The sequence below is a fragment of the Scardinius erythrophthalmus genome (assembly GCF_964197995.2).
Source record: "Scardinius erythrophthalmus genome assembly, chromosome: 14".
In the NCBI taxonomy this organism is placed as follows: Eukaryota; Metazoa; Chordata; class Actinopteri; order Cypriniformes; family Leuciscidae; genus Scardinius; species Scardinius erythrophthalmus.
This window is the reverse complement of record NC_138234.1, coordinates 9854604-9967704: the sequence shown is the minus strand read 5'-3', so window position 1 is coordinate 9967704 and position 113101 is coordinate 9854604. Positions and strand designations below refer to the sequence as shown.

The following is a 113101-nucleotide window of genomic DNA, read 5'->3' as shown; positions in this document are numbered from 1 at the left end:
CTGGTAAATTACAGTATAATTGCCAGAATGACTTTACCGGTACATACACAAATATAATGTTCACACAAGCAATGGCATTACGGTTTACCAGCCCGGTCTCACCCCAAAACGTCATGTACTGACGGGTCTTGACCATACGGCAACATACGACGAAAAGGGTACCCCTAAAACGTCCATATGAGACGAAGACATAAGCGCACCAGCAGCGCCTCCTAGCGGTACCCTAACGCATACCTAAACCTACCCAAAACCCGAATCGTCACATATGGACGTTTTAGGGGTACCCTTTTCGTCGTATGTTGCCGTATGGTCAAGACCCGTCAGTATGTGACGTTTTGGGGTGAGACTGTGTTAGGTTTACCGGTAAGAGACCGTTCACACATCAGATTCCAAAATACTGTTAATTTTGTGATGTCAGTCATCGGAAATCCTGTTAGCTAGATTGTTGTAATGCTCTACTGGGTGGTTGCCCTGCACGCTTAATAAACAAACTACAGCTAGTTCAAAACGCAGCAGCTCGAGTTCTTACCAGAACCAGGAAGTATGACCATATTAGCCCGGTTCTGTCAACACTGAACTGGCTGCCTATTAAACATCGTAAATGAAAAAATATTGCTGATTACTTACAAAGCACTAAATGGTTTAGCTCCACAGTACTTGAGCGACCTCTTAACGCTTTATAGTCCTTCACGTCTATTGCGATCTCAAAATTCCGGCCAGTTACTAATACCTAGAATATCAAAATCGACTGCTGGCGGTAGATCCTTTTCCTATTTAGCACCAAAACTCTGGAACAGTCTTCCTACCATTGTCCGGGAAGCAGACACACTCTGTCAGTTCAAAGCTAGACTAAAGACACATCTCTTTGACCTAGCATTCACATAATACATTATAAACTTCTATAATTCAATGTTAGGCTGCATACATTAGATCAGCCGGAACTGGGAACACTTCCCATAAATCCTGATGTACTTGTTAAATCATAAGAAGGATGGCGTCTATGCTAATATTGGTCTCTCTGTTTATCCCGAGGTTTACCGCAGAATAAATTTTCTCCTTAAAACTGCAGTGAACCAAAGGCAGTCTCAAAAACACGGTTTAAAACAAACTACCTTGTAACCAATCAGATCAACGTGTGATCGTCAACGAATGGATCTCTGAGCTGCTGTGAGTGAGTGGAAGTGGGGCTAATTTGCATATTCATATAACTGTGTAAATGAGGCAAGGGTATAGAGTTACGTTCAAGTTATTTTGGGCATGAAAAAAATTCGACAAAACGTTTAAATATGTAATTTTGGTGATCAAAGATGGGTTTTGAAGGATAAAATTGTTGACAACAGAGGGCCTTTAAATAGAAAAAGTATTAAAAAACCTTAAAGCTCAAGTATACTTTGCGAGACATGTCCGGATGCAGAAATTGAAGTAGGCTATCCCCGGGCCACGTCATCTCCATAAGACCTTTATGACTGACCCAAAGCAGACTTCTTAAGTCTGGGCATTCTGACCTCGTACATGATAATACAGGCAATCTTCATTTTTCGCTCACACAGAGAACATTACAGGTAATTTACTGGTAATGTTACAACTTACCTTACTGGTAAATTGCCAGAACCAATTAACCGGTATTTTTTAAAATGTCCTATTCACACATGATCTCTTACGTTAATTTACCAGTAAAGACTGAATGTGTGAAATGGGCTATTGTCAGTCTCATTGAGGTGTGACACTTGACACTTGACACATCGGAGTCAAACTGAAACCTGCAGCGGTCGGTTTTACTAAAAACAAAATAGCAAGTGGTTTCCCATCGTGCTTTGTTCAGCAGAGTCGGTGGAGAGAATTTTTTCCCGGCTGCAGAATCCAACACATCCGCCTCACTGTCGCAAGAGTTTTTTTGACACACGTCATTATGACATCAGAGCAAGGCACACCCACTTGGACACATTTCTAAACAGCATATATCTTGCAGTGATCACCATAGATATCATATAAAGGCTAGATGTCTTAAGGCGGAGTCACTTCCGGCATCACCGGCGGCCATCTTACTACAGGGCTCTGTGAATTAAGGTGAGTGATCAGCATGCACACAAATCCTCTTATCTCGCTGAAATCTTGACGGATTTACAAACGGTTTGGTTTCTTACAAACGTCATTACCGTGGCTATAATTCTTTCATATGGAAGTCCAGACCATTTGTATAATTTTTCATATGTATCCAGTTTCATAGCTACATCTGACGTTTATAACAAACCAAACCGTTTGAAAATCGGTAGAAAATTGAGCAAGTTATGGTTATTTAAAAGTACATGCACCATGTTACGAGTGAGCGAGCACCCTGTGGTAAGATGGCCGCCGTGTGCGGACGTCGACCTCCATTGGCCAGCAGCGTGGACGAGACATCTAGCCTTTATATGATAACTATGGTGATCACCGGTGATTGGTTCTGCGCAGATTTTGCTCATCTCAAACTAGCCAGTGACTGAACCCCTGTTGTTTAATTTTGCATTAGAATCACCGTAGGTGCGTTCACCAGCACACCAGTTTAATGTAGTAAACGCTACAAAGAATGTCAAGCATAATCTAAGCCACTAAAAAGACTGATAAAAAGAGGGCGAAACATCATCCTGCAACCTTTTTAAACTACTCAAATATTTATATTTCGACTGGTAGATATAGTTTCTAAATGTGTAGATTGCTATATTTTCATAAGAAATGCTATAAATAAATGGTAATGAGGTGCCATCTTACCTGTAATTATATCCTTATTGTAACAAATGTCATATTAAACAACTACAAGAACATCAGGTGCTAGATATAAATAGAGGCTGTAATATGTTGCACATTTGAATGCTCCTGTTACGAACCTGCAGTGGAGGAGGTTGTGACAATAATAAAACCATTTCAGGTTGAAAGAACAAAGGAGACCGATTTATCAGCAAGTATGGCATTTATTTACAATATTAATTATCCAAAAGGTACAACAGATACAAAAAGGTAAGTCTCAAAAAAACAAAAACAACTACAACACAACTATAAAAGGGAAACAAACACATTAGTATTTACCACCCTCTCTCCACCGAGAGGGTAAACCCCCAGCACAAGGGTCAGACTTGATACACGCCACTGCAGTATCACCCAGCTCTGGTAAGCTGTATGTATATAGACGTCTGCTCTCCACACACCTCAACATCAGTCTTCTTCTTCTTCTTCTTCTTCTTCTTTAGGGTTTTATGGCGGTTGGCAACCAACTTAATAGGAGCATTACCGCCACCAACTGGGCTGGAGTGTGGAACAGGTAGATCAGATCAAATGAACTAAACAATAAAAAAAAAAAAAAAACCAATAATTAAATCCTCTTGGCTAGTCCAGTCTCTTTGAGAAACCTAAGAACAAAGTGATATATGTGACTAGATGCCTTACCCAAGATGCCAGATAGACTAAAACTGTTGTGTTTTACTGTGCTTAATGACTGACAAAGGTTTCTTCTTTCTTCCTCATACTGTTTGCTCAACATCAGTCTGCCTGTTCTCTTCCTTTTTTACCTGCTCCCGCTCTCCTGCTGATTGCCAACTGGAGACAGGTGTGCACACAGGACCTGCAGATGGACAGACAAGCAGCAGCAGTACACCTGGCAAAAACACACACGGCCTAACGGCCATAACAGCCCCTCTTCCTCGCATCTTCCTGGACAACATGGTTTAATGAATACAAGGTCAAAATCAAGTTCTCAACTAGGCCTACACAGTAAATGTTATAGCAAATATATAACTTTGACAGTCAAAATTACTAACTAATGGAGTTTTACCGTGGTCCTTACTCGTTTGTGTCTGTGAAAGCTAGAGCTTAATGTTGAAATTCTTCCAGATCATTAGGTTAATGTCCATAACCAAAATAATGAATCATCTTTTTAATGTACAAATTATAGTAGGCTACATTTTAAAAATTTAAACTACAACATTCAGATTTTTAGACAAACAAAACCACACCGCAAGTCAAAGTGATTAATATAGCCTACTAAGAATATAAAATACAATTTTACAGCGCTGCACAAACGGAATTAGGCCAGAAGTACTTTATCTTTGGTGTCGATCAGAGGGACATACTGCATCTCAATTCGCTACTACGCCCTAAATGTATGTACTCTTTTTGTGAAGAAAAAGTAGATAGGCTACTTTACAGTGTGTAGCAGAAGAGTAGACAAGCTTTGGGACATAGCCTATTATCACGTCTTACAATCTTAACATCTTTAACGGTTGCTCTCTGTCGCATCCTGTCACAGTAAACACAAATCTTGTCAAAGATAAAATCTTCCACATTTCATTTCCTATCATATCAGACAGAAATGCAGAAGCACGTTGATCTGCAGTCGAGGGTCTTTCATGCGGAGACTCTCCTCATATGAATGCATAATGGCAGCCTATTTAAATGTAATGGCCAAACGGATGTTTTCTAAAAGTCCGCATTGTTATTGCAGATGAAATATAACAAGGATAACATTAAAGAAACATTCTATCGGCTTAAACTTTGATTAGTCACTCAAACCTTTATCTAAACCTCTCACCGTCGGTTGCTAATATATTGTAGTTCTGAACTGGATCCTCCTCCAAAGCGCAGTGGGTTGTGGGCAATATTAGCCTTTAGTGAGCACAGATCCACACTTCAAAAATCTAGTTTAGGTTGGGTAGCAAATAAGGAGGATCAGGGAACGGGTATAACTGAGAGAGAAGTAGATCCTTCGGTTATAATTCCATCTATACCCCCATGGTTATACCCAATGCCATAAATAGACCTATTCATACATAAAGAGATACACAAGAATGAAACAAATTTGCTATTAAAAGTAATTGTTCAAATATACTTTAATCAAGCATACAACAACACGACTTAAATATTCACAGATGGATCAAAAGTTCCAAAATCAGGCGGAGCAGCTGCAGCAGTGTATATTCCTCAGTACAATATTAAAACATCAAAAAGAGCAACAGATCATATATACGTTTTTACAACAGAATTGATAGCTATAGCATAACCTTACATTGGATAGAAGAAAATCAGCCTGAATGTTGTGCGATATGTACAGACTTACAATCAGCTCTGCAAAGTTTAGAAAGTGGAACATCCTTAGCAAGACAAGATATTTTAAATGAAACATTACATAAGTTATATAGTATAAAGCACTTAGGAGTAAGGGTGAGTTTTTTTGTGGGTTCCGAACTTCCAGTCCATGTCAGAGTAAAGGGGAATGAGGAGGCTGATAACCTGACAAAGGAGTCGTTAAAGAATCCTGAGATCAACATCAGAGTACAGATGAGTAAAGTGGAAATGAAGGGGTTGATGGGAACTGAAGTGAAAAAGAGGAGGCAGATGATATGGGACAATGAAATAAGAGGAAGACATGTATACAAAGAAATGTGAAGGTGGAAAAAAACAACTGTTAATAATAGGAAAAAGGATGTGATAACGACAAGATTACGTATTGGGCATACAAAACTAAATCAAAATTGATATAAAATAGGGAACATGAAGTTGGAAATAAATGTGGATACCCATAAACAGTAAATCATCTAACTAGAAGGTACAGGATATACAAAGATTTGAATTAGTTTAGTCACTAAAGGATAGAGGTGTGAGCAGTTATTTACTTAAGGAAATATTAGATGAAACAAAATATAGAATTCATGAGGAATTATTCCTATTTTTTAATGATACAGGACTAGTAAAAATATTTATTTATTTTTTCAACAAAGTGTATTCAACCAGGTAGTGTTCCATACTTCAATCCAGTAGGTGGCGGCAACCAGAGCCCGTCTACGGAGAGCCATGGCACTTCCTATTCCACTGGAGTTTTTTTTATTTTTTATTATTATTATTAATTAATTAATGCCAAGGTACCAAATATACAAATACAGATAATATCAACATCACGTACAAAGAGGTGACATTACATGCAAAGCACCATTTAAAGACATATGCAACAGTAAATAAAAATACAAAACAAAAGCTTTAACAAAATAAATAAAAAATATTAAATAAATTATTTTACAAGCTTTGAGATTCTTGGAAGATGAAATAGTTTGTACATACTGTTGAACCTCTTTTTCAAAAACAATATATACAGGATTTTGACGAATGAATTTACTGCGGTGAATATGAAATTTTGCAAGAAGTAATAATAGGTTAATAAAATATTCATTAAAATCTTTTGGTATATTAAAGAAGCCAGATTAGAGAAATCAATCCAGAATATCTGTGTGTGAGGACAATCCCAAAAGATATGCATATCAGTTTCGTTAGGGTCACCACAAAAAGAACAGCTTGTATCTATGTCTGATTTAAATTTTTTCAAAAACACTTCAGTTGGGTAAAATCTGTGTAATAATTTGAATGAGATTTCTTTAACCTTGTTTGTTATTATGTATTTCGACAATCAATATGATCAACCACATTCCTCCAGAGAACACATATGGAGTTGTTACAAGCTCCTTTTGAAAAAGAGATCTAATCTTATAGTTACGTGATGAAGGAGGTGACAAAAAGCACAGTTTTCCTACTGGAATTTCCAATGGGTCTAAAGAAATAGATAAAGTGCTGGATGATCTAACAGAGTCCCTTAAAAGCATAACAGTTCCTTTAGGTATAACATCCATGACAATGGAGAATTCTTTGGGAGTGACTGGAAAATTTAATTTACATAAAAATTCTTCGTAACTTAAAAGAAGACCTTCTGAGTTAAATAACTGGGAAACAATCAGAATGTTTTTCTCAAACCAATTACTAAAAAACAAAGATTTTCTCTTATATACAATGTCTTGATTGTTCCAAATGAAGTACCGGTGAGGGGAGAAATGTCACAGTGTCAGGTTTGTGTTCCCTGAGTAAACACTAGAGGTCCCCTTCCCTCACGGTGTCACTCACTCATGAACTGCAATTGCCACAATCCTGTCTGTACTCTTCACTGTTCATTGCACCCAGCTGTTCCCCATTATCAGTGTTAGTTTCTGTGTGTATAAAAACCCTGTCTGTGTTAGTGTTTGTTATGGAGTCCTTGTTTAGTTCACACCACTTCCTGAGGTCAGTCTTTTGCGTTCCTGTTTGTTTCTTGTTTTTGGTTTACTTATATGGATATTGACCATTGCCTGGACTGGATGGACGAATACAGATTACCCTTAAATAAAAGCTGCATTATTGGATCTACTTTTGTCTTCGTGTGTGCGATCGTGACAAGAAATTGTTCTTAAAAATTAATGACGATGCAAGTAATGCCTGTTTGTGAAATTTAGATGAATTGTAAGGGATTCTAGCAATATTATAATTACAGATCAGTAAGAAAGGGAGACCACCTAATTTGGAGAAATTATAATTTGGATAAAATTCCAGATTGAGTTTGGATTACACAAAAACTGTCTAATCCAATTAATTTTGAAAGTGATGTTCAAAGATGAAAAATCAAGGAAATTCAACCCACCATTCTCATACGTGTTCATTAATACAGACTTCTTAACATAATGGATTTTGTTTTTCCAAACAACATTAAACAAGATTTTATCAACTGATTTATAAATTTTGTTGTCCACATATAGAGAGAGTGCAGAGTATGTAGATGCCCTCCGCCTTAGCAAGCAGTATTCTGCCTCTCAAGCTCAAGTCTCTTTGCAACCATGCATTGAATCATCTTTGGGCTTTTATTATAACCGGGTTAGTTATAATGCCTAAATATGTAATCTCGGATTTAACTGGAATATTATAAATAGTGAGTGCGCTACAATCTTTAATAGACATTAATTCACATTTACTTATGTTTAGATTAAGACCCGAAGCCTTAGAGAACAATTTTATATAATTAATTGCTATAGGGATTTGGGAAGCATCTCTCAAAAATAAGGTGGTGTCATCTGCTAATTGACTTCTGCTAAATATTTCTCGATCTGCTACACGGATACCCTGAGTACCACTTTCACATACAAAAGTTGACAGTAGCTGCACACAAAGAAGAAATAAATAGGGAGAAAGGGGACAACCTTGTTCAATTGTTCAACCTCACTCAATTCAAACCTTGGTGAAGTGCCATTTTTTAATTTAATCGAAGCACTTCCATTATTGTAAATGGTTTTAATTACTCTGCAAAACATGTCCCCAAAACCAAATTTATCTAATGAATTAATAATAAACTGGTGCTCTAAAGAATCGAAAGCCTTATAGAAATCTAAGAGAAGAATGAAGCTGTCCTCCTGAATCAAGTCTGAATAATCTAATAAATCAAGAATTAGCCTTATATGGTTAACAATGTGTCTTTTGTTCAAAAAAACAGATTGTGTCGTCTCTATAACAGAACCCAATACAGATTTGTCTTTTATCAAACATAATAGCTAAAATTTTATAATCACTGTTAAGCAGATAAATGGGACGCCAATTGTCAATTAAAAGTAAATCTTTTTTAGGCTTCAGAATTAAAGTAATTAAGCCTTGAGTGAGAGTCAGGGGGAGAGTCTCATTCTGTATGCTTTCTTCAAAAACCTTAAGTAAAAAAGGAGACAATTCTTAGAGAACTGTTTATAAAACTCCGCGGTAAGCCCATCCGTTCCGGAAGATTTATTGTTTTTAAGTTCTAGAATTGAGTTACTAACTTCAGATAAAGTAATTTCATTATCACAGAGATTTCTGTCATCGCTTGAGATAGACTTACAATCTTTAACAGACTCCATAAAAGTATGGCCTGCCTCTTCTGAAAATGTTTTTTTTTTTTATACAGATTACTGTAAAATTTAGCACAGAAATGTACAATGAATTGCCTGAGGATTATTAGTGACCGTCACCTCAATATTGAGAGTTTCAATTAGTGAAGTACTTAAGCAATTATTTTCTAATCTGAAAAAATATGCTGTGTTACATTCTCCCTCCCCCAGCCATTTTTGTCTAGATCTAGTATGAGCACCCTGTGCCCTATAAGTGTACATCTCATCTAATTTAGACTGCAGGTCAACATACTCAAGCTTATCAGATTCAGAAAACAACTCAGGGGGTTTAGTGTGCAAAGTGTTGCAATTTTAGACACCACCTTATTTTCTTCTGCTCTTTTAAGTTTAGCTAAATTACTACCGAATTTTCTAAAGTATTTACTAATTTCAAACTTTAACAGCTCCCACTGGCAACAGTATGAATCCAACACTAAAGCTCTTCTCCAGTACTGCTCAATCAATACTGTAATATTCTTCTTAACATCTTCAAAATGGAGAAGAGAATTGTTCAATTTCCAATAAGAAGGAGATGAGCTGAAATCAAGGGATGCAGAAAGACAAAGCCTAAGAGAGACTGCACTATGATCTGTAAGAGGTGTAGCATGAATGCTGACTGATTTACAACTATTTGTTAGGCTTTGAGAAATGAGCCAATAATCTATTCGGGACTGCTTAGAACGGTCCTTGCTGCTCCACGTATAGAGTCTCTGCTGTGGATACATTTCTCTCCATTGGGAAAGCACTAATAAGTGAAAATGACCCTTTGGATCACTGTCAACGTGAAGAATCTAACCAGCAAACGTATTTTTTTTAAATGGTGACACCTGCTGATCGCTCTGTGCCGTGCGACATCCATATATCACTGCCCCACTGGGACCTCCAAAATTTAACATCGTCCTGTGTGGAATGGGTTTCTTGAAAAAAGCAAAAGTCTGATCCATGGTATTTAACAAACATAAAAGAGGGCTTTGGGCTTCACATTGTTTCTTAGACCTGGCATTAAGAGAAATGAAAGGGTACATAACATGCACAGTTTCACCTAATCTCATGTTAATCTTGAGTACCTATAGAGTAGTAGTGCATCTTTAATATCTCCAAAAAGTGTTTAGTTTTATTATATTTATTAAAGAAAAATACAGCTTTCAGATTCTCTCCGGAAAAAGCCGAGGTCCTGGAGGCGGAGCTAGAATCAAGCGGTAGTGCTTGATTTCCAGCAAAAGACAGAAATCTGATCCAATTGTACTTACATGAATTGGGTCTTTTATCACTGGGACCACTCCACGTTTTAATAGCAAACGATTTGGAAATCCAGCGTCGACCTGGGCCTTGTTAATAAAACATTTGTCACTGAAATGACCAGAACACACAACCGCACTTCCTACACTCCGTTGCTGCCCCGGAAAAACAAACTGCATCCACTGTTCCTGTAACACTGGGTTCTTTGGAAAGCTGAACACAGTAAGCTTTCCCTCACATCCAAAAACACACTTTTTTGGAGACATTCTTGAACAAATCCTATGCAGCGCTGGCTGCCGATGATTTCCTATTGAAGCGCGTTGATGTGCGCGGTCTCGCTCTCCTCTTGTCGACGTGTGCGCGGGCGCGCTTTTCCGGGAGAAATGCTCATATAAGGAGTTCTACTCTCATCTACGTCATTAGATCCACGATCGAAAAAAAAACAGCCGAAACTTGTACCAACCCGGAAGTAAGATTTTCGGCACAGAAATTCTCCGTTATTCGTCCAAAATATATTTTTTAAACTTTGCCCATGTTTAGCATGAGAATCCATCTCTTTAACACTGTAAACAACTCTGAATACATGAAACACCATTGTACCCCCCCTTTAACGATATTGACATTGAAAAAACGAACAGCAATGAACAGCTGTTAACACGATTCAAAACAAAGGCAAAAAGTCAAAACTGACTGATAGATGAGAAAAAAGCTGAGATAACCAGAGCTTAACTGACCAATTTAAAGGTCCAGCTGTACTACGACGATAAATCAAACGTTTTTACAGTTGACAGTTAACAGTCATCATCTTACAAAAGAGTACACGATCCTCATGATGGAACTCACAAAGTAATCTCCACACCTTCAAAACGCATGTGCTCCGATGTAATACGCCATTTTTCCAGCAGCCCTCGCCTCTCTCACTCTCGGCCACAAGCTCTTCCGTCTCTCCCGGTCCAGCGAAGTCAGATCCTCTGCGAAGCGCAGGTTGTTGTCTTTGAGAAACTGGGAATTCTTGGCAGCTTTCCATAAAGCATCTCGGATAACCCGTGAGGAGAACTGCATGATAACGGCGCGAGGTTTTGTGTTGTCACCTCTCCTCCCTAACCGATGCACAGTGTCAACAACATCATGGTACTTGCTCTTGGCCTCGGGATAAGTCTCACTGCAGATTCGAATGACCTCGGATCTGATATCTTCTTTGAATGTCTCAGGCACTCCAAACAATCTCAAATTCCACCTGCGAGAGTATCTCTCCAGATCAGAAATGCGTGGTTCCCAGGTGCTCGTGAGATGTTCTTGATCTTTAATCCTGGAATCTACATCTTTCACATTAGTTTTTAGATCTTGTACTTCGGCACACACAAAGTCTACCGTTTTCTTCAGCTCTTCTATCTTTAGAGCATTGGCGCTAATCATTCCTTCGAGTGCGTCAAACCGAGTATTGATCAACGAGGAGAGTGTAGAAATGATGGCAGAGTCGGCCTGCTCGTTTGGACTTGAAAATTTACCTCTTTTATGAGCAGGCGGCTTGCTAGGAGTGACAGGGAGTGAAGTTGCGCAGAGATCTAGTAGCTCGTTTACAGCAGGAGAAGCATAATCGTGGACATCCATGACGTCGGTAGTTTCTGATCGCTCTTTGCGTTTGTCAAATGGCATATTTATGCTCTCAATTGAATGTACTAAAAAATGATCCAGCAAATGTAACGAAAAAGATAAGTTAATACATCTATACTTTCTTAATGTGTAAAGTTTGGTCAGGAGCTCTGAAAACTTCGATTTAACAAGGCGCCATCTTGGACCTCCCCCCATTCCACTGGAGGTGATCGCATAGACAGTGTAACGACAATGAGAAGAAACCAACCACAGACTAATTTTCTTCCAGAAAATGAATTCAAACTCTCTACTTCCTGCCGAACAAAAGAGAAGATTTGTTCAGAACGTCTAATGACCCTCATCACCCTGGCTATTTAAAAGAGCCTCCCCCCAACACTAACGAAATAACTGGTCAATGCTACCTTTGTATCCTGGTTAATGCTAGCTTTGAATACTGACTGGTTAAGAGAAAGACAGAGACCAAGGTCCCACACAGAGTCCTCACATTCCAGGGTCAAATCACCAATCCAGGGCCATAAAATCAGGCTCCAGCTAGTCTACGCTAACCAACGAAAACCCCCAACTAAGAACTTTTATGAGCCCAGCTAAAGGAAGAACTTTTCAATGTGAGATAGCTTGGAAAAGAATGATTGGTTCAGAGTGACACAACTCGAGCCCACAACATTCCAGACCCCCTCCTCCTTAAGGACCTCTGAACGAACAAACCAATTATCTTCTTTTCAAACCAGAGAACTGAGATTTTACCTAACTATACATAAAATCATTCAAGAACAATTTTCAAAGGACTTATAAATCAAACATCATGCAACTACAATGATTCGATTTTGTGTCTAAAATAAATGTGTCTAATATGCTTAGATCCCATATAATTCATGTAATTGTTATAACTGTTAGATGTTTGAATGAAAGTGTTGTGTTTCATATCAATATGATCGTATGCTCATGATTCAAAAGATGGCTTGATTGAAATCTGTGTAAAATGTTTGTATTCTTATAATAGTAATAATGTCTAAACTGTGGCCTCTGTACTCTCTGCTAGAGCGTGGAGAGTAAGGAGATCCCAGATAATGCATGATTTACGACAAGACAAAGAAAGCCAGTATCTAATTTGTCCGATCTCTTCAGGAGGTGGGACAAACTTTTGAGTTTAAAATCTTGAGACCCGAAACAGTGCGCTCTGCTCTCGCTCTCTCAGACTAGGAACCATGTAAACGCGCAGACGAAATAACCCAAATCAAGATCTGAAGAACATGGGTTAAACAGCTTCATTCAAGCCATCATCTACTCCTCTCAATTTCCTTTCTTTTCTTAGTTTCCTTTCTTTTCCGTTGTGAGTCTCGGTTCTAAGTTAAGTTTTGAGACAAGATTCCGAGCCACGTTTCTTCTGCAAAGCCAGCTTCAAACAAGACTTTCATTCAGGCACGAGGAGACCAGCCAGCACGAACTCGGGAAACCCCCTTTTACGCAACGAAGGGAATTCCCAAAGACAAGCAAATACCTCCAGACTAAAAGCTGCACTGGTGTATTGATATAAATTTAATAACCTGTCTAAGAAACGATAGAAGGGTTAAATTAATGATTGATGGTTCGCTCCAGGTCATGTCTTATAAGTGCATTATAGAAACTTGGGATTACATCATCTCACTCTCAAACTCACTCTAATCTTTCCTTACTCTCTATCTTTCTGCAACGTGTATGAATGTGTGTGTGTGTGTGTCTGTGTTAGATATTAGTTGTATGTGTTAGAATAATCAATAAAGTCTAGTTTGTATTTTAAAGAGAAATATTACTTGTGTTATGTGCTTACAAAATTTAATGTCTTAAACTTCTGATCTAATTACCTTGCTAACTATAATGTTTCACTATAGTTCGGATATTATATCCGTTAAAGAGTTGATAGTTACAGACAGTTCAAATGAACTGCAAACGAGTCATTTGCTCGGTTGTAATAAGTGACTCTTTCGAATTCCCTATAAATTAATTAATAATTCCTTTGAGCTAAATCGACGAATCACTACAAATTACAAATATCTTACAACAGTATATAAACTGGACACAGCGACCCCATTGGATTCAACGGAGACAAGTGAAGTCAATTAGAAGCTTTCACTTCCTGGGGGTCGAGCGCAGACTCAAACTGAGCTTGACGACGTAGATGTGACGTGAGCAACCCGTCTGTCTTCTAGTAGCTGTGCCAAGAGAAATCTGAATCATTACCTTCCGAAACTTGCAGAGACGGAGAGTGTGAGTAGGAGGTGTCCATGAGCGATGAGCAGGAGCAACTTTTGCTAAGTATTCTGATTAATTATTTTGTCATTTTGCCTCCACGTCCCCCCGATTGCCCGCAAGCTTCTCCTCCTGTCCATACGGTAATCTCTCTACTGTGCGACAGAGAGTCGCGTGGTTATGACACAATCGTTAGCCTATTTTTACAAAAACTGCTTCTACGGGGCCATAACATAAGCTACAAGGTAATGGAGCACTTTATACATTATCGTGTTTCTTTAGAAATAAATAATGGACAAATGGAGTCTTTAAACGCCTCAGATGTAAAGTAATTCGCTGTCAAAGTGACGCCAAAATGAATGGGAGTCAATGGGATGCTAACAGCAGGTGGGGGTACGCTATAGCCAATGGCGGCGCCCGGGGAAGCTTCAAAATGATATGAAACGCTGCCCCCCTGGGTGATCGCCCATGAGTGCAGACTGAATGGGAGTCTATGGGGTTAAGCCTGGTTTATACTCGACGCGTCCGCATGAGCGCGAAGGTGCGCGCGGCAAAAATGACGTCATCGCGGTGTGGGCGGTCGCGCGCGTTGGGTGCGCAAGGGCCCATTTCGCCTGGCGGTGTGCACGGCAGATTTTGTAACAACGCGCGCAGCGCCACATCCGAAGATGAACGACTTCGAGCCGAATCTGGCCTAGCTCGAACTTCTCACCACACCGGCACCCAGTTTGCACGTCTAAATTAGTTTCTTACATTTAAAAAATGAGCGTTCAATAGCATAAAAAGTATTTTTAATGAACACAATGGTCCATGTTTAATAAAAATGTTCATGAAACTTAATGAAATGTTTAGTGAAATTAGAAGATATGTAAGAGATTATTAGTTTAGTTATATTGTGCACATTCTCATATCCATATATTTTGTTTTATTTTCACGAGTAATAATCTCAGGGTTTACTGACACGATTCTTTTTGTAGTGTGGTATTGGTGGTGGTGTACTAAAATAAACATTGTCACGTGTGTAGCTTTCTTCTTCTCACCTCTGATTCCTATGGAAGCTTGTTTCCGCCACAAAATAAAAATAAATAAAAGATAATTGCGACTTTTTATCTCACAATTGTGAGTTTACATCTATAAAGTCAGAATTGAGTGAAATAAAGTCGCAATTGCGTGTTTTAAAGTCAGAATTGCTAGATATAAAGTCACAATTGCGTGTTATAAAGTCAGAATTCTGACTTTTTTCCTCGCAATTGCGACTTTATATCACGAAATTCTGACTTTATATCTCAGAATTCTGACTTTATATCACGCAATTGGGAGATATAAAGTCAGAATTGCATGCTATAAAGTCGCAATTGCGTGTTATAAAGTCAGAATTGTAAGATATAAACTATTCTAAGGTAAAAAAAAAAGTCCGTCTTTTTTTTCCCCTTAGAATTGGACTTTATATCTCACAATTCTGAGAAAAGATGTCAGAATTGCGAGATATAAACTCGCAATTATGTGTTATAAAGTGACTTTAAAAAATCTAACACCCCACAATGTGTAATTTCTTTGCATCTCCTTTCAAATACAACATTCAAATTACTAGACAAAAAATTATATCCTGAGAAAAGTGGATTTTGATGTGTATAGCGCCATATACCTCCATTCTGCACCCATCAGAAGTGTACTGAGAGTGAAACTTCTCGCCTTATTATTAGACATTCTCTGATGAAACCCTGCCCCCCTGGGGACTTCTGAGGACTTCCGGGAAATGCAATGCGCCAAAAAGAAACGAAAGTAGAAGCAGAAGGACTTCCGTCTTCTGGCATACTCTTCAACAAACCATGCTTTGAGACACACTTATTTTAATCTCACATGTATTTAGGATGGATAGCATGGACATTGGGATGCAGGGAAACTTAATGTTTAAGGAAACGTGGCGAAGATGAAGCTTCTCTTTAGTTGGCTCTTATTGCTCTGGTGTTTACTCGAACATGGTAAGACTTTTAGGCTATTTATTTCTTCCGGCCGACGGTAAAAACAAAAGTGAAATTATGTTTTGTATCTCATTGTTATAAATTCCACAGAAATGTATTTGAATTTTGCGATGTGTGTTAACATACGGAGCCCCTAAAGGGACATGGTGGTGGAAAAAAAAAAGGGGGAGGGGAGGGGGAGGGGGAGAGGAGGCAGCAGCAGCGAGACACATTGCGGCCAGGAGGAGCGACTGTAGTAAGGCGTTTCTGCAAAACTGAACAGAACAGAAGTGCGGGTGTTGAACCCTCTCACCAGTGTGTGTGAAAACACCCACATCCCCCATGGGTGCGACGCCCTCAATTAGACGTCTCGGTGATGTACATGTGCTATCAGGGACTGGTCATACTACAACATTAGTTTTATAAAATGTACTTTGCACATTTCATATAATAAAAAAATATTCAATAACTTCACTGTCAAGTCACCTTCATTTATGTAGCACTTTTAACAATATTGTTTCAAAGCAGCTTTACAGTGATAGTAGGAAATTAAAGTAACAGAGATAGTTTTGGCTTTACAACAGCTAGAGGATAAAGTTATTGTCCAGCTAAAGTTAGTTTTGATTGATTCATTCACTGCCATTGCAAAGATCATTACTTATTAACTTCTGCTAACTGCTGGGCTGCTAACATGACACCATTCTAACAGAAAACCCTCAACGCGTTCCGACCCGCTCATCCGCACAAAACAGTGCCTGGTGGCTCAAGAACGCAAACCCTGAAATAGGTTCAAGGTGCAAGCTTGAAAATAAAATAAAAAATTAAAAAAGGTTATCTGCGCAAACCTCAAAAACACAAACCCGCAAAAATGCCGATGGCATGCACATGCACATCACGTGTTTAGTGTAGTCCTTCTTTACAAACCAAGCCTCAACAAACTACTTGTCTGGCCTTAAAAAATTATAATACAGAATTATTTATCACGTCCGCGTAGCCACGTGAACTGGAATTATCCCGACCATGTTTTATCTGTCTTATCATTTTAACGTTTTATCTGTACAGAGGTAAAGGGAAGGAGGCCTTCACAGGGGAGGGACTGGTTGACACTTCAGGACTGCGTTGTCGTCATGTCCAGGCGCAGGTCCTTCATCGGATCTGGATACGGCCTGGATCCGGCGGTAAACCTCGTAATAAACAGAGAGACTAATATTAGCATAGATGATAGGGCTGCACAATATATCCAAAAAGTATCGCTATCGTGATAATAGTATGCAATATCCGTATCGCAGAGAGGTGCGATAAATTGCATTTATTTTATGTGCCAAACATTTGTATGATGCGTTGTTTAATTCAACCAATCAAATGGGTCCTTACTATCTTTATACCTGCCTTCCCAGTAGGTGCTATTATGCTATTGGCTAGATTGGGCCCAAAGGGAAACCTAATGGATCAGAGCAGAGAGTAAAAAATAATGGTGGGAGTAGAGATAAGCGAGGAAAATGACAACAGCGAATAACCTGTGCCTAAAAAAAACTGTACATCTGAAATATGGCAATATTTTGGCTTCAATTAAGATGTCAAAAATGTAGGTACTGTGTAAGAGGCCGTTCACATATCGCGTCTAAAAACGCATGGAAAGTGCGGCCGCTATCTCCTTTCCACAAGCGCTTACGTCTGTTGTTGCTATGCAACCATGATCTGCTTGAGCTTGCGGAATTCTGAAAAGTTGAGATGTTCTCATCTTGTTGCGGCATATGCAGGCCTGGAAAAATGTGCTTCCATTTTGAAATAACGAATTTGCACGCGCAAAAAACGCGATATGTGAACATAAATGACGGTGTCACTTAAGCCGAGTTCAGACTGCACGATTTTCAAAGTAGTCGGGTCACTGTTCTTTTCACACTGCGTGACTATCTGGGGTAACATTCAGTTGCTGGTGTGTTCACACTGCACGATGCATCGACGACAGGAGGTTTCACACTGCATGACTTTCAGGAGGAAGAATCGCCGACAACTTCTGTCTGGTCCACAAACTACATTTCGCAACCAAACACACGAGAAGTGATAAGGAAATAGCGCAAAATCCCGCGTGCGTAAGACCGCAGTTCTCGCGCGAGACTGAAATTGTTATTAAAGGCGCTCTAAGTGATGTTGGGTGACGTCACTTCTTGTTGACGTTTAAAGTATTGTCAAACAAAACAAGACCCTCCCTCCTCCTCATCTGCGCACTAACCCCTTAAACCCCACCCCAAATCCTTCTTGTCGGTGATTGGCTGGAACAGTTTGTTATGTGTAGTGGTGCGGGTGAGCCCAGTTTGTTTTTGTTGCCGTTTGTGGAGCCTGTGGTGTCTAAAGAGACAGCGTTTTTTTTACAGTGTGTTCAGGGGACAGGCAGCTAGCCGATAGTGAGGAGATGTTTGCTGTATGTGACAAAAAATGTTTGGGCCTAAAAAACGCGTGACATCACTTAGAGCACCTTTAAAGCTACACTGTGTGATAATTTCCCCCATCTAGTGGTGAAATTGTATATGACTACCCAGTGAATATTAGTTTCTGTTCCTCTCAATTCCGAGGGCGTTTTAACTCCTACGGTGGCCGTATTATTCCAAGATTAACATGGCTTCCAGTTCGACTTCGTCCAATTGCGCCTTTAAAACTATTCATCATCTGTGATCCGTCGCAGCACAGATTTATTTTACAAGGTAAACAATACTTTTTCACCATTGATGTGAGGAAAAGTAACGCAAGTTATACTAGAGGTCGTTCTGGTGTTATGCACAACCCTGCTATGGTTAGACAAGCAACTAAAAAACTTCGAATTTACACTGTTAGATTTTGGTGTATTTGGCTGAGCAGTCGTTTGGGTGGCTCGCCAATGTATTAGATTTCTCCAATACATAAAATAAGTAAGCTTGACCGCAGAGTTCTTGTGGGGAGAAGAATTTATTGAAGGTTTGTAGTGTAGCAGTCCTTCAGCAGCGATGTTAGCATGTCGCCCTTCAACAATCTAACCCAATGTTCTGTCTGTGTGACTGACCTTGAAGACAAAAAGGCTACAAACACAGGGAAACTGTTAGGACCTCCCACAGGAGATCGATCTATACTGACACTGTTTTCAGTTGATTAAATCAAAGTCACAAGGTAGATGAATCTGATGACAATGTTTTCAGCTGATTAAATCTAAGTCACAATGTAGATAAATCTGATGACTGAAAATACAAAATCTTTCAACACAAATAGGCTGAATTACCTGGCTGTCGAGAAGAAAGCAGGCAACTTCAGCGTCCATTTTAAAATCTTTGCTCCTCATTAGCTCTTTCCATCTGGGAAAAGTTACTCCAATATTGACTTTGGTCTTGTTGATTTGCATGTCGCGTTGATGCTTTAACTCTCTCTTTCGCTTCGTTGGCGACTCTGCTACATGTCCTCGCAAATAGGCGTGATCCTCCATCAGCAATCTTTCAAATCTGCCGGCAGACGTGAGTAATCTCCCCCTTGCATTCGTCTCTGTGTCACTGAGTGTAAAGCGCGAAAGGCAAAAACTTGAATTTACAGGTATGTCCCTCTTTGGCTAATGTAGTTTCAAGATGGAGGGGCAACATGGCGACCGGCATTCGAACCCCTCACCCGTATGTACTTTCAATGGCAGATTATAAAATTACGAGAATACTTTATTACTTGAAAGAAGTAAATATACATTAATGAGTACATATATTTTTGAAAGAACTAAGTGTTTTTTGCTAAGAATCAAAAAAAAAAATTACAAAGTGTAGCTTTAAAAATGATAGCCTGCAAGAAGCTTGCGATCCAAATTGTCTGTGCACGGATTTGCAGCGAAAAGGAGAAAAAGAAAAACATATTATGCATGAGGAAAGGGCTGGATGTGAAAATGGATGTCAAGCAAATGTTTGTGCTTTGTTTCTGTTTGTTATAATTGTAAATATATATATATATTAAAATACTGATATTGTGACCTATAACTCCTCCCCGAACTCCCCGCTGCTCTGTATCTTGCTCTCTCATTGGCTGTCGGTCATCGCAGATGTAGTTTTCTGTCAACACTTTCACACAACAGGATTTTGAATCGCCGACAGGTCCAGATAGTTAGCATGCCAAATATCTCACGGGCGTCGGCGACTAGTCGGCGATTCTCTCAGTCGTGTCTTTGCTCTTTCACACTGTGTGATTGTCACTCGCGTGAACGAGCACTGATTTGCCTGTGATTTCTGGCATTTGTCGGCGATATCTCAAAACCTGTCGGCGAGCCAAAATCGGAGCTCAAATCATGAACTCGGCATAAGTCGTGCCGAAAAAGTTTGGCCACGTCGAGAGGAAACTAATCGCCACAGTCATCTGGAACGCAACCTCAGGGAGCTATATGAAGACTTCAAAAAGTATAAGCCCAAATCTACCAAATTTTCCAGAATCGTGCAGCCCTAGTAGACGCCATCCTTCTTATGATGTAACGAGTACATCAGGATTTATGGGAGGTGTTCCTGGTTCCGGCTGACCTTAATCTATGCAGCCTAACATTGAATTATAGAAGTCTATAATGTGTTATGTGAATGCTAGGTCAAAGAGAAGTGTTTTTAGTCTAGATTTGAACTGACGGAGTGTGTCTGCACTGTAACACACATCACTGCTTTCCTGCTGGTTTACAACAAATCTTTTGACAAATAATAGCACATAATTTTTTTTTTTTTTTTTTTAAGTAGGCCTATTCTTTACACAAATGATGTTGGTACGCTTTCATGATAATTGCTTACTGAATTTGATGACATTTCACTGTATAACAGTGTGAGTTATTGAATTTTTTTTATTTAATAATTAAGTTATTGATTTTGTTTCATAATAAATAAGAATATTATGTGTTGTAGTTTAACCAGCAGTAAGAGCAGTGATGTGTGAACTAAATTTTGTACAGAGTAGCATTGAAAATTTTTCATAATATAAAATATGCAAAAGGGTTTTCATGGGTTTTGCAGACAGTCCCTTATTCGGAAACTAAGTCGCCTGCTTAGAGACCAATTATAAAGCTCTTTTTGAGGAAAATTGGGTTGTAGCTCGTTGTCAAAGTTACCATGATTGTAAATAGGTGTCATTAGTGTTTTAACCACATGGCATCATAGCATGAGTTATTGTTGCATACTGATCAAATGTACCTTGAATACAAGCAAAGTGAGTGGCTTTTGGATAAATGCTGCTGGCAAATACATAGAAAATGTAAATTAAAACATTTTTGGTAGAAAAACAATTTCAATGTAGAAATATTTTATGGGTAATGTTAATCTATTTTTACATTTTTTCATTTAACAAACGTTTTTTTTTAGCCAGGAGAACACAATAGAAGCAGTTCAACCAACAAAATAGCAGTAGTGTTGCTCTTTTGTTGGTTTTACTGCTTCTATTGTTCTCCTTATACACTTATGTAACATACGTGATGTGAGCAGTGAAGTAAGTCCCTGTTAGTCCAGCAGGAAACCCCCTTAAATAGCTTAAGATTATGCTGTTGTTTATTGTACTTAATATGCTTTTGTTTTCTTTATACACATGAACCAGCATGGTACACACACTGAGGACAACTGAGAGACTCAAACTATTAAAAAAGGTGAAAAAATTCAGTGATGCTCATGCTCAAGAAGGAAACACAATGCGTTAAAAGCTGGGGGTGTAAACTTTTGAACATTTAACTTTTAACTTCCGTCCATATTAATTTGACTTTTGGTTCGATTTTTTTGACCGTTTTCAGTGGTTGTGAGGAGCAATATGAGAGAGAACAAAAAAACATTATAATATTCATTTTATTTTATTTTCCGTGTTCGCATTTATGAGGGAAAAAACAACGTGTCAGTTCTCGGTTACGGACGTGAGCGCTCTGAAAGCGGCACTAAAAGACTGCTTTAAAACTTTCACAGAGACCTCAAACAGAACAGCTTTAAAGTGAATTTCGTTTTGTATTAATTATATCTTAATTTTAATCAATGTTTCATGAACCAATTGCCTGGATTTAATCACGAATTAATCATGTGAACTGTGAACAAATCAGTGAACTGGAGTTCGTCTCATAAATGAACCGAAACTTAACCTGTTAAGCTGCAACCCCACTTTTGAAAAATCCCCAGAAATGACATACCCAAACTGAAACAGATACAGTTCATGAACCCTTTGTACTAAAAGCACAAGTATGATCTCATTTGAAAGCTGACACCTGTCAGTTTATTGTAAATGTAGAATTAATTATTGTCATGATGAAAAAAAATAGTTATAAATAGCTTCAAAGTTTTGTAAAGTTATTAGACATTTATTTTTATGAAACATCTTCATGAAAATAAAATTGAAGTTGGCACTGCAGCAATCTAGAAATGCACTACAGCTAAAGCCACATGTCTGACCATATTATATTTAAAATATGAAGATGATAAGTCTAAAACTCTGTATTTAGTTAAATGTTTTTCAAGATAGAAGTTTTAAATGTTAAATGTTTTACAAACCATGTTTGTGCTCCAAACGTACTTTATAACGCAAATAAAATGTTTTAAATAATCTTCTGTGATCTAATTTGGCATCAGATAAAAAAATCAGACAGAAAATATACTATTTGATAGTATTCTGCACAATGATTAGTCTATATAGATTAGCATTACATTATAAATATAATCTATTATTATGGAAATACCTGGCATGGCTTGAAAAACACAGGTAAATCAAATATCATTGCAAACATGTTTATTGTCTTCAAAACGTCTGTATCTGCATGTTACAGCGATATCTTGTTAGCTTTGTGTGTATCTGAGGCCCTGTCCCAAATGGCACACTCCGGACTTGTGGACTTCCTCAGAGTCCACACTTTGGTGACGTCATGTAGTGCAGACCTATAGGGCCCTTGGCGCGAGTCCACGAGGGCGCATTGAGAGGTATGTTTGGGACAGACTCGATCGTCACGCCCGGAAATAACGGTCTGGTTGTTGTTGGACAGGAGAAATCACGTTTTTGCGCTCCGACGTCTTATCTCCATGTCAACTACACAGCCTAATTTTACAGTTCTATATTTTTATATTGTGCATGCCACCTGGGCATTAGACAATAGATACATCATGCTTATTTAAAAGATGTATACAGTTGTAGCTCGCTGCATAATAATACATAATGTTCCATTTGAACTAAGATTATAATTTTAACACATAATGAAAATGTGCATGAGTTTCAGATGAATTTACAGGTTTCAATATTCATACTATGTTTACATATGACTCCGTAAAGCCCCGACATTCGGTTCTATTTATTTAATGAATTATAATGTGATCGTATTATTCAACACACTATTATTATGTTTGAGACATCAACCACTGCTCGATGACCATAATGTTTGTATAAACTGTAGGTAACAACTATAGTAAAATATACATCTAGGTATTAAAAACCGTAATATTTTCTTCTCAGCCATGTCAACAATTATCCCTGAGCGAAATCTCCTCCCTCTGATTGGCCTTTCGCAAGGATTCCAGGGTAGTTAAAGTGCGTGGAGCCTGCATCTATGCGGGCTTCGCGGAAGACCGCTTCAAGGGTACAAAGGGGGCGCTGCTGAGCACACTTCAGAGCGTTAAAATGCTGAATGGGACGGCCTACGGACTCGTGGACTCGGCGAGCACGCGCAATTCAAGTCCACGAGACCGAAAGTCCACATGAAGTGCGCGATTTGGGACAGGGCCATAGACGTCCTGGAATGTCACATGATTATGGCTCTTCTTCATGTTCCATATATGGACTATTATTGTGCATAATAGCGCCCTCAGGCTATTGGTATGAATTGAAAACACAGTATATAGTTCAAAGCGCTCATAAGGATTACATCGACACATTTAGATATAAATTCAATAAATATTATTCCTGTCAATAGAATCTGATGTAAACCTATGAGAATCTATCAATATTTCTCCAAATATGCACATTTTTGAGCTAAAAGCCCTGAGGGACGTTGTTTTGTGAATCGCTGTCATGACGACAGCACAGGAGTTTTTTATGAATGTAACCGGCTGACGCGCATAATTCATATTAAAGGTACCGACTCATTTTTTCATTTCATAACTCCTGACACAAATTAAGAAATAACTGTCACTATAAGTTTCTCAGAATACATTGGTGGTCGAATACTGAAACTTGAGTCTTATATCTTATTAATGATGTAGGGTATAGTTTGTCAAGGTATAACATTAAATCTGATAGTAACTTTGAACTAAATAAAAAAAAACGCTTCAGTGCACCCGCGCACTGGCAACGGTTAACAGGTTCACAATCACATTCAAAGGTGCACATTCACATTCACAGCGTATTTATTTAGACACATTTAGACGCATTCATAATCATTACTTTTACAGGTTCTTGGTGGAAAGCTTTATGTGGGCGGTCGTGCGCTTGAGTGTGGCTATATTACATAAGCTCATTATCCTGTAGGCTATAGGCCTATAGCCTAAAGGCCTCATTATACTTCTGCGTCGGACCTACGCCGGAGCCTATACGCCGTAGGCAACGTGTTGGTTTTAATTTATACTTCTGTGTCGTTGTCCGCGTTGACGCGCACCTAGGGAGCATGTGAAACCCCGAGGGAGGGGTTCTGGCAGACCAATCACCGCGCTTGTGTCCGCGTAGAATTGACGCGTTGTTACATTTTTGGAGAGGTGCATGTCAGGGTACGCCGTAGGGTACGCGCGCTACACAAAGCCTACGACGTAGCTACGGCGGCAGTTCGACGCAGAAGTATAAAACAGGCTTAAGTAACTAAATTAATATAAAGGAGCGATTTGTCCACGAATGACTTAAATTAAAAACTAGCCTACTAGTCGACTAGGAAAAAAACTTTTAGTCGGAAGCAGCCCTTATTGCACATATTTTCGAACCAGGCAACAGGACATCTGGGTTGAGCGAGCGACCCTGCGGAATGAACGAGCGGAGCGGAATATTCAGAAATGCATTCTCCACTCACGAGCTCTGATAGGAACAAACCCGCAAACCTGGACTTGCGCAGAAACATCACAATATAACCAGCTTTTTAAAATGGTATTTAAACCAAAATCATAATATAGTATGGTGTTTTTTTTTGTTGTTGTTTTTTTACAAAATTATAATATAAAGTTTTTTTGTTTGTTTTTTTTTTATTTACAAAATTATAATATAAATTTTTTTTTTTTTTTACAAAATTATAATATAGCAAAAAAAATAATATATTTTTTTTAAGTTTTAGGTGGGCCAGTTGAAAAATGGGGCCGTGCCTGAGCTACAGGACATCTCTTTCAAAACATAACCTGCGCGAAAGAGAGAAAAAAATGAATGCGTCATTCATTGTACCAGCACTACTGAAAATGCACTTCCGAATGCGTCTCTGTACCCAGCACATTTCAAACCAAAGTGACGCCCATATGGGCTCTTAATACATTTGTTCTTTCTTGAGCATCAATGAATATTTCTAGTTTTTGTAATGGTTGCATACGAGTCCTTTAGTCGTCCTCAGTGTGAAAATCTGGATCTCAAAATTATACAGTCACTGCTGGAAAGGTTTTAAATATGCAAGAGATGCTGGAAAATTAATGATTAATGAGTCACCTCAGACTCGGATTTATGTGTTTCTATGTTAACACAATCAACGACAAAATTCTGGAGCTAGAGCTCTGTAGTTTGTTTACATTTATTATTGTTGTAATGTTATTGTGCATGAGGTAATTTAATGCCGTCTCTCATGACGCTCTGCTCTGGCTGTGTGTGTTCATGTGTTTTGAAGGAGGCGTGGCTTTAGAAACGCTCTGAAAGGAGGATGGGTTCTTGTAATTAATTTGTAGCTTTTAAAGCTACAAATTATTTAAAGAGCATCAAGTTATCAATTTTAACATTGAGCTCATTTTTTTGTACATTTGGAGTGCTGTCAATACAGAGAACAACAACAAAAATCGGTGTTGCCTACACCGAGTTATTCTATTTTTAAAATTTGCACCCTGTTGACTTCAATGGGACAAGTACTAAACCTGCTTTTAGGCTCTTAACATCCTTGATGTGTCATTACAAGTGCACAGAAAATGTGAGTGATTCCTTCAGAGTGAACACGAGTGAATCTGACAGCAGTAGATGTGAAAGATATGTATAAAAATGATGTTATTTAAGCCAGTGCAAATACCTGTGTTTACATCCTGTTTTCGGTTGAAGCCCAAAGTAGTCGATTGCCGAGTTCACACGCATAGGTTTAGTTACCTATGATCACGCGCGTGAACTTGGCAATCTTTCACATCTACTGCATTTAGATTCACTCGTGTTCACTCTGAAGGAATCACTCACATTTTCTGTGCACTTGTAATGACACATCAAGGATGTTAAGAGGCTAAAAGCAGGTTTAATACTTGCCCCATTGAAGTCAACAGGGTGCAAATTTTAAAAATAGAATAACTCGGTATAGGCAACACCGATTTTTGCCGTTGTTCTCTGTATTGACAGCACTCCAAATGTACAAAAAAATGAGCTCAATGTTAATTGACCGGAGTTCTCCTTTAAAATCACATCATTGTTTTACTGATGTTTTTCCAGTGATTTCAGATGTGTATTTTTTCTTTACCTCTAAAAAATATAAACAATAAATGTAGAAAAATATGTCATTGTATATTAATGTGTTAGAGAATAACAACTTTTTAATAAAGTACAAAGTAAAAACATTTCATGGATACAATTCATATATTACATATTCATAGGGTAATATTTATTATGAATTTCAGTATGAAAGTACTTTGATGATGTTCAATGATGTTCATCAAGTTGCATAAGTTCATCAATAAGACTCATGTATGTTTGTCTGATGAGTGAATGTGTGAATCAATGATGTTCTTCTGCTGTTCCAGACATATTTCTCTACCCACAAACACATTTTCACAGCACTTTTTTGTGTTTTTGTTTTTATGCTTGTAATGAACTGTTGATTTCTTCTTCAGGTGCGTCTGGTGTTGCTACAGCAGTGTCAGTGATGGAGGGAGATTCAGTAACTCTACACACTGGTGTTCAAACAAACCAACAAGACAGAATTAGATGGTATTATAATGACACTCGCATCGCTCAAATCAATAGAGATCAGAGTAAAATCTGTACAGATGTTCAGTGTAATGAAGATACTGAGAGATTCAGAGACAGACTGAAGCTGGATCATCAGACTGGATCTCTGACCATCACAAACACCAGAAACACAGACTCTGGAGTTTATCAACTACAGATCAGCAGTGGCAGCAGCGACAATGAAAAGACATTCAATGTTATTTTATATGGTAAGTCATTACGTTTAAATGCAAATCTTGTACATTTAAATTGTTAATCTGTTATTTTAAAAAGGTATTGCTTACACCATCTGTTATGTGTGGACATAATCAGAAGAAATCCCTATTGTCAGACATGCTTCAGTGACTTCAGATCTAATTCAGAACAAGCAAGATGATGATGAAGTAAATACATTAGTCAACATTTGAAGTGGATCAAAACGTTAAAGGTGCATTAAGCAACTTTTCATGTTAAAAATACCCGTATTCTAACCCATACATGCTTAAACAATTGCCTGATGGGCTGAATGAGCCCTTCTATGATCTCTGCGATTGCCTCTATAATCCTGTACAGTAAAATAAATAAGAGGGATTCGGGACGGAATTTGAGACTGGGCGTGACGTCATGCGCGTTCACGCTCACCTGGCTATGTCTGGCAGGTTTGTGTATTCGCCGCCATTATCCGCATCAGCAAAGCCAACTCAAGCGACTTTGGAAAAAGTAGAAGATGATTTCAAAGAGACCGGCTTCTAGTTCATCCCAAACCCCAAAGCAAACTCCACGTAAACGCGTGCTTACAACTCTGGTTGCAGTTTGGCGTGTCGCCAGAAGGGGGCATAGTTCTGCAAAAACTCAGAGACTTGCTTAATGCACCTTTAATCAAAGTTGTCCTAAGACAAGAATGGGTATTGTTCAAAATTCATGTATAACTTTGATGAAAGGGTTTGATCCACTTCAAATGTTGACTACTGTAGTATCTTGCTACTTGTAGTCTTTTCATTGGATACTTTTTTTTTATTATTCTTAATCAAGTATTATTAACATTATTAATTGTACTTGAGTACAGATTGTGGCACAAAATGTGGAAAAATGTTGCTTATCATACTGAAAGTCAAGAGAAAATGTTTTAGCACTTTCATATCCACAGTTCTCAGGGAAAAGAAAACAGTTCTGTTGTGTGTCTTTTCCCACCAAAAAGATCCTCCAATCATCTGTTCGTTTTTTTTTTTTTTAGGTGTTTCTGCTTCTGGACGATATGAAATTAGGAGAAAGTCAGTGAAGGAAGGAGAATCAGTCACTTTATACACTGGTGTACTAAGAAAACTGAATGATTCAATAACATGGAATATTAATGAGATTCTCATCGCTGAAATATGTGATGAACCCAGAAAAACATGTACAGATGTTCAGTGTAATGAAGGTACTGAGAGATTCAGAGACAGACTGAAGCTGGATCATCAGACTGGATCTCTGACCATCACAAACACCAGAAACACAGACTCTGGAGAATATAAGCTACAGATCAGCAACAGCAGATTCAGCATCATTAGGAGATTCAGTGTTTCTGTCACGGGTGAGTTTCGTTCAATCATTCAGACTGAATTTTTTTCTCATCAAAACCGATTATGTTTTTCAGTGGTTGTATATCAGGCAGAGACACTTTTTTGTGCTTTTTGTTTTGCTAATTTCACCGGAACGAATAGAGAGTCTCTCCACAACTAATTGAAGCGAGCCTCCGAGTGAAGGCTGTGCGCGAGCCACAAACAAACAAACATATCCGTGCCATAATCGCAGCGGCAACGAGCACTTTGATCAGTTGATTTAAAAAACAACACATTTCAGCGCTAGATCGCCTCTTATTTAAAAAACGAACGAAATGAATGCTCTGCTAGTTAACTGGAGATGTTTTGTTTATTTGTATTGGTAGGGGAGAGCGGGGCACAAAGTAACGCTTTTTGACTTTCTCAGTTTGTGTAAATCTATGGTTCAGAGTATTTATTTTTTCCCACATTAATTTCCCACATGTCTACTACAATTATGTGTTTTTGTTTTATTAATACAGTATACTCTTTTTCTTGATATACCCCGAAAGAATGGAAGTGAAATGTGACAACATGCCCCATAGGTGGGGTACATTGTAACATGTGTGGGGCACATTGTAACATAACATATGACAGCTTAAAATGTTATCTGATCTAATAAAAAAAATATACAAAACAAACTAAAATATTTTCTAAATAAAATAAAATTAAAAAACGTTTTCATATAAAATAATGGCAATTTTTAATAATTAAATATAAACTCATTTTTGAGTTTTGACTACGAACACAGGAAAACACAGCTATACAACATAGTTCAAAACAAATAAATAATTAGTAATTTCTGAACATTGACTCTCAGTATTTATTCACCTTTTTCTCACATTTTCTCAATAAAATTAATAAAAGTATAGAATATAATAGCATATTTCTAATAGGGGCACATTGTAATGCAGTTACAACATGCCCCGCCTGCACAACCTGGATTTAAACCCTGCTAGTGTCTTCTGCTAGTTAGCGAAGCATTAAAGAACTATCTCAACTGTTAAATAACATCTTGGAGATTAAAATAATATCAGATTTGTCTTATTTTAAATAAACACAAAGAATAGAGATGAAAAATTAACTTAAAGAGCAACTTGCAGGTAAAAAAAAATCTAAATGAATATATAACCGTGTATGAAAATACCATATGAAAAGATAATGCAGGATTTAAAATGTTTTAAAACGACATAATGACACCAATTTAGTAGATAAAGTGAGCGTTTCTTTGACTGCTCGTACAAGCCGCTTTTTTTTCAACATCGCGTCATTTTACGTCACACGAGGGAGATGTGTGCTGTGCTCTGCCGCAGCTCAGTGCAGAGTAGGTTGGTATTCAGTAAGAGCGGTCGTGAGACAGTGTGTTTTCAGTAGTTTTTGTATTTCAATTTATCATCGTCATGGTAAATGTATGTGTTTGTGGAGCTTGCAAAAACTCCAGCCTGTCAGGACATCGAGTCCACCGGTTTCCTAACAGGAAAAAGGACGGTGCTATCTTTCGTGCCTGGGTGCGGGTTGTGCAGGTGAAGAGACGGGATTTCTCTTCCGCGTCGGCTTCGGAAAACGCGGTCGTGTGTAGCGTTCACTTCAGATCGGATGATTATCGTCCCGGCGATATGAAGGAGTTCAACATGGGATACCGAAGTAAGAACCGGGTGAGACTCAGAGCTAGTGCGGTTCCTTCAGTGCACGCATCTTCGGGTTCTCCCGCTGGATGTAGGCGCGAGCACAACATCAACTGGCAAACGCAATGTAAGCGGAACGAAACTGAGCTAACAGTTACTCGTTATTGTGTTTGTGTGGACCGTTTATCAGTTTGGACCAGTGCAGCGCGAGCCTGATCAAGCAACACTGTAGCCTAACTGCGAGATCCAGTAAATAAAGAGTTCGCCACTGAAGTAATAACATCGCTGCGAGATCTAGTGAGACATATTCACATTTCTCCGTTATTAACGAATCAAACAGCGCTGACGTGAAAACCAGGAATAAACATTGTGCAATGAATGAACGAACTATCCAGTGTCCATAGATCAGCAACATTCACCATGGCTTTACTGTAGTAACACTAACTGCAACCATGGAAGTTTGGCATTTTCCACTAAGGCCCAGTATGCATCCACCTCCCTGCAACACTGACTTTCCTCAGCTGTAATCATTGCCTCGCATTTCCCACACAAGCACCTATGGAACAAAAAATGTATCATGAATAAATATCTCTCTGTCTCTCCATGAGAAACTGCTAAGTTATATCACGTAACGATAGTCTGGGCGGATATTAATGAGCATGACAAACGCCTGATCAAAGCTTAGTTTCTGTTATTGTAAGTTCCAATATGTTCTGTCTAACATTAATCCTGGCCTGTCCCTGCTCTCTTGGCAGCCTAGCAGGCTCATAATTGTATGGCTGTGGTCCGTAAACAATTTCCTCAGCGTCCGAAATGTCATTGCAATCCATATTTCCCTGTTGTGTGAATCGACCGCTCTCCCTCGTGCTACGTCACGACTCTCGCCCGTCACGCCCATTTTCAGATGCGGAAGTAAAATTTTCTCACAAAAACGACTCCAGAAGCCACTGTAGCATATTTATAATTTTTTTTTAAAGAAAATCTAGTTCCTACATTATTTTTCTATACATTGACTTGTTGGGTATTCTAACCTGCAAGTTGCTCTTTAAGTAAGAAATTTACTTTTGCTATGGTTTAATAAATGTCTATGGATATCTTCCAAAAAAATAATAATTTTGGCGGAATTTTTTTTATATATATATTGTTGATATGGCAACTAGTAAATAAAGTTTCGTCATCCAAGCATGTGCGGAAGTATTTAAAACAAGCGTGTTACAACTAACCCTGCGTTAGGTTGTGCCCCGCGCTCCCCTACATTCGTGCCGCGAGATGTTTGAAAAGTGGATTATGCCCCTTTTCACAAGATGTAAAATAAGTCTCTGATGTCCCCAAAGTGTGTATGTGAAGTTTCAGCTCAAAATTCCCAACAGATAATTTTTTGCAGCATGTTTAAATTGTAATTTTTTGGGGCTCAGAAAAACGCGCTGTTTTAGTGTGTGCCCTTTAAATGCAAATAAGCTTCTGCTGCACGACACAGGGGGCGGAGCTTCAAGAGCTCGCGCTCAGTCTGTCAGCTAAACAACAATAATTTTAGCGGTGCTCAATTCGTGTCACTGTACAGCCTCCCCCTACTGGACGCATCAGGAACAGCAGGGGCATACAACTTCCTGGGGCGTAAAACTGCCTGGGGCGTAGATCTACTGGCTCCAGGTCTGCAGCCTCCCCCTACTCATCTGTCAGGACAATTTCATCTCACGGAATGATGATAATATCAGAAACTCTCAGTAATGGTGTTAATTTCGAGTCGGACAATAATACCTACAGAGTCAGAGTGCTGTATAGAGATGAAACAGGTATAGTTTAGTAGTTTAATTACGGTTATTATAACGTATTTGTCATCTGCTTGTATGTATCCATTATGTATTAATAGCCCACAAGTCTGCTGTCTGAATGATGATCAAACATATACTGATGAGTTTAATAAAGTTTATTGTACATCACACAAAAGATGAAGCGTCAGTTTTACTTCAGAAAATCACTGTAAGAGCTGAGTAAACACAGTAAGTTATAAGAAGTGCGCAAGTACATAAACGAATTTCGGTAGAGTTGAGGGAGCATTCCTGTGGGCGGAGGTTAGTCAAAAAACTGTTCTACTGATGTCATTAAAGGAGGAAGTAGAGGGATGTTGTCCAAACGGGCCGTTCGCTGTAGGCGACTTCTGTTAAATAAAATATCTCGCTTGGCATTGAACTTTGAGCTTTATAATTTTACAGATATTATTTATACTCTAACAACAACATTACACACTAACTAAAGTTTGAAACATGGGATCACGAAGAAAGGGTCATTTCATCCATTTGAACATTGTTTTTTATTTAAAGTGGGTCATATATGTAGTCGAAATGTAAAATAATTTTTGAATTTGGTGCCTTCGTGACCGAGAAAAGACAAAAAATAACTTCAGGACGCATTTGTATGAAAGACAACAACTCCCACAATGCACCACATTGCACAGCTCCGCAAGCCACTCCCACTAATCCAGAAAGCACATATTATCTGCCTATAAGAGAAATCACTCTTCCGTCTACAAGGCTAGCTTCCACCAGAGCTTGAAATTCATTTCACATTCACACAAAATGTCTAGTTAGTTGGCGAACTCATTAGTGCATTACTCCTCGTTTGTATTTCTTTCGAAAAGGTGAATTATTGCATGGTACCTGGATGTTCAGTCAGAACATATGCGGTGCGAAACTAGGATAGTTCTCAACACAAACGTCCGTGTCCTCGTCTGATTCAGAGATTTCGTCCAGGAGAAATTGTCATTGTTGAAATTCTTTGCCGCAGACGGACTCTATCTCTGTGTTTGTAGCGGTTCGTAGTTGCATAGTGAGATCACCGGCGCCACCAGTCCGCCCTAACTCGAGCCAGTCCGAGCTCCTCGTCCGCGGCAGGCAGGTCTTCTGCCTCGGCTGCTCTTCGCTATAATGCGGCTTGTAAAGGTAGCCACAAACACCTGATTCAAGCATCAGACTTCCGAAATCCTCTTCCTCTATATCATATTGAGCACTCTCCTCCGCTATTGTCATAACTGTACATCTGTCTCCACAGCGCCTGTTAGCTTAGCTTCAAACAAGATGGAGGATATTGCTTTCAGTTTCAGAGAGTAAAGTCCCACCCACTGATCTGTAATAGGTCTGTAGCGTGAGCGCGCCCCACCCTGGGAAAGATGAGAAACTAGTGTCTGTAGTCTTTAACAGAAATCCCCCCCTCTTACACTTCCTCCTACAATGACGCAAAATGACGATTTTTGCGTCATTGTAGGAGGAAGTGTAAGAGGTAAATAACGGATTTCTCCCGTCTCAGGGGAAAATGAGAGAGTGTTGCACGACCATTCAATAGTATGACTGGGTTTCTAACAATGCAAAGCTTAATGCAAATGGGTGAAGTGTCCCTTTAAATTGAAACAGTAAATGTTTTCATTGTGGCCTGTTAAAAAAATGAGTTTGGACTCCATATGTACTGGTGTAAATGTCAGTCAAAAAAATCCACCTTGTTTTTCAGGAAAGAACGAGCGCCGCCATTTGTAATTTTAGTGTGTCTGGCTTCCGGTGTCATTCGCTTCCAGTTATTTTTAGCTGTATGAAACTGCTCATTATGCTGCTTGATGTTTCAACCTGTGTTTCTTACCATATAATTTAATTGTACTGTCTTAATTAGAAACACGCTGATTTGTAGCGCAAACAGTTTTATAGTTTACTGCACTTTGATATTTTCTTCTCTTTATTTCCTTATAGCGGGTAATAAATCAGAAGTCTTACACATTCACAGAAAACACCTTACTTCTGCGTTGAAAAATAAGGTGAATTGGTAGAGTTGATTATCAGTTGATCTCTATTCTCTAGTAATGTAATAATGTGTGTCTCTCTTCAGCTGTTCCAGATGCAGGTTTGTCTTCAGCTGCTGTAGAAGTAATATGTGCTGCTGGTGGAGCTGCTGTTCTGTTTGTGGCTGTTGCTGCTGTGATTTACTATCTCTACAGATCAAAACAAAAAGGCAAGTATTACATACAGCTTATCTTCCAAAATATAAGATTTATTGTGCATAAAGAAATGTGTAAAAGTACGTATTTTAATTTTAATTGACCAAAGTAAGAGTTTGTTGTTGTTTAAACAGGAAGCTGGACACTGCCCCATGATTGTGGTCAGGTGAGATACTGTGAGCTCTGAATCTTTCTGCAAAAACTGCATTTATAACAGATAGAGATCTGTAAGTGGTGTGTGTGTTTCAAGTTTTCTGTCTGAAAGCATGTGTGGTCTCATTCAGAAATTATTACATAGAAACACCAATAATGATTGATTTATTCACTGCTGGAGAAATGGGCTTTTCAGTAAAACCTTCCTGTCTATACAGTAGAAAGGACCTATAATGCACTGGGCAAGTTACCGTTCAAGGCCACTCCTATCAGTCTGTTATGAATACGCTTACCGGAGTCAAATACTGCCTAGCTTTAGGAGGAAAAACTTCTTAGCAAACTTATAGTCATAATAGTGTCGACTTGAAGATTGAGTAAACTTTGTTTATTTACATATACTAGCTTCATTATAACAATACAAAACAGGTTGAAAATTGGAGAAGTTTATCTTTAAAGGGTAACTAAAGCCCTGGTCAGAGCCTGACTCCACACTCTGCCAATATTTGAAAAATGCTAGAAAAGTGGGCAGACCCCAGCAGAGATAGAGGGGACGAACTGTGAGCGGGGGGGGGGGGGGGGGGGGCGTGCACCTGAGACCTGCTGTCAGACTCTCTAAAATGGAGAGCGACTCACAGGGTCGCAAGACGACATAAAGTACATGCATCTGATGAGTTTTATCAAGTTGATGTCAATAGCGCTCGCTCTCTATAGGCATATTCATATTTTGCCGCTATGTGAAAAAATCCAGCAAAATGTGCCAGCGCGTTTGTCGGCCCCAGAGGATTAACTTTAGCCTAACCATAAATTGTGATTAAAATATATATGATCACTCACATCAAGACGCTTCTCAGCGCGAGCTGTGTGGAGAAGCCCATTTCCACCTCTATTGCGTTGGAAAAGCAATCCCGCGTAAAATGCAGGTTTCACACTCATGGTCTTCCAGGCCAAGTGCATGCAACCACTGGCGCCTAATTTCCAAGTCTGCTGGAAAGCTATGCAGTCCAGTAGTGACCTACACCTACGTACCCTCCTGCCTGCCCACTGTACTAAATACAAATAAATCTACGCTAGCTCATCATACCAAGGGCGTGGTGAGCTCGTACCAGGCGCGTGGTGAGCTGGAACCTGCTTACGTCACCTGCCATCATTTACGTCACCTGCCACCGCAAACATCCAATAGGAAAATTCAACTGCAGTAGCCACCATTCAACCTGAAGAGGGCAGCACTAAGACGTTTTTACACCATATAATGTAAAAATTAAAACACTTTATACCCAAATGTCAAATAAGTTACTTGAATCAATGAACAGCACTAATAAAGCCCTATTCTTACAGATCATTAACTAAAAAAAGTTGGTTTAGTTACCCTTTAAGAGAGCGCTGAGCTTGTGCTGTTTTACTTCAGAATGAAGAACAGGGTCTTTACATTCAACAAACATCACAGAGAAAATCACTGTTGTGTTTATGCAACTGAATCATCAATCCTGAACATCTGTTTCACCTTCTGTGAATCTGTTTCTGTCTTTCAGGAGGATGATGTCAGAGTGTCCCTTCAACCGATTGACATTCTACAGGAGGGTGCTGCTAATAGGACGTCCACTGGTCAGACTGATGGGCCACTGATTGCAGCTGATAATGAGATTCCACAGTAATTTAATTGTGTTAAGAACAAAACTTTTACATGTGCATTCAGAACAGGAGAAAGTCGCCATAACAATCACCGAAGCTACCTCAGGTATAATTGACATGTTTGCCTTGATAACAAACCTAAAAAAGAAATGTACTAAATACTGAGTTTTATCCATAGACTGTTAAAAGAGGGATGACACCCCTTCACTCTCTCCCATTGGTGAAAAGTGAAGCCGCCACAGTCTTAATATGGCGCTGACATCTTTCTCTGATTTGGGACCTGATGAATCTTTCTAAAGTTACATAAGTAATTTAGTCGATAGCAGTGAGGGATCTTTTGTATTTTGATTAAAAGTAAAAAAAAAAAAAAAAAGCAGCTATACTGAACAAATGTTTTGTTTATGTTTATTAAGATATAACCCACTGTGTTTACCAGGATACTCACCAAGACGGACGTTTTACATTATTTGATGTGAATTTGTCCGTTCAAGGATAAATTTAATTCAGTATTTACGTGCTGTCTGAGATGTGGGTTTTCGGGGAGCGTGTGCTTCAGATATTTGCGTTCGTGAAACTTCTTGACCTGATAACGCCCTGTAATAATGTAGGGGACCACTCCTTATACATAAATCATTCACACGGATCTGTGAAAACGACTAAAACGCTGTATTCTGCTGCCAGGCCATTAGATGGTGATGCAAGACTGTAGCTGATTATGTAAAACGTGTGTGCAGGACGTCATCCTTCTCACTGATTTGCGTTTTTGTTGTTTACACGGAGACCAGTTTCAAAAACGTGCACTTTGAAACCCGTTTTCAAAAGATTGCGTTTCCAGGCACCCAAAATGCCGGTCTCGTGTAAATAAACTGCCAAAATGCATAATAAGTTTTACGTTTTTAGTTGAAAAAGGGTGTGGTGTAAACAGCACCTTATTTTTATTTACGATTTATTTTTATTTATGATTTATTTCTCTGTCTCTCTCTCTATTTACATATCCGATGAACTACAAACTTTCCACTAATGTCTGTGAAAAATCTACTGCACATTTATATACTATATTTTGTTTAATATTTCACCAATTATATTCATTTGCGTCATAGACAACCTTCTTTGTTATCCCCATTATATTCTCTGTCATTGTTTCCTTGTCTGGAAACAAAAATTGTACACATGCTGCCTGGAATTAGTTGTTGATATCTGAGCATTTTTATAAGTATGGTGCATCCCTACTCTTGACATATCATCTGTTTTGTTTATATTAATTTATAACTGGTTAGGAAAATGAATACGTTTTCAAGACTGGCATTTTGGCCTAAAATGTCATATTGCAAGATGTGAGTGCTCTTCACAGACTATATGTAAATGCACATTTTAAGGCAATTCAGTCTGTACTTTTGACGCTGTTGAATGCCTGATTATAAGGGGTGTAACGATTCATTTTAACAACGATTCGATTCGATTCGCGATTCGTGGTTGTCGATACGATTCAAGAACGATATTGGTTCATTTAGAACAATACGATCCGAAACGATTCAGTGACTTGAAATCGATTCAATGACTTTTTAGCCAAAAATTCTTGTAAGGGAATCAGGTATCAATTAATTAAGGATATAAACAAACAAGTAAACAACAATTAGTGTCAAATGCATTCACATTTTATTTTAATAAGTAGGACTGAACGATTATGACAAAAATGATAATTGTCGATTATTCCATTGAAATTGTAATTGTGATTATTAATTACGATTATCACAACATTGAATGATGTTTTGAATAGTTTGGCCATGGGACCCACATTTCCCCATGGTCATCAAGCCACGACCCACCTTTTTAGGAAATATATAGGCCTATTATAATACATTTGTTTACACAAAAATTGTTGACACACATTTTTGTCCCCCTTTACTTAACATACAAAAAAAAAAATTGTAAGAATATGACAAATACTGATAAACAGTAGGCACTGCGAGGTTAAGCTATTAAATAGCAGTCCCAAAATATTTTTGTTAACACAATCTTGCTATGAGCCACCACAGTCATATAAAAATATACAAAATAACCAGTAAGTGCATTTTGTTATGGAAACAACAACAACAATTAGGCTACCATGGTGATACACAATACTTAGAACTGGTAAAGAAACATGGAAACTGCTCCTGATAAATAGCAACACACATGACAATAACGTAATTTATTGGTATTTTACTTTTATTTCGTAACTTACTAATTTACGACGTTGCATTCTCGTATGTCTTTTGCACTTTAGTGAAGTGATACAGCGCGCCGGCGCATTTGCGCGTGCAATTGAAGAGTGCGTGCTACCAGAGGTGCTACTCGTACAGCAAAGTCCGTTTTTCTGTGGTGAGAGACTTTGCGCTGCATGTTGTCTTTGCGCTGCTGCTGGCGCGTCACGCATGGCGACGACGTCACGTCACAGATAAAAAACATCCATATAAAGTCTAACGTGCTTAAATCCAATGCGCTATTTCCTAGTATCGATACAATCGATTCATTACCTTTTAGATCGATATATGTCGTCCGGAATGCCAACTTGCCGAACACAGGTCGATGCAGTTGGATCGTAGGAATATTAATCGATACATCGATGTAGTTGATGAATCGTTACACTTACACCCCTACTGATTGTTACAATTTTTTTTATTTTTTTTTAACAATGGCATCTTCGCTAGCCTACACTAGGGGCTTTCGCACTGGGTAGTTCTAGGAGCTAGCCCACCAAAGTGATTCCCCGAGAACTAATGTTTCCCTTATTATGGTGTGTGTCCACTCGCATTCTCTGTTTTTAGTTTACAATCTGTCTGATATGTTATTATATAGAACTGTTATAAATAGAAAGTAGACAGTAATGAAACGTTATTAGCATGTGCCATGTGGTTGATGTCCAGTGTCGCTAGCTGAGCAGAAATACATAATCATGTTTGTCTTGTTCCCTTCAAAGTCGCGTTAGATTTTTTCCTCAGCGTAAAGGTTGAGCGGTTCATCTATCACTGTTTTCCATGATCATAGAGTTAGTTTCTGGAGTAAATACTGCATAGGCTATAATCTGTGAGTTAACACAGGTTTTTTTTTTTTTTTTTTTTTTTTAATGGCGGGTGCTGGTGTTTCGCTTGCATTCGACCAATCAGCATATTAACTTCACTGGTAGTTAGACGGATTTCTTTGCATCGTCATCACAGAGATGTGCGTGCAACTAGGGGGCAGAAAGCAGCTCTTTACGGCATATCTAGCAGAAACAGAGATGACACAGAGCTTTTATACATATAATATTTTTTTATCTTCTATATACCTTATATTAGATCATATTAGAATATCTATCATATTTTATAGACTATTTTCTGTCATATTAATAATCTATTATATTATCTTATAATATATAATATTAGTAATCAAATAAATCCTTTTCTTTTTTTAGAATGTCAATAATTTAATGTAGCAGTAAAATATTATATTGAATGTATATTAATATTGATAATTAAAAGAAATTGAAATTAAAATTATAAAAATAAAAACATTAATATTAATAATTCAAATGCATAATTAAAATAAATATGAATATAAAACTCATTCCATATAATATGGACCTTTTATTCTATCATATTAATAATCAAATACAATGTCAAACATACATATCATTTCTATTTTAGTATGTATAAAATATTATATTTAATATATTCATTTAATCTACATTGATGTTAATAATTAAAACATTTAAAATAAAAATAGAAAATAAAATTTCAATAACTTGAATACACTATCAACGTAATATTTATTCATTATAATATAAACCTTTTATGCTGTATTTTTCATATCCACTTGGACATGTGATCCATTCGTGGTCTGAAATAGTGTAGGGATCTGGTAATGTCTCACCGTTACTGAGAGTTAATGTCTTAATATAATCGCCAGAGTCTGTGCTACCAAGGCTTCCAAAGTAATTGATGCTAGCTATTTTCTCACCTAGCTAGCTGTCACATGTCTCATGTCTTGTACAGTATGTTTACAGTATCAAGTAAACAGTACAGCCTTGTCGTAAACATTTAAGATAGAAAGGCTCAACAACCAACAAAACCAGGTAATTTCGTAAATTCATAGGGTATGTCATGTTTTTATGATTAGCAAACTTAGTTCATCCAGAGACCTGATGACTAACATTATAACTTAGCATACTAGTCAACTGTTGTTAACTAACGTTTTGCATAATGTTATATTAATATGCAAATAAAACAACCTAAAATTGCAGTTTATAATTGAGTCAACAGGAATTCACAAACAATGCGACATCTTCGTTAATTACAATGGTTGATTAACGTTACAATCTTCTACAGGTGTTAAGCCGAGTTCTAACGTTACATGACAATAATTGCATGAACCTCCAAGTACTGTTTAAAAACGATATAATATTCTTTGTGGGCAGAACAGATGTTGTAGGCTTCCTTCAGAGATTTGCATCCAGCTCTTTTCTCAGCATAAATGAGTGTTACCTCACGTGAGGTGTGTGCAGAACTCGGCATAACACCTGTTAGCGGTTTTGCCCCCTGAATGCGCGCGCATCCAGTATTGTTTGTATACAAGAAACACATCTACAGTACTGGTTTAGACCCTACTCTGAAGTAGGAGATAAATTAGTTCCTCCAGAAGGAGTTCCTAAAATCGTTCCTAGTTCCTGTGGTGCGAACACGTCAAAATCCGGGAACTTCCGCCAATAGTTCTATAGGAACTATGAAAAGGTTCCTCCGGTGCGAAAGCCCCTAATATCAGGGAACGTTAATCTCAGAACTCAGCTAATGTTCTGGAAAGGTTCTCTGAGGGTTATTCCAGTTACAGTAATGGAATGATTGTTTTCCAAATGTTTGCACAAAAACTTTATTTATACAGCGTTCATGGAACTTTTTTCCTGAAAAGATTTAGTTGGATGTTTGTCTAACATTTTTTTTGTTAAATGTTGCTACTTTTTAAGAGTTGCTACTGTTGTGGCCGATTTAAAATATCTGGTTCAGTTCTCAGAAGAATTAACTTTATTGAACAACTCAACAAAGTGAGATGTCAGCTGTTCACCTGACTTACAATGCATGGTAAGCATTCAGGTCTTATAACCTTTTTCTTATCGCTTATTTTTCTTTTCTTTTCTTATACCCAATGAGCATCCGTACAGTTATATTTTTCTTTTTGCTTCTCCTCGAGATATCGCCACCATTAGAAACATCTTCCCTGAGGCCTTCTTTCTATTGGAGAATCTCTGAGCATACGCCTTTTTTAAAAAACATCTCATATTACATATACTTTTTTGAAAACTTCTCATATTACATGTTTTTCAGGACCTTCTTGTGCCTTTCAACATGTCCACCTTCCCGTAAGATATATTGTACAGAGCTTTTGGGTACTTTTCCATCCTTGCAAACCCCGTGACCTAGTTTTCTTCTTGACATTACAACACATAGACTTTTGCACAGTATGTTGAGTTTTGATGCTGAACAGCTCATTTAACCAACAAACCTTCCTTGTTCTGTTCAACCATCTTTGTTAACTCTAAACTGGTGTTTTTACGGGGAAAAAATTATACATTTCACACTCCATGCTGATTGTCTTCACCCTTGAATGGTCTGGTTAACAAAGTTTTGTGGTTAAAAAAGGCAGTTCAAATCCAGCAAGAGTTGATCTGTGAAATATCACCATTGTGTCCTTGACTCTGAATCTCAGGAAGTGAACCTGTAAAAACTGCACTGAAAGACATTGTGTATTGTGTATTGAAGCAGCTACGGAAATGGCTAACGTCATTGTATTGTATTGTATTGTATTATTGTATTATATTCCACAACTGTTACTGCTGCACAATCCTCCTGAATAGTGTTCATGGTAAAACAATTTTTATTTTATTTTTATTATAGATTTCATACATGTTGAAATGTGTAAAAGTGAGTTTTTCTTTGTTACAAAAAATTGTAAATTGCATCATTTTGCCTTTTGAAAGTATTGCTGATTAGTTTTTGTACAGTGACATTCTTGTATTTGATGTGAGGATGATGGAGACCTGTGGGATGTTCAAGGTAAAGAATATTGCAACATTATCCCTCTATTTACCTCCATTTAGTCTGTTTCAGTTCTTTACTTTTTTTCAGTGTGATTTTAATGCATCATGTTTGTTTGTCATAATTTTAGGGCTTGTCATCAAAAGTAACTGAGCTAAACTAAAATATTCTAGAGTGAGCATTTTGTACATTTAACACAGTCTCAGGAAGGGCCGCGAAAGGCCCGAAACGTCACACATTAATAAATTGTCTAAATGGGAGCTCTCCGGTGTGCGGCTCTTTATTTTGTTACGTACATTTAACACTCACAATCTTTAACCTTAAAGAGAGAGAGCGAGACATATAGATGAGTAATTTGCAGCTATGTTTTGCACTAGAAATATTCATATAATTGATAAAACTGTAACAAAGCAACTTTTGAAGTTTTTCAGGGACAATTTCATCAGTCCATCTCTGAATATCACAAGTGAACGTTCCCATAATGATTCTGCTGTATGTCCACTGGGATGTTTTGATCATTAAACTATAACATTGAAACTTATAACAGGAATTTGAGCTGCTGGTCTGGTTTACTATCATGACGGAATAGCTAGCATTACATGTTAAGAGCTGATATAATAAAATGTAAAATGACATTTTTATGTAATCTATGATTAATAGAGTTTGTTATTGTTCAAACAGGGCAACAGGGGCAGCACAAAATATCCAGCATGTACGCAGAGATGGGCATAAATACATGGAAATGTATTTAAAATATAAATACAAAATACTGTGTGAAAAAAATGTATTTAAATACAAATACTGTATTTTAAAAATACACAAAATGTGAAATTGGCCATCCAGCTTTCTTTCTTTCTTTCTTTCTTTCTTTCTTTCTTTCTTTCTTTCTTTCTTTCTTTCTTTCTTTCTTTCTTTCTTTCTTTCTTTCTTTCTTTCTTTCTTGCAATTACAAATAAACATGCAAAATAGCAGCCATTTATATACTCATTTCTGGTTACAATGTAGTCTATTACTTGTGGTGAACACTATTCAAAAAAATTCATACTGTATGTAAAACTGTGGGAACCTTTGCTGCCATCTAGCAAAGAATATGGATGGGCGATATTTTGTAAGGCCTGATTTTGTCCAACATCAGTTTCCGATAAACTGGTGAAGGTTTCTCCGCATTACTGTCTTTTCAGCGTGGCAAAGTAATTTAATTACCTCTTTGTTTCATCTGACCCCAAAAATGAAAAAGGTTTAATTGATGTTTGTTAATCATAAATTTAGGTGAATGTTTGATTATTCTATTTAACTCTTTATTGAAATTGCATTCGTTCATCTGGATTCCTAAAACGTTTTGAGTCTTGCACCGGCCGGGTATACGATCTCTTAAACATAAGCTCATCAGTCTTGGTCATTAGACAGAGGCAATTGACTAATATTCTAGACGGCCGTACTCCACTTTGCTCATTCTAGATTATATTATTTAGTCCCCATATATCTGAAGACACTTAATTAAGGTTAAATTATATCTAACCAAAGGTCAAGACAACAAACAAGCTGACCAACTTAACTACTTCTATGGTAACTTTGTATAATCATGCCGTGGTTTCCCATGTTCACTTAGTTAGAATAATATTACAGTAATCAGAGGCTGAGGCTCACCTTATTGAGATTGGTCTAACATCACACTGTTGCTCTAAACAGAAACCCCATTATTAGCCTCTTCAGTCTAAGTATACATTGATAAATGGCAATGTGTTAGGCGGAGCTCTAAAACTTCAGTTTGTGTGCCCCAATGCTCCACAAAACTTAGCGTTAGTCTGTTATTAACATGAGCGTACTTATGGTGTTATGGACTTAACGTAATCTACTAGAATCATTAATTTGAGAGCAAGTCAGAATAAATCCAAATGTAACAGTTTATTATTAACCAGATAAATGTATCATGCCAATTACATAATTAATTCAAAGATAATCAATACAACAACATCAAATGCTCAGGGATAAAGAGTAAAAGATGTATAGGCTACAGTGTGTCTGGAGGCTATCACGGGCTCTTCTCATTACAAATCACCCCGAGCCTCTGGAGACATTTCTTTTAATACTCAAGACAACACATCCCCCAATGTAGGGAATGAACTTATAATAAGAATTTGCAATGATTAGAGTTATAGACATGGCGGGTTCACACCTCGAGGAACAGGAGGTAGCTTGGATGAAGAACCCATGGGAAAAGTGTATACCCAGTAAGCAAAGTATCTCTAAACCCTTATTACCATTTGGTTTACTTGGAGATTAGATCATTGTACCAGTCGCACTGAGACATTTCAAATGATTCCCAACATGACTGTTAATTGACTTGTATTGACATAGAACATTATAATTTAATATATAATATTTCTAAGTGAAGAGAATTATGTGTAAAAGGAAGGAAGTGGGGGATAAGGAACAAATGATAAGGAAGGACATAAGGGAAAGAAGCTTCACTCTATGGGGTGCGGAGTCAAACGGCAGTGTGTGTTTGTGGTGTCCATATCTCAGGAGATCAGAGTCTCTGAGCTTCTGTTAGTCTTACAATTTACAAAACAAACGTGTGGGAGGGTCAATGTTTAATAATGAACGTAAGGTAAATTTCCATGGTAAGATAAAAACAGAACATTTTCTGGATGCTATTAGAGCACCACTATATTAAATTAATACCGAGCAACAACATTTTAAACAATACAACAACAAGCCATGTGCATATTATGTGTATTTGATCATCGTTTTTTGGGAATATTTTCATACACAGCATCCGTCTTTGATTTCTGCAAGGGAAAATATACTCAATCAGGAACATTGCTGATACAATAGAAATTTAATAAAGACTAACTGAGGTTTCACTGTGCAAAGCTTAGTGTTTTTTTTGTTTTGAAAAACTACTGTACAGAACAGATGCAAACATGAAGCAGCAAGAGGAAATGACATCAATCATGACTTTTCAAACCGTTAAATCATCAAACAGAGTTTAAGTTCTGCAGGATTGTCATGACAGCCTGTGCTGAGAATGACTGTCTTTCACACAACAGCACTGAACGTCTACAAAGAAACCAATGTCTGCTAAAGCTGCATTTAACCTCAGATAATGATGAACCGCAGAGACGCTGCAGATCGAGGACAGTTAATAACTCTGTGTCCTACTTTCTGTCCAAAGACAATCTAATGGTATAAAAGCTGCTTTTGTATGGGTTAGGCTATTTAAAAATTGCAAACCACATTAGCTATGATTTTAAGCAAAAGATCATTTAGGCCACAGATCACATAATGAGCAAAAATATAAATATAAATTGTTTTCAATTTTTTTTTTTGAAAAAAACAAATGATTTTTTTTTAAGGTAATGAGTTAAACCACAAACGTCTGTTCACTGACCGTCTGATGCTGCAAACTTCAAACTTCAATCCCACTAACTGACTGCAACTACTTCCTGCAGCTTCTTACCTTTTGTCGTGTTGTTGGTTTACTTGATGCTGAATCAGTTCTGTCTTCCTCCTGGGTCTCAACTGCATCAACAACAACCACAGATATGTTAAAACGATAGTTACAATATTATATTGAAATTTCTGTCTTAAAAAGATAGATATTTATACAGATAATGACTTGCTCTTCTGACCTGTTTTTCTACCTTTCTTGCAGATGCAGAAGATCACGACTATAACAACAATCATCAGAGATCCAGCAGCAGCAGCAGAAGAGATCAACACTATGTACAATAAAGGTAGGCCTTGATCTGTAATGGACCAAATGAGCCATTAGTGTGAGTGAATATGTCCGTCTGACCTACAGCTAACACTCTGAAACATCAGTACTATATAACTGAGAGTAAATCAATATTATATCATCATACCTGCACATGTGTGACAGAGTGTGTTGATGTCCAGATGTGTGGTCTGGTTGCTGATGGGATTGTTCAGCACACAGCTGTAGGTGTTTTTATCCTGATATTCCACCTCCAGAGGTAGAGAGAGACTGATGCTGAGATCACACACACTGATGCTGGACAATACACTGATTCCTGCGTACCAGGAGAGAGTCACATCACTCACATTCAACACTGATGAACACACCAATGAACAATTTGATGATGATGATGAAGAACATTGTGAAGAGTTACTGATGATGACAGGAACAGGCAGACGAGCTGAGAAAGATGACAGAATAAATCAGAATAAATCATACAGAATAAATCATACTTTTTCACAGTGTTTTAATGTGCTGATAGAGAGAGTCTGTGATCTCATTCATAAACAATAGACTGCTCAAAATGAAAGTATTCAATAGGCTGAAAAGGAAAGTCAAAAATAAGTGTGTAAAAATGATTTGGCTCACCATAGACTGAGAGACTAAAACTCTTGATCACACTGCTCATCTCTAGTTTATAACCTCCAGCATGTTCAGTTCTGGTGTTTGTGATGATCAGAGATCCAGTTTGATTGTCCAGCTTCAGTCTGTCTCTGAATCTCCCATCAAGAACATCATCATATACAGTCATGCTGTCGGCTGGTACATTGATTTCAGCTATTAAAGTGTTTTCAGTTTCAAACCTCCACAGAATCAGATCATCATCCATTATTTCAGTAAGATCAGAGTTTAGAGTGACAGAGTCTCCCTCCATCACTGACACTGACTGTATTTCATTTGTTTCAGCAGCAAACACACCTGGAGAACATGAACAGGATCAGATTAAGGCTTCTTCTGATGGTTTACAGACCAGAGGTCGGTTGCACCAGCTGGGCGTACACTGAGTTGTAAGACTACTGGATGTAAAATACACCTAAAGTCCTGTATGGAATTAAAGCCTGTTGCACCATCTAAGAGTATCGCACATCTGAGACTAAATCTTACAGTCAAAGGTGTAAAGTTAAAAGTCATGACTTGTTCAGACAAGATTACTTTCATGTCAGTAAATTAATTGTTACTGCAGACGTCAACTGTAATGTTTAAGGTTAATTTGCGCAGGATAAGTGAGATGTGTGTGCCGAATACACACTGCCGACTGACCTAACGACATTTATAATACAGAAACCATTATAATGTAGTGTAATGTTTGTATGTAATGTAATGTAATGTAATGTTTAATAATGTAGGAAATATTAAATATTAATTTTTCTGGGATTATTAGCAGAAACTGTATCATGCATCATCTAGCTCGGATGGACAGTTTGATTGGAAATAATTTTTCACGTCTTTAAGTCCATTCACAGCAAACGATATTTAGCCTGTGAATAATTTAAAATAACTGTAAAAAAAAGCAACATTATCAATAAAGCAACATTATCTGACACATAATTACATAATCCTTAGGCTTCAAAGTGAATTAAGCTGTATGTGCATATACCTTTGAGAAAGAGCACTTTGACATTTCCAGAAGGCTTATATGTAGCTCTTTTACTTTTAATAAACAGCAAACAATTCCCAAATTGAAATAAACAACCATTTACATTCTTTGGACGTTTGCGTTGTAAGAAAAGAGTTCAGAAATAAAAACCTCGTTCTGTAATGTTTATTGAAATCAGATGGTGCAGTGGCTTCACTTGATATGATGACATGAACAATGAAGTTCTTTATTAATAGCAAAGTTTTTAACCATTGTGAATCATCTGTGCTGGCTGTAGTTACACATGGTCATAGTTTTATTTGGTGCAACAGGGATCCATTTTTATTGAAAGGCTGGGCGAAGCTGAGCCGGCGTAGATCTTACACACAGTCATTTTACTGTATGTCCAAACTGGTGACACGGCTCCTGATGTTTGAAAGGATTAATTTAACTGCTTTTTGACCAATAGGCCTAATATATTTTACTTCTGTTGTTGTTCATTATTACTACTACTAAAGTTTTATATATTTCTTATAGAGATGGCTATATGTTCAGGAACAATCTTTGAAAACCACAAAAAAGCCCTGAGTTTTGAAAAAGTGCTTTCTGAGCCTGAGTTTTATTCAGAATAGAAATGTCCATTATTTACCCTGACTTTTAACAGTTTAATAGACTTTTAAGGCCTGTAAATCACAATTTTAAAATTCTCTGGCAAACAAAGACAACGGCGAATGTACGGTATACACTGTTCTGAAAAATTAAGTTTAAAAGCCTGAAATGCTTTTATAACTTACCAGTCAGACGGCACCAGCACAAAAAGTACAAAACAAACATGTGGTACATTTTCTTCACCCGTTCAGTGTCTGATCTAATAAAACTTTCAGATGAAAACACTAATCTGTGTGAATCCTCCCACAACGAGTCTGACCCTCCTAATTAAAAAAAAAAACAAAACCTGAACGCATGTTTTACAACCTCTAGTTACATTAAGAAAGTTTTTTCCAAGCTCTAATTATGGTTTTAAAATCTGGTTTCACAGACAAGGCTTAAGTCTAGTCCCAGACTAAAATACATGTTTGAGCCGTTTTAACTGAAAGCAACTTGCACTGGCATATCTTAAACTATTGTTTTGTCTCAAGACGCACACTCATTTTTTTATAAGGCACGTTTATAAAAGCTAAATGTCTTAATTGAACTAATGGCTAATCGTGGCTTATCTAAACCCTGTCTGTGAAACCAGGCCAAACTGTTTTAACAGTGGAAAAATGTCTTTTTTCTCATTTAACATTGATAATGTAGTTGAATATTTTAAAGAGACTGCATAAAAGGAGAACGTTGTGTGAATCTCCTTGGATTAAGAACTTCAAATGTTTTTATAGTTCAATTGAATAATCGATTATCGTGTATATGAAAGAAAAAAAAAACAGTTATAACCATGTGACCATCTCTCATTGCCAGTCTCATTGAGGTTGACTCTTGCAGCTCATCTATTGAGTCAAACTGAAACTGCTGCGGTCGGTTTTCTTCAGAAACATGGTTTGATCTGTTAGATGGGCAAAAAGCTTTTGCACGACAGAGGCCATTTGTTTCATCTATGTTCAGTTTGTAAGAGCTTGTTCCTGTCCTGCTGAACCTCACAGTCTGACTTCCTCTTGATAAACCTGCTTCAGAGTAATAAAGTACTGAATCAATGCATCAAAACTAAAAGCAGGGAAAGAAGAGAAACAGTTCGGCATTCTTCATCTGGCAAATTTTATTATTAATAATTTGAATTCATTTCATTATGTTCATCCTCTTAAATATGTAAGATGTGACTACAGGAATCGTTTGCGTTGGCATAACAGGACAGTGCAGTATCAAGCAAAGCTTGCTGAACTAGATTCATTGGGAGAGTAAATGTTAAAACTAGTTGTTATTTTACGCACTTTTCAGTAAAGTTAAAGACTTTTTAATGTTTAGTATTATGTTGGCGATTTAGAAGAGTTTCTGTGATGTTTTTGTGCTTGGGTTTAGCTGTCGATAACTAGTGTATACCAGACACTAAACCTTTTCCTGGCTTGTATATGACTGGGACTGGTATTGCATGTAAGTTTTGTTTTGAAAGTATGTTTTGTTTTTTTACACAAAAATGCAAATATTTTCACCCCAGAATAATATTTCTAAAGCCCCGATTTCAATGATAAAAGATTGCTGAGAGCATGTAGTTACAACATCTACCAGCAGGTGCTAGCAGGATAAAGATTAAAGAGACTGTTGCACTTTGAGATGCTCCTCTTTCTCGCTTCTTCCTGGACTACATGGTTTAATGAATTACACATGTTATGGTGATTGGTGAATATCTAACTTTGACTGTCAACATTACTAACTAATGGAGTTATGCAGTGATCTTATACTCGTTTGTGTCTGTGACAGCTTTCATCCAGATGTCCATAACCAAAGTAATAAAATGCTAAGTTATACTCTACATTTAGATTAAAAGTAAACTACAACATTTAACTGTTTTACGAACCACACTGCAAGTTAAAGTGATATGAAATAACATTTCACAGCACTGCACAAACGGACAACCTGTCATTTTAAAATAGATTAAAAAAATAATTATATTAATTAAAATCCCAGGTTAATAGGAAACAGTGGTGGCGGTCTTCTTAGATTTTAATAAGACATATGAGATGATGTGGAGAGAAGGGTTGTTAATTAAACTAGATCTTTTAGGAGTAGGAGGTATAGGGTTTTCCTATATGGGCGCTCTATGGGTGAGAATTGGGGAAGAAATATCTGGTAGCTATTTTGTAGAAAATGGCACCCCTCAGGGTAGTGTTATTAGTCCTTTGCTCTTCACCGTCATGATAAATTATGTATTTTCAGATGTAGAGCTTTTATATATATATTTTTCTAATCTTTAGACTTTCTAGACTTTCAAAGAGACACTGTCAAAGCTGTACACCAACTCTATGTGCAGCCGTCTACAATGCAGCCAGCTTTACAAAGACTGTGGGTCTGGCTACCAGGGAAATGGACAACGGGGAGTGCGTGTGGGGTTTTACTCCTCAGATGACAACCCTGGCTACTGTAGCTGGGATTGCTTTTTGGATGATGGAGGTCTTGAAGAGTGAAGTGTGTGCGCGCAATGCGTCTTTGATGTAACAATTTTGGTCACTTTTTTGTAGTTCAAGTGTGTTGTCAATATATATTTTTTCTTTTTCTTTTAAAAAAACAATTAAATTAACTGGAAATTATTCTTCATTATTGTATAGTGCATGTGGTTGATTTGTACGTTATTTTGCTTTAAATACAAAATTCTGATTAATTATTTTCATATTTTAATATAAAATATTTTTTTACAGTATGGTCCCTTGCAGTTATTGTGTGTTGTCAAAATAATTTAAGATGTTTTTTTTTTTTTTTTTTTTTACATAAAAACAATTAACTTAAATTGTGGAAATTATTCTTCATTATTTTACATTGATTGATTTGTATTATTTTTGTATTAAATTGTTGTATGTTCTATTACTGAATAAAGCATAAAAAAGTGATTGCTTCTTTAACAGTGATTCTGAATGGAGCGTATCACGGGCGCGCGCCACATACCGAAGTGTACGATGACGTCATCACGCTGGTATGCCAAATGAAAATAATTACATGGATTAATGCACATAACGCTCTTACTTATTTCGTTTACCTAAAGCACAATTAAACATTCAAACAATATTAGCAATATCAAGAAAATAACATTGAACAATTATATAATGCATTTGAATAAATTAATAAACATAAAAATCACTATATCACACAACCAATTCAGAAGCCGAAAGTGTACTGAGAGTGAAACTTCTCGCCTTATTAGACATTCTCTGGCCAGACCCATTGCTTTTTCCCGGAAGCGACACGTATCCACACAAACCGAGCCCAGACCGAGCCCTCGTTTGTCATTAGTCACGTGATTTTCACGTTAACAACAAAAGCCTCGAATCGCGGCTTCATCTGGCACGCCCACTTTTTCTCGACACACGCTCCGACGCCTCGCTTCAAATGTCACATCAACTAGTTCATTGTTATTTTTGAGGAAAAGTGGTGAAAATGAAGCTTCTTTATAGTTTGCTACTGCTCTGGTGTTTATTCGACCAAGGTAAGATATGTAGGCTTATATTATCTCTCTTCCGGACAACGATGAAACCGTTCTGTTTTATAAACTCCAATCGCGTTATATTCGACAGGCTTTCATCGTTGGAATTTCGCGTTCTGTGTTTTTGTTCAACCATGGCAATACACTCTTTGAGAAAATCTCACTTACTGCCAGCGATAAAAGAAACTTGAAACTAAGATCCAAGCGTTAGATGTCACGTGACTATTGTAAAGAAAATATTGAAAAGTCCGTGTAAATGATCAAATCGTGTGATTTGGTAGTAACCTGGCTTCATAGCGTGCAATGCTGCCTTCACGTGGAGATATCGTACTTTCCTCTCCCGAAGCGTGAACAATAGAAACAGTTAGACCAAACCAGAGAGTAACAGAGTGTGCAAAGTCCTTATTAGTCTATTTTTTGTACTGAATATGCTTTTGTGTCTTTTATACACACGAACCTGTTTCAGCATATACACAGAAATGATAGAGATGACTACAGATTTAACAGATTTAAGTACATACTTCATTGATATTGTTAAAAAAAAGTTAGTCTGCGTAGTAAGTTTTTTATATATATATATATATATATAAGTTATTCACCATCATTGTTTTAGGGATACGTTATGTTTAGGTTTACGTTTAGGCTTAGGACAAAATTTTCAGACAGGAATGTTGTTCCAGGATCAACAAAATGTGATGCCTTACTTGGAAACATCACAGTGACCTTAGTTTGGGTCAAGTGTTGATGAAAAAGATGCATCTTGGGCCGTTTCTTGAAGATGGCTCAGACTCACCTGCTCGGGTTCAGTTATGAGTATTTCATATTCATTCATTACAGTAACATTCATTATGAAGTTATGGGAATATGAAAATTCTTAGTTGTGTGAAATGCACCGATAGGGAAAGGGGCGGTGGCAAACTGTCAATACATAAGCTCACCCTTTGCAGAATATGCAAGTTTCTAATTTTCGAATGTTAATTGAAACATTTGAAATGTTAATAGTACTGTTCATTTCTCCTTCAGGTTTTCCCTGGATTGTTTCAGATGAAGTGTCAGTGATGGAGGGGGATTCAGTCACTTTAAACACTGGTTTTGAAGTAAAACAAGACATTAAATGGTATTTTAATGACATTTGCATTGCTCAAATCAGCGGAGATCAGAGTAAGATCTGTACAGATGTTCAGTGTGAAGATGGTGATATGAGATTCAGAGACAGACTGAAGCTGGATCCTCAGACTGGATCTCTGACCATCACAAACACCAGAAACGCAGACTCTGGAATATATCTATTAGAGATCATCAGCATCCATGAAAAGATCTTCATTGTGTCTGTTCATGGTGAGTCATTATGTGTAGAGGCGTACACTTTAAAAACAATCCAAAAGCCGCAGCAGGCTAAGACACGAGGAGATTATACTAAAGACGCGTCACGCTGAAGTATTACATCTGATGTTATTTTTATTACTCCGTTTCACCAGCAAAAAGAACAAACACCAATCACTTACTTAAATGCATTCAGTCGAGGGAAGATACATCAAACGGCGCATAGAAACAGATAGTGATGGTAGTAATGTCATTGACAGTAGTGACGGTCAAAATAAAGTTTTTCCCCATGCTCACCCTGCGGCCATGCTCCAAACAACCCGCCATGTCCCACAGGTGAACACACACACTAATATACACACCACACCCCCTCACGGTGCCATAGTTACAAATGACGTCACACCGCACGTGCACATACACAACAGTATAGAAGGAAAGAAGAAATATCACAAAAGACTAATCAAACCCGATGTTTGGCTACTACATTATTTTTAAAAGCAAGTCTTGTACTTTTAAAAGGTGCATTATGCAACTTTTAAAGTTAAAAATACCCGTTATTCTAACCCATTCATGCTTAAACAATTGCCTGATGGGCTGAATGAGCCCTTCTCTGATCAATGCGATTGCCTCTATAATCCTGTACAGTAAAATAAATTAGAGGGATTCGGGTCGGAATCTGAGACTGGGCGTGACGTCATGCGCGTTCAGTTGCAGTGCTGCAGTTTCATTTGTCGCCAGAGGGGGGCATAGTTCTGCAAAAACTCAGAGACTTGCGTTATGCACCTTTAAAGGTAGGGTAGGCAACTTTTTGTTATACTTATTGAAACATTTTTCACATCCTCATAGCAATTAACAGTGTTGGACAGTAGCGTAGTTACTAGTAGTTGAACTACATTTCTCAGTAGCGTGGTGGTAGCGTCGCTGTTTTCTAAATCAAATAGCTTTTCAATAGCGAAGCTCCTTTTTTGATCAAGTTGTGCGGTAGTGTCCACACAAGCTAATTCTAAAGCTCAAGTTCAAATCGAAAATACATTTGCTAAGTATCACTGATCCTGGATCAGTAAGTGACGGTGAGATTCTTTGTATTTTACAGAGGTTAGCAACCGTAGGGCCATAATGATTTCATTCCTGCGATGCGGAAAACACGAACACTGTCGCAGAATCCAGGCATAAAAACGGAATTTAGGCTATAACGCGGAATTTCACATAATTTGTCAGATTTTGGATGAAAAGAAAATCCAGCCCTCTAGTGTGATCTCATGTTTTCAAAGCTAGATCGCTATTGTTAAACTCTCTGAAACTGCCTAGTTTACCTTTAAATCACATCATTGTTGTTTTACTGATATTTTCCCAGTGAGATTCAGATGTCTTTTCTCTTTACCTGGAAAAATAAAAACTACCCACAAACTGTAAAAAAAAAATATATATATATATATTTATTACATGGCTTGGTTGAATTCTTGGTGGAGCATGTAGAATGCGGTCTGTTATACCATGGTCTGGGTGAATACTCGATTCTGATTGGCTGCAGGGTGTCCGTTAAAAAGTGATAATGGACACCTAGGAAAGGCGTCCCGTCAATTTGCCTGATGACAGTTCTAAATGATTGCGCTGGCTCAAACTCACTGATCAACAGCTGCGGTCGGGTCGCTGTGGCCACGTTGCTTGGCAACGCCTGTATACGGGAGATATTAAATAGTACGCTCGACTTAATAAGTAAAAACCCTCACGATTTTTACTCTAAAACACATTAAAGTATTATTAATTGATTAAATATTTCTTTCTTTCGTAAGTAACCATGGTATAAGCGGGTTAATGCCCTTCGAGGTGTCCATTATCAGGTTTTAGGTTTTAATGGACTCCGCTGCGTGTCGGACGGTTCACGCCTCGCCGTCGTCCATTAAAACCTGATAATGGACACCTCGAAGGGCATTAACCCTTACATAATATATATTCAGCTTTCATTTTGTTATTTTGTTTGGCTTATAATTAACTGTTGATTTCTTCTTCAGGTGCTGATGAAGACAGAGTGTCGATGATGGTGGGAGATTCACTCACTCTAAACTCTGGTGTTCAAACAAACCAACAAGACACAATTAGATGGTCTTATTATTACATTCGCATCGCTTTAATCAATAGAGATCAGAGTAAGATCTGTACAGATGTTCAGTGTTATAATGATACTGAGAGATTCAGAGACAGACTGAAGCTGGATCATCAGACTGGATCTCTGAACATCACAAACACCAGATACACAGATGCTGGAGTTTATACACTACAGATCAGCAGCGGCAGCAGAGACACTGAAAAGATCTTCAATGTTATTTTATATGGTGAGTCATTATGTTTAAAATGCAAATCTTGTACATTTAAAGCACATCATTAATGTGTTAGGGATTTTTTGCTGACATTCAGAGGTGTTTTTTCTCTTTACCTGTATATTAATTTAGATACAGTATAAAGATAATTTCTACAAAAACACATTTACTGTTAAAGTGGAATTTGTTGATTTAAATATAAATTACTATGTGCATGTATGTCATTACATTTATTTAATTAAAATAGATCAATATTATATAGTATTATTTCTATCTAAATAATAATGTCATGATGGCATTTTAATTTGTTATTTTATAAAGGTACTGCAAGATGACACGCGATCTGTCATGTGTGGACATAATAGAAAGAAACCTCTATTGTAATACAAGCTTCACTGACTTCATCATCATCATCATCATCTTTGCATGTTCTGAATTAGATCTGACGTAATTAATATCTTGCTACACATAGTCTTTTCATTGGATACTTTTTATTATTATTATTTATTATTACTTCTACTTGAGTAATTACTTCTATTAGAACTTTTACTTGAGTACAGATTTTGGCACAAAATGTGGATAAATGTTGCTTTTCAAACTTTTCAGTCAAGAGAGCATGTTTTTTCCCCTGAAAAAGATCCTCCAGTCATCTTTTGGTTTGTGTTTCAGGTGTTTCTGTTTTTGAACGAGATAAAATCAAGAGAAAGACAGTGAAAGAGGGAGAATCTGCTATTTTATACACTGGTGTAATAAGAAAACTGAATGATTCAATAACATGGTATTTTAATGAGATTCTCATCACTGAAATCACTGGAGATCAGAGTGAGATCTGTACAGATGTTCAGTGTGAAGAGAGATTCAGAGACAGACTGAAGCTGGATCATCAGACTGGATCTCTGAACATCACAAACACCAGAAACACAGACTCTGGAGAATATAAACTACTGATCAACAACAGCAGATTCAGCATCATTAGGAGCTTCAGTGTTTCTGTCACTGGTGAGTCTCATTTAATCATTCAGTGCATTTTCACTTGAGCAGTTTTAAAATACAGTTCACTATATTTAAATCCAAACAGTAAATGTTTTCATTGTGGCCTGTTTAAAAAGTGTATAAGTAGTGTATCCATATGTATAAGTGTAATGGCGCTTTTCCCCTACACAGTACCAGCTCGCCTCGACTCAACTCGCCTTTGTTTGGTTTTCCACTGTGTAAAAGTTGTACCTGTACCTGCTTCCAGATACTTTTTTTCGTATCACCTCTGGCGAGGTTCTGAGCAATACTAAAATGTGACGTGAAAACATGGCAGACTGCTGATTGGTCAGAGAGAATCGTCACTATTCACTGCGTCATCATTTCCTGTGGCGTTGCTATGACGACCAGGTACTATCTGCAATGGAAAATGGAGCGAAAAGCGAGCCGAGCTGAGTCGAGTCAGGTTGAGGTGGTACTGGTAATGGAAAGGGCCATAAATGCTAGTTAAAAGTATTCACCTTATTCTTCAGGTGAGAATGAGTCTGGCTTCCGGTGTCATCACAGCTCATTATGCCACTTGATATTGAAAACTGGTGTTTCTAACCATATTATTTTAATGTACTGTTTTAGTTATAAAAGCGCTGGTTTGAAGAGCAAACAGTTTTACAGTTTACTGCACTTTGATATTCTTCTCGTTGATTCCCTATAGCGGGTAATAAATCAGAAGTCTTAAACATTCACAGAAAACACATTACTTCTGCGTTGAAAAATAAGGTGTATTGGTAGAGCTGATTATCAGTTGATCTCTAGTAATAATGTGTGTCTGTCTTCAGCTGTTCCAGATGCAGGTTTACTTTCAGCTGCTGTAGGAGAAATAAGTGCTGCTAGTAAAACAGGAATATGTGCTGCTGTTGTTCTGCTTGTGGCTGCTGCTGCTGTGATTTACTGTCTCTACAGATCACAACAAAAAGGCAAGTAGTATGCAGCTTATCTTCCAAAATATAAATATAATATTCTTTGTGCATCAAGCTTCTTTAAAAATATGTAAAAGTACATATTTTTATTTTAATTGACCAAAGTAAGAGTTTGTTGTTGTTTAAACAGAAAACTGGACACCACGCGATGATCATCATCAGGTGAGATACTGTGAGCTCTGAAACTGTCTGCAAAAACTGAATTTATAACAGATAGAGATCTGTACGCGGTGTGTGTGTTTGAAGTTTTCTGTCTGAAATCATTACATAGAAACACTAATAATTATTGATTTATTCACTGCTGGAGAAATGGGCTTTCAATAAATCCTTCAACGCCTATACAGTAGAAAGGCGAAAAACTTTTGTATGTATGCCAAAGAAAACAGAAGAAAAACAGCTGTTGTCTTCCATCTTGCCAAATCGGTGGAAAAACTGCAACACCCATAATGCACTGGGCATGTTGCCATCCAAGGCCACTCCTACCAGTCTGTTATGGCTACGCTTACTGGAGTCAAATACCGCCTTACTTTAGTGGGAAATACTTACTTCTTAGCAAACTTGTAGTCATAATAGTGTCGACTTGGAGATTGGGTAAACTTTGTTCATTTACATATACATCTGTCATTATAATAATACAAAGCAGGTTGAAAATTGGAGAAGTGTCATTTTAAGAGAGTGCTGAGCTTGTGCTGTTTGAATGAAGAACAGGGTCTTTACATTCACAAACATCAGAGAGAAAAATCACTGTTTTGTGTTTGTGTGACTGAATCATCAATACTGAACATTTGCTTTTCCTTCTGTGAATCTGTTTCTGTCTTTCAGGAGGATGATGTCACAGTGTCCCTTCAACCGAATGACATTCTACAGGAGGGTGCTGCTAACGGGACGTCCACTGCTCAGACTGATGGGCCACTGACTGGAGCTGATAATGAGATTCCACAGTAACATTATTATTTTAACAGTGTCACTAAAAAGGAACATTAAGAGAAATGAGAAAGTTAAGAAAAAGTAAATGAAAGAAGTTAATCTGACTTTCAGCAAAATAATGTCATGATACCGTACTAGTTTACTTTCGTGGATTTGTAAAAAGGGTCCTTATATTGTGTTAAGACCAAAACTTATACATGTGCATTCAGAACAGGAGTAAGCCGCCATAACACTCACCGAAGCTACCTCAAGTTTATACCATGGTCTGGGTGAATACTCGATTCTGATTGGCTGCAAGGTGTCCATTAAAAAGTGATAGAGGACACATAGTAAATAAACCGTCAGGCGTAACCAGGGAAACCAAGTTATTGTTTGTGAAAACTTTAGATTTCGATTGTAAAACTAATTAAAATATAAAGTAATGTTTTAAAAACATGTTATTTGGCAAGTGACCATGGTATATGCGGGTTAATGCCCGACGAGGTGTCCATCGTCAGGTATTAATGGACTTCGGCAGAGGCAACCTCTGCTGCGCGTCGGACAGTTCACGCCTCGCCGTCGTCCATTAATACCTGACAATGGACACCTCGTCGGGCATTAACCCTTACATAATTGACATGTTCGCCTTGATGACAAACCTAAAAAAGAAATTGACTAAATATTGAGTTTCATCCATAGACCGTAAAAAGATGGATGACGCCCCTTCACTCTCCCATTGGTGAAAAGTGAAGCCGCCAAAGTCTTAATTTGTCCTGATTTGGGACCTGATTCTGCACAGTAGAATCACTGTAGAAATTAAATATAGATGAATCTTTATAAAGTTACAAAAGTAATTCATTCGATAGCAGTGAGGGCTTACTTTGTCTTTTGTATTTTGATTAACAGTAAAAAAATAAAATAAAAAAGCAGCAGGTTTATTAGGCTGCTGTCCCTTTAAGACCGAATGCATGGATCCAATATGGCCTGCCCTACGGTACAACTGTTTTCTTTGTTTACATTCATTAAGATATAACCCACTGTGTTTAGCAGGATACTTACCAAGACGGTCATTATAAACAAGTTATTAGGTATGCCGCTGAGCAGAAATACATAATCATGTTTGGCTTGGTCCCCTCAAAGTTGCGTTGGATTTTCTCCTCAGCGTCAAGGTTGAGAGGTGCAATTATCACTATTTTACATGATCATAGAGTTAGTTTCTGGAGGAAATAATGTTTATAGGATATAATCTGTGAGTTCACACAGCTTCTTTTTTTTTTTTTTATGGCGGGTGCTGGTGTTTCGCTTGCGTTCGGCCAATCAGCTTATACTAATGTCACTGGTAGTTCCTATAGACGGATTTCTTTGCATCGTCATCACAGAGATGTGTGCGCAACTAGGGGGCAGAAAGCAGCTCTTTACGGCATATCTAGCAGAAACAGAGATGACACAGAGCTTTTATACATATAATATTTTTTTATATATTCTTTATACCTTATATTCTATCATATATATAGATATATATATATAGATGTGTGTGTGTGTGTATATATATATATAGATATAGATATAGATATATAGATAGATGTGTGTGTGTGTGTGTGTGTGTGTATAAATATATATATATATATATATATATATGTATATATAATCGGCATATATATATGGATGTATTATGTATGTATGTGTGTGTATATATATATATATATATATATATATATATATATATATATATATATATATATATATATATATATATATATATATATATATATATATATATATATATATATATATATATATATATATATGTATATGTGTGTATGTAATCAAATTTTTGAATGTCAGTAATTTAATATAGCAGTAAAATATTATATTTAATATATTCATTGAATGTATATTAATATTAATTAAAACATTTGAAATAAAAATATAAAAAACATTTATATTATTAAAAGAAATATTAATATAAAACATATTCCATATAATAGGGACCTTACAATATCTAACATACATATCATTTCTATTTTGTCAATAAATTAATGTTGCAGTAAAATATATTTAATATATTCATTTAATGTACATTGATATTAATAATTAAAACATTAAAAATAAAATAAGAAAATCAAATATTAATAACTTAAATACACTATCAACGTAATATTTATTCATAATAATATAAACCTTTTATTCAGTATTTTTCATATCCACTTGGACGTGATCTATTCGTGGTCTGAAATAGCGTAGGGATCTGGTAATGTCTCACCGTTACTGAGAGTTAATTTCTTAATATAATCGGCAGAGTCTGCGCTACCTAGACTTCCAAAGTAATTGATGCTAGCTATTTTCTCACTGTCACATACCTAGCTGTCACGCTGTGTTTACAGTATCAAGTAAACAGTACAGCCTTGTCGTAAACATTTAAGATAGAAAGGCTCCACAACCAACAAAACCAGGTAATTTCATAAATTCATAGGGTTAATAAATTCATGTCATGTTTTTATAATTAGCAAACTTAGTTCATCCAGAGACCTGATGACTAACGTTATAGCTTAGCCTACTAGTCAACTGTTGTTAGCTAACGTTTTGCATAATGTATAATAAAACACAACCTAAAATTGCAGTTTATTATTGAGTCAACAAGAATTCTCAAACAATAACAACATCTTTATTAATTACAATGGTTGATTAACGTTGCAATCTTCTACAGGTGTTAAGCCGAGTTCTAAAAACGATATAATATTCTTTGTGGGCTTCATTAATGGTGATCAATAATTGGGCAGAACAGATGTTGTAGGCTTCCTTCAGAGATTTGCATCCAGCTCTTTTCTCAGCATAAATGACTGTTGCCTCACTCAGCATAACACCTGTTAGCGGTTTTGCCACCTGAATGTGCGCGCATCCAGTATTATTTGTATACAAGAAGCCCGTCTATAGTGCTGGTTTAGACCCTACTTTAAAGTAGGAGCTAAATTAGTTCCACCAAAAGGAGTTCCTAAAACAGTTCTTAGTTCCTGCGGTGCGAACACGCCAAAATCCGGTGCGAAAGCCCCTTCTATCAGGGAATGTTGATCTCAGAACTCTGCTAATGTTCTGGAGAGGTTCTCTCAGGGTTATTCCAGTAATGGCAATAGAATGATTGTTCTCAAATGTTAGCACAAAAACTTTATTTTTACATTAATGGAACTTTTTTCCTGAAACAATTTAGTCTGACTTTTTTTGTTGTTAAATGTAAAAAAATAGAATAGAATAGAAGAGTGATATAGCGCTTTCATATGTACTACTGTACACCCAAAGCGCTTTACAATCATATCAGGTGATCTCTCCTCATTCTTTCAAATTCATTCTAATGTTGCTACTTGTTAAATGTTTCTGCTTGTTGAGAGAACATTCAAAAGTAACATTTTCATAATGATTGAATGATAAAATGGCACCAGTATGTTGAAATTTTTTCATTTAACCAACAAACCTGCTTTGTTAACTATAAACTGGAGTTTTTACCAGGAATTATTGAAAAAAAAAATATATACATTTCACACTCCACGCCGATCGAATGTCTGGTTAAGTTTTGTGGTTAAAAAAGGCAGTTCAAATCCAGCAAGAGTTGATCCGTGAATCATTGTGTCATTATCATTATCATTGTGTCCTTGATCAAACTCTGAATCTCAGGAAGTGAACCTGTAAAAAATGCACTGAAAGACATGAATTGTTGCAGGTACAAAAATGGCAAATATGTGTTTATGTATTGTGTATTGTATTGTTATATATACTCCGTTACTGCTGTGTTAAGCATCTGAATGATGTTCATGGTAAAACAATATTGTTATTACACATTAGATTTCATATTCATACATGTTGAAATGTGTAAAAGTGATTTTTTTTTGTTACAAAAAATTGTAAAGTGTATCATTCTGCATTTTGTAAGCATTGCTGATTAGTTTTTTTACAGTGACGTTCTTGTATTTGATGTGAGGAAGATGGAGAAGAACTGAAATACACACTCACAACTGACATCAACACACAGTAATTCCACATGTTCATGCAGAATCGTATCAGATCAAACCACTTGTTTGTACAGAAGTAAAGAGAGAGAGACATCTAGATGAGTAATTTACAGCTATGTTTTGCACTATAATTATACAGATAATCGATAAAACTGTTACAAAGCAACTTTTGAGGGACCATTTCATCAGTCCATCTCTGAATATTAAGTGAAAGTTCCCATAATGATTCTGCTGTATGTCCACTGGGATTTTTGATCATTAAACTATAACATTGAAACCTATAGCAGGAATATGAGCTGGTTTTGTGGTTTACTACTATCACGGAATGGCTAGCATTACATGTTAAGTCAGAGCTGACATAATAAAATGTAATATGTAATCTATGTTTAATTAGGGCCCGAGCACTGATGGTGTGAGGACCCTCTTGGAATTGCTCTGTTTATTGAGTTATTGTTAAGGGCAACAGGGGGCAGCGCAATGATCAGGTGTCTTAACTATTATTAAAGAAATGTGATTTTCTGCTTTGGATACTATGCAATGATGTGCTTGTGCAACAACATTTGTAAAAATATCCAGCATATACCATCTGTGTGATATTGTAAAATTAAATAATTGATTTAAAAAACAAACAGTGAAGTGTGGGGGATCAATGTTTAATAATGAAAGGTTAATTTAGGTATGGTAAGATAAAACAGCACTGTTAGAAAAATCTGTAGAAATTACAGTATTACTGGCAGCTACTTGCCAGTAACTTACTGTAGATTTAAATTTATGTTATTTACTGGCAACAATTTGTTCAAAATTAAATGAACATTAAACATTAACAAGTCTTTATCTTTACAGAATAAAACTAAAATAACATCCTCATGCAAAGCATTCTGGGAACCAAAATCTGAAGGAAAAAAACAGAAAAAGGTTGATGAAGATTTCTGGTTCCCAGAATGCTTTGCATTAGATTGTTATTTTATAATTTTATTCTTTAAAGACAAAGACTTGTTAATGTTTAATATTCATTTAACTTTGAACAAACTGTTGCCAGTAAATAACATAAATTTAAATCTACAGTAAGTTACTGGCAAACAGCTGCAAAACTACAGCAAATTTTTTACAGTGAGATTTTTTTTTTCTGGATGCTATTAGAGCACCACTATATTAAATTAATACAGAGCAACAACATTTTAAACAATACAATAAAAAAAATGTATTTGATCATCGTTTTTTGGGAATATTTTCATACACAGCATCAGTCTTTGATTTCTGCAAGGAAAAATATATTCAATCAAGAACATTGCTGATACAGTAGAAAATGAATAAAGACCAACTGAGGTTTCACTGTGCAAAGCTTAATCTTTGTTTTGAAAAACTACTGTACAGAACAGATGCTAACATGAAGCAACAAGAGGAAAATATAGCTGCGAGCAGCGATTACGGGCCCAAGCCGGTGGCACCGCAACCCCGGTGCCTTTAGTTACCTAAAGGCACCGGGGTGGCGGTACCGCCGGCTTAGGCCCTCCATCGCTGCTCGCAGCTATATATATATATATATATATATATATATATATATATATATATATATATATATATATATATATATATATATATATATATTATACAAACATATATATATAATATGTGTATATATATATATATATATACCGTTCAAAAGTTTGGGGTCAGGAAGATTTTTAATGTTTTTAGGAGAAGTCTCTTCTGCTCACCAAGGCTGCATTTATTTGATTAAAAATACAAACAAAAACAGTAATATTGTGAAATATTATTCCAATTTAAAACAGCTGTTTTCTATTTTAAAATATTTTACACTGTAATTAATTTATGTGATCAAAGCTGAGTTTTCAGCATCATTACTCCCATCTTCAGTGTCACATGATCCTTCAGAAATCATTCTAATATGGTGATTGATGGTCAATAAATATTAATTATTATTTTCAATGTTGAAAACAGTTGTGTACAGATTTTTTTTCAAAATGCGTTGATGAATGTAATGTTCAAAAGAACAGCATTTATTTCAAATATAATTTTTTTTAACATTTTAAATGTCTGTACTGTAACTTTTGATCAGTTTAACTCATTCTCGATTAATAAAAGTATTGATTTATTTTATTTCTTTCCCCCAAAAATAAAATTAAAATTATTACTGACCCCAAACTTCTGAACGGTAGTGTTTAATGTTACAAAAGCTTTAGATTTCAGATAAATGCTGTTCTTTTGAACTTTCTATTCATCAAAGACTGTACACAACTGTTTTCGACATTTAAATTAATTTACATTTACATTTACATTTATTCATTTAGCTGACGCTTTTATCCAAAGCGACTTACAATTGCTATATATGTCAGAGGTCGCACGCCTCTGGAGCAACTAGGGGTTAAGTGTCTTGCTCAGGGACACATTGGTGTCTCACAGTGGATTCGAACCCGGGTCTCTCACACCAAAGGCATGTGTCTTATCCACTGCACCACACCACCCCCCAAATTAATAATGAATGTTTCTTGAGCATCAATCATCATATTAGAATAATTTCTGAAGGATCATGTGACAGTGACGACTGGAGTAATGATGCTGAAAACTCAGCTTTGATCACAGGAATAAATAACAGTTTAAAATATATTAAAATAGAAAGCAGCTGTTTTAAATTGGAATACTATTTTACAATATTACTGTTTTTGTTTGTATTTTTAATCAAATAAATGCAGCCTTGGTGAGCAGAAGAAACCGCTTAAAAATCTTACTGACCCCAAATTTTTGAACAGTAGTGTATATATATTATATAAAAATGTAATGGATAAGACACAGATAGTTTTACTTGCCTGACCTGATAAGAACAATGAAAAAACTTAATGAAAAAATAACGTGGGAATCTCTAAAACGAGGGCGCGATTAAACAGTGGACACATAAAAACATACTCTGTCATTTTGTTCAGAACATCATTCAAACTTCAAAGTGTTAACTTATATTTTTGTACAGTAGCAATAAAACACAACATTGTGCTTTTTTTAAATACATTCAAGCAATCCTCCCCGAAAATTAAACTAAAATGCTCATGACTGCACAGGCATTCATAATGGTGCGCGTCCTCAGCGAGGAACGAGCAGAACAGAGTCAACGTTTTTTAGGTCATTCCTCCTTCCATAGGAATTTATTGAAAATGCTCGCTCTGCTCCGCACCATTATCAATGTCCGTGCGGACGAACATATTTTACTTTCGTTTTTAAGTTAGCGATTAAAAAGCCCCCAGCGGTGTCACACGTCAGTTAACCGGTGGTAAAATATTCTTACCGTCACATACCTAGTATATTTTTATATAGATATAATAGGCCTACCTGATTTTGAACACAAGAGGGCAGTATAGCACTATGTTTGACTTTATTTATTTATTGTTTAGAGTAGACTAAACAACCATTCTGGCAGTTTTTAAACTTAAACTTCATTCTTAAATTGAAAAAAAAAAGAATAAAATGAGTTAAGTTCTGATATTTGTATACTTTTATATAGTAATAAATGGTTTATAATTAAATTTTTAGAATATATGAACCTTTTAGTGTTTCCTTTTTAGACAATACTTTAATCCCTCGCCATTGCAAAACCGTTTGAGATATTTATTATCCGTTCACAATTTAACATCATTAATATATTTTTATCATGTTGAAAAAGTTTGGTGGGAATAAAATAAACCACTTAGATAAAGGTGGCTAAAAATTCAGAGGCTGATTTTGCAAAAAAATCCACATTCAGACCAAAATATCTGACTTCCTGATGGTCAGAGCTAATGACTTTAAATTAGAAAGTTGTCCGGGTCGATGAGATCAATATATGAACTGAGTTTTTTTTTTACTGTAGTTAAAACTAACCCCCCCACTTTTGTCAAAAGCATGTTGAAAGTGACACACTTCCTGCTGCCAGTTAGTGGCGCTATAACTTTGAATCACAATAGCTACATACATCTGATCGGCCTCTTACCACGAACACACTGCTGAAGTTTCATCAAGATCAGTTAATGTATGCCGAAGTTATTCCACTTCACGTTTCTCTTTTCTCGCCATAAATTCGATTCCTCGCCACGGCCAAACCGTTCGAGATATCAAAAATCCGTCCGCAATTTAGCATCCTCAAAGTCTTGACTACATGCACACCGAGTTTAGAGGGGACACAGTGAATTTTCTAGGAGGAGTATTTCACATTCCACAGCAAGTGTTTTCCAAACAACCCATAATAGCCGACTTCCTGTTGGGCTGGCGTAAAACTTGACCAGGGAAAAGTTGTTCGGCACGATGAGATCTATATGTGTACCGAGTTTCATATTAATTCATGCAAGCATGTTTGATATATGGACCAAGTTTTAGAACCCCGTTCAAGGGGGCGCTGTTGAGCCCCCCAGCCACGCCCGGGTACCAGCTTCAGCCCGGCCCTGATGGCCGTGGGTTCTGACATGTGTGTAAAGTTTCAAGAGTTTTTGAGCACGTTAAGGACCCCAAAAGCCCCTGAAACCTTGATTAACAATATAAAAGCAATAGTCAAATCCCTCCCCCCCCCCCCTCACACACACATAGACACAGAGAGAGGGAGAGAAAATTCTTCAGAAAATCCACATTCAAACCAAAATATCTCTCTTCCTGTTGGTCCGAGATGGTTAATGTAAATTAGAAAGTTGTCCGTCTTGATGAGAACAATACACATACCAAGTTTTGTTGCTGTTGATAAAACTAACCCCCCCACTTATGACTAAAGGTGGCGCTACTGAGCCCCTCACCACGCCCGTTTCTGAAACTTTGCACATGTCTACGGGCTTATAAATGTGATGTGTCTGTCGAGTTTCATGCAATTTCAAGTATGTTAAGAGTCTCAAAAGCATCAAAAAAGAATATTAAAGTTTGAAGCGTTGCCATGGCAACAGTATTAAAGATATCAAAAATCCTTTCACAGGTCTACATCTGCCGTGTGTCTACATTATACACATAAAGTTTTAAGCAAATCGGGTAAAAATAAGAAAGTGATTTCAAAGCATTTTGAAAGTGACACACTTCCTGTTGCCAGTTGGTGGCGCTATAACTTTGACTCACAAAGGTCACATCCATGTGATCGGCCTCTTACAACGAAAACACTGCTGAAGTTTCAGCAAGATCAGATAATGTATGCAGAAGTTATAACACACTTCCTGTGTCCCATTATTCGCCATAAATTCGTTTCCTCGCCACGGCCAAACCGTTCGAGATATCAAAAATCTGTTCGCAAGAATTCATCCTCAATGTCTTGACTTTATTCTCACCGAGTTTGGTGGCGATCGGATGAAATCCCTAGGAGGAGTATTTCACATTCCATTGTATGCGTTTTCCAAACAACGTATAATAACCGACTTCCTGTTGGGCTTTTGTAAAACTTAGAGCACGAAAGTTGTTCGGCCCGATGAGATCTATATGTGTACTGAGTTTCATATTATTACATGCAAGCGTGTTTGATTTATGGACCAAGTTTTCGGACCCCATTCCAGGGGGCGCTGTCGAGCCCCACTGCCACGCTTCAGCCCGGCCCTGATGGCCGCAGGTTCTGACGTGTGTGCAAAATTTCAAGAGTTTTTGAGCATGTTAAGGGCCCCAAAAGTGGCAAAAAGCCAAAAAAAACCCTTTCAGGGCTTGGGCCCTAATAATCCTTACGGAAACAATAGGGCCTTCGCACTTTCAGGGCTTGGGCCCTAATTAGTCAATCATGACTTTTCAAACCGTTAAATCATCAAACAGATTAAGTTCTGCAGGATTGCTCATGACAGCCTGTGCTGAGAATGACTGTCTTTCACACTAAAGCAACAGCAGAGACACTTGTTGCATCAAGTCTACAAAGCAACCAATGACTGCTAAAGCTGCATCAGCTCAGATAATGATGAACCGCAGAGACGCTGCAGATCGAGGACAGTTAATAACTCTGTGTCCTACTTTCTGTCCAAAGACAATCTAATGGTATAAACGCTGATTTTGTATGGGTTAGGCTATTTAAAATTGCAAACCACATTAGCTACATATGATTTTAAGCAAAATATAATTTAGGCCACAGATCACATAATGAGCAAAAATAGAAATAGAAATTGTTTTCAAAAATTATTAAAAAAAAAACGAATGATTTTTTTTAAGGTAATGAGTAAAACCACAAACGTCTGTTTACTGACTGTCTGATGCTGCAAACTTCAATCATCAAACTTCAATCCCACTAACTGACTGCAACTTCTTACCTTTTGTCGTGTTGTTGGTTGATCAGTTCTGTCTTCCTCCTGGGTCTCAACTGCAGTAAGAGTTATGACAGACATGTTAGGACTGTTTTTATTATTATTTAGAAATTTATGATAAGAGATAAAGATGTGCACAGATAAATTGTTGCTCTCCTGACCTGTTTTTCTATATTTCTTGCAGATGCAGAAGATCACGACTATAACAACAATCATCAGAGATCCAGCAGAGATCATCACTATCAGAGACACTGAGACTGGAGGAACTGAAGGAGAGGAACAGAGAGACATTAGTGTAAGTGAACACATCAGTCTGATCTCCAACAGAAGACAGAGATCAGGTCAGTAAATACACACATATATCATCAGTGCTGTGGTACCTGCACATGTGTGACAGAGTGTGTTGATGTCCAGATGTGTGGTCTGGTTGCTGATGGGATTGTTCAGCACACAGCTGTAGGTGTTTTTATCCTGATATTCCACCTCCAGAGGTAGAGAGAGACTGATGCTGAGATCACACACACTGATGCTGGACAATACACTGATTCCTGCGTACCAGGAGAGAGTCGCATCACTCACATTCAACACTGATGAACACACCAATGAACAATTTGATGAAGATGATGATGAAGAACATTGTGAAGAGTTACTGCTGATGACAGGAACAGGCAGACGAACTGGAAAACATGAGAGAATAAAGAGAGATGTGGGTAAATCTGAACAATCTTATTTTCGGTGTTCTGCGTTGATAATCAGCAAGTCTTTATGTGACTCGCTGTAACAATAAAATGATTCAACATTTCAGTATGTAAACATTTAAAGAAATATCCAGAGTTCACTACAAGTTAAGCCCATCCAATGTACTTTTGGCATAATTTTGATTGCCCCCCAAAAATTATTTCCACCAGAAAAGCAAAAATCTGTTACAGTGAGGCGCTGAATGGGGCCGATTGAAAACTCAGTGTTTCAGTTGTGAAGGACGAGACATATGATCTCTACTCACCATAGACAGAAACACTGAATGTTTTTATTGACAGTTTCGCTCCATATAGTTTATAATCTCCAGCATGGTCAGTTCTGGTGTTCATGATTGTCAGAGATCCAGTTTGATCATCCAGCTTCAGTCTGTCTCTGAATCTCCCATCAAGAACATCATCATATACAGTGATGCTGTCGGCCAGTACATCGATTTCAGCTATTAAAGTGTTTTCATCTCCAAACCTCCACAGAATCAGATCATCATCCATCATTTCAGTAAGATTAGAGTTTAGAGTGACAGAATCTCCCTCCATCACTGACACTGACGTTATTTCATTTGTTTCAGCAGCAAACACTCCTGGAGAACATGAACAGGATCAGATTAATGCTTCTTCTGATGATTTACAGACCAGAGGTCGGTTGCACCAACTAACGGTACACCCAAAATAAGACTAGTCTGGACATAAAATACACCTCAAGTCCTGTATAGAACTAATACCTGTTGCACCATCTAGGAGTATCACACATCTGAGAGTAAATCTTACGCCTAGTCAAAGTTAAGTGTAAAGTTAAAACTTGTTCGGACAAGATTACTTTCATGTCTGTAATGTTTGGTTAATTTGCCCTGGATAAGTGAGATGCACACTGCCGACAGATGTAACGTAACAAAATTTCTGTATGTAATAATTTAAGAAATATTAAACATGGGATTATTAGCAGAAACTGTATATCATACAGAATCTTGCTCAGAGGGACAGTATGATTGGAAATAATATTTCATGGATTTATGTCCATTCACAGGAAGCGATATTTAGCCCGTGAATGATTGAAATCAACTTTTAAACTTTTAAATACTAAAAAAAAAAAAAAAAGCAATATTATCTGACACATAACATAATTACATAACCCTTAGGCTACAAGGTGAAATAAGTTAAGCATATAATTTTCAGAAAGAACAGTTTGACATTTGCAGAAGGCTTATGTTGCTCGCTTACCTTTAATAAGCTGGAACAATTCCTGACTTTAAAAAAATAACCATTTACATTCTTCGGACGTTTGCGTTGTAAGAATGTATGAGAAGTTCAGATATAAAAACCTCATTCTGTAATGTTTATTGAAATCAGATGGCGAAGTGTCTTCACCTGTTATGATGACATGAACAATTAAGTAATTTATTAATAGCAAAGTTGGTAACCATTGTGAAATATCTACGCTCATGGTCATAGTTTTAGTTTTTATACTATACTGTAATACTATTTGTATTTTATATGTTCAGTAACAATCATTGAAATTAATATATTTAACCCAGAAAAAGTTTTGGAAATCAGTATTATTCAGTATAGTAATTTCCATTATTTTCCCTGACTTTTAACAGTTTAATAGATTTTTAAGGCCTGTAAATCACAATTTTAAAATTCTCAGGCAAACAGAGACAACAGCGAATATACGGTATACGCTGTTCTGAAATATCAAGTCATAAAAATGCTTTTATAACTCACCAGTCAGACGGCACCAGAAAAAACAGAACAAAACAAACATGTGGAACATTTTCTTCACCCGTTCAGTGTCTGATCTAATAAAACTTTCTGCTGAAAACACTCATCTGTGTGAATCCTCCCACAACGAGTCTGACCCTCCTAGTTCATACAAAACCTGAACGCATGTTATACAGCCTCTAGTTGCATTAAGAAAAAGTTTATTTCTAGATCTAATTACGACTTTAATCCCTGGTTTCACAGGCTTAAAGGGATAGTTCGGCCAAAAATGATATTAAACCCATGATTTACTCAGCCTCAAGCCGTTCGAGATGCATATGTCAATCATTTTTCAGACGAACACATTTTCAGTTATTTTAGAAAATGTCTTAGATCCTTCAGTGGTTATAATGTCAAGTTATCTGTGTTCGTCTGAAAAATGATTGACATATGCATCTCGAACGGCTTGAGGGTGAGTAAATCATATGTTTAATATCATTTTTGGCCAAGCTATCCCTTTAAGTCTAGTCCCAGACTAAAATGTATGTTTGAGCTGTTATATATCAGTGCCATTGTTTTGTCTCAAGATGCAAACCAGTGATGCTTTTAAGGCATGTTTATAAAAGCTACTTAAATGTCCTAATTGCACAAAGGTCTAATCCTGGCTTTATCTAAACCCTGTCTGTGAAACATGGCCTAACTGTTTTAATAGTGGGACATTTTTTTTCTCATTTAACATTGATAAGGTAGTGAAACAATTAAAAGAACGTTGTTTGAATCTCTTGGATTAAGAACTTCAAAATAGTTTTATAATTCAACTAAATTATCATTTATTGTGTATATGAAAAAAAAAAAAAAACTAAACAGTTCAAACCGTGTGACCATCTCTCATTGTCAGTCTCATTGAGGTCTGACTCTTGCATCTCAAACTGAAACTGCTGCGGTCTGTTTTCTTTAGAAACATGCTTTGATATGACAGTGGCCATTTGTTTCATGTGTGTTTAGTTTGTAGGTGAAGAGTTTCTTCCTGCTGCTATGATGAACCTCACAGTCTGACTTCCTCTCTAGATAAACCTGCTTCACAGAGTAATAAATAAGGTCACTGAATCAATCAATTAAAACTAAAACCAGCGCAAGAACAGGAACAGTTCTGAATTCTTCAAACTGGCAAGACTACTGGTCATGCATCATTGATAAACTACACAGATACAATACACTGAAAACTAGGATTTTTGCTGCTTTATCAGTTTGTTTAAATGAGCATCATGCTAAAATGACTTGACATGACACATTTTTCAGGGTACACATTTACATTCTTATCAGTTCTTGCTTTCCCTGGGAATCAAACCCATGACCTCAGCGTTGCAAGCGCCAAGCCAACATTCTGATGTTTGAGCTACAGGAGAGCTATTTAAATTTAAATTTGTTCATTCACTTACATTATGTAAAATGTTGTGACTACATTAATCCTTTTTGTTGGCATAATTAACTGGCCAGGGAATATAGTCCCCAGCATGCTTTGCTTGATACTGCATTAGGAGAGTAATGTTGTAACGGTCACCAGCTGGAGTGCCCTTGAGAGCCACCAGAGGGCACTCCACATAATACTATTATCACTCACAAACTACATTTCCCATAACTCACTGTCCGGACTCATCATCACTTATCACTGATCACATTCACCTGTACCTCATTCACTGATTGCATTCACCTGTGTCTCATCATCCTGTTAGTCTCAGTCTATTTATACCATGTTCATTCATTCACTCACTCACCGCAAAGTCTTGTTTAAGTGTTACACTGCATTTCTGAGCATTCTCCTGGTTTTCTTAGTGATGGCCAGATCGAGGCCTCGTGAAGCAAATGAAACAGTTGAACCAAATGTGCCATATTGTTTCGAGGCTTCGAATCAATCCGACACCCGTCTCAACGGTGACGCCTAGTGGTCACTTGCAGGTGTTGATCTGAAACAACCTTGACGAGCCATTAAAAAAAATTTTTTTTTTATTATTATTATAATTTTCTAATATGTGAAGCTTGTAACCTATAGGCTCCTCACTGTGCATAATGTTATTTTGGTCATGAAAAATGAATATTAATAAAATAAATCAAGCCACAATGTCTCACTTTTTTAGAGATTTTTATTCAAAAAATATTAATTTCTCTGCTGTGGAAGGACTTAGCCTACTTTTTTTACAGATAATTTCTCCAGCCTTTGAAAAAATCCTCTCACAAGGGACACTTGTTGCTGGCATGCAAAGATATTTTTTAGCAAGGACATACAAATGAGGAAAGATTACTGCTCTCTCTTTCCAGTAAGTTTGGGATCATGAGTTCTGGGCAAATATGCATCGTTGATGTATTTTTTCACTTCCACTGTGGCATCAGCTGCAGTATATTGGGTACTCATATGTAGACCTATAAAATGTATATTCACACAATATTATATTATATTATATTCACATTGAAGCTATTTTTAACATGATTGGCAGTTGTGATTGGGACATTAGGTTGTAGGGCATTGGGCTATGGACTTTATAAACAGTTTCCCAAAAGGTTGTAATTATATTTCAATTATAATTATATTTCAAACAATGCATACATTGCATAGATGGCCCAACAGTGTCAGTAGCAGGCCTAGGTAGCCTACAGGGGGAATGCCATCCTCTGCACCCTGCAAAATGGCAGGATGAGTGCTCCTCAAATGGCGCATCATGGATGATGTATTGTTGCAGTAGGCTAGATACCGATCACAATACACACATCTCACTTTATTTGGGGTTTCTAAATGGAAATGCTCCCACACCACAGATGTACGGCATCTCTTCTGGGGAGCCTCCATTTTATCTATCTATCCAAATCTATCTATCTATCTATATAAATCTATCTATGTATCTAGATATGTATCTACACAGCAAATTTGAAAGTGTTAAATTAACACTCATAGTGAGAAAATTAACACTTTTTCGGGGTTTATATAGGTCCACACTAAATAGAGTTAAACTAACACTTTAAATAGTGTTACTTTTTTTACACTTGCTTAGTGTAAAAACAACACTGTAAGTGTTCACCGTTAACACCATTAGTGTTCACCATTAACACCATTAGTGTTCCCCTACCTCATTTACACTGATAGTGTTGAAACTACACTAGGTGTCTCAATATCTTAACACCAAGAGATTTATTTCCACACTAATACAGTGTTCATACAAAACCCTGATTAAGGTAATTAAATTTCACAAAAAATCTGTGCCTTCAATTAAATAAGTCAACAGGCTGTATCAGCATGAAATTTTATTTTCAACAGATGTAACAATTATACCAACACAAAAGTACAATATTTTCACCATCATCTAACCCATATACACTGCAGATCAAAAGGCCTGCAGAACTTCAAGCTGTTGGCTTTTACAAGTTCACCCAACTCACAATATCTCTGTACTTTAAATGCATGACGTTCTGAAAAATGTTTTGTGAAAAGTTTATCGACAATAAAATACACAGTGCTGCCAATGAAAAGTAACTTCAGAATCTGACTGAAAACAGGAATGTCATTCTCACATTGCATTGAGGTCTTGTCTATATTCTGTCTCATCTATTTAGACCAAGTCCATGAAATGAATGCTTGTCTGTTTGGGATTCTGTTGCATTCCTGCCAACTTTTCACCATTGTCAACAGCATTCCAACAAATGTTTTCATTGGTCCACACTCAACTTGACTCAATGGTGTTGTTTCCCAAAGATTGACAGCTGATGACTTTGACAGATTTGGGGATGTTTTTGAAATTCTTTAGTGTATTCTTAAACTTGCTCAAAACTTGCACTTACGGTTCAATTTTGCGAACACAGGCTGGATAATGCACCATAATGTGTGGTCTGCAGGAAGGTAAAGTTGACCAGGGCTTCCGCGTAGAACAAGTTGAAGACAGTGAACTTTCAAAATTTCAAAGGCACTCAAGAAGTTGGTTTCACAGCAATGGATAAGGCACTTGTCCACAATGACGTAAAAGTGGTCGATCCTGCCCTTTGATCCTTCCTGATCCAAGTAGAAATGGCTGGTGGCCCTCCCTCACACTGAGATGGCCTTCAATACTGGTGCAGGACTGTAAAAAAAAATATTAAACAAGAAAAAAAAAAACCGAATTACTAGGTGAAATGATAAATGCATTAAACCTGGTGCTCTTAACTTGATCACATTCAAATGAACAAATAATAGAATTAAAATCAATAAAAAAAATAAAAATAAAAAAAAACTATGACAAACCTTAACCCTCTGGGGTCTAAGGTGTTTTTGGGGTCCTTGAGATGTTCTGACATGCCCTGACATTTTTGCTTTTTTCAGTTGCTTATAAACATATTAATGGCATAAAAAAATTACACACTATTTAGCACAAACAGGGCTACCATGAAATGTGAGCAACAAGAATGTACATGTGTGCATTTTTGAGAGAATAATGTTTATGCATGGTTATTGAAAAAACTAAAAACTAAAGTTTCTGAAATAAGGCCATAAAACACATTCTAAATATGTGCCAATAAGACTTTTGTCTAAAATATGTCATTGCCTAGTGTTTTTTCTTCAAAATGAAGTGAAAATCACCCTGCCTTATCATTCACATAACACAATACATTGATTTGAATTTTGCAAAGCACTTTCTGTTTGGAAAGCCAATATGCGGAGTGGGCGTCTACGGTCATGCATATATAGTGCTTCACACCTGAGGAGACAATGGGGCCCGCATACTTAATTAGCCATTCATTCAGGTGAGTCACTGAGCCATAAGAATGCAAGAGCAACAGTTGGAAGCATCTCAATTCTTTTTTATTTTTCCACATATTGTGCTTGCAATTTGGCCTATAATATCCAAGGAAAACATGTCTAGTAATTGTGCAGTTAATTCTCATACTGTTTTTTCAGTTTTGGAATATTTATCCTCTCCCCAAATTTGTCAATAATAAAACACAATAAAAGTATAAAAGTATAAAAGAAAAGGCTTATATTTACCTTTTAATAGTTTGTTTACATCTACCTTGTAAATATATTTTTTTAATAAAAAGGTTACAATTACAAAGAAAGTGTAATGTTTCTTTGTAAAAACTAAAGTATACATTTTATCATACATATTTCAAAGTTAAGGATTTGATTGATTATTTGATAACTTTATTTTTGACAAAACATATTATTTAACATAAGCAAATATTGGCAAACTTATTTGAAAGCTTATTTGAGGTGGCAGATATTTTACATTAAAAATGTATAATCTATCCAAAACTAATCAACGAAATGTTGTCTTTCATATGTCTGTATAGGTCTTTCATTTTTATTATAAGAAATATAAATGTTAATTTGCAGTTTAATACGTTGCTTATACAAATACATTTTATTTCAACATATTTTAGTCGATATTTACTGAGTGTAGCAATACAGTTTGCTAAAACCGAAAAATTCATACACAAACAGAAACGCCTGACTGTAACGTTGTTTTTAAGAAATATAAGGGCATATAAATGTTAATTTTCAGTTTAAAGCGTTGCTTACAAATAGCCTACATATTTATTTCTGTCGATTTTTACTCAACTCAGTACGTCAATACAGTTTGCTAAAACATCATCATTCATTCACACAGAGACGCAATTTAAATGTAAACTGTCTTTTTGCGAGCTGTGGTAAACAGCGCGCATCTCTGCCGTTCATTCATTCATAAACAGAAACCCGATTCACGTGAGAAGAAAAAAAACTTACAGTATTCCTCAGCTCGCTCCTCGATATACCCGCACTTCTGAGGTACTTTTTTCATTATTGTTATTCCTCACAGCGCTGTTAAAGTAATGATCTGAATAAACTTGTGTTTCTCGAGCTGATATGGGGACGTTCACAGGATTGCGCAGATTGCCTCATTCATTTGCGTTTGAATAGCGCGCGCTCTCCGTAGGCGGAGTCACATTACATTTGAATTACTTGTAATGAGGTCGACTGGAATCGCTCTCTTTTAATACAGATTTCACAAGATGAGAATATTTGTTTTTTATATAAATGACTTCATTTAGGAGAAGAGAATTCAAGCTTCATGCCTGTATGTCTGTTTGCCTGTTTGACTGAGTATTCGCTGAGTTATTGTTCATTTTCGGACGCGTTTCAGAATGGTCTTCACTGACACAGAGAAGGCAGAACTCGCATCACGTTTATTTTTCTTTATTTGGCAAAAAGCACAACACTTTGTTTTTATTGTGAGTATACACAAAAATAATACACATTTAACAGAATCGATTGATGTATGAAACTTGCTTGTAATATCAAAGTCCACAGAGCAAAATTAATTTCTTTTGAACTGAACTGAAAAAAAGCGAGCTGGTATCGCCGGCGATACCGTCGACCTCAGGGGGTTAACATAATATGTGCCTGACAAAACCAGTTGGTATCATGCTTTGTGTATTACAGTGAAAGGATAATGTCATAAAAAGGAATCCCTTATTCAACAAACCTGTTTTAGATCTTCACCTCATTATGTAAGAGCTCCATTAACTTAACTAAAGGGTTAGTTCACCCAAAAATGAAAATCCTGTCATTTACACATACTCAGGTTGTACCAAACCTGTATAAACGGGCCGCTTTGGGCAGCCATTGACTTCCATAGTAGAAAAAAAAAAAAATACTATTAGAGTCAATGGCTGCCCAAAGCACCCCATTTACAAACTTTCTTTTAAAATACCTTCCTTTGTGTTCAGCAGTACAAAACGAGGGGTGAATTTTTTGAGCAAACTATCCTTAAGTGTGTCAGGTCAGAGAGACTAAATGTGCAGTGTTCAGTCCCAATGACCATGAATGAAAACCACTGCATTTGAGGGTTTATAACCCAAATCTTAATTTAAATATTAACAAATGACTTTGCAACAGTAATGTGAGGTTTACCTTATGGAAATGCACAAGTCTGTCAATAGCCTCTGTTGGACTGATCTTAGTCATCTTCCTCTCTGGAGGCGGTGGCAGGAGATACAACAGCAGCAGGACAGATGAGTGAAATGGGACAGCAACTCCAAGCAAACACGTTTTGGGATCTTCCTCGAACAAGTTAAGGCACCAGGAGATGAACCCTGTTCCCTTTTCCGGATCGTAGAAATGCTCCTGTGAAAAAGACGAGAATTTTTTGCAAAATCTGAGTAGTCATTACATAAATAGATCATAGAAACTGTTATTACATGCCACAAAAAAGGAGTATATAACATCATGTCAAACATGATTGTTTCATATACACCTATACAAAAGATTCTTACATAGCCCTTTGTTGAAAACGGGTCTCTCTGGTTAGGAAAGAGAGAAATAATGCCCAAAGCATAAGTTTCCCGCTGTTTACGGGTGGGGATCCTCCTGCAATATAAATATATATATATATGGTTAATGGTAACTTAACTTTGTCTACATCAATTGACACATCTGTGTGTATTTCTTGCATCTGTGCATTGAATTCTTACCCATGAATCTCTGTCATGTGACAATCAACAATTTTAACAAGCTGACGTCTGGTGCGATGCTTTAAAGTTTTAGTTGTCTGGTATTCGTCAAGCACTTCCTCACCACCAGATTTTTTTCCCAGTGCATCTTGGACAGTCTGATTAAACATGACCACAATACAGATGAACACATGAAGACTACTAAAATGGTGAAAATTATTATGTGGACAAGTTAACCATAATGAAAAACATGCATACATACCCGTTTTGCCTTTACAGCGTCCATGTTAAAACTGTTGCTGACCATTGCTGTTTGATTTTGCACTGCTCTCTCCGACGACTCATGGTCAGTTGAAGAGTGTGAAAGAGTGTCAGTGCATGTGCTGGGAGTTGAGGATCTTATGGGTGAAAACTCTTGACAGAGAAAAGCAAAACACCATTTTAATGTTTTCTCTGAAGGCATTCAATCAAACACGGCTTTGTCTAAATGTTTTTTACTTCTAAAGCAAGAATTTTACATCACAAATCAAATTAAAGGGTTAGTTTAACAAAAATAAAAATGATGTCATTAATCACCCTCATTACTTCCAAACCCATAAAGACAGATTGAGATATCTTGATGAAATCAGAGCTTTCTGAACCATTCATAGGCAGCAACATCATTGCAACTTCAAGGCCTAGTGCTGTGCAGTGCAGCCCTGGTGGTAATTACATTGCTGCCCATGGATGGTTCAGAAAGCTCTTGGATTTCATCAATAATGTCTTCATTTGTGTTCTGAAGATTAACGAAGGTCTTACAGGTTTGGAACGACATGAGGGTGAATAATTACTGACATTTTCATTTTTTGGGCAAAAATAAAAATAACTATACACCCTCGTAAGTTCTCATTCTCTTGCTCTTAACTGAAAAGTAATTTTAACAATAGCATGGAAAAAATATAACGTAGGCTACTAAGAATTAACAATGCTTCTACAGCATTTGTTAATTTTAATCTCAACATTTGCTAATACATTATAAAAATCTAAAATTGTATCTGTTAACATGAATGCACTATGAACTAAAATGAACGAACAGTTCTACTTTTATTAACTAATACTAAAGTTAATTAATGTTAGTTAACATTAATGTTAACAAATGAGACCTTGTTGTAAAGTGTTAATATACCTCAAGCATATTTCTATATGACTAAGTACATTTCTAAGAAGTAGCACACGCTTCTTAACTTACCTTCATTGAGAAAATCTTGTAATGTACAATCACTGAGCAATTTCACAAATTTCTTTACACCTTGATGGTACTGAACTTTTACCAGCATGATGAAAGCTGTTGGTCAAGAAAGATGCAGATTATGACGTTGTTAATATTAAAGCAGTTCAAGCGAGCCACTGTTGTGAGAAGCTCCATTTGTCACCCTACACATGTTGCACTAAACTCGCGGCAAATTAATTCATATCTACTATCATGTAAGTGTATACGATTACAGATGAAGCGTGCACGTCAAACACACATGCAGAGCAAACAGTCATATGCTGGCAGAAAGTTGAGCAAAATGCTTCTTGCTTATCTGATCATTTACCGTTGCATTTTACCTTGCAGACAAGAGTAATCGCTACTTCCTATAACATTCGAAGCTGCGCGTTCAAGGTCAACGTACTTTTTTTTTTTTAAATAAATAAAGATTCGCGCGTTAGTCAGAGATTATTTGTGGAACAATGCACAGTTATACTATATCGGAGATAAAAACGCATTACAGTGCCTTATTTGGCAGCACAAATAACGTGAGCCCTAAGAAGGGAAATGTGGACTCGTAAGTTACATGGGCTAACGTTACGTACATTTGTGTTCATTTAACAAAATCACAGAACTACCCCTGTTATCTTTCCCTGACTCTAAAATATAAGAAAACTTAAGCTTAAAACAACTAACTAACATAAACTATGCAACTCTTACCTCAGTTTGCCAACGAACAATCAAAACGGCCTCGAGATTCAATCGGTGGTCTGTCGTGTTATCTGAAAGGAAATAACGTTACTCAGGCAATGTTCAAAAACGTAATATTATTCTGAATGGTGAGAAATGTAAAATAAACATGAAAATTGGTAAAAAATGAACTGGTTATAAACTATTATACCTGTTTGAGCGATCCTCTCCTCGTGGTCGTCCGCCATTAAACAAAAAGGAAATAATGTGCTAGGACCGGAAATTGGATCAACTCATCCCCAGTGTAAATTATGTCAACTCGCTGTAATGACGCTGACTCTGACCACTGATTTACTCTGCAAGTGTTGATGCCATTCAAATCAACACCAGAATCAACACTTTTTAACTCTGAAAAATTAACACCACAAAAACAACTCTAAACTACACTGGAAATTTTGCTGTGTATAATCTATGTATCTATATATGTATCTATCTATAACATATGTATTTATATATGTATCTATAATCTATCTATATATGTCTCTATCTATAATATATGTATTTATATGTATCTGTAATCTATCTATATGTATCTATCTATTAATCTGTCTATATGTATATCTATGTATCTATTAATGTGTAACTATCTGTCTGTCTCTAGCATCAGTCAATGTGTTGTGTAAATTTAAATGTAAGCCTAAATTGCCTATAACTAATCAAATCGCACTATGTCACTATATCACCAAAAATCCGCTACCTCAAAGTCAAACTCCTCTCACAAAAACCCACGAGGTCAAAATGCGTTTATTTCACTTTTATACAGATGTGCGATTGTGTGGTTTGTTCCCGACCGTGTCAATCAAACGCTGATTCGGCGGACCACACCTGATGAAACACTTAGGCCCTGTCCCAAATGGCGCACTTCATGCGGACTTTCGGTCTCGTGGACTTGAATTGCGCGTGCTCGCTGAGTCTACGAGTCCGTAGGCCGTCCCATTCAGCATTTTACCGCTCTGAAGTGTGCTCAGCAGCGCCCCCTTTGTACCCTTGAAGCGGTCTTCCGCGAAGCCCGCATAGAAGCAGGCTTCACGCACTTTAACTACCCAGGAATCCTTGCGAAAGGCCAATCAGACAACAGATGGGAGGAGATTTCACTCACGGATAGGCTAATTGTTGACATGGCTGAGAAGAAAATATTACGGTTTTTATGACCTAAATGTACATTTCACCAGTTACCTACAGTTTATACAAACATTATGGTCATCGACCAGTGGCTAATGTCTCAAACATAATAATAGCGCGTTTAATAATACGATCGCATTATATCGCTTTACTGAGTCATATGTAAATATAGTATGAATATTGAAACCTGTAAATTGAAAAAAAATATGTGTTTTAAAATTGTAATCTTAGTTCAAATGGAACATTATGTAGCCTATTAGTATGTACAACTGTATACATCATTTAAATAAGCATGATATATTTATTGTTTAATGTCCAGGTGATATGCACAATATCAAAATATAGAACTGTAAAATTAGGATGTGTAGTTGACATGCAGATAACAGCGCAAAAATGGGATTTCTCCTGGCCAACAACAACCAGGCTGTTATTTCCGGCGTGCCGATCGAGTCTGTCCCAAAAATACCTCTCAATGCAACCTCGTGGACTCACACCAAGGGCCCTATAGGTCTGCACTACATGACGTCACCAAAGTGTGGACTCTGAGGAAGTCCACAAGTCCGGAGTGTGCCATTTGGGACAGGGCCTAGTGAAACACTTCAGGTGCACTTCAAACACAACAACAGGCTTCGTTTGGCCATAGTCACGTGACATGGGTGTTTCGAATCACGCTTCGGATCAGTGTATCGACACATCTGCGCTTCGGGATCTCGCAAAACTTCGGAACGAACCTAAGCCATCCTTAGGTTTTCTTGTCTCTTGGTTTTGGATATCTTGCCCTGTTCCCTGGATTACTCTCTTGCCTCTGGTCCCTGTTTGTTTGTTTGTTTGTTTGTTTGTTTGTTTGTTTGTACGTTTTTTTAGTTCATTACTTCCATAGGAATTCATTGAAAACGCTCGCTCTACTCCGCACCATTATCAATGTCTGTGCAGTGTGTGTAGCGATTTAAAAGCCCCCAGCGCTGTCACGCATCGATTAACCGGTGGGAAAATATTCCCACAGTCACCTCCCTAATATATTTATACATAAATACAATAGGTCTACAATAGGTCTACCTGATTTTGAACACAAGAGGGCAGTATAGCACTATGTATGACTTGATTTATTTATTTTTTGGACTAAACCATTCTGGCTGTTTTTAAACTTAATTCTTTAATTGAAAAAAAAATAAAAAATTGGTTTAGTTCTGATATTTGTATAATTTTATATAGAAATAAATGGTGTATAATTACATTTTTAGAGGATATGAGGCTTTTAGTGTTTCCTTTTTTGACATTACTTTAATCCCTCGCCATAGCAAAAACGTTTGAGATATTTATTATCCTCTCACAATTTAGCATCTTTTATGTATTTTCATCATGTCGAAAAAGTTTGGTGGGAATAAAATAAACCACTTAGGAGGAGTGGGTAAAAATTCAGAGGCTGATTTTGCAAAAAAATCCACATTCAAACCAAAATATCTGAGCTAATAACCGTAAATTAGAAAGTTGTCCGTCTTGATGCACATGATGAACAATATACGTACTGAGTTTTGTTACTGTAGGTCAAACTAACTCCCCCACTTTTGTCAAAAGCATTTTGAAAGTGACACACTTCCTGCTGCCAGTTGGTGGCGCTATAACTTTGACTCACAATAGTCACATTCATGTGATTGGCCTTTTACAACGAACACACTGCTGAAGTTCCATCAAGATCAGTTAATGTATGCTGAGGTTATAATACACTTCCTGTGTCCCTTATTCGCCATAAATTTGTTTCCTGGCCACAGCCAAAGCGTTCGAGATATCAAAAATCAAAATCTTCTTTAGATTCTTCTTCTTTTTTCAGTGTAATGGTGGATCGCAAACCAGCATTTATAGGCGCATACCGCCACCTAGGCCTACTGTACATGAGTGTGTAATATCAGGGTTTTAGAGACTTCAGGTCAAGAAAAAAATATATTATACAGTTTCTCTGCACTGACTGTGCTGATCAAAAGCATGATGGGAATCGACTTCCTGATGTTTAATTGCTTCTTTTCTTTTTCTTTTTTACTGTTAGCTGTGTTTAGATTTATTTTAAAATGTTTGATTTTAAAACTCTGATATCATATTTTTATACATAAAACATGTGTGAATTCCTAATCTGACATTGCTATCTCACTATAGGATATATAGGATAACTAAAACTCTAAAACAACTTTTTTTAGTTAATAATCTGTAAGACTGGAGCTTTATTAGAGCTGTTCATTTTCATTTTTTGACATTTGGGTATACAGTGTTTTAATTCTACAACATATAGCGTAAAAACGTGCTGCCCTCTTCAGGTTGAACGGTGGCTACTGCAGTTGAATTTTCCTATTGTAAGTTTTGGTGCCGTGTGGTGCCACTTGATGTAATTAAGCAGGTCCAGAAACATTTATCATATTTATTTTCATATTTATTTTCATATAAAAGCAACAGAACTTAAATTACATTCAGTTTGTTATCAAAATCGTTCATGAGTGTTAATCCCGCGATATGTCTTTGATCTCGCATGTGTCAGATCCACTACTGCGAAGAGAGACTTGTCTTCACTTTTTCTCCTCCCCTCACTGCAGCCTAGACATTTCAGGCTAGGCGATCGCTGCATCCAAAAAGAGCCTAAAATAAATATATATTCTGGAACCCACTTATGGTTCGCAAGTAAGTTATTTCATTATTTCTGTACCCGTTAGATATTATTATAAGTAAACGTTTGTATTGGAACTTTTGTCTCCTCATTTTCAGCCTGCACCACACCGTGATAGAACTACGGACCTCCAAAATGGATGATGGAGTTCAGTTTATTTCGGTGGCTCAGGAGAGCACATTTCGTCTTACATTTACCAGCCTGCTCGACGATGAGACCCTGAGGACCTTATTCCTGATTGGGGCCACTTTCAACCGTCCCATTGATCTCCCCGACACCACGGGACTGAACTGGAGGGAAACTGTCCTCCGGTGTCTGAAAAGTGTCGGGCTTCGATCAGGAACACAGCCAGAGCCAGGGAATCCTCACGCCTCACCGTCTGTGCCCTCAGCCAAGATGGCCGCCGCCTCGCCGCCTGAGCCCTCAGCTAAGAAGGCCATCGCCTCACCGTCTGAGCCCTCAGCCAAGATGGCTCTGCCTCGCCGCCTGAACCCTCAGCCAAGATGGCCGCCGCCTCGCCGCCTGAACCCTCAGCCAAGAAGGCCACCGCCTCACCATCTGAACCCTCAGCCAAGATGGCCGCGGCCACGCCAAGTCCAGAGTCTCGTCCCGCCGAGACCGCCCTTCCTGGATCTCGTCTAACCGAGACCGCCCTTCCAGAGGCCAGTCCTACCGAACCTGAGAATCTTCACATCATGTCTACCGAGCCTGAGAATCTTCACGTCATGCCTGACCAGCCTGATCTTCACGTCATGCCTGACCAGCCTGATCTTCACGTCGAGCCTGCCGAGCCAGAGACTGTTCACGTCGTGCCCGCCGAGCCAGAGACGCTTCACGTCAGTCCGGTTGAGTCTGAATCTTCTGTCCCCGAGCCTGAATCTGAATTCTCACCCAGCCTCCCTCTCCCACCTCCTCCCATCTGCCTCCTCTCAGCCCTTCTTCCACCACTGCCAGTCAGCCCCTCTGCTCCTCTAACAACCTTCGGGGAGGTGGAGTCGCCGTGGGTCTGCCTGTCATCCACTCAATCAGGGTCGGTGGATCCCCGGTCTCCGCCTCCGACCTCCTCGACCCGGACTCCGCTGTGGCCCATCAGTCCACAAGCTCCGCCGGGCTCCCTCGTCCCCCCGGTTCCACCTTGGTCGTTCCTTGCCCTGCCCTCGCCTCGGGACTACCCTCCTCTGGCTTTGCCTCGTCCATTCGTCCCTCTGGCTCCGTTGAGCTCCTCTCTCCCTCCAGCTCCACCTTGGTCCTCGGTCCCTCCGGCTTCACCGTGGCCTTCTGGATCCCCGCCTGCGCTTCAGTCACCAGAACCATCTGCGTTGCCAAGTCCCTACAGATCCTCTGCATTGCCCTGTCTCGTCGGCTCTCCGGCTCCACCCTGGTCTCCTCTCCCACCAGCTCCCTTATCTTTTAGACGTTTTCTGTATGATTTGGACCTTTGGGCAGCTGCTTTTGGATCCATGTCACACCTAAACATAACAATTATAATGAATTAATTTAGTATTTTAAAAACAAATGCATTACTTAATTTAAAATATAGTGACTTTTGATTGGTAAATGTATATTAATTCATTTAAGATAACGTATTAAACATAAATTCTTTAAAGAACAGTATGTTTAATGTATCTGCCGTCATCACCACCACAACCTGTCATTACCAGCACAAGCTGTAATGTGCTGGTAATGACTGTGCTGGTAATGACATTTTTGTCAAAAAACTAGCCTTACTAGCAAAGATGATGACTAAACAAGTGTAGCTAGCTTTCTACATGTAATGTACACCATTTTAACTATTAAAGTGATGAAAATAATCTAAAAATGTTTAAAAATACAGAAATACAACACATATGGTAATGACGCATAATAAGTGTACTGTACATGCCCAACACAAATAATAAAGAGTAGATTTACTTACTTTTCTGGACATCAAGGCATCAGTCTTGCAGCTTAAAATCCATGTGCTCCACTATGATATTATATTAGGTTACCATGGCTACCAAATAAACTTTTGATGAAAAAAAAGTAGGAAAGTGCCTTTATGCAGAGCGTGTTGGTAATGACGGCTAAACCATGGGACAGGTAGAAATTAAGCAAAATAAAGTACAAAATGCATATGCTTAATCTGTGCATGTAGTTTATTAGTTCAGGTAACATTTAATTCATATACATATTTTTTTTATTAATTTGTGATAAATAATGTTAGAGATATGGCACGACATGAGAAAACTCTGGTGGCGGACAACACCAGAACACAGATAATGTACCACAAAACACCAATAAAATGTGTTAAAATAATTAGTAAGAGCAGCGATTAAAAAAGTCTAGGCTTGTTTTTGTTTATACTAATTAGTGCTAAAATATATTAGATTTAATTAGTTTTTAATAGAATTACACCCTGTGGACAGAAATAGGCCCGAATTCTGGGAAATACCCTTATTAGTCCATGAGCCAGGGCCCCAAATTTGGTCCATCGGTATCAACGGGGGGGCAAATGCTATCATTGTTTTTTGGCAAGGTATACACCCCTAGTATTAGAAAAATCACGATAGCAGTGCAGCGGTGGTAGCGAAATCACTTTTTTGAGCTCATGAAGTTACTAACCCCCTAAGATTAATTCCGTTTTTGAAATCTGGTGTATATCTGGTTTAGGCTCATGCTAGGGATATTGTCAATATTCTATAATATGGTGCTTGGTATCGTTGGAAAGGGGACCTTTTAGACTTTCATTTAAGCCCAGTACTGAATCTGTCTGACAAACACAGAGGTCACATGACTTCTTTAAACCAAAAATAACACACATTTTTCCACAATTTCCGCCTAAACTGTATGCTTTCTTTTATCCCTGTGGCATGAAAGAACACCACGGACACAAAACTCAACAACTTCAATACTCAAGGCACTCTGATGACTCAGAAAATGTATAATATACCCATACTATTTATTTGTGAGAGCCTTAAATTAGACTTGTGCAGCCAGCACAAGTCTTCAAAATAGAATAGAGCCAATAGAATGGACAAACAGAATACCCTATTAGGTTTCAGAATACCAGGGCCAAATGGCCTATTTATTCATGTACAGTTGTAATAAAAAGTAATTGTTTCAATAGTGTTGTCAACATAACACTTGTAAGTGGTTTAACAAAATGTTTCTATCGTGTATTTTGATATTCACCCACTTTCAGTTAGAATGTCAGAAAGTAGCTCATGCACTGAATGTTGATGGATTTTGAAAGTTTGACAAGGTTTTGTCAGTTTTGTGAAAAGATTGTTGGTTCAGTTGACTGGTTATAACAACACTACCAACTATGCCATCTTCAATCAACTTCCATTGAGTTCCAGGGGTATTAAATGTAAGTACAAAATACTTTTTCTCTTGTGCTTGTGAATTGGTGGGGAATAGTAGCAGTAGCTAATGTAAGCTTGGTGTTTTTCACACTTAGTATACTTCTTTTAAACTTAAAATAAGAAAGTATACTTTCAGTCTACATTTTATGTACTTCTCAGAAATATACTTAAAATTACACTTCAGTGTAGGCCTACTTGATTTATACTGAGAGAAAAGTCCAGGGCCCGTATTCATAAAGATTCTAAGAATCCTCTCAGAAAACTCTTAAAGGACAAGTTCGGTATTTTACACTTAAAGCCCTGTTTTCAGATCGTTTCTGATGATATAGAACGGTTAAGATTGAAATTTGGACACATGTTACTGTCCCGAGAATTTTCGGTTTCTGTGGTAGCACCCCCCCCACCTCCACCTCCACCTCCACCTCCACCTCCACAATGGCTGCATAGGTGCACTGGAACAATCCTTCCTAAAACGCATTACACTTTCGTTTACAAAGACGTGAAACTCACCGAGTGGTCAGGGGTGTTCACTGATATGCTCACACAAAAATCACTGCAAAAGATGCTTTCCAACAGGTGTTTTACCATTCGTTGTAAAACTGTGGACCTATTTTTCCAAACGCCTCACACCCGTACATTCTTCCGTTGAGAGCTTGAATAATAGACGGCGGCCGAGTAACACCATACCTCACAGCACATCCTAATACAAGTCAATGGAGTTGGAGTTGGGGTGGGGGGGGGGGATGTGCTACCACAGAAACCGAAAATACTCGGGACAGCAACATGTGTCCAAATTTCAATCTTAACCATTCTATTTCATCAGAAACAATCTGAAAACAGGGCTTTAAGTGTAAAATACCGAACTTGTCCTTTAATTTAGCTTAAAAACTTTTACATAGCAGTCTTAGCTTAAGAGCGATTCGGGGCCAATCTGAGAGCAACTCTGAGCAAGGAAAAGACAAAAACTTTCATCTTAGTGAGGAGGCGGGGCTGACCCCGTTGCTATGTATGACACAATCTTTTGAAGACTGTGATTGGCTGGTTGTCCAAGAAGGAAAAAAGAGTGATTTTAAGTATAGGGTATATTCTAAGCATTCACTTTGAAATTACATGCGACTACATTACACACTGCTGCAATGTTGCATTTTCCCAGTTGCCAAATATCGTAATGTAGTGATTACTTTCATTTCTGGCGCTATGGCATTTCTGTGCTGTGTCGGAGATGTTAGCGCGTCTCTAATAAGATCAGTCACAAACATGATCCCTGCACGATCTAATCTATAGCATCTTATTAACTCACTGTCATCCATTGTCTGCAACACATTTTTTCTCCCTCTTCGTCTTTCTGCCATGTTCTCCTCTGCTAAAGAAACTCTTAAGCCTCTTAAAAGTCCTCGTCCGTACTCCTTACAATTTTGACCTTAAGACCTCTTTTAAGGGTTAAGATGCTTTCTGAATTATTTTTTTCTTTACTGGGATTTTTTCTTTAATTTTAAGAGTAAACGCCCACATTTCTAAGAATTTTCTTAGAATTTTGTCACTAGGAGCTACTCATTGCATTAAGATTCTTTATGAATACCCAGGTATATTTGGCCTGTACTTGAACTCAATTTTTTGATCCAGATATACTTAAAAGAATAATTAAGAATTCAAAGTATACTTGTCTTGTAGTTGTGTTAACTCTTTTGATTGAGTAGTCAATTAAATATACTTTTTTTTTTACATAGTTTTTCATATACAGTCTTATGAAACTTACATTGTTTGAAAATATTGATTAGAATATTGATATAAAACAGATATGTTTCTAATTCTGCATATCTGAATTTTTGTGTAGGCTAGTCCACTGGTAGTGTATAGCAATTTACTCTAATTCTACTTTTTTGTTTAAAATGTTGCCTTTCTTTATGAAACTTACTGACATTCAAGTGTTGATTAAAAAAGGATGCATGAAGCTAATAAAATGTTTTTAAAATTAAAGTACAGTTAAAGGTATTTTTCAAGTGCAAATAATATATAAGTAGTAAACTATAAGTATAATGTTATGTTCACTTAAAGAAAACTTACAAGTATACTTGCAGTATAAACTACGAAACTAGTAGTTTACTGAGAGTACACATCAGTTTGTACTTTCATAAACTAAAAAAATGTACTACTTGTATTAAAATAGTAAACTACTAGTATACTTATAAGTTCACTTGTAGGACAGATGCATTACAAATGAGAAACCTAGTTTACTACTCTTACAAATACTAAAGTGGGCCAATTTAGTCCCAAGCAGTATTGAAATAGTACACAAGTTTACTACAAGTACACATTGATATTAGTATACTTACTACATAAAGTATACTTAAAAAATATACTTGAAAATTACTTAAGTATACTTCATAAAATGAACATGAAGACATGCACTTTTATGATGAAGAGATGCACTTTTATGATGGACAGATGCTCTTTTATGATTGAGAGATGCACTTTTATGATGGACAGATGCACTTTTATGATGGACAGATGCTCTTTTATGATGGAGAGATGCACTTTTATGATGAAGAGATGCACTTTTATAATGGATAGATGAACTTTTATGATGGATAGATGCACTTTTATGATGGATAGATGCACTTTTATGATGAAGAGATGCACTTTTATGATGGACAGATGCTCTTTTATGATGGATAGATGCACTTTTATGATGGACAGATGCTCTTTTATAATGGATAGATGCACTTTTATGATGGAGAGATGCACTTTTATGATGGAGAGATGCACTTTTATGATGAAGAGATGGACTTTTATAATGGACAGATGCACTTTTATAATGGATAGATGCACTTTTATGATGGATAGATGGACTTTTATGATGGATAGATGGACTTTTATGATGGAGAGATGGACTTTTATGATGGATAGATGCACTTTTATGATGGACAGATGCTCTTTTATAATGGATAGATGCACTTTTATGATGGACAGATGCTCTTTTATAATGGATAGATGCACTTTTATGATGGATAGATGCACTTTTATGATGTACAGATGCTCTTTTATAATGGATAGATGCACTTTTATAATGGATAGATGGACTTTTATGATGGAGAGATGGACTTTTATGATGGAGAGATGGACTTTTATGATGGAGAGATGGACTTTTATGATGGATAGATGCACTTTTATGATGGATAGATGCACTTTTATAATGGATAGATGCTCTTTTATAATGGATAGATGCACTTTTATGATGTACAGATGCTCTTTTATAATGGATAGATGCACTTTTATGATGGATAGATGCACTTTTATGATGGATAGATGCACTTTTATGATGGACAGATGCTCTTTTATAATGGATAGATGCACTTTTATGATGGATAGATGCACTTTTATAATGGACAGATGCTCTTTTATAATGGATAGATGCACTTTTATGATGGACAGATGCACTTTTATGATGGATATATGCACTTTTATGATGGATAGATGCACTTTTATAATGGATAGATGGACTTTTATGATGGATAGATGGACTTTTATGATGGAGAGATGGACTTTTATGATGGAGAGATGGACTTTTATGATGGATAGATGCACTTTTATGATGGAGAGATGGACTTTTATGATGGAGAGATGGACTTTTATGATGGAGAGATGGACTTTTATGATGGAGAGATGGACTTTTATGATGGAGAGATGGACTTTTATGATGGATAGATGCACTTTTATAATGGATAGATGCACTTTTATGATGGACAGATGCTCTTTTATAATGGAGATGCACTTTTATGATGGATAGATGGACTTTTATGATGGAGAGATGGACTTTTATGATGGAGAGATGGACTTTTATGATGGATAGATGCACTTTTATGATGGATAGATGCACTTTTATAATGGATAGATGCTCTTTTATAATGGATAGATGCACTTTTATGATGTACAGATGCTCTTTTATAATGGATAGATGCACTTTTATGATGGATAGATGCACTTTTATAATGGATAGATGCACTTTTATAATGGATAGACATTCCAATAATAGATTTTTACAGTGATTGATTCCTGCCGGTTCCATAATGAGACTGGCTGCACAAGTCTAATTTAAGGCTCTCATAAATAAATAGTATGGGTATATTATACATTTTCTGAGTCATCAGAGTGCCTTGAGTATTGAAGTTGTTGAGTTTTGTGTCCGTGGTGTTCTTTCATGCCACAGGGATAAAAGAAAGCATACAGTTTAGGCGGAAATTGTGGAAAAATGTGTGTTATTTTTGGTTTAAAGAAGTCATGTGACCTCTGTGTTTGTCAGACAGATTCAGTACTGGGCTTAAATGAAAGTCTAAAAGGTCCCCTTTCCAACGATACCAAGCACCATATTATAGAATATTGACAATATCCCTAGCATGAGCCTAAACCAGATATACACCAGATTTCAAAAACGGAATTAATCTTAGGGGGTTAGTAACTTCATGAGCTCAAAAAAGTGATTTCGCTACCACCGCTGCACTGCTATCGTGATTTTTCTAATACTAGGGGTGTATACCTTGCCAAAAAACAATGATAGCATTTGCCCCCCCGTTGATACCGATGGACCCCCCTGGCTCATGGACTATATATGGTATCCCTGAGGGGAAACCCCGTCGATCAAGCCGGAAGTGAAACTAACTGACACGCACTTCTGTGGGCCGACAGTGTAAATAAAGTGATGAAAAAAGTGGTGAAAATGAAGCTTCTCTATAGTTTGCTACTATTGCTCTGCTGTTTATTCGACCATGGTAAGATATTTAGACTTATATTACCAGAGCTCTTCCGGCTTACGATGAAACCGAAAGTTGTTCTGTTTTGTAACTCATAAATGATTAATATGTACAAATAACATATTATTATATAACTCGCGTTATATCCGACAGGCTTTCAACGTAGGAATTTCGCGTTCAGCGTTTTTGCTCAACCATGGCAATAGCCTACATTTGTTAAAATCTCACTTACTGCCTGCTATAAAAAACGAACGATGTTTGGAACTTGAAACTAAGATCAAGTGTTAGACGTTACGTGACTATCAAATCATGGCAAAAATATTGAAAAAGTCCGTGTACATAATCAAATCATGTGATTTGGTATGTCTAAATTTAGTAACCTGGCATAGCGTGAGTAATGGTGCGTTCAAGTCCTCCTGGGAAGTTCATACGTACGAAGTGGGAAGTCGTGCTTATAACGACATGTGCGTTCAAGTCACTTTCGTCAGAGCAAAATGTACTTTCTCTTAATTAATTACACACAAATACAGTAAGGTTCTTAAACTTTTGTTCTAGAAAATGAAGAATAAAGAAATGTGCATCAGGTGTACTTTGTATTTTTATGTTTTTAATTAATTTATGAAGCCACTGCCAACACATCGTTACATGTTGCATTGTTACATTATAATACTATCATATTCTGTGTTGGCGATTAGCTAACTGAGCTGTAAATAGAAAATCCTGACAATATCACAGCTAAATACCTTTACGCATTGTGTATTCCGCCATGTTAATCACTGACACGCACGCCCCCAACTCGTAAAGATCGGAGCTTAGAGAAAATCCCGAGCTCCCCACTGGTATTTACGACATTGTGGTGGCGTTCAAGTGCGTTCAACTCCTAAATACGATACGAGATGACTTGAACGCACCATAATGCTGCCTTCACGTGGAGTTCTCGTTCTCTCCTGAAGTACTCCCTGCTGCCAATTCAACGTTGATTCACTGGTTTGAATTTCAAGGTTGAATCAACGTTGAATTATGTTTCGATTTTGTAAAACTTTTTGCACTCGACTTTTTTTCGATTTTGTTGATATCGTGACGTTGTTTCACCGTTGATGTCAATCTTTCTTTCAATATGGGTGAATAAAGGTTGTATGTCGACGTTGAACCAATGTTGAATTATGCTTCGGTTTTAGGCTACAAATTGAATCAACGTTGATATCGTGACATTGTTTCACTGTCTTAACCTTTCATCATGGGAGAATACAATTGTACATTCAATTTCCACCTAGTTTGCACTTGGAACGTGACTCATGTTCCAACTGCAAACTAGGTGGAAATTGAATGTACAATTGTATTGACTGTATGCTGTCTGAATTTGTGACTAATTGCCTCAACGCATTCAAGTTTTGACTTGAGAGGGCATGCATGTAATATGTTCTAACTAATCACTTAACAGACGCCTTTGTCCAAACCGAGAACAACAGAAACAGTTAGACCAAACAAAAGAGCAACAGAAAGTGCTGTGCCAAGTTCCTATTAGTCGATTATGCTTTTGTTTTTTGTAATAAATATGCTTTTGTGTCTTTTATACACACAAACCTGTTTCAGCATATGTTGTTAGAAAAAAATATAGTATAGTAAAAATTAGTTTTTATGAAATTAAATAAAAATATATAGTTAGTTTTAAGGTGAATGTGACTTAACTAATAGGCTACAACATGTCCCTGGATCAACATTTCAATCAACCGATCAGATTTGAGGGATAGGTTTACATTTTATGTCAAGTTTAGGCTTAAAACCAGGATTGGTTGCGTCAACATTATTCACCATCATTTTAAGGATAAGTTATGCATATGTTTTCGTTTAGGGATAGGGTTAGGACAAAATTTTCATATAGGAATGTTGTTCCAGAATCAAAAAAATGTTATGCTTTACTTGGAAAAATCACAGTGACCTTAGTATTAATGGGTCGATTATTGATGATAAAGATGCATCTTTGGCCGTTTCTTGAAAATGACTCATACTCACCTGCTCTGGTTCAGTTATGAGTATTTCATATTCATAATTGCAAACATTCATAATGAAATAAGTTAGGCCTTAATGAATATGAAAATTCTTAGTAACATGAAATGCACCGATAGGAAAAGGGTGGTGGCAAACTGTCAATACATAAGCTCACCCTTTGCAGAATATGCTAGAATATGCACTTTATGAAAATGTTTTTGTTTTGTCTATAATGAACTGTTCATTTCTTCTTCAGGTTTTCCCTGCGTCGTTTCAGATGAAGTGTCGTTGTCAGTGATGGAGGGAGATTCAGTCACTTTAAACACTGATTTTGAATTAAAACAAGAAGAAGATATAAAATGGTATTTTAATGACATTTGCATTGCTCAAAACAGTGGAGATCAGAGTAAGATCTGTACAGATGTTCAGTGTGAAGATGCTACTGAGAGATTCAGAGACAGACTGGATCTGAACTGTCAGACCGGATCTCTTACAGTCACAAAAACCAGAACCACAGACTCTGGAGTTTATCAACAAGAGATCATCAGCAGCAGCATCCGTGAAAAGATCTTCATTGTTACTGTTCATGGTGAGTCATTGTTTAAAACCAAGTCTTGTACATTTAAAGGTAGGGTAGGCCATTTTGTATTCAACACTTTTTGTTGTTATACTGGTTGAAACTCTTTACATCACCTCAATCAATAATAGAAGTGGTCTTAATATTAAAACACATACATAGGCCTATATTTTCTGTGGAAGTCTCGGGGTACAAAAAATGTGTGTCCAATCATTGCATTGACCAGACCTGACTGTCAACATATTATGTATTTCTTCCATATCTCCATGTATCTGCTCCACAGACATCACACGTCTTCAGCTCGTTCTGTAAAGCTATGCAGAGTTGTAGACAGTCAGTCATCATCAAGAGCCACAAACAAACAGCGGTCACATTATACAGTTCCTCCTGAATCAAAACAAGCAGCTTATGCTACGTTCACACCATGACTTTATGATACGCGATCATAACTGATTATGAGATGGAAACCTGTGACGTTCTACCCGGAGCTGTTCTCTGATTGGCCACTGTGTTGATGCGCTTAACCATATATGTCTATGATTGGCTATTGTGTTGATGCACAACATATGTCTCTTATTGGCCATTGTGTTGACATGCTCAACATATAAGACTCTGATTGGCTATTGTGTTGATGAGCTCAACATATGTCTGTGATTGGCCTTTGTGTTGATGAGCTCAACATATGTCTGTGATTGGCCTTTGTGTTGATGAGCTCAACATATGTCTGCGATTGGCCTTTGTGTTGATGGGCTCAACATATATGTCTCTGATTGGTCATTGTGTTGACATGCTCAACATATGTCTCTGATTGGCCATTGTGTTGACATGCTCAACATATAAGACTCTGATTGGCTATTGTGTTGATGAGCTCAACATATGTCTGTGATTGGCCTTTGTGTTGATGAGCTCAACATATGTCTGTGATTGGCCTTTGTGTTGATGAGCTCAACATATGTCTGCGATTGGCCTTTGTGTTGATGGGCTCAACATATATGTCTCTGATTGGTCATTGTGTTGACATGCTCAACATATGTCTCTGATTGGCCATTGTGTTGACATGCTCAACATATAAGACTCTGATTGGCTATTGTGTTGATGAGCTCAACATATGTCTGTGATTGGCCTTTGTGTTGATGAGCTCAACATATGTCTGTGATTGGCCTTTGTGTTGATGGGATCAACATATATGTCTCTGATTGGTCATTGTGTTGATGTGCTCAACATATGTCTCTGATTGGCTATTGTGTTGATGCACTCAAGATATGTCTGTTATTGGCTATTGTGTTGATGCACAAAATATACGTCTCTGATTGGCCATTGTGTTGACGCGCTCAACATATACGCCTCTGATTGGCCACTGTGTTGATGCGCTCAACATATAAGACTCTGATTGGCTATTGTGTTGATGCGCTCAACATATATGTCTGTGATTGGCCTTTGTGTTGATGGGCTCAACATATCTGTGATTGGCCATCGTGTTGACATGATCAACTTATACGCCTCTGATTGGCCATTGTGTTGATGTGCTCAACATATGTGTGTGAATGGCCATTGTGTTGACACACTCAACATATACGTCTCTGTATATATGTCTTTCAACATATTTTCTCGACATATGTCTCTCAACATATGTGTTTGTGATTGAAAACAATGATCAACAATGACATCTTTGATGCTCTTTACTGAGAGCTTACATAGATGCACACGGGAGCGTTTAAAATCGCAGATATATCCTCTGATCTGCTGATAGACCTCACTTGTGTGTATCTGCATAAGCACTCGATGAAAAGTGTAAAAGTCATGTTTTTGAAGCGCGGATAATTGTAGCCAATCAAAGACATGTATGTTGAGCGCGACAACACAATGGCTAATCAGAGACGTATATGTTGAGCATGTCAAAACAATGGCCAATCAGTCAAGTCAAGTCATCTTCATTTATATAGCGCTTTTAACAATGTAGATTGCCTCAAAGCAGCTTTACAGAGATAAGCGTATAATTTAAGGTAACAGAGATTGTTTCGGCTTTACAGCAGAGTTAAGTTATTTCCATCTAAAGTTAGTTTTGATTGATTTGCTTCCGTCGCAATGATCATTTGTTATTAAATTAGGGGCCGCTAAGACGACACCATTCCCTCTACACAGACTTTAAACGGATCAGATCAGAGAAGCATATGTTGAGCACGTCAAGAAATTGGCCAATCAGAGACGTATATGTTGAGTGCGTCAACAAATTGGCCAATCAGAGACGTATATGTTTGAGCATGTCAACACAATGGCCAATCAGAGGTGTTTAAGAATCCGTTCAACAGCGCTCAAAATGCTAGAGGGAAATGCTGGTATCGTGACATTTTTTAAATTCAGTACAAAAGTTGGCTCTTTTGACAACTCTACTTTATAAAAAATGTTGTCAGTCCCCAACACAATAATATAAAAAGTGAAAACATTTTATGGATAACATTCATCTATTAAATATTCATAATGGGTAATATTTCTTATGAATTTCAGTATGAAAATGCTGGTTGTGTGAATTCTCAGGTGGGGCAAAATATGAATCAGGATGTTTGTTTGATGTTCATAAGGTTGGATAAGAGCGCCTATGAGCCTCAAGTATGTTTGTCTGAATAGTGAGTGTGTAAATCACTGTTGTTCTTCTGCTGTTTCTTTCCATGTGATATTATGAATCAAGACATAATTCTATACTCACAAACTGAAAAAAAAAAAAAAATGTTTGGTTCATAATGAACTGTTGATTTCTTCTTCAGGTGCGTCTGGTGCTGATACAGATGGAGTGTCAGTGATGGAGGAAGATTCAGTCACTCTACACACTGGTGTTCAAACAAACCAACAAGACAGAATTAGATGGTATTATAATGACATCCGCATCGCTCAAATCAATAGAGATCAGAGTAAGATCTGTACAGATGTTCAATGTAATAAAGGAACTGAGAGATTCAGAGACAGACTGAAGCTGGATCATCAGACTGGATCTCTGACCATCATGAACATCAAAGACACAGATGCTGGAGTTTATCAACTACAGATCAGCAGTGGCAGCAGCGACACTGAAAAGACCTTCAGTGTTTCTTTATATGGTGAGTCATTATGTTTTAAAGCAAATCGTGTACATTTAAATCACATCCCAATTTTGCTAACATTCAGAGGTGTATTTCTCTGTACCTGTTGTAAGGGAAACGAACGGAAATGACTCGTCCAGCGTTCACTTGAACGGGCCGTAACTATCAGCTCTACAGTGGATATACTGTAAATATCAAAACTATAGTGAAAAACACTATTTATTAGCACGGTAACATAGATCAGCAGTTTAAGACATTAAATTTGTAAAACTGTACCACAAGAGCACTTCTCTTTTCTATTCGCTTCACTTCTCTATTCTAACAGATAAAACTAATATCTCTCTCTCTCTCTCTCACACACACACACACACACACACACACACACACATTCATGAGAGTTGCAGAAAGAAAGTGAGGAAAGAATGAGTTGAAAGAGTGAGATGATGAAATCGCAACTTCTAGCAATATTTAAACTCAAGACATAACCTGAACGAACCATCGATCATTACTTTATCCCTTCTATCATTTCTTATGCGGGGTTATTACATTTATATCAAAATACCAGTTCAGCTAAGAGTCTGGAGGCTGGAGGTTTGTCTTTGGGGATTTGTCGGCGTCCTTTAAAAGGGGGTTTGTTGATTGGCTGGTGGTCTCCTCGTGTCTGGATTGATGTCTTGGGCGGCCAATCACGTGGTGTGTTGGCGGATGTATGGAAAGTCTTTGAAGTGGGAAGTAGGCTTTGCTGTAGAATCGTTGACCGAAGCTTCACAGCAAAACTTAACTTAGTTTCTTTTCTTTTCAGCTGAGAGTCTTGGTTCTAACTAAAAGAAATAAAAGTAAGACCAGGGTAGTTAGATGGCTTGGAATAAATAATTTAACCCATGTTCTTCTGATCTTGATCTGCAGTCTTTTGCCTGCTCGCCTACATGTCTGGTCTGAATCATCGTCTGTATGCCTACTCCAAATCTGTTTGTCGACTCTAATGCTTTGTTCGTCTCCTAAGATATTATACTCGAATGTTTGTCCAGCCTCCTGGATGAGTTCTGACCACACTGTCTTTAGTTCAGAGGTGGCTGTTTCTTCCCCTCTAATCGCAAATCATGAGTTATCTGTGGTCTCTTACCTTCCAGCTCTAGCAGAAAGTACAGAGAGTAAAGTTTAGTCATGATTTCTTATAATGATACAATATGTTTTACACTGATTTCATTCAAGCCATCATCTGAATTATGAGCATACAATCATATGATAGGAAACAAGAAACATTTTCAGTCAACCATCTAATAGCTATAACGACTGCATGACTTATGTGATCTAAGCATAATAGTCACATAAATGGATTGTAGACATGATATAGAATTATGTAGTTGAACGATGTCTGTCAAGCATTGTTTTGGGATGATTTATGTATTTTGATATTGTAAGATATCAGTCTCTGTGGTTTTAAGAGATTTTACCCTGGGGTCGATTTCACCCTGTTAAGAGGCAGGTCTGCTTTGTATATCTGTCTTGGGATCAAACACCCTCTGCCGTTTTATTGGTGGGGCTCAAGCTGTGCCATCTCCGAACCAATCCGTCTTTTACAAACTACCTGTGGCCCTAGATTGTTGATTTGGGTTCCTGCATGTTGATCCGGAGTATCTATTACATTCTGCATCTTGATTAGTTTGAAAGATTCATTTAGGTCTGGTTCATTCTCAAATTCTTCACTGTATATGAATTCATATACAGTAGCCTATATTAATTTCTTGGAAGTGGAATTTGTAGATTTAAATAAATTACTATGTGCATGTATGGGGTGCCGTTTGTAAAGCGGCTCACGCTGAAAATAACTGCAACATTTTGTCACATTTAGCTTCAAACATCATTTAAAAAACTGGTATGAATTTTTGACTGTCACTTTTTAGCACATTTACAACAATATTTGTCAACTTAGAGATATTTTAAATAGTTAAATCTAAATATTAAATGTTACACCTAAATGTTAAATCTAAATCTAAATGTTAAATCTAAATCTAAATGTTAAATCTAAATCTAAATGTTAAATCTAAATCTAAATCTAAATGTTACATCTAAATCTAAATGTTAAATCTAAATATTAAATCTAAATCTAAATGTTAAATCTAAATGTTAAATCTAAATCTAAATGTTAAATCTAAATATTAAATCTAAATCTAAATGTTAAATCTAAATGTTAAATCTAAATGTTAAATCTAAATGTTAAATCTAAATGTTAAATCTAAATCTAAATGTTAAATCTAAATCTAAATCTAAATGTTGAATCTAAATGTTAAATCTAAATCTAAATCTAAATGTTGAATCTAAATCCAGTTACTGGCATTTTGAATTTGCATATTAGTTAAATATTTAGTTTCACCCGAAACATTTAGATTCAACATTTAGATTTAGATTTAGATTTAACATTTAGATTCAACATTTAGATTTAGATTTATGTAGTGGCAAAAACAATGTTGGGTTTTTCCTGTAACCCCCTGTTATTGTTTCTAACCACCTGGAGAATGCGAGAACAGGGTCAGACTCACAGCCCAAATCCAAGAAAATCCAAGAGTGTTGTTGTTGAATGTTTGTCGATATTTATTGCAAATAAAAATAAAGTACAAAACAAAAATGAAAACTTCCTTTGTAGCGCTTGGAGTTCAGCTTTCTCCTACAGGCCAAGCTCCCGTAACACAGATCCAGGCCGAGGTCAAAGACTGTATCTGCTGGCACGCCTTCTCCTTCTGTGTCCCCTTCTGCGCTACATGCTCCAACTTATAGGACAGCGCCCTCTCTGGCTGTAGAAGGTGTACCACTCAAATGCAATAGAAAAGACAATTATAAGCAAATTATGAAACCAAAAATAAACTCAAATGCGGCTCCTACAATTTAGATTTAACATTTAGATTTAGATTTAAGATTTAGATTTAGATTTAACATTTAGATTTAGATTTAGATTTAACATTTAGATTTAGATTTAGATTTAACATTTAGATTTAGATTTAGATTTAACATTTAGATTTAACATTTAGATTTAACATTTAGATTTAGATTTAGATTTAACATTTAAATTTAGATTTAGCATTTAGATTTAACATTTAACATTTAGGTATAACATTTAATATTTAGATTTAACTATTTAAAATATCTTTAAGTTGACAAATATAGTTGTTAATGTGCTAAAAAGTGACCGTCAAAAATTCATACCAGTTTTTTAAACATTGTTTGAAGCTAAATGTGACAAAATGTTGCTGTTATTTTCAGCGTGAACCACTTTACAAACGGCGCCCCATATGCATGTTGCAAAGATATCCCATGCACTATTATAATTTAATTAAAATAGTACTAGATCAGCATTATATAGAATTATTGTTTCTATCTATCTAAATAATAATGTCATGATGGCATTTTAATTTTTTGTTATTTTAAAAAGGTACTTCAAGATGTCATGCCATCTGTCATGTGTGGACATAATCGGTAGAAATCCCTATTGTAATACAAGCTTCACTGACTTCATCATCATCTTGCTTGTTCTGAATCAGATTTGAAGTAATTAGTATCTCCCTACTTTTAGTCTTTTTATTGGATACTTTTTTACTCTTAGTCAAGTAATTAATAACATTATAATTTTTGCTTCTACTTGAGTAATTACTTCTATAAGTACCTTTACTTGAGTACAGATTTTGGTTCCCATACCTGCCTCTTATGTTTATAAGCATCAAATGTGTATAAATGATGCTTTTCAGACTGAAAGTCAAGAAAGCATGTTTTATCGCTTTCATATCCACATTTCTCTCATGTTTTTGTCTTTTCCCTCAAATCAAGATCCTCCAATTATCTGTTGGTTTGTGTTTCAGCTGTTTCTGCTGCTGAACAAGATACAATGAAGAGAAAGTCAGTGATGGAAGGAGAATCTGTTATTTTATTTACTGGTGTAATAAGAAAACTGAATGATTCAATAACATGGTATTTTAATGAGATTCTCATCACTGAAATCACTGGAGATCAGAGTAAGATCTGCACAGATGTTCAGTGTAAAGAGAGATTCAGAGACAGACTGAAGCTGGATCATCAGACTGGATCTCTGATCATCACAAACACCAGAAACACAGACTCTGGAGAATATACACTACAGATCAACAACAGCAGATTCAGCATCATTAGGAGCTTCAGTGTTTCTGTCACTGGTGAGTCTCATTTTTGTCATTTAGTGCATTTTCACTTGAGCAGTTTCAAAATACAGTTTACCATATTAAAATCAAAACAGTAAATTATTTAATTGTGGCCTGTTTAAAAAAAAGTGAGTTTTGAATGTGTATCAAAACATAATTGAGATAATTTAATTTTGCGTTATGAATTTTACATTTCTCAAGTCTATTATATAGGAATAAGAAAAATGCATATCATCAGTCAGTTTTCCTGTAAACTTTGTTTCCTGTTGAGCTCACAGGGCTGATGCTGTTTTAACTGCTGTTGTTGATAAAAAACACCAGATTTTTCAAATAAACTATTTATCAAACCACTACTAAAAGCATAAAGTTGTAAATGTCAGTCAGAAGTATTGGTAGAGTTGATTATCAGTTAATCTCTAGTAATAATGTGTGTCTGTCTTTAGTTCCTCCAGATGCAGGTTCGTCTTCAGCTGCTAGAATAGGAATAATTGCTGCTGTTGTTCTGGTCGTGGCTGCTGCTGCTGTGATTTACTGTCTCCACAAAAGACAAAAAGGCAAGTATTACATACAGCTGATTGTTCAAAATATAAGATATTTATTGCACAAAAAGAATCTTTAAAAATATGGATAGTATGTATTTTTATTCTAAATGACCAAAGTAAGAGTTTGTTGTTATAGATCTAACAGGAAACAGGACACAGCGAGATGATCATCATCAGGTGAGATACTGTGAGCTCTGAATCTGTCTGCAAAACACTGTGAATTTACTACCGATTCAGATCTGTGAGAACTGTTAAGCCCACAATGACATGATTTCGATCACAATCAGGCCAAAGCAAAGTTCGTTTCAGGGCTTCAAGGCAGCTTCTCAAAGTAAACTTTCCGGCTTCTCTGTGCCGATTACATTATATGTAGGTGTGCCTCTGTCTTCTTTAAAGTGGAAATCTCCTTTTTTATTTCATCTGTTCAGTCCATCATGGTCAGACATCTGCAAAATACAACATGAACACACTGGAGAGCGGCTTTAAAATCTAATTCTAATCGGAAGAGATACTGACATGTTTAAAACTGTTAAGTTCTGCTTTAAAGCACTACATTTGTATAAAGTGCGATATAATAAACATGACATGAGTTTACTGGAGTGTTGATCTGGTGCAAACATTTCCACTTCACTATGATCAGATCTTTCTTAACTGCCGTTTTCTCACCGCTGTCGACAGGAGCATCTTCAAGTGTAACTGTTGTCATTTTTGTTGTATTTATTTTGTTATCGAGAGGAAAGTGCACAGCACATATTTACACATTCATCTGAACGTCTCTCACAGCAGTGTGAAAGGATGTTCACTAACAGTATATATCGCTGGTCATGTATTTCAAGTGAAGGACAAGTGAAGAATAGAAAATAACTTCTGTTTGTCAGGGCCTAAGGTAGTGTGTGCGTGTGTGTGTCTTTGTGTGTGGTTTTATACAGAATTTAACACTAATAATAACTGACTTATTTAAGAGAGTGCTGCTCTTGTACTGTTTGACTTCAGAATGACGAACAGGGTCTTTACATTCAACAAACATCAGAGAGAAAAACACTTTTCTGTGTTTGTGTGACTGAATCATCAATCCTGATCATTTGCTTTGCCTTCTGTGAATCTGCTTCTTTCTTTCAGGAGAATCATGATGCAGAAGCAGTGCCCCTTAATCAGAGGACTGAGACCTCACCGATGGAGGATGATAATGGGACATCTCCTAATGAGACTTGACACTTCTGGGATTTCACAGTAACATTATTATTTCAAATGTTTCACTGACAGGGAACATGAAGAAGTGGAAAAAGATCAGGGAAAAAAGAAAGTGATAGAAGATCAGCTTATATTCTCATCGCTCGTAGAGAAATGGTGTCAGGATACTAAAATACTAGTAGTCTGTACCGATAACGGTGACTTGACGTTTGTAGTTGAAACAAAGCAACCCATCTCCAGCAGAGTGCTTGAGGATTTCCAGTGCGCAATAGTGGAGGGATTATGAAGGCAACTGTCACTCGGTAACTTGCATTAACTGGATTTAATCTGTACTACTACTGATACTGTAGAATGACTGTTAATGTTCCAAGGATATAGATTATGGTTGTAATACATTTTATAATAGAATTAAGTCTGTAAGAGATAAATTTACTATTAGTGTTCAGAGAAAAATCAAACATAAGAATGTTTTACCATGGTTCAATGAGAATTTATGGAAGTTGATGAAGAATAGGGATTCATTATTAAAGAAAGCTATTAAGACTGGAAGAGACACTGATAGGCTTTGTTATAAAGGTCTGCGAAACAAAGTTATTCGAGAGCTGAGAGTAGCCAAATCCAACTATTATCTTCATCTAATGAATGAGGCTGAAGGTAATGGTAAGCTAATTTGGAAAAACATAAATTCTCTTTTACGAAAGGAACCAAATCTTATAGGTGATATTAAACTTAAAGTTAAGGGAAAGCTAATTGAAGATGATTGTGCCATTGCTACTATTTTTAATAATTTTTTTATTGACTCCGTTAAAGAATTAGGGGATACATTTTCAAGAAGGGAAATAAATATTAGTCCAATTGAGGATGTATGTAAAAGTTTTAATCTAATTAAGACAAATGAAACGCAAGTTAACAAAGTTATTAGCTCATTGAAAAATTCAAAATGTAAAGATGCTTATGATTTGGATACTATGTTTGTTAAAACTCACAAAGATAGTTTAACCCCGGTTATCACTCATTTAATTAATTTGTCATTTGAAGGTAGTGTTTTTCCTACTGCATGGAAAAAAGCAATTGTTACTCCTATTTTTAAATCTGGAGACCATTATCAAGTTAGTAACTACAGACCCATAAGCATACTGCCAGTACTCTCAAAGGTTGCAGAGAAGATCGTTTTTGAACAGCTGACATCCCATCTTAATACCATTGAGGCTGGCCTACATTGTATGCAGTTTGGTTTCAGAGTAAATCATTCTACCGAAACAGCTACTTTACATTTAATAGAGCAAATAAAATCGAAAGTTGACAAAGGAGGATTTGTTGGGGCTATATTTTTAGATCTACGTAAAGCCTTTGATACCGTTAATCATACAGTTCTCCTTTCTAAGTTGTCTACATTTCAATTTTCACCTGAAGCTTTAGCATGGGTATCTTCATACTTATTAAATAGACAACAATGTGTAAAAATTAAAGGGGTTAAGTCCTGTGATTTGCTTTATACAATGGGTGTACCACAAGGATCAGTACTAGGCCCTTTACTATTTAGTTTGTATATCAATGATCTTCCGCAACAGTGTGAAGGGATACAAGCACAAATGTATGCTGATGACACCGTTATTTTTACACATGCGAAGACAGCAGAACTAGCAGCTGAAAAGTTGAATGCTGCTACAGAAAAGATTACACAGTGGCTGGAACAGTCATGTCTTAGCTTAAACATCAGTAAAACAAAAGGAATTTTTTTCTCTAAAACAAACGTTAAATCTCCTGATGTTGATATATATATTAATGGTGAAAAGATAGAAATAGTAAATGAGCTCAATTATCTTGGTATAATATTAGACTCAAATCTCAGATTTAAAAAACATGTAAAGAAAATGGTGAGGAATATTAAACATAATATGGCAAACTTTAGACAAATTAGACCATGTCTTTCTTTTGATGTAGCTAAGGCTTTTATGCATGCTACAATCTTCTCTCATATGTCTTATTGTTTGACATGTTGGGATCAAGCTGGTGAAACTGTTATTAAACCCTTAAAATCTTTATATAAACAGACATTAAAAATTTTAGCTAAAAAACCTAACCATTTTCATTCTTGTAGGATCATAGGGAAATATAATTTTTTTGACTTTGACAATTTTAGACTTTATTCAAGTCTGTGTATGGTTCATAAAATCTTAAACGGTCTGGCACCTTCTGTATTATGTGATTTTATTCATCATCGCTGTGAAACCTCTGTAAGATCTACCAGACTATCACTTATGAGTAATTGTGTGGTTCCCTTTCGTCGTTCTGCATTTGGGCTATCATCTTTCACAGTGAAAGCCACTAACCAGTGGAATGCTCTACCAGAGGACATAAAAGGGTGTAGAGCTCATGGCCCTTTTAAATTGAAGTTAAAATCATTTTTAAAATTGAACCAATCATGTAACCATTGAGATTGTTGTAGTTAAATTAATTTGACTGATTTATTTATTTATGTTTTAATGGCCCTGACAGTACGTGTGTATGTATGTATTTATTTATTGTATGTGAATATAGGTATTGTCTGTGTAATGTTGTGTTAGCGTTGACCTGCCTGGGGGACTACGGATGAAAAATAGCCTTTGGCTAAATCCGGTACAATACATGAAATGTAAATTTTATGTTAAAAATTGTGCATGGTCCCTTTATAAAAAAAAAAAAAAAAAAAAAAAAAAAAAAATTGTTACATCTTTAGAATATTAGGATTTGCATCTTGACAACATTCATGTTGAAAACACCAGTTGTTGACTTGTGAATGCTGGTGTCTAAACACCTTAATTAGCCACTTGGTAACCTCTAAACTGGTGTTTTTTTGGTTTGGTTTGGTTTATGGTGTTGCATTTTTCTGGTTAAAAAAAAATGTTTAAGGCTCAGATCCAGCAAGAGTTGATCCATGCAATATCACCATTGTGTTCTTGATCAAACTGTGAATCTCAGGAACTTGGTTAATCCTTTTCATCCTCAATGGGACATAAGGCCACTATCATCTGCTTCCACCTATCTCTATCCATGACCACATGGTGTGCCTCGCCCCAGGTGAGAGGGGCATTTCTGCCAGCTCTGATGTCATGGTGTCCATCTTTCGGGATGCGGTCTTAATACTCTACTACTCGGACTGTACCTTGTCGTTGGTGTAGTAGCTTGCGTGCCTCTGCGACCCCAAAGGCTGTATCGGTGGGAGCTATCGCTTCCAGCAGGTTCAACCATACCGGGAAGGCTTTGTGGGTAGAGGCCTGACAAAAACAGTCCACACGCCCTCCACGTAGGGCTAACAACTCCAACCCTGTAAAAACGAAATCTTATGGACATGAATGAGCTGCCAAGAATCTCAGGAACTGAACTTGTTAAAACTGCACTGAAAGACACTGTGGATTGAAGCCACTACAAAATGACATATGTGATTTTGTTCATATATTTTTATATTTCATAACTGTTACTGCCTGCTGCACGCCTTTGAGTGGATTAACACATCTGAGTGGTGTTTTAAGCTCATTTCACCAATGCATATTTGCTGTTAAAACAATTATAACTTTTTTTTCAAAATGATAGATTTCAGATTTTTGCTACTTTTACTGATTTCTTTGTTGAAATGTGCAGAATGTAATATTTTTCTTTGTGCTTTTGTTGTTACATAGCATTTTCAGCAGAGGCTGATATTTAGATATATTATATATCTTATAGATATATATATTAGATATTTAGCCTAGCCTATTAAACTAAGTAAAGCGCTGTAATGTGAACTGTCAGTGTGATAGAAATAAAATCAGAAATGGACCACCCATAGGCATAGGCCTACACTATAGCCTATTTATGTTTAAGTTGACACTACGTTGTGCCATTTAATTTTGCCATTCATAAATAAGTGTTTTGACATGTCTATCCGAGTGCCACTATCCATGGTACTGGGAGGGGGATTTAATTCTTGCATGTTTTTTTCGTTGTGCATGATCACAGTTCATATGTGTGGGGAAAGATAAGCTATTAGAGTAAAAATATTGCGTTAGGCTACTTAATGAGAAAAAAGATTTTACAATTCCTGCAAATGCAGTGATGAAGTTCATGTTCTCATGATTTATTTTTATGAATAAAAATGTTTCAATGTTTTTTTTCCCTCATATGATTAATGCTATTAAAACGTGTTTGTTTGTCATGATATTTTTGAGTTGATCAGAAGTAACTAAGCTAACATTGAATCATTTATAGATGGATCACTGTGCAATGTGGTTTTTACTCAATAAGGACTAAACTTTCACCTTTAACATTTTAGGTTTTTAACCTAACCAACTGTTCAACTCAGTCCATGGCAATATGAACACAGGAGTCCAATCAACTAATTTTAAGCGCTTTTTTATTTATTTTTTGTAGTAGGCTACTCATATCAGATGTCGCAGGCTGTTAAAGGAATGGACACTAGATGGCGCGCTTGTAAAGTATACCGTATACTCTGAAGAAGATCCCATGTAAACTCTCATTAGGGTATTACAGTTTTTCTCGATTGTTTACACACATTTTCTGAAAGCATGCCTCATATTCTCAGAACTCTACACACAAATCCAAAAACACACACACAATGGGCAAAACCCCTCAATTCTCCTGCAAAATTAAACTTTACATTCAAAACAAAGTTATTTCTTCTCAAAATGGTATTTTGTTTTCAAATGACACACACAAACCATCACATGAATAGACATTTATAAGAGCCAGTTGAACACTGATGTGCTCAATGTAAAACACTATGATGAATGGAAAACACTTCTTCTCCATTCATCATAATGATTTAGGCCTTTTTTTGTTCAGTGTTACACTTTCTACAGACAGTACGTACATAAGTGTGTTGTAAAATATCTGAGAATATTGTTTTTATACTCAGAACACACAAATACACGGTAACAAATATATTTTATTTTTCCCACAAAAACAATGTACACAGTGTACATCCCAACCAACACAAAGTAGGACATACAGTGGTCTACATACAAAACAACAGAAGAATTTACTGTATACAGTTACAGTAATAAAAAAAATCCAATGTTGGCATCCATTGCTCCATTGAAGAGCTGACCTTTTGCCCTTTTATGCTAAAGCTCTGATTGCTAATTGTAAAACTGTGTGACGGGTGTTTGCCCATGTGAAGAGTCAGTGTGCATATTTGAATGGCAGTGTGTTCCTTGTGAAAACAAGAGATTTTCTGCATGAAAATTGTGCCAAAAGCAGATAATTGTGTGTAGTGTTTTGAAAAAGGTGTGTTTTAGAACTGCAATTTGAGTGTAAAGCAGGAATTGTGCTTGTAGTTTAGCAGAATTGGTTCAGGGGGTTGGTGAATGAGTTACATGTTGTGGTCATTGTGTCTCAAGTACCAGAATTTGTGTGTAAACAATTGAGAAAAACTGTATTAGTAGACTTTTATGGTTAGTAGAATAAGTTGACGTACTACTTGCAAAGTTACTTATAGTCATATATAGTCTCTGAATATATTAGACAGTCTGCTACTCTACTGAGAGTTAATTAGTTGATATGTTGCAAAGTAACATAGTAAAATGTCCAAAGCGGACAACTAAGATAAAAAGTAACCAAAAATAAAGTAGACTCAAAATACAAATACTCAAAATACTGTACTTAAGTACACTTTTTGAGTAGCCTATCTGTACTTTGAATATGATTTTTTCTGGAAACTTTTTACTTTAACTTCACTATGTTTGAAAGACAAATATCATACTTTTTACTCCACTACATTTCTGTCAAGTTCCTTGAGTAGAAAGTAGTAACGTCAGTCAGGGGATGATTTTGGTTGGAAATTAAAGTCGGGTTGACGCCAGAACCCGACTGATGTTGGTTTCTGACGTCAACCCGATTTTAATTTTCAACCACAATATGTCTGTCCAACGTTGGAGATTAAAGTCAATCTGGCGTCGGATTCTGACATCAACCTGATTTTCAATTTCAACGTTGGGTTTGGTCTTCTAAATGCGAATTTTGTCATTGTTTTGGAGCACACTAGCTTATAGATAACAGTAAGGCTAACATATTCATAGGCCTACTAAAAGCCAAACAACTTTAAATAGGGCACTATTTGAGGGAACAGCCATTTGGGTGTGGACGTTATTGAGTGCACTTATTCAATCTCACGTTCAATCCCACTACTGGAACTGTGTTCTAGAAATAAATGTGTTATTTATATAAGGGTGGCTAGACAGGCATAGATTCAGAGGCATGCGTATTACGTACAACAATGTAACACTAATAAAACAACACATTGACATTTTCTTTTCTTAGTTTTGATACTTCTGTACTTTTACTCAAGTAAAAATCGGTCTTTACAACATTTACTTGTAACAGAGTAATTTTTGACCAGTAGTATATGTACTTTCACTCAAGTAAGGAAGTTGTGTACACCTCTGACAAAAATAATGCCTCTCAATCATTACTAATTGTCCACTAGAAGCGTGTACTCATTTCTACGTTCTACTCATGTTACTTGACTTCTTGATTGTGTTCAGTATGCTGGAGAGATTTTTCCAGTCTTTAGCTACAGCAGACTTTCTTTTACATCCACTAAAATGTTTACAGCAAAAGCAAACTGTAACGTCCTTGCTAATTGAATAAACAAGCCATGGTCTGTCCAGTTTGTCCCAGTTAGCTAAGGGCTGTGACATTATTTAATGAGCCTCTGAAAATCACCTGTTCCCTCTGTGTTTTGGAATAAAATATGCCTTGGTTTGAACTGAAGTGTCTTTAAGTCCAGGTTTTTATTACTGCTGGCCATTTACTGGAATCATGACATATTTCCTCACCTGTAAAATGACTCCCTGCTGTTCAATCTGTCCCTCATCAGATAGTTACAGCTAAGCTGTCTGCCTCCAATACTTTACTAGCAATGTCCATAACTTCACTGTCATTAGCATGGTTGCTAATGCTAATGCCTACACTGTCATCTTGACTTCCGGAGATGAAGAATTTCAAAACAGAGATTCTCTTTGTGTCCGCAGTTCTTGTTCTCTTAAAAGTTGTCATCTTTTGCAATCATGTTTGTAAAGTTTTATTCATTTTGATGAGATTTTTTATGTATTTTTGAGTATTTCACATGTAGACTAATTGAAGTCACTCTAAAAGTGGGGGCAAGACTGGCACTTCTAGGTAGAATGAATGAAAGTAAATTCAGATTTAGGTAGCCTATACTTTCACACTAGCAGAGTTCAGGATGATGTGAACAGTGTTTTCCAAACTGTAGGCCTACCTGAATCCGTATAAAAAAAAAAAAAAAAAAAAAAAAAATATATATATATATACAGTTCATGTGAACTTCTGATATGAACGCATTCTTACTAAATCGTGAAATTGAATTATGATTCAATAAAAATCTGTATTTGTGTGTTCTCTCTCACTCTCTCAGACTGACACACTGCAGGCAGAGATAATGTGTTTCATATTACTAGACACACAGCATCAGCGGAAATTGACTCCCACGATCTTTAGGACATTTAATAGATAGATCAGATAGACGCAAGTGCCATACATACAACCGGCGTAGCGTCATAGAACGTCTCTGAAAAGGTTCACGCCCACTTTTAGGGGAAAACAAACCGGCGAGCGCCATACACAGTAACGGATTGAGGACGTGTACTAACCCTTACAAACATGTAATTTGTATTTAAACATTTTTTTTCACACAATAGGCTACCCCTATTATGTATTTGTATTTAATTAAATTTTTCCACACAGTATTTTGTATTTTTATTTTATTTTAAATACATTTCCATGTATTTATGCCCATCTCTGCCTGCCATTATCATCCATATCTTGCTGTTGTGGAAATATCATGAATTACGGATGATGCTATCGAAAGCTAAATCAGGCTAGTTGTATGGCTGGACAGAAAAGTGCACTCAGTAGCTACTCTAAATATAAAGACATAATATTATACATTTAAAGATGTTTACTTCTTAAAACCGAAGTAAAATCATTCAATGGCTACCTGGTGACTCGATGAGGTACGAGTAAATGTCCGGGTAATACACTTCTGGCCACTGGGTGGGGTTGTTAGACCAATTTGACGCTGGTAGGGACATGTTTTTAAGTTGCCCAAATTAAGTTTATAAATGTATCGTTCACCGTCTATGGAAGACAGGGTGGACATATAATTACTCGACATATTTCATCTAAGTGATTTCTGAAGTTATACACGTCTGCCGGCTGTGTACGGACGTTGTTTTGTGCCGCTATTTTGTATTGAAGTCTATGGGAAGTCTGGTTTGTTTTCCCCTAAAAAGGGGCGGTTACAAAATTTACAGTTAAGTTCCCGGATGTGCCGGTTGTATGTATAACGACTGTGTGCATTCTCACTCCGAGCTGAACTTATAAGTTGGCAGCCCTGGTTTTTATCATAGCATTATTTGAAATAACTGCTATAACCAGTGGAGCAAAACAAATCAATTTGCTAATGCTAACTAACTTCTTCACAGGCTACACAGGGTTACTAACCTAAACCAACGTCCCTTCTGTGTACTCGGCGGCCATATTTGCAATGCCTCGGGGTGGCTATAGAGTGGGATGACACATTTTTGTAGGCCAAAACCCAGAAGCGATTTAGCATTTTAGCACGTCCGGTTCTATCGTCCCGAAGTCAAGTGTTTTTTTTTTTTGGTTAAATGCTGTCCGCAAAGGCAGGTCGAGAGACGTGAATGCTGCTCTGCAGAGCGCTGTGGTGACTGTGATAAAGTGGGTCGGAGAGGGGTCTTGGGGTCTATCTGTGCATGTGTCTGATGTGTGTTATCTGTCTGCACGTCGTCAGTTTCCTCTCTTCTCTGCAGGTTTTTTTCAATGTGTGAGAAAATGGACTTGTGGCGTGAGAAGTCTCAATTGCATGAGTCTCACTCTGAATGCATAAGAGTTGCGGGCTGGCTCTGGTGGTGTGAGTGACTGTGCAAACATGAAAAACAAGTAATCTGAGCTATCTTTTTACAGAGAGCCAAAAGCTACAGAAAATATAAGCAAAACGGATAGCTGCATTTCACAGAAATAACTGAAACAGGGCTTTGTTAAAATTGCCTAAACTTTTTTTATTGGTTTGGTTGATAGCAAAAACAAGTAACTCTTATCATGGTCATTTTAATAATAATAATAATAGTAAAAATAATATATATATATATATATTCAAAAAGTCAGTAAGAATTTTTGTTTTTAAAAGAATTTGACAAATTTGACACCTGAAAAATAACACAGAAGAGGCTTAAAACAGCAAATATTATTTTGTTAAATTTTTTTAGCACTTAACATACATTATCGATCAAATCAGTACCAAAATGGGATGTCCTCATTCAACTAAACACAAATGCACATACTCATGAACACAGTGATGTTTGGTAGTTAATGTTGTTTTATGAATTATCATCTGACTGTGGAGGAGTCCATGGGGGGTGAAGGGCGTATATCATTGAAATGGATGTGCAGGATATTTTCATGTCACTTGGCTTTACAATCAGCCTGCATGTTTTAAGTAATTTAAATTATGTAAATTATAACTTTCAATGAATATAGAAAGCCTATTTTCAGCCTTATCTACTGTAAACTTCCTCACTATACAGGGGCTGTGTCCAAAAGCTTTTTATTTTTGAAGGCAGCATAGATCTATCCTTCACTGCCTTTGATATCCCACAATCCTGTGCTTTCCATTGAGCTAAAAATTAAAGATGGCATCACAAAGTTGCGGTTGGAGGTCAGTGTGTGTGTAAATGTAAGTTTTTCACCAACGTT

The 113101-nt window shown here is 36.9% G+C and overlaps 4 protein-coding genes across 6 annotated transcripts; 3 read left to right on the top strand and 1 right to left on the bottom strand.

The window, feature by feature from the left end:
* Positions 1-15574: 15574 nt before the first annotated feature.
* On the top strand, positions 15575-37714 carry LOC308702633 (uncharacterized protein). Of its 3 annotated transcripts, XR_014031630.1 has the most exons (7): positions 15575-15793; positions 26737-27063; positions 28068-28406; positions 33773-33837; positions 33909-34031; positions 34152-34183; positions 35700-37714. XR_014031630.1 is itself a non-coding variant. In XM_081385632.1 (6 exons), the coding sequence occupies exons 1-6, from the start codon at positions 15742-15744 to the stop codon at positions 35820-35822; spliced, it is 996 nt and encodes a 331-aa protein (XP_081241758.1). In that variant the 5' UTR covers positions 15575-15741; the 3' UTR covers positions 35823-37714. The 3 variants fall into 3 exon arrangements, 2 of the variants coding, with proteins under 2 accessions (XP_081241758.1, XP_081241759.1); XM_081385632.1 differs by lacking the exon at positions 33773-33837; XM_081385633.1 differs by lacking the exon at positions 33773-33837 and having other exon boundaries at positions 34152-34193; positions 35700-36149.
* Positions 37715-43733: 6019 nt separating this feature from the next.
* Positions 43734-48044, bottom strand: LOC308701491 (SLAM family member 5-like). The gene is made up of 6 exons (XM_081383811.1): positions 47980-48044; positions 46198-46527; positions 45716-46009; positions 45482-45598; positions 45310-45371; positions 43734-44638 (listed from the first exon to the last, which is right to left on the bottom strand). Exons 1-6 carry the CDS (start codon positions 48026-48028, stop codon positions 44591-44593), a joined length of 900 nt encoding a protein of 299 aa, XP_081239937.1. The 5' UTR covers positions 48029-48044; the 3' UTR covers positions 43734-44590.
* A 3128-nt stretch (positions 48045-51172) lies between these two features.
* LOC308701926 (uncharacterized protein) lies at positions 51173-58763 on the top strand. Its single transcript, XM_081384405.1, has 7 exons — positions 51173-51314; positions 52335-52649; positions 54647-54967; positions 55622-55951; positions 56761-56898; positions 57032-57063; positions 57724-58763. The coding sequence occupies exons 1-7, from the start codon at positions 51266-51268 to the stop codon at positions 57844-57846; spliced, it is 1308 nt and encodes a 435-aa protein (XP_081240531.1). The 5' UTR covers positions 51173-51265; the 3' UTR covers positions 57847-58763.
* A 32907-nt stretch (positions 58764-91670) lies between these two features.
* LOC308701725 (protein sidekick homolog) lies at positions 91671-106001 on the top strand. Its single transcript, XM_081384146.1, has 7 exons — positions 91671-91806; positions 94034-94366; positions 97117-97446; positions 101280-101609; positions 102038-102148; positions 102273-102313; positions 103256-106001. Exons 1-7 carry the CDS (start codon positions 91737-91739, stop codon positions 103346-103348), a joined length of 1308 nt encoding a protein of 435 aa, XP_081240272.1. The 5' UTR covers positions 91671-91736; the 3' UTR covers positions 103349-106001.
* The last annotated feature ends 7100 nt before the right edge of the window (positions 106002-113101 follow it).

Coding starts and splice junctions, on each gene's coding strand:
- LOC308702633 (XM_081385632.1), top strand. CDS start 15,742: ATGAAGCTTCTCTTTAGTTGGCTCTTATTGCTCTGGTGTTTACTCGAA. Junction 34,032..34,151: donor CTACAGATCAAAACAAAAAG/GCAAGTATTACA, acceptor TTGTTTAAACAG/GAAGCTGGACACTGCCCCAT. Junction 34,184..35,699: donor TGCCCCATGATTGTGGTCAG/GTGAGATACTGT, acceptor TCTGTCTTTCAG/GAGGATGATGTCAGAGTGTC.
- LOC308701491 (XM_081383811.1), bottom strand. CDS start 48,028: ATGTACCACATGTTTGTTTTGTACTTTTTGTGCTGGTGCCGTCTGACT. Junction 46,010..46,197: donor TTTTAGTCTCTCAGTCTATG/GTGAGCCAAATC, acceptor CATCTTTCTCAG/CTCGTCTGCCTGTTCCTGTC. Junction 45,599..45,715: donor ACTCTGTCACACATGTGCAG/GTATGATGATAT, acceptor GGTCCATTACAG/ATCAAGGCCTACCTTTATTG.
- LOC308701926 (XM_081384405.1), top strand. CDS start 51,266: ATGAAGCTTCTTTATAGTTTGCTACTGCTCTGGTGTTTATTCGACCAA. Junction 55,952..56,760: donor CTTCAGTGTTTCTGTCACTG/GTGAGTCTCATT, acceptor GTCTGTCTTCAG/CTGTTCCAGATGCAGGTTTA. Junction 57,064..57,723: donor CACGCGATGATCATCATCAG/GTGAGATACTGT, acceptor TCTGTCTTTCAG/GAGGATGATGTCACAGTGTC.
- LOC308701725 (XM_081384146.1), top strand. CDS start 91,737: ATGAAAAAAGTGGTGAAAATGAAGCTTCTCTATAGTTTGCTACTATTG. Junction 97,447..101,279: donor CTTCAGTGTTTCTTTATATG/GTGAGTCATTAT, acceptor TTTGTGTTTCAG/CTGTTTCTGCTGCTGAACAA. Junction 101,610..102,037: donor CTTCAGTGTTTCTGTCACTG/GTGAGTCTCATT, acceptor GTCTGTCTTTAG/TTCCTCCAGATGCAGGTTCG.